Source organism: Panthera leo, chromosome B3 (genome assembly GCF_018350215.1).
Source record: "Panthera leo isolate Ple1 chromosome B3, P.leo_Ple1_pat1.1, whole genome shotgun sequence".
In the NCBI taxonomy this organism is placed as follows: Eukaryota; Metazoa; Chordata; class Mammalia; order Carnivora; family Felidae; genus Panthera; species Panthera leo.
Window position 1 is genome coordinate 120,988,216 of NC_056684.1, and position 141,934 is coordinate 121,130,149.

The following is a 141,934-nucleotide window of genomic DNA, read 5'->3' on the forward strand; positions in this document are numbered from 1 at the left end:
GGGTCTGGAATTCCATTGAGGTAAGGCAGGAAGCCACACCTGGTTTCAGGGTTTCACGTGGCCATGTGGGCTTCAAGGACCTGCTGCACAAGGGAGCTGGAGGAAAACGAAAGTACCAGCAGAGTGAGGCCCGGGAAGGAAACCTTTCCAGCAACAGATGGCCCACAGTCCAGCTCTGGTTCCACAGTGCAAAAGAGATGACCAGAAACAGACACTCAGCAAGTAGCAACTGCCACACACGTCATGCCTCACACAGCGGCCGTGGCTTTGACCAGGAAAATACTTCTCACCCCACGTTCGGCACAGACCCTCCTGAAATGCATGTGGACCAGGGGTATGGTAGTAGCAGATGGAATGGGAATGAAAGAAGCCGAAAGAGCTGTTCTCTAGCTTGGTGAGGAGGGAGAAGAGAGCTAGACCCCAACAAAAGGCAGGGCACGAGGTTTCTTCAAGCCCTGCTCGTCCCAGGCCTCAAAGCAGCGGGAATACGTGTCAGTTATCACAGGACGATTACACCTTTCTCCGGTTGAGATTCAGGACCTGAGAGCCCAGCCCAGGATGTCTCTTCCTCTTGGCCACCTCACTCTCCAGACCTTCTCCCCCATCCTCCCCTGCCCTGCAGGATCCTAACAAATGACCAACAGCAGGGGGGAAATGGTAAACCTTTATTTGGAAAAGAGAGCTTAAATGACCACTTAAAACCCCCACTTCAATTCCAAAACAGAAACAAATAAGAAAACAAGGAAAAGATAATCTAAAAACTCCTGCCCTCTGCCATCTTGAGCCGATTAAACCGCATTTCCTGGCAGAAGAGAACAGTGATAGGCCACAGTCCCGACAACCAATAGGGCACTGACTTAAGACCATCTCAGGAGGCACCTGGGGAGAGACAGAGTGAACGATGGGTGGGGTGTGGACAAGTGGGCCTGGGGCTCAGACAGGCACATGCCCAGTACCCAGGAAACAATGTTCAAAAATATACACGCACAGATAAATTCCCCACTACCTAGGCACAGAAAGCTTATAACCATGAACACAGCAGCAGAATTCAAGCTGGGTCTTTGGCTTTCAAAAAAAAAAAAAAAAGGGAGAGAACCTCTGGCTAACTGTCCCTAACTCTAGCCATCTAGCCGCTCAGGTACTCCCTTCAGTCCCATTCCGAAGGCCAAGCAGGGCAACAGCAAGGCCAGTCTGCAAGGACCAGCAGCTACTCTGGGAGGACCAGCTGGCCCGGTAACACCTAGGCTGTACCCCAGCTATGAAAGATTAAGGCATGCAGGTGACACAGGGGGGTCAGGGCAAGGCCATGAATGGGCCAGGGTAGCCCTGTGCTAGAGGGGCAACACTGGCAATGAGCAGCTGAGGTCTTGCCAGCAGGAACAAACCCTAAAACACTGCCACCTTGAGTTCTTGGACAGGCTTTGCCCAAGGCCACCTTCTGCAGAGAGGGTTTGGCCTGAGCTAAATACCTGGCTTTTCTAGAACAAAATGGAAAGGAATGGGGGAGGGAAGGAGGTAAAAAGAGGTGGGAGGAAAGGAACAGAAAACTGCTTCTGAGGTATGCAGAGGAAGAGAACAAGTCCCTGAGGTCTTGGGTCCCAGCTGAGGCAGCTGCATAGCCTGCCTGCTCTTTCCCCTACCAGGACTCCCACCCTTGCCCCAGTTCTGCAGGGGGCAGAGTCCAGCAAGACAAGAGTTTCTTGAAGGTTCTTTCTCATCCTTTTAAACCTCAAACTACTATTCCAGCCCACTGACTCCATACAGGGGTTCAAACTTTTGCCTTTCTCACAGCAGCCTGGGGAAAGGGACAAGCCCTAGAGAAAGCATGCCAGGCCTGTGGGAGCTCTGGGTTGGAGGCTCAGAGGCAGCTGGGGCAGGCAGCACATCCCTGAATCCGCTGCTCCAGGCTGTGTGGCCCATTCTTTCCCAGAGCCCAGATGATGAGGATGCCCTGGTTGGCATGATGAACGCCTAATGAGACATACAAGATAAAAGGGGAGAAGGGCCCATGCTCCTGCTGCTGCCTGGCAACACATAGCAGCCAGGTCATGCTCTCGACCTGCCCCTAGGCTGACAGCCCCCATGTGGAAAGTGGGCTGATCAGAGGCAGGCACGCCGTACAGAGCAGTCCCACCCCGAGAGGACACACATGCACACTACGCACATCTCACATGTTATACGGGCCTGGCAAGAGGGCTGGGCCCAGAGGTCAGGAAGGCAGGAAGAAGACTGGGTTCGAAGATACCATCAAGAAACGGCCTGAAAGCAAATAACCAATGAGATCAATAGCTCCCGCAACCCTGGTAATTAAAAATCAAGGGGGAGCACTGGATACATGGAAGGAAGGGGGATCTCCCCTTCGGCCTCTCCCAGGGCCACTGAGTATGCGGCACAGGATTAGGAAGAGGTTGGGGTGGGCAGGGACCACAGGCAGAGAACGTGGACAGGCCTGGAGAAAATCTAACCATAGGAAAAAGGTAACGGGGGGGGAAGGGAGGGGAGGGGACGGAAGTTTCTTGGATCTAAGTTTCCAAAAGCATGGGGTATTTCCACAGTCTCTGATCCAGTGAGCTCTTCCGGAAGAGAAGCTCTCTTCCCCTGGGAGCCCCGTCATGGGGCGATGACTTGCATCCCAAAGCTGGCCAGCAGGCAGAGGTGGTCTGAAGAGCAGAAGGGGTTGGGTAAGCCGTTGGCAGCCCAGAGAATCTCTTCAGAGAGGAGGGAGAGACGGCCCAGAAGTTTGAGAGTCCCATCTTGACACAGCCTGCGATCTGGGGCACAAAGCAGAAACCAGTGGAGAAAGCAGCCACAGGTCACTGCATGGGCATGGCTGGGGCCTGCGGGAGCTACACAGGGAGGCTGCATCCCCTTGATGCCCCACCCTCCCTCACTTCCCCTGCTGCCTGTGGCTGAGGCCTCACTCTCTCAGATACTCTGTGATACATCAATGAATGAAATAAGGTGGGTTCAGGGAAACTGCGGCAAATGGAGAACGTATGCCCAGGCTCAGCATTTACCAAATCTTCAGATTTTCCAAGAAAAGTTGGAAATCCAGATTTTCTACATAAAATCTGATTTTTCAACATAGGCAACCAATTCCAACATTTAAAAGACTTGCTTTAAATAAGATAGGCATGGGGTTGACAGACTGCTACACTGCTGGTTATCAGGGGAAGAAACAAGAAATAGGATCTCTAACTTAACCACGCCCCTCACTAAATGGCTGCCTTGTTCAAAATCCACTTACCTCCTGGTGCTCTATTTTTACCTCTTAAATAGAGGTGGGGCTGGTCTGCCCACCTCTCTCTAATGCTGCAAAAAGAAAAGGCAGGCAAATGGCCTAAGGGAATTATGATGAGGACGACCAGTGCCAGGTTAGGTATGAAATCTGCTACTTTGCGAGTCAGGTCCCAGTAGCCCAAGCCATGTGACCAAACGCCTGACCTACTATCAGCTGTTCCCAGGGACTTTTGAGGGTGGCTTCTATGAACCCAGGACCCACCAGGCTTACCAGTTCTGTTCCTATTCTCACAGGACTCAGCTGAGAAGAAGATGTAATCCACTGTTGTTCCAAGACCCAAGGGCATTGTGGTGACCTCTGGGCGGCCATGCTGGGGCAGGAAATGAGTATATACCGAGGTCAGGTGAAGACAGTGCTGGATGGTACCTACAGTCCTACAGGGATGAAGGAGAAGATGTCGGTCAACAAACATTGAACGTTTCTCAAAGTCACTTTCTCTGTGGGTTTTATAAAGTTTTTTAAGGGACGATCCCAAATAACTCCATCTCAGCAAATTACTTCCCATGCTAATAAGAGGCAGATGGTCTTAGCTAAAATTAGCCTAGAAACAGACACATTTATACTCAGTCCCCCTGACTTTCCTCACCCCACCCCCCAACTCTCCTCTTATTACCTGGTAAAGTATGTATACCTAATGTGCCCCTGTCCGGGGGGTGGGGGGGGGGGTGGCAGGGGGCGGGGGGAGAGCAGCAAATTTTTCTGTGAAGCCTTACTCCCTCAGGAAAAGTGCATGGGCTCTTTGTCTGCAAGAACTTAAGTGAGTCACCTCTGGCCTCTGCACACCAGCGCCTCCAAAGCTTAGCACATCTTAGGAAAAGAGAGAGCTCAGCAAAAAGTGTCCCCCTCAATCAGCCTCAGGAGAGCCAATGAGAATCTCATACACTCAGGGGCTAATAAGCAAGCTGAGGGGAATTGGAAGGAAGATCACCTGGGCAAGACAGGCTCAGGCTCCAATGTGTCTTCCTCAAGGACAGACTCAGCCCAGCCGGCAGGTCGCTCTGTAGAAGACCAGAGAAAAAAGGTTTTATTCTTCACATACAGTTAAGAAGGGCAGAACCTTGCACCCTGAAATCTTTCTCAGATCCTTCACCGGACTCCAAAAGGGAAAAGGAGAAATAGAAGGTGATGGGAGAAAGTAACAATGGACCAAAGTCAAGAACCCAGGAAGGCAGACAGAGTCCTTAAACACAGACATTTCTTCCTTGGCTGAGCCCCTCTTCAAATAATTTATTTAAAGTTATTCTTTAGAATAGGTAATAGAGTAACATGGTATAAAAATCAAAATGTAGAGAAAAATATCAGTGAAACTTTTCCCTCCCACTCTGGGACTCCTGCCAATTTCCCTCTCGAGAAGCAACCAATGTTACCAAATTCCTGGTATATTCCTTCAGAGATTTTCTATCACACACCATCTGTTATGTGTATATACACGTATGTGCTCATACATATATGTGCACATACCATATAACATGTATGTATAAACTCTTAAATACACATAAATATGTACATACACATAAAGAAAAAAGATACATATCCAACATCAGTTAAGAAAGAGGGGATAGGGGCGCCTGGGTGGCTTGGTCGGTTAAGTGTCCGACTTCGGCTCAGGTCATGATCTCACAGTCCGTGAGTTCGAGCCCCGTGTTGGGCTCTGTGCTGACAGCTCAGAGCCTGGAGCCTGTTTCAGATTCTGTGTCTCCCTCTCTCTCTGCTCCTCCCCTGTTCATGCTCTGTCTCTCTCTGTCTCAAAAATAAATAAACGTTAAAAAAAAAATTTAAAAGAAAGAGGGGATATTATTACAGAGCCTACTGACATTAATAGGTGTTATAGACTGAGTGTATCTCCCCAAAGTATGTTGCAGTCCTAATCCCCAATGAGATGGTATTTGGAGGTGGGCCTTTTGGAGGTAATTAGGTCATGAGGGTGGAGCCCTCATGCATGGAACTAATGCTCCTATAAAAGGAATCCCAGAGAGTTCCCTCACCTGCTTTCCACCATGTAAGGACACAAGAAGTCAGCACTCAGCAACCCAGAGGAGGGCCCTCACCAGAACTAGACCATGCTGGCACCCTGATCTTGTACTTCGAGTCTTCAGAATTGTGAGAAATAAATTTCTATTGTTTATAAACCATCCAGGCTGTGGCATTTTGTTATAATAGCCCAAACTGATTAAGACAACAGGATACAAGGATAAATAAAACTGAAAAACCCTTAGCTAGAATGACCAAGAAAAAAAAGACTCATTACTAAAACCAGGAATGAAAGAAGGGCCACCACTACCAATCTTATAGAAATCTTTAAATCATGAGAATACTGTAAACAACTGCTTATAACCAACAAATGAGAAAACTCAGATGAAATGGACAAATTTCTAAAAAGACACAAACTATGTAAACTGATTCAAGAAAAAATAGAAAATCTGAATAGCCTGTAAGGAAAGAAATTGAATTAGTAATTTTAAAACTACCCACAAAGAAAAGTCTAGGACTAGATGGCTTCGCTAATGAATTCTGCCAAACATTTAAAGTAATACATATCCTTCACAACACTTGCAAATAACAAGATGGGATACTTCCCAACTCATGCTATAAGGTGTTACTAAGTTAATCAAAATTAGACAAAGACATCACAAAGAAAACTACAGAATATCCCCTGTGAATGTACATGCAAAATTCCTCAATGACTGTGATACTGTGATTTATAAGAAATATTTACTCAGCCTCGTCCACAGTTCCTGGCTCATGGCTCCCCAAACCCTTAGAATATCCTGAGATGAGCGTGATAAAGGTGTCTTTTGTTATATTGTGAGGTGACTTTTGGGAAGCACTGGAAGATGGGAGCTGGTTACCAGAAAAACCAACCTGTTATTAGAGGGTTGGTACTCTCTGTCCCAATTCCCTGAACCTCTGGGAACTCTCTGTCCCAATTCCCTGAAGGGAGCGGGGCTGGAGCTTGAATCACCAATGGCCAATGATCTAATCAACCCTGCCTACGTAATAAAGTTTGTCAGAGAGCTTCCAGGCTGGTGAATACCGTGGAGATTTGGAGAGAATGGCATGCCTAGAGAGGGCATGGAAGCTTCCCAAATACCTTGCCCTATGCATCTCTTCATCTGGCTGGCTGTTCCTGACTTTTATCCTTTTATAATAAACCAGTAATCTAGTGAGTAAAATGTTTCTCTGAGTTCTGTGAGCCATTACAGCAAATTAATTAAATCCGAGGAAGGAGAGGGTCATGGAAACCTCTGATTTATAATAGTCAGTTGGTCAGCAAGTACAGGTAACATCCTGGACTTATGACTGGCATCTAAAGTCCATGGAGGGGGTTGTTGGAACCTACAGTTTGTCAGAAGCACAGGCTGGGCTTGTGACCGGTGTCTGAAGTTGGGGAAGGGGGCAGTCTTCCAGGACTGAACCTTTATTTAACCTGTGGAATCTGATGCTATCTCTGGGCAGATGGTGTCAGAATAGAATTGAATTGTTGGTGTGGGAGGGAAACCCCCATCTTCCCAACGTTGGAAATTAAGTTTCAGAGCACCAAAAGAACATTATATTAACAAACCAAATCCAGCAAAATATAAAAATGATTACATACTATGACCAGTTACAATTTATCTTAGGAATGTAAAGTTGGTTTAACATCTGAAAATCAATTAATGTAATACATCATATTAATAGAATACTGAAGGACAAAAACCACATGACCATCCGAGCACACACAGAAAAAAACATTTGGCAAAATTCAACACGCTTTATGAAAAAAAAAAAAAAAAAAAAAAAAACGGACACATTAAAAACTAGGCACAGAAGAGAACATCTCCAACTAGATAAAGGAAACCCACAAAAACTCCAGGGCTCACATCACACTTAATGGTGAAAGATTGAAAGCTCTACCTCTACGGTCAGGAACAGGACAAGGATGTCCACTTTAACCAATCAACATTAACGAGGCCTAGCCAGGGCAATCATGGGAAAGAAGAAATAAAAGGCATCCAGATTAAAATGGAAGCAGTAATGCTGTTTCTGTGTGCACGATGACTTAATCTTATATACAGGAAATATTCAGAAATCCACTAAAAAACTATTCGAATAAATGAGTTCTCAAGACTGCAACATACAAGCTCAATATACAAAAATTGCATTTCTATACATTAGCAGTAAAAATCCAAAAATGAAATGAAGAAAACGTTTCTATTTATTTACGATATCAAAATGAATATGATAGATAGTACTAAATTTCACAAAAGTGTTAAGACTTACACACCGGAAACTACAAAACATGGGAAGAAATGCTAAATAAATGGAAAGACATTCATATTCAGTGATCATCAGACATTATTTAAATGCCATACTTCCCAAACTAACCTATAGATTTGTAGAAATCTATCACAATCCCAGCTAGCTTCTGTGCAAAAATGGACATACCTACCCTAAAATTCATATAGAAATGAAAAGGACCCAGAATAGACAAAATAACCTGGAAGATGACAAAGTTACAGGACGTACACTTCCCTATTTCAAACTTATACAAAGCCAAAATCATCCAGACAGTGTGGTGCTGGCATAAGGATAGACATAGATGAATGGAATAGAATGGAGTGTCCAGACACCCATATGGCCATGTTTAATGAATTTTTCACAAGGGGAAGAAGAGTGGAAAATGACAGCTCACAGATATAGGGGTTCCTTTCACGAGTGATGAAAATGTTCTACAATTAGACTGTCATGATGGTCACACAATTCTGAATAAAGCCACTGAGTTATACACCTTAAATGGGTGGATTTTATGGTATATGAATTTCAATACAACAAAGCTGTAAAAAGGGTATTAAATAAATCTTACTCTAAGTTTATTTTTGAGAGAGTGCGTGCACGCACAAACAAGGGAGGGGCAGAGAGATAGGGAGAGAGAGAATCCCAAGCAGGCTGTGCACTGACAAACAGCGAGATCATGACCTGAGCTGAAATCAAGAGTCGGACACTTAACCAACTGAGCCACCCAGACACCCCTATTTTCTAATTCTGTTGGCTGGAATCTCTGAACACAGTTGAATAATGACAGTGACCATCCTTGTCTTACTCCTGACTGACACGGATGCTACTACAGTTGTCTTCTTTTAAGCAAGACGCTGATTTTTGGAGCTGAGCTAAATGCTGTGGTTTGGTTTTGGTATCGTTTTTAATTTTCAGGCCTGCAGTGGCTCCATTCCCTCCTCCTGCTCCTGACCTCTGCCGTGCAGCCTGCCGCCACACACTCCGACTGACCAAGATTTTTTTAATGGTGTAAGAGATTACAGGCATACCTCAAAGATATTATAGGCATACCTCAAAGATATGGCGGGTTCGGTTCCAGACCACCACAACAGAGTGCAAATAAAAGTTATGTTTATACTGTACTATATTTTAAATGTGCAACAGCATTATGTCTAAAAAAAACAATGTAGATACCTTAATTAAAAAATATTCTATTGCTAAAAACTGCTAACCATCACATGAGCTTTCAGCAAGTCATAATCTTCTTGCTGGTGGAGGGTCTTGCCTCAATGTCAATGGCTGATGACTGATCAGGGTGGTGGCTACAAACGATTTCTCTGTAGCATGCGATGCTGTTTGATAGACCTTGTTGCCACAGAACTTCTTTCAACACTGGAGTCAACACTCTCACACCCTCCTGCTGCTTTATCAACTAAGTTCAAGGAATATTCTAAATCTTGTGATGTCAACAGTCTTCACAGCATCTTCACCAGGAGTAGATTCCATCTCAAGAAACCACTTTCTTTGCTCATCCATAAGAAGCAACTCCTCATAAGTTAAAGTTTGATCATGAGATTGCAGCAATTCAGTCCTATCTTCAAGCTCCACTTCTTTTTTTAATTTTTCTTAATGTTTATTTACTTACTTTTGAGAGAGAGAGAGAGCAAGAGAGAGCAAGAGAGAGCACGAGCACAAGATGGGGAGGGACACAGAGAAAGGAGACAAAGAATCCAAAGCAGGCTCCACGCTCTGAGCTGTTAGCACAGAGCCCGATGCGGGGTTTGAACTCACAAACCGTGAGATCATGACCTGAGCTGAAGTCAAACACTTAACCGACTGAGCCACCCAGGCGCCCCTTCAGGGTCCACTTCTTTCTAATTCTAGTTTTCCTGCTGTTTCCACCCCATCTGTAGTGACTTCCTCCACTGAAGTCTCAAACCCCTCAAAGTCATCCCTGCGGGCTGGAATCAACTTCCAAGCTCTGTTAATTAATGTTAGTATTCTGACCTCTTCTAATGAATCACAAATGTTCTTAGAAAAGGAATCCTTTCTAAAAGGTTTCAGTTTACTTGGCCCAGATCCATCAGAGGAATCACTACCTATGGCAGCTACAGTTTTACAAAGTATATTTCTTCAATAATAAAACTTGAAAGCTGAAATCATTCCTTGATCTATAAGCTTCACAATGGATCCTGTGTTGGCAGGCACGAAAACAACATTAATCTTGCTGTGCAGTTCCATCAGAGTCTTGGGTGACCACGTGCATTGTCAGTGAGCAGTAATATTTTGGAAAGAATCATTTTTTCTGAGCAGTAGCTCTCAACAGTGGGCTTAAAATATTTAGTGTATCACATTGTAAACAGATGTGCTGTCATCCAGGCTTTGTTGTGCCACTTACAGAGCACAGGCAGAGTTGATTTAGCATAATTCTTAAGGGTTCTAGGATTTTTGGACTGGTAAATGAGCACTGGCTTTAACTTAAAGTCACCAGCTGTGTTAGCCCCTAACAAGGCAGTCAGTCTGTTCTTCGAAGCTTTGAAGCCAGGCAGTGATTTCTCCTCTCTAGCTATGAAAGTTCCAGATGGCATCTTCTTCCAATAGAAGGCTGTTTTGTCTACACTGAAAATCTGTTAAGTGTAGCCACCCTCATTAACTATCTTAGCTGGATCTTCTCGAGAACTACAGGCTTCATCTTGCACTTTCATGTGATGGAGACAGCTTCTTTCCTTAAACCTCAAGAACCAACCCCTGCTAGCTTCAAACTCTGCTTTTGTTATTTTCCTCACCACTCAACCTTCACAGAATTGGAGAAAGTTAGGGCCTTCCTCTGGACTAGGCTTTGGCTTAAGGAAATGTGGCCACGTTGATTTTCCTTACTCATAAGTTTAAGGCATGGCCACGTTGATTTTCTATCCAGACCATTAATACTTTTTTTCCATCCATATCAGTAGGAAGGCTGTTGTGCTTTCTTATCATTCACAGGTTCCCTGGAGTAGCACTTTTCATTTCCTTCAAGGACTTTTCCTTAGCATTCACAACTTGGCTAACTATTTGAGGCAAGATGCCTAGCTTTTGCCTGTCTCAGCTTTTAACATGCCTTCCTCACTAAGTTTAATCATTTCTAGCTTTTGATTTAGTAAGAGACATATGATTCTTCCTTTCACTTGAGCATTTAAAGGCCATTGTAGGGTTACTAATTGGCCTAACTTCACTATTGTTGTGTCTCAGGGAACAGGGAGGCCTAAGGAGAGGGAGAAGGACAGGGAAATGGCTGGTCGGTAGAGCAGTCAGAACACACAAAACATTTATCAATTAAGTTTGGCATCTTATATGGGAGTGGTTCTTGACCCTCCAAAACAACTCCAATAATAACATCAAAGATCATTGATCACAGATTACCGTAACAAATATAGTAATAATGAAAAAACTTGAAATATTGCAGAAACTATCAAAATGTGACACAGACACAAAGTGAGCAAATGGGTGTTGGAAAAATGGTGCTGACAGACTTGCTCATTGCAAGTTTGTCACAAACCTTCAAATTGTAAAAAGAACACAATGTCTGCAAAAGAGCAATAGTGAAGCTCTTTAAAGTGAAGCACAATAAAACAAAGTACGCCTGTATCTAGTTTTTCCTTAATTTTAGGGCGGGGGGGTGGTCTTTTAAAAAGAATCTAGAATAGGGGTGCCTGGGTGGCTCAGTCGGTTGAGTCCAACTTAGGCTCAGGTCATGACCTTGCAGTTCATGAGTTCGAGTCCCGTGTTGGGCTGCTGTCAGCACAGAGCCCACTTTAGATCCTTTGTCCCCCTCTCTCTCTGCCCCTCCCCTGCTCTCTCTCTCTCGAAAATAAACATAAAAAATATTTTAAAAATAATTAAAAAATAATCTAGAATAGATGTTGAATTTTAAGTCTCTTTGACATCTATAGGATGACACACATTTCATATGTTTTAATAGATTTCATATATATTAGTATGTTATATTAATAGATTTCTCAATATCAAATAATCTTTATATTTCTGATAAACTCCATCTGGTCACAGTATACTGCTCTTTCACTGTGCTGCTAGATTGTCTCGTGATCTATTTAAAATTTTTTGCATCAATTTTCATAAGTGGAGAATATTAGCGTCTATGGTTGTGTGTAATGGTCAGGTATCGGTGTCAAATACTTGTTGCATAAAAATAATTGGCCCCTTTCTTCCTCTGTGCACTGTAGTAATTTAAATAATAATGATTTTACAAATTCTTTAAAGATTTGATAATATTCTATCAATCTGAGCCTAGTGTTTTCATGGGACTGCATCTCTGAGAATTTTATGTATTTCTTCCCTATTTAGATTCTCTTTCTTCTCTGTAATCAGTTTTACTAAATTACATTTTCTCAAATTAATATATGCCCTGTAAGTTTTAATTTCTTTTGCACTTAGCTGGGCCAAGAACCCCCTTGTAATCCTATTAATTTTTCTGCATCTGGATACCTTCACTTGCTCCTTTCCCTGCCCTTTGAAAATAGGTTAGCTAATGGACTCACCTAACTGACAGCTGATTTCTGCCCAAACAACTCTAGATTTTATTCCACTATTTTTGTTACCTAAATTGCTCCCATTTATCTTCTGCTCTCTTTATTTGTTCTTTTTTCTCACTTCTTGAGTTGAATGTAATTTACATACTTTTTTCTTCTCTATTAATATAATTCTGTAATTCTAAATATTCTACAGAATTCTACAAACTTTCCATTGAACACTGTTTTAGCCATACTCCACCAATACGGCACTTTTGTTATTATTATTTTCTAGATATTCTGCAATTTTTCTTAAATTTCACCTTTGATTCAAAAGTTGCTTGAAAATTTCCAAATCTCCAGATGATAATGGTTTGTTTTTAATTTCTATTTTTATTGAATGTGTGATCAGAGAAAGGCTGTACAACTTCTACTGTTTGAGATTTACTGAGGTTTTTATGATGGTCTTTTTTTTTAAATGTTTATTCATTTTTGAAAGACAGAGAGACAGAGCATGAGTCAGGGAGGGGCAGAGAGAAGGGGAGACACAGAATCTAAAGCAGGGTCCAGGCTCTGAGCTGTCAGCACAGAGCCCAACATGGGGCTCGAACTCACGGGCCATGAGATCATGATCTGAGCCAAAGTTGGACGCTTAACTGACTGAGCCACCCAGGTGCCCCAATGGTGGTCTAATTCTTAAGAATTTTCCATGAATACTTAAAAAGATGTCTTTGCTCTACTTTCAATATTCAGAGTTTGATATGTACCAATCAGATTTACCATAATACGTATACTGAAGACTTCCATATTCTTAAAAATTTTTTTTTAATGTTTATTTTTGAAGGAGAGAGAGACAGAGCATGAGCAGGCAAGGTGCAGAGAGAGAGGGAAACACAGAATCTGAAGTGGGCTCCAGGCTCTGAGTTGTTAGCACAGAGCCTGATGCGGGGCTTGAACTCACGAGCCATGAGATCATGACCTGAGCCAAAGTCGGACACTTAACTGAGTCAGCCACCCAGGAGCCCCAAGACTTCCATATTCTTACCTTTTATCTAATTGTCCTGTTGTAGGCTGAGATTATTTAAAACCTTTTACCATTAGTTATTTTCTGACTATTGTTCCTTGTTAAAGTCTGCAGTTTCACTTTGTGATTGTTAATGTAATGTTATTCAGAGCATAAATATTTGTAACGCTAATATCTTCATTTTGAGTCACATCTTTTACCATTACAACATACCAGAAAAATCTCAGTGACCAGCAGGATACTAAAAATGGTTTCCCTCAACACCAGGCTCTGTCCATGCAGCACTGGGTACAAACAGCAGCGTTCTGGCAGTCACACAAGACTAGAGGCCTCTCCATGCCCCACCAGGCCATTTGACCACATGGGCCACAGCTGCCTCTACCTAAGCTGCAGTGGCTTCCTGACCCAGTCAGCAAAGTAGCAGCCAAACAAGTAAGTTCTTCTGCAAGTACTTGGGAAAAGGATAAATTGTGTCCAGGCATGTGGAGAAGCAAGTGAAGAAGCTGGATTCAGAACTTCCCTGGTTAGAAAACTGATCAGACAGCCTTTGGTCTGTGGCCATCTGGTCAGTTTGTAAATAGTGGTTACAAAAATAATCTGTTAGCAATTTTTTCCTATAATGCACTTTATTGGGTACATGCTTTGTTCTTATTTATAAAAAGACCTGAAGGTCGAGAGCTCAATGGAAATGGGCAAGTGCTCACAAGAAAAAAAAACACAGTAACCCCTTTTCAGTGTCTTTAAGGCCATACTGGAAAGAAGAAATCATTAATAACTGAAAATGTTTACAAGCAGAGGACTTGAACTTTAGATTCCCTCTTTATGAATTATTCCCCCAAAAAGGGAGTTGGGGAGAGTGAGAACCACATGTTTTTATTACACAACTTGGGCAATGTAGAATGCTCCAGGGCAATGCAACATCAGCCTACAGGAAGGTACCATAATTACCTAGCATTGCAGCTTCTTTTGCAACTCACGTGCTGCCCCTTGAAATCAGTGTCACAGTCAAGTCAGCAAGTTTTGATGTGCACTAGTGGGTTGCATGACTCTAGTATTAGACTAGAAATATTATTTGTTAGCACATCTAATACATCTTCTAAAAAAAAAGATCACATATTATCATCTCCTTATTGCACTTAAGTCTTTCTAGTCACGGTCTAAAAAAGGTGGTAGATTTTTAGATTTGGAGTCTTTAAAAGACATTCATCAGATAAACATTTTTCCAAAGAAGACATACAAATGGCCAACAAAAACATGAAGTAAAAAATACTTGCTTTAAGTATAGTATTATTTTGTTTTGTTTTACATTTTGTTTGTTTGTTTATTTATTGAAGTAATCTCTACACCTGATATGGGGCTCGAACTCACAGCTCCGAGATCAGGAGTCACATGCTCCATGAACTGAGCCAGGGGAGACCTGTTTCATTTTTATTTTTAACGCTTATTTATTTTTGAGAGAGAGACAGAGTATGAGTGGGGGAGGGAAGACGGAGAGGGAGACACAGAATCCGAAGCAGACTCCAGGCTCCGAGCTGTCAGCACACAACCTGATGCAGAGCTTGAACTCACGAACCGCAAGATCATGACCTGAGCCGAAGTCGGATGCTTAACCGACTGAGCCACACAGGACCCCCATTTTGTTTTTAATCTTCTACTCGTAACCTGAAATGTGGTATCCTACTACTGTTTAACTTTAGGTTTTTGTAATTCTAAAACACTGGCACGTGGCACGTGCTCGCTGCTTAATGCACGAGGGCCGTCAGTATTGTTTTCGCTAACGCTACAGTTAGAGAATTGATTTAGCTTTGCAATTAAAAAAAAAAAACTGAGCCACTGAAATGTTCATTACTCTGTGCAAAATGCCAATTCATATTAAATTCCTACAAGAAAAAAATAAATTCATTGCTTTATCACCAGTCGTTTATAGTTTTTCCAGTCATTGCTTGGTTGTCTTAGGTTATTGTAGCCGTTTGGTCAAGAAACGCTTTTGGTTGAGTATGAAATTCTTGAGCCACACCTTCTTTCCTTGAAGCCTTGTTCTCCTGTCTTCCAGAGTTGAATGATAATGTTAAGAAGTCTGAAGCCAACCTGGTTATTTTTACCTTTAAGAGTAGCCCAATCTTTTTGGTTCAATTGCCCAAAGGATTCTTTTATCTCTGGCTTCCAATAACTTCACAAGGATGTCTTATTGTTGATTCTCCTATTTCATTTTTTACTGAAAATTGGTACATCCTCTCAATTTGAAGATTCAAATCTTTTAATTTGGGGAAAATCTTCCTTGAATCATACCTTTATACATTTCTTGTATGCCATTATACAGACTTTCTTGTGAACTTCAATTATGTGTATGCTGAGAATTTCCTTATCCTTCACTACTGTCATTTCTCTCCAGTCTCTTTTATCTTTTTACTTCTTTTGATTTTGCTTTTTCTTTCATGGCCTCGGTCTCTTGTTTTCAGCAGTATCTCTTCCTATTCCTTCTTATGCTACACCAAATTTTGTCTTCATTTTATGTGATTTTTTAAAATTTTTTAATCTACTTCTTTCCTGAGTTCTGCAGCTTCTGTCTCATCTTCCGATGCCTTGCCATTTGCATGAACTTATTCTATCAAGGCAATTGTTTTTGTACTCTTATTTTATAAAGGCAATTGTTTCACTTTTTTATTCACGGGACAATGTTCATAATTTTTCACATGCTTCATGGCAACAATTTTTATCTCTGAGGTAAGCATTCTTTATCTGCCTTTTATTTTTCCAGTTCCTTCTGCTTTTCTTTCTTGCAGTATTCTAGCACAGATCTCATGCTGGCTCCTTTTAGGCAGCCCAGCTTTGAATTAGTCGAGGTTTTTCTATACCAGCTATCTGTATAGTTTCTCTAAGGGAAGAACTGTGTAGGCACTCCAAGGAAAAGGAATATTCCTGATGACACAGGGCCATATATGAATATATGAGTCCTTTTAATCTTGATTTCTCCCTCCAAAAGCGATATGCAGCTCTGTAAGTATCTCATCTCCCCCCTGCCACTCAAACTGCTTAATGCAAATAGGGCTTGATTCCTTGATCAGGCTTTTCTCCGGTGCCTCTTAAGACCAAAACGGGTTCAGAAAATCTCCTGTCACAACCTGTGCAACTTATTCTTGCTGATGAAACAAGGGATTTTAGTTTTGTGGCTTAAGGTACACTCCTCACCTTGGAGAAATACACTGTGCTGATTCCTTGTGAGATGCATACAGTCCCCAGATAAGTCCCTCCACACTCCCTCCAGCACCCCTGCACGATCTCCAGTGCTTTCTGCAGCTATTCCACCTGCGCTGTGATCCATGGTTTCAAATACCTTCAAAACTTCTTTCTCAACGATACAGGTTGTATTGCTTTGTTGTATTGCTTTTTTCCATTCTCCTTGTTGCTTTGGAATGGTTTCAGAGACGAGAAGAGGAGAATGTCAAGTATACTCTGCCATATTTGATCTGGAAGTTCTCAGTAGGAGTAACTTTTTATTACAAGCAGGACTACTGTCACCTTATGATTCTGAAAGCCCTGTCATGTGTACCTTCCCTCCTCTATGCCGAACACATGCTAGTTATTAGCAACTTAAGCCTAAAAAGGTTACATGGCTCATTTAAGGTCTCAAAGATGACTGGAACTCAGGTCTCTTGACTCTTGGCCTATGTTCTCACTGCACTGCACACCCATACGTGCATATGGCCAAAGAACTCCATGGACCTTCCTTCTAAGCATGTTTATCACCACAAGCTTACCTATAACAATTATACTTACAAAAAGACTAAGGAACCACATAACTGACAAATATCAGGGGTGAAGAGGAAAGAAGACCAAGAAAACAAGCTTAGTTCCTACATTACCTGGCTTAGTATCTGTCACTCCTTCAATAAGAACCAGTCCCACTGGTCGCTGACAGGCGACATCACAGAAACGGAATCTCAGCAGGAAGTCTCGGCTATACTGTAGTCTCTCTGTAAACCAGGAAAAGCCATACAGTGAGAGAAAGGAAGACAAGCCACATGCTGAAACCTCCTTAATACTGAGAAGCTTCCAGTGTAGGGACACAGGGGAAGCCTGGCTCTGAAGACAAGCTGAATCTCCAACAGATAGGATTTAAAGTTGTCCATTTCACTGGGAGATCATGAGGACAGTGAGAAAAACAAAGGAATTTGCTAACAGAATTGAAGGAATTAACATTTTCTCTTGTCACTGAAATACTAGCTTTCTTCCAAAATGGGCACAGAGGCACAGCCAATTAAGAATGGGGTCTATGGGGGTACCTGGATGGCTCAGTTGGTTAAGCCTCCGACTCTTGATCTCAGCTCAGGTCATGATCTCAGGGTTTGTGGGTTCGAGCCCTGTGTCGGGCTCTGCACTGACAGTGCAGAACCTGCTTGGGATTCTGTCTCTCCCTCTCTCTGCCCCTCCCCTGCTTGCTCTCTCTCGGTCTCTCTCAAAATAAATAAATTTTAAAAATGTGGTACATGCTCACCTGATCTCTTGGGGTGACAGAAAGTGATATACTGACAGCAATCAGTAATACCCAGGGAGCTGGGCCATAGTGGGGCTTGTAGCTTCCTCTGGTAAAGCTGATGGGAGAAGTCTTCCTGTCCAGATACCTATAAGGAAAGAGCAGGTGGGAATGAGGACACCAAGATGGAAAAAGAAAATAGCCCATGATTTGGGACATGCAGACAAACACACGCACACACACAATCACGCACTATATACATAATATAAGCAAAACATGTAAGTCTCTGGGTAAGGTTAAAAATAAGGAGCTAATGAAAACCTTATTTATTTATTTATTTATTTATTTAGAGAGCACGCCTGTGCGCAGGCAGGGGAGGGGCAGAGAAAGAGAGAGAGAGAGAGAGAGAGAGAGAGAGAGAGAGAGAATCCGAAGCAGGCTCTGTGCTACTGGCACAGAGCCCAGTGCGGGGCTTGATCCCACAAACTGTGAGATGATGACCTGAGCTGAAATCAAGAGTCGGATGCTTAACTGACTGAGTCACCCAGGTGCCCCGTTTTATTTATTTGTTTGTTTGTTTTGAGGGAGAGAGAGTAAAACCCTTTTTGTTTTTTTAACTAGAAACACTGAATTGTCCATGAGGCAGAAATAAGGGGTAAGAGAATGAGGTATGAGGGTGAAAGAGAATAGAACGTGTATGAACATATAGTCTCCTAAATTTCACCTCGGAAAAATCTACCTGAGTCTCCACGGAGAATATCAACTTTCAGGGGCTTTAATCTGCAGTGGGAAAAGGTTTATCCTGATCTTTGGATCTTCTGGATCAAGGTCTAGCATCTTAAGCCTATCATGAGGAAACCACAGGGTCAAACCAAATGGGAAATGCACCAAAGCACTTTACCGTATCTATGCCACCATCCTCGGTCAAAGCCAATGAGCAGCCTGGGAACGGACAGAACGCAGTAGGGAAACACATTCGGCAACATCAGTCATCTGCATATCTCCAACGTGTGTAGCAAAATTCCCTTTATTTCATTTGACAACAACAAATATTTGAATGCCAAATATGTGCAAGACACTAGCTAAGTGGGGAGGCAAGAGCAGTGATAGAAACAATCTCTCTGGCCTTGAAGGACATAAATTTTCAATATGCCACCTCAAGTAAAACAGAGCTGGAATCTAATGGCCACTTTCTAGCTGTGTGACTTTGGGCAAGTCAGTTAACTCCCTTGGGTTCAATATCCTCTACTATAAAATGGGATAGTAATACCACATACAATTAATGATCTTGATAATAATAACTGATTGTTAACTGCTTCCTTTGAAGCAGGAACTGGAAAATACTTTATTGTGCATTATTGTATTTGATCCATCAAACAACAACAAAAAACCCCTCTGAAGTAGCTCCCATTGTTTCCCTAGCATATGGATGAGGTGCATGGGGCTTAAGGAAGTTAAGTAACTTGCATAGGGTAGCAGAGCAGGGTCTGGAACTCAGGACTGTCTGGCTTCAAAACGAGTGCTCTTAATCACTATGCCTAATGGTGCCAGTCACATGGTAGGCACTTAAATTATTTTTCCCATTCTCTTGAGCTCCTTGACCATGGCAGCTTTCCAGCAGGATAAGGCCTTTCTCTGCATACATGAGAACCAGGATATTGCTAGCACTTGAGTAACCTCATTAAAATAAAAGTCCAAAGTGCTTAATAACAATTCAGCCATTTTTGTGCCCTGCCAAAAGTTAAAGCAAGAAGATGGACAGCAAGGACAAGACAGAGGATCAGGGAGATTAAGGGACATATAAAGAAATCAGTACAAGCTGAAGGTCTAGCAGCAAGGCTAAATACACATGATAAAACTGTAAGATATCTATGCTACCAACATTCAGCATTTAAAAGGAACGAGATAGATCCATATATACGTTGCTGCGTGAAAAAAACCAAACTACAAAACGAAACATAGAGTACACACATATACACGATAGGTCAAATATCAGCAGTTAGAAGCAATCACAGCATAGCACTGGTGGGGCAAGAGCTCTAGGGCTTGTAGATCCTGGTTACAGATCCTGGCTCCACCACTACCTACCTGCATAATCTAGAGCCAGCAACTGCCTAACTTCTCTACGCCTTAGTTTCCTCACTTAAAAAATGTTAAGCGATGACAGAAATTGTGAAAGTTGAGTGAGTTAATACATGTAAAGTGCTTAAAATAGCACCTGGAATCCAGTTAGTACCTAATAAGTGTAAATTATAATTACAATATCACAGGAACATAGATATCACCGTAAATATATACAGAACGTTCTGGAAGACAACCACCAAACTTCAAACAGTTACTACTTCACTCTAAGGGAAAAGGTAAGGAATGTATGTAATAAACGTGGGTTTGGTCTTATTTTATGTTTGAATTCTTGCAAGGATGTACTTGTGTATTACATCTAAACTACCAATCAATGATAAAAATTGAAAGGATTTCAAGACGCCAAAGGCACCCAGGAATTTCTAACTTCCAGGTTTCAGAACAAAAACTATTCAACAGAACAAGAAAAGGCAGGAGGGAGCCAGAACAGGTGTAACTGAGGTCCCTGCCACAGAAGCAGCACTAGCTGCCAACAGCTGAATCTCTCCCTTGGCCATATTCCCACCCCCGAAGTGGTTTCCCCCATTTCACCTTCCAGGCTGGCATCCCATGGTACTGGAGCTCCCCATCCCTGATGAAGTTGTAGAGAGGTGAATCAGGAACAGAATTCAGGTCACCACACAAGATGATGGGGCAATGGCTGCCATCTGACAACCTGGCCACTTTGTCCACTTCTGCCAAGAGAATGGCCATCTGGGCCAGCTTGACATCACCCCGGCGTGGGTTGTATAAGACATGGGTATTTGCCACACAGAGAGGGGCCACTGAGACTTGCCCCAGGCCTTCTGGGACTAGTGGCTGCAACAGCAACACTAAGCCCACGTTGTCCCGATTGAGGAGCTCCAAGCCAGGCCGAAAGTACTCCACAGGGCTGGCACAGAGCAGACGGAATCTCGTGGGCTTGTAGCAGACAGCACAGCCATCTGTCTTACATCCGGTCCTCCTCTTGTAGAAACAGGTAAAACCTGCAAGGAACACCCGGCCAAGGAGATGGGTCAGAGTCCTTGAAGCCTGAATCCCTCCAAGCAGTGGCAGTAGCCGAGGCGTGTATGCCTAAGGCACTGCTCCCGCTGCTCCATAAGGGGAGTTCCTGTCCTTGCCAACTCCTTGGTTCTGCAGAGGTTCCCTTACAGTGGTAAGCAGATGACTGAGTGGCTAAAGGGGAAGTAGGACAGAAGGGTATGAAGAGACAGAACTCGACAGGAAAAGCATGGATTCTAGAGTCAAACAAATTGGAGTCCTAGCTGCACAACCTACTAGCTTTGTAGCATGGTGACCTTGAGCAAGTCACACAAATTTACAGAACCTCAGTTTCCTCACTGTAAAACAGGGATAACAATACTCAACCTCACAGGGTTGGTTACTTCAAGGATTAAAGGCAATTCATGTCAATTAATTAATTCAAGGCAATTAATGCCAGAATTGCTTTAAAACTACAGAAGTCTTTCTTTCTCACCCATACAAAGGAGGAGCTAGTGCACGGGTGAGAATGAGGATTTACTGAAGCAAAAGAAAAAGATGGTGCCTTCAGGAGAGAACAGACAGGGCCATAGGAAGCAAGACTGGTGAACATGCCAGGGAACCACATTACCCATCATTCGCAGAGAAGGCTCCAGCTGCTCCCAGTAATGATCCTCCTGGACTTCCTGGAGACACAGGATCTGGAAAAGTGACAAGGAAACCAATCACTCCAGAGTACCAAGAGTGCTGGAGAGTGACTCCCACCCCAGGAGCAGGGACTGAGGGCAGGTGGAAAGCTGCTGCTGGTCTCAGGCAGGGTCACACTGAAGCTTCCCGCAGGGCCAACTCTTCCCATACAGCCACCCCCATCAAGGAAAAGCCTAGACTTAAGCTGAGTAGACCCAAAGCATGTGCTGGGTTTTCCTGTTCCCTGAATCCCTCAAGTCTCCCTCCCTGCATAAAGGTGTTGGAAAGTGTGTACCCACGGAGTCTTCTCAACACCTGCCAAAAACTCATTTATTCCAGGCAAGAAGGCTCCAGCCCTAGGCAGAACTCTGACCCTATACACATATAAACTGTAAACTCATTTTTTAAGAGCATTTGGGAAATAGCCCAGGTCCAGAGCAAATACAAGATGGCACCTTCCCCCCTTCGTCACTCACATCAGGGTCCCAGTGCTGGAATTCCTGCATGAGATTCGCAAAGCGATAGTTCCAATTGAGGATGTCTGGGTGGCAATGCAGGTAGAGCTCTGAGCTCTGCTGCATCAGGTCCTGGGCCAGGATGTTATAGGACATTAGAGTGAACTGGAACTGAGGGCCATCCCCCGCCTCCAGGCCCTGAGCATCTGGCTGAGTAGAGAAATCCTCCCATTCTCGCCACAAGATTTCTGCAAAGGGGTTGGGGAGAAGAAGTCCACAAGAAGTACATGTTATCCACAGGCCCCACCATCTCCACTCCTGACTCAGAGATACTGTGTCTGAAGTTCCTTTTTGTCATCTTTCCTGTCACCCATCCCTCTCTCTGGCTATTTGAGCAGTACTCTATGGACATTTCCAGACTAGACAGCAAGCTCCATAAAGCCAGAGACAATCTTGGCCTGTTCAGCGTGGATCCCCAGTACCTAGCATAGTACCTGGCACCTAGTACATGTTCAATAAATGAAGGCTGACAATTTCTCACTTTTGATAAATCCATGGGTCTCTGTGGAGGATCCCTCGGATCAATGTGTTTAATAGTCACCTGAGGTTAAAGACATTTCGAGAGTAATCTTAGCCTTGGGTGTTTTCTAACCTTTATACTTGAAAAAGCCTGTGGAGCTGTAAACCACATGTTCCCCATCTCCCCTAGAGCATGGAGATGCAAGTGGGCTCAACCCACTTGAGCCACAGAACTCATTCTTCAAATTTTAGTGGAAGCCAAATATGTAGGTAAAACTAGAAGATAAAATTCTGGTTGAGGCAGAGTACAGGCCCTGAGATCTCTCCACCACTACTCCTAGAAACAGCATCATGGAGAATCAGAACTAGATGCAGCATCATGGAGAATCAGAATCAGATGCAGTGCTTTCGCTTCTGCATCTAGCCATGTGACTTCAGGCATGTCCTGCTACCTGTCTGCATCATGGTTATTTCATCTGAAAGACCATGGGGCTGAATGAGACAATCTCTAAGGCCCCTCTAGATTTGACACTGTAAGATCAGAATGCAGAGACAGAGCTCCCCACCAGAGAGTCTTCTCTTTAGCAATGGCTCTGCCCAGAGTGGAGACAAGCTGCTACCCTGGCTCACTCAGCCAGTTATCAGACTCACCATGATATGGGATTTCCATCAGGGGAGGCTGCAACTGCCCCAGGCCCTCAAAAGGCCAGATGAGAGCCTCTTCCTGGGGCATAGGCTCAGGTGCTATGCTCCAGGCCACCACTGCAGGGTCCTCTTCCCACTGCTCTGCAGCCAGGGCACCCATTGGGAGGGCAGCACAGTCTGCATACTGGGGGCCGGTCTGCATGGGGACAGCCGTCCACACTGGGCCCTCGACCTCTGGCAGTGGCTCCTCTCCTAGCACCTCAGGGAAAGGCTCCTCCAGGTTCTCTGCTGCCCGTAGGTCACTCAGCTGCCTGCTGGACCACTTGTCCTCTGACACAGCATCCTGTTCTCCAGGATTATCCATCAGAAGCGCCAGGCTGCTCTGGGCTAGTCCCTTATCTACAAGGGGACCCTCACTCAAAGTTGAGAGCACCTGGCTCGACCCTTCTTCTCGCCACTGCTGTAGCAGGCCCTCACACTCCTCCTGGTCGGGCCCCCGAGGGGCCATGGCAAAGCTGCCCTCTACCTGGGTGGACGAGCTCTTCGCCAGGAGGGCATTTTTTCGACATGTGAAGAAAGCATCTAAGAAGGCAAAATACCATGTTATAAGATGACAACATCACCCAACCCATACTCTTCTCCCAACTAGAATGTAAGTCCCATACAAGCAAGAATCATATCCACCTTGCTCATAGTTGTACCACCACTGAGCCTGCCCATTTTAATACCTGGAACACCTCATCATTAGCATGAAGTGCTTACTACGTGCTGGGTGGTATTCTAAGTGCTTCATACATATTAACTAATGTATATGGTAGGGATCTAAAAGTATTCACTATATGAATGAAAGAACAGCTATCCCACATAATCTAGGACAAAGATGGTCACATGTAACCACATCCCTTTTATCTGGAGGTTAAGACTCCTATTAAACATCAGAACCAGAACTCTCTGGTTCTAAGGGCCATATTACATTGGAACCAGCACTTGACCCTGAATCAGAACGGTGGGTTACGACCTAGCAATGAAATTAACAAATCATGTGACCTTGGACAATGCCTCTGGTGAGATGAACTCATTCTTGCCTATAAAGTGGAGACAGGGGAAGTTTGAACTAGATAATCTCCAAGAGCCTTTCCAGTTTTATAAATCCTCTAACCTACAAAACAAATACATTCCAAAAGAAAAAGTCCTAAAGTAGACAAAAAGAGTGTCTCAAAATCTATACAATTTACTTCTTAGCAAAGGCCCTTGCTCTTTGTCTCAAAGCTATGTATTCTATTCATCAATCTTCACAAACTTCATTATCAGCTTTCCCATTCCATAACACACCAGAGGCTGTAAATCAGAAGACGCCAACAACTGACAGCAAGAGACAGCTGTCATCTCTCTGCTACGGCAGCCACAAATGACAGCCAACAGGCAAGAAAGCAGGTGGGAAAACTCTAAAATTAGAGCCCCCAAACTCCAAGCACAGTATTTTGGTGCGAGCAAACACCCACACTCACTAAATCACTTATTTACAACACAGGACAAGTGACATGCACGACACTCACCCTCAATCACCAGAGATTCATTTTATCAGCTCTATTTTTTAAAAGGCAAGAAAAACTTCAAAATGGTTCAAATGTTGAAAGACACTATCTTATTTATAGTCTATGTTGATTTATGGCTCTCTAAACCAGTGGTTTTCAACCAGAGGGTAATTTTGCCCTCAGGGGACATTTGATATTATCTGGAAACACAGTGGCTGTCACAACTGTGGGGATGCTACTGGCATCTAGAGGTCAGAGGAGAAGGATACTGCTGAAGATCCTAGAGTGCAAAGGACAGCCCAGGCCCAAATGTCCATAATGCTGAGATTGGGAAACCCTGTTTTAAATCCACTGGCTGTGTTGCTGGCTTTAACCTCAGGGATTTGCTAATCTCCTGCCCCTGGAAACATCCTCTGCATACCAGATGGAAGAGTTTCTCTTGTTTACAAGTGTGAAAGTACTCGTTTTCAAATTTAGCAGATTTTTGGTGGTGGTGGCGTGGCGGTGGCCGTTGGTTTTTCAACAGAATCGTTTGATAAGGGAGGGAGGGAGGAAGGGAATGGGAAGCATAGAAAGAAAACCTTCTGTAGGAACCAATACACAAAGTTGAAAGAAGTGGCACTACTTCTATGGGGGAGGGAGGGAGGGAGTGGCCCCTCCTGTGATCTCTCTAAACTCTGACTACTGGTCTATAAACCTGCGGACAAGTATATGTCACTAAGGCTGTCACGGGACATCGGAAGGGCTCCAGAAATGGCAGCAACATGGGTAAAGGAATCTGCTTTAATTCTCTGAAAACAATTACTTCCGCGGAGCTTCTCATTCCTCAGAAGTACGGACACACAAATATTGCTTAGTTGAGTGCCTACTATATTCTGGACAGTGTGCTAGCGCTAGAGCTACAGGGAGCAGGACAGACATGGCCCTGCCCTCCTGCGGCTTGCATTCTAGCGACAGACCCACAGAAATAAATACCTGAGTGGCTATTTTACATACACACGCTGCGTAAAGTTCCGGAAACGACAAACACAGAATGCAGCTGAACCGCGTATTTCTAAGAAAGTAGTTCTTGGTCTGTCCCGCCCTCTAAATTGCCGGAGAACATTCTGGGAGTTCTGCGGGATCTGTCACAGGGACTGACGGTCTCCTAAGAGCCTCGGGAATTTCAAAGACCAGGAACGGGAGCGCGGGCAGATCACGGAAAAGTGACGGAATAACTCTCTTCTCTCTGGCTCCACCGCACGGACTCTCTAAACCCAAACCCACGGGAGACCGCTTCAAAGCTGGGGGTTAAATGGTCTCCGGGTTGCGAGCACCGGGTTTTCAACCAGACACTGGGCGGGAGAGCGGAGAGGCGGCTGTGAAAGGTGAGTGTGGAGTAACCCAGGGGAAGGCAGGTGCGTGCGGGTCTTCGGCTCACACCCCCCGCCCCCAGGGAGTTCGGGCGTTCGCCTCGCCCCAACCCTCGCCGACCCCTCCCAGGGCCGTGCCTCGGCGGGCCCCTGCCCCTTCGCCGGCCTCTTCCCACGTTAACCGTGGCGCGACGCCACCAGGCCACAGGCGTGAGGGGGGCCGCCCGCGAGGCTTGTCGGCCAGGCCCGGGCCTCGTGGGGTCCAGGAGCGGCACCGGGGGCCGCCTCCCCACACCTCGACCGGGGGGAAAAGTGGTCGTGACGCCCGACGCGCCGCACGCCGGCCCCAGGCCCCGCGGGGCCCTGCCGACGTGGGCCCGGGCCTGGCGCCCGCCTGCCAGGACGCGGGGCCGGTACCTGAGAGGGCACGGAAGAGGCGCGCGGCCGGCAGCAGCAGGTAACACAGGCACGAAGCGATCATGGCCGGCCGCCGCGCTCGCGCTCGCGCCCGCGCCCGCCTCCCCTCCTCACGGCCGCCCGCCGGGTCTCTCTCAGCTCGGCCCCGCCCCCGGCCCCGCCCCCGGGGCGGCTCACGTGGTACCGCTGCGATTCAACAACAACTTTATTGGGAGCTCAGAGCCACGTGTGGGACCGCGAGGTCGGTGAGTCTGTTTCCGTGGCAACGGGCCCGGCCTGCCTCCCGGAAGCCATCCAGGAGCCCAGTTTGAAAATTAAGCACCTCATTGGAGGCTCCCATAGTATCCATTCTAAGGCAGTTTCACAGCTACTTTTGCCACGGAGCTAGGGGGCCCACCTCGGGTACACTATAACCTCTCTGCCCCTCAGTTTTCTCATCTGTAAAATGAAGGGCAGAATTTTCTCTAAGGCCTCACACAGCCCTGACTTCTATAATCTCTTCTCATCCCAGAAAAGAGAGCCAGTTCTTCCCCATTTGTTTACTTTTCCTGACTCTACTGTCTTACTCAGCTCAGATTCTAGGTCACAAATTAAGTCTACACCTTTGTCTCCTCTCCCATCCTATTCAAAATGGCCCTTTTTTTTTACCCAATCTGGGGGAAAAAAAGGGGAGGGGGTATCCCATTGGTAAAGGGTTCAAGGAAGGTGGGGAAAAAAGTTCCACAAGGCAGGGACCAAGTCTGGTTTGTTGGTTAGTTTTCACTGAGGTATATCTCTCTAGTGCCTCCAACGATGCCAGGCACATAGTAGGGACCAAATCTTTGTTGACCAAACAAAGCATATGTCACCTAATGAAGGCCAGGTCTTCCGTCCATTGTGCGCTTACCCAAAGACCTCTGAGTTTCTCTCCCCCATCCCTCACCCTCAGTCTGCCTCAGCCGCACTCTGAAGGAAGGACCGTGTAATACTCCCAAATTTGGTACCTAGTGTCTGAGCTGTGTGATTTCCGATTTGTGACTGGAGCCTCGGTTGCTCGGAGAAGCCCTCTGGAGAGTCACCAGATCCAGGACCAGCTGGATACATCATAACACTGAAAGGCTAAAAGAAGGAGGAGAGAGTCAGTCTGGCTTCAAGTAACAGCACTCACGCCTTTGCCTGAGAAGAAGCAGGAGCCCCAGGGGCCATCTGAAGGTTGAGAAGCCTCTTAAAAACTAGTGCACAAATATTAGCTCTATCTAAAGAGCCTCCAAAGCCAGGCCCACTCCTTTTATGTGGCTTAAATAAACCTTCCTTGTACCTTCCTTCTGTTTTGTCCCAGTGGTTACCGAGAAGTCCAAATTGTAAATCAGATCCCAAGTCAAGGTACTTACCTAGGGACTGTGTTTCATTTTGTGAAATGAGGGTTCCCTTATCCACTTGGAAATGTTTTAAAAGTACAAACTCCTAGGCCCTACTCCCAGGGTTCTGATTTAACAGGTCTGGAATGGGGCCATGGACACTGACCAGGTTATTCTGGCATACAGTTTGGGAACTTCTGCTAAAGGACCTAATCCTCAACTGTGCTGTTCAATGCATGTGTGAGCAAAATGTGTCAGGCCAGCTCATGCCATATTCTTTCAGAGGCTTTTCCCGAGGCCAAGTAAGCAAGACTGATCTCTTTTTGTTTCCTAATCCACTTTCAGCTATGTTGGAAAGGGTAGGGGGTTGCGAGCATCACATGTTTTGGAGTGAGGCCACCTGAGTTCAGACCATGGCTTTGCCAGTTCCTACCTGTGGAACCTCTCGGGTTACTGAACCTCTTGAAACCTCAGTTTCCTCGCTGTGCCCAACCCAGGGTAAGCTCTTAGTGTTTACCATTATATGCATGTTTTTAACGTAAGCGCAAACCAGCTCTGGCTACTGCTAATGTAGGGCCACCTTCTACAATCTCTGGCAGAAATAAGGGCCTTCCAAACTGTAATGTGGTACTACAATTTGCAGCTTCATCATGTCAGAAATATTCCAAGAAGAGAGATCGGATGAGTCCCTCGATTCATCCCAACTGTGATAACAGTGGAGGCAATGATAAACCACTGGGTGGTTTCAAGGATGCAGAACCTAACGAATAGGGCAAGTGGAAGGTTTTGCAATACTTTGAAGGATATAAAATGTTCTTTTACAGGGAAATTTTCTGTATGCAAGAAGCTTAAGTTCTTGCGGATTCAAATTTTACTTATGCCAGCAGGTATGTGTGGAAGTTCAAGATGGCTGCCCTTATTAATTTATTGGTCGAACGTGTACATTACACAGGCTGTCATGAAGCTTCCTTTCAGGATTGCAGAGGCTGCTGAGCAAGGCCTAGAGCAAAGGTGCCCAAGAGAAATATAATGTGAGCCGCATATGTAATTGGAAAATTTTAGTAGCCTCATATAAAAAGCACAACAAAACAAACAAAAAAACAACAAAAAAAAACGGTGAAATTAATTTTTAATAGTATGTTTTATTTAACCCCATTTATCCAAAAAATCAGCATTTCAACATCATCAATATTTTAAAATAAGGCAGCTTATGTTCTTTTTTTTTTCTTTTTTTGTACTAAGTCTTTGAAATCCAGTATATGTGATAGCACATCTCAGTTTAGATTAGCCACAATTCAAGTGCTCCGTGGCTACAAGGGGCTTGTAGATATCGTATTGAACCTGCGCAGGTCTGGAGGGCTCAACAGCCTTTCAGATGGGATACGCTGAAAAGAACTGCCTCCATTCAAATCTTATGATAACCTGACACCCGTACACTTCTCCTAACTTGGCTTCTGTTAGCCTAGTGTTTCCTCCTGGATCTTGGGATTTATGGCTAGATATTCCCAGAATGTGCCAGATTGGTCTGAATTGATACATTCACTCATTCACTCATTCACACATTCATGTATCCATTAGATGTTTATCAAGCACTCATCAGTGTTACCCCAGCCTCATCCTGTCTTTTCTTGACCTCCAGCACCCTTCTCCTCTTTCATTGCAGACTCTAGCCTTAGACTCCGTTTTTCCTACCTCAAATCCTCCTATGCCCAATGTGGATGAGCCATCCCAAGCCCTAGAAGCTCACTGTCACCACCTCCTCGGTGGCCTCATTCCCACTGTACATCAGATACCCTTGGAGTATCATTACGGGGTACTCCCCTGCCTCCGAAATCATAAATTCACACACCCACTCCGACAGATCACCTCATGGCCCACTTTTGCTTCTACTTCAGCAGTTCTCTAACTCCATCAAACCCTCGGGTTCTCTATTCTGTCCTCACACTTTCCCTCAATCACCATTTCTTTCTCTATCCAACATGGAATCCTCATGAGCCATCTTTTTTTTTTTTAATGTTTGTTTATTTTTGAGAGAGAGAGAGGCACGAGTGCGAACAGGGGAAGGGCAGAGAGAGAGAGAGAGAGAGGGAAACACAGAATCCGAAGCAAGCCCCAAGATCCAAGCTGTCAGCCCAGAGCCCAACACAGAGCTTGAACTCACAAACTGTGAGATCATGACCTGAGCCGAACTGCCACTTAACTGACTGAGCCACCCAGGTGCCCCCCCACACCATGAGCCATCTTTTAAATCACTGTCTTCCCAGTATCATCTCTCTTGCCCATTGTTCTTTGATTACTCCTAGGTCAAGTAAAACCATTCTCCTTCTTACATCTGGGCTGCTGAGCACTGGTGAATAAAATTACCAGCCCCTAGGACTGGAGCTCCTAGTGTGCTGGCCTCCAACCTCACTTCAGCCCTCAACCCTCCCCAGCAATCCTGTGCTCTTAACTAGGTTTCTCTCACTTTCCATCATGACCATTCTTCTCAAACTTGTCCTATGATGTCCCTTCTTGTTCTCTGGAGATCGTCTCCCTACCAACTTTAGAGAAAAACTAGAGCCACCAAGTGAAAACTCTCTACTGTTTGTTGCCACACCAACTCACTGACAGGCAACTCTAACTGCCTTCCTTCCCTCCCAACACGATGGCTGGCCATTCCATCTTTCATAGGATCCCCTCCTCCTGCTTCTTCAGAGATTATGCTCCTTCTGCTCACCACTCTCCTTTTTTTCCTGGACTCCTTCCCATCAGCATTTAACCATGCTTCGGATCTCCTATACAGAACTCTCCCCCAGCCCAAGTCCTCCTCCAGCCATCCCTCCATCTCCCCATGTCTCCTTCATAGCCAGGCTTCTTGAGTTGTCCACTCCTGATATCCATACTTCCTCATCTCTCATTCGTCTCATCTTCATCCCACTGCAGTGGGGCTTCTGTCCTCATCACTCCACTGAAACTCCCCACCAGATTTCCCAGTGCCTTCCTTGTGGCCACATTTAATGGGCACCCTCCAGGCTTTATTATTTCTTGAATGTTCTGTAATCTTGCCTAACTCCCCGCCTCTTATAAGATTCTCTCCTGTTGGTTTCTTTGACATTTTTGTTTTCCTTCTGACACTGTGGACATTTGTCCTAGTGTCTTTTATTTCTGTTCCCCTGAACACCCCCCTTTCAATGATGGTGTTCCCAGGATTTCATCCTTGGTCTCTTTCCTCTTCTTACTTTAAAATCCCTCCTTGAGAAACGTTCACCCTTCCAATGGCTTCAGATACCATTCACATACCAACAACTCACATATCTACATTTTTAATCCTTTCCCTGGGCCACAGACTCATAAATCCTTTTGCCTGTTGGCCTCTCCAATAGATGGCCCAGAGGCACCTTAGAGATTCAACACACCCAAAATTGCATTCAGCACCTTTCCCCAGCGTTCTCCAAAAATGACTGCCCCTCTGTCCCCTCAGCTCTTCTGTCCTCTTGGTTCTGAATGGCACAGTCATCTACCAAGTTACCCTGGCCTCAGGCTTTTTATTTTCCTTTTTACTCTCATATCCGAACTGTTCCGAGTCCGAGTGTTTTGGCCTTCTTTATATTTATTCAGTAAGTCCACTTCATCCCTGCAGCCACTTTTTTTTCTTTTTTTAAAAAAATTTTTTTTAATGTTTATTTATTTTTGAGACAGAGAGAGACAGAGCATGAATGGGGGAGGGTCAGAGAGAGAAGGAGACATGGAATCTGAAACAGGCTCCAGGCTCTGAGCTGTCAGCACAGAGCCCGACACGGGGCTCGAACTCACGGACCGTGAGATCATGACCTGAGCCAAAGTCGGACGCTTAACCAACTGAGCCACCCAGGTGCCCCTTTTTTTTCTTTTTAAGAGGGGGAGAGAGTGAGCATGAGTGGGGTGGGGGCAGAGAGAGAGGGAGAGAACGAGAATCCCAAGCAGGCTCCACCGTGTCAGCACAGAGCCCAACGCGGGGCTCGATCTCACGAACCTTGAGATCATGACCTGAGCTGAAATCAAGAGTCAGACGCTTAACCAACTGAGCCACCCAGGTGCCCCCTGCAGCCACTTCTACCTGGCTTTGATCCTCCTCTTTTTCCCAGTCTGCTTTCCACGCTGCAGCCAGAGCAATATTTCTACTCTGGGAATCATGTCAGGTCACACTGATGCTTAAAACCTCTCTGTAAACCCCACTGTCCTCAAATGCAGGCCAAACTCCTTAGCACAGCACCAAAGGCTCTCTGTTATTGGCCTCTGCTCACCTCCTATCTCTTCTGTCTGCTTTTCCCTTCCATCACCACTCCCCTCAATGAGGATCCCAACCCAGCTTCACTAAACCACCTGTGGTGGCCTCAGCATGCTGCAGGGACTTTGTATATGCTTTCTTCCCAGCCTCAAATACTCCTCCTCCCCTGGGTCTGCCCCTGCCCCTGCCTTCATCTGCCTAATGGACCTTCAAGTTTCAGCCTAGACATTTCTTCCTCAAGGAAGCTCTCCCAAATCTCCAACACCACCCCCACACAAACGTACCACTGCCCCCAGGCTGGACCAGCAGCCTCCTCCTCTTTGCTTTTCTCTCATCCTTGCTTATTCTGGACCCAACACGGTCACTATCTTTTTACTCATCAGTGCCCCTCATGAGGTTCACCACTCTGTTCCCCTCGCCTAGCCCAGCACTAGGGCATTCAACACACCGAATGAATGAAGAGCTTCAGTTTCATAAGGAAACCAAGCATAATAAAATCCACACTTGCAAAAGTAGACACATAATGGGGCAGTTCTTGCTTTATCATTCTGCAAGTGCCTTTCTTTCAAAGACCCCCTCATATTTGCCATTTTTTTTCTTTTTATTTATTTTTAATATGAAATGTATTGTCAAATTGGTTTCCATACAACACTCTGTGCTCATCCCAATAGGTGCCCTCCTTCATGCCCATCACCCACTTTCCCCTCCCTTCCACCCCCCCATCAACCCTCAGTTTATTCTCAGTTTTTAAGAGTCTCTTATGGGTTGCCTCCCTCCCTCCCTCTCTTTTTTTTTCCCCTTTCCCTCCCCCATGGTCTTCTGTTAAGTTTCTCAGGATCCACATAAGAGTAAAAACATATGGTATCTTTCTTTCTCTGTATAACTTATTTCACTTAGCATAACACTCTCCAGTTCCATCCATGTTGCTACAAAAGGCCATATTTCATTCTTTCTCATTGCCAAGTAGTATTCCATTGTGTATATAAACCACAACTTCTTTATCCATTCATCAGTTGATGGACATTTAGGCTCTTTCCATAATTTGGCTATTGTTGAAAGTGCTGCTATAAACATTGGGGTACAAGTGCCCCTATGTATCAGCACTCCTGTATCCCTTGGGTAAATTCCTAGCAGTGCTGTTGCTGGGTCATAGGGTAGATCTATTTTTAATTTTTTAAGGAACCTCCACACTGTTTTCCAGAGTGGCTGCACCAGTTTGCATTCCCACCAGCAGTGCAAGAGGAAAAGACCCCCTCATATTTGAAATCTCACTTGATTTACAACTATCATTGTTTTGAAAAGCCCTTGCATAAAATGGGATCGTATTACATCTAATAATAATGGCATCTGTTTCTTTCTTTGGTTTTGCTTCCTAATTTTTAAAATATGTTTGTTTATTTATTTTGAGGGGCAAAGAGAGGAGGGGGGAGAGAGAGAGAGAGAGAGAGAGAGAGAAAGAAAGAATCCTAAGCAGGCTCCATGCTGTCAGCACAGAGCCCACCGTGGGGCTCGATCCCATGAACCGTGAGATCATGACCCGAGCCAAAACCAAGAGTCAGTTGCCCAACTGACTGAGCTACCCAGGTGGCCATGTGCTTCCTCATCTTGCCTTCTAACATGGTTTCTGCCAACTTTCTTGGATTCTTTTCCCTCCATTCTTTCCTTGGAGAGCTGGAACCTTCATTATCTTATGATTTTATGCTAGTGGCTATCAAATACAATGGCAAACTTTTCCTTAAAGGACCAGACAGGAAATATTTTTGGCTTTGCAGGCCATGGGTCTCTGTAGCAACTGCTTGACTTTGCCATGTGACTGCATGAAGGCAGCAACAGGTATACCTAAATGAGTGATAGTGACTGTATTTTTAGAAAACTTTATTTACAAAACAAGCAGTGGTCCAGAGTTGGTCCTCTATATATACTCTACTATAGTTTGACAATTCTTGAAATATATCACCTGCACCCAGACCCTTCTAAACCATGAACAGCAGCTGTCCTGAAAGGAGAACAACCTTGCCATGTTAAATTAACAGCAAGGGGGTCAGTGCAGAGAGGCAGCATGGGCTTTGCAGCCAGACTTCATCTATATCCCAGTTCTGCCACTTTTTAGCTGTGTGATCGTGGGCTACTTACTTAGCCTCTCTGTGCTCAGTTTCCTCCTCTGTAAAATGGTAATAAAAAATAGTATCTCAGGGTATCTGGGTGGCCCAGTTGGTTGAGCATCTGATTCCTGATTTTGGCTCAGGTCTGAGCCATGGGGTCAAGCCCCGCATCAGGCTCTGTGCCAAGCCTTGGGGTTCTCTCTCTCCCTCTCTCTCTGCCCCTCCCCCCTCAAAATAAATAAATAAAAGTTTAAAAAATAGTATCTCATATGCCCCTCTCCCACTGGCACTCTGCCTCTCTTTCTCTCTCTCTCTCAAAAAATAACATTAAAAAAATTTTAAACATAGTATCTCATAATAGCATAATAATAGACAATTTAAATGTAAACTCTACAGAACAGTGTGGTCACTTACAAGTGCCATATAAATGATAGCTTATAGGATAGTAAAGGGTCCCTCTGCCGTGTTCCCCACTAGTGGAAGTGTTGTAGCAATAAAATTGGCTATAAAGGAAGAAATTTTCATTCTCTTAGTAACTGGCCATACCTCACCCAGGGTGACATTCTCTTTGACTCATTCCAAGTCAAAATCACAGCTCCCCTCCTCCCCAGGGACTCTCTTTTGTCCCTGCTCTGTGGATTAACTATAGAGTTAGTTTACCTGCCGCCCCCTAAATGCCTTACGCCTACCTCCGAGCGCCTCAGGGGCTCATCTCACAAATTAGTAGTTTAAAAGTACAACATTTTGATTAGATGGAATGTAACATGCTGGTTATACAGTCTGAAATGCTAGCCCCACAAATAACACCAAAGGATACATATAGTCAACAGACTTTTGACGGTGGTAGAAAGGCAATTAAATGGAGAAATGGTGATGGTTATACAGCATTGTTAATGTGCTTAATGCCACTGAATTGTGTCCTTTAAAAGGGTTAAAACGATACATTTTATGTTACCATAAATTTTAGTGGATCCCAGACCTAAATGTAAACACTAAAACTGTAAAGCTTCTATGATGCAACACAGGAGGAAATCTACACGAACTTGGGGTGGGCAGAAAGTTTAGCTATGACCCCAAAAACATGATCCATAAAAGAAAAAAAAATTGATAATTTTGATAAATTTTGAAAATGTTTTGATTATGGATTCTGAAAAATTATCAAAATTATTTGACTTTATCAAAATTGAAGTGTGTTCTCTGTGAAAGACACTGTTAAGGATAAGAAGCGAAACCACATTTCTGACAAAGGACTTCAGAATATATCAAGGACTCTCAAAACTCCATCGGAAAATAAACCACCCAACTTAAAATGGGCAAAACATCTGAACAAACGATAAAGAAGATATATGAATGGCGAAAAAACCCAAAAACATAATCAAGTGTTAGCGAGAATGTCGAGCAACTGATCCTACCATATCTTCCTACTGAGAATTCAAATCGGTACACCCCCTTTGGACTTCGGGTAACAACATGGTGGTTTCAAGGTTAAACATACACCTGCTATATACACGTGACAATGCCACTCCTGGGTATTTAATACTCAAGAGGAATGAAATCTTACGTTCACACAAAAACCTGTATGTGATGGTTTATAGCTGCTTTGTTCATAATCACCAAGAAAGGGAAAAAATGAAGAGCTAGCAGGTGAATGGATAAGTGTGGGACATCCTACAGTGGAATATTACTCCGCAATAAAAAGGAACAACAAGCTACAGCTTCATGCAACAATAAGGATAAATCTTAAATGAAAGAAGCCACCCCCAAAACTACACATTGTATGATTTCATTTATATGACTCCGGAAAAGGTAAAACCATAATGTTGGAAACGGAACAATGATTGCTGGGGGTTAGGTTGGGGGAAGGGCTTAATCATAAAGGGGCAGCATGAGGGAAAGTTGGGGGTGATGGAAGTGTTTTGAGTGGAAGCATGGTAGTAAACACATGATTCTCTGCATTTGTTGAAACCTACAGAACCGTGCTGCACGAAGTGGATGTTGCTGTATGTAAATCAAGTAAAATCAACCAAGATAAGCGGGGAAAGACGAAACGCAGGCTGTGACAAGTGCACCTATGTTACAAATACATCAAATAACCACAACGAAGGGGCTAGGAAGAAAGAGTAGACCTAGATAATTCGGGGGGCAGGGCAAGTGTCTTAACTGGATACATAAGGATGAACACACACTCACAAAAAACAAAAACCCCTACACAATAAATACTGTATTCTAGTTGGTAAATTTGTTTCCCCTGTTATGGTTTACCAATCCTGAAACTATTTTGTATGTATACTAGAGATGAGCAAATAAGTACATATATATGGTAGAAAACGAGAGCCGGGTTTCTTGACGAGAAAGAAGTGACAAATACGCACTGGGGAAAGACATGAATGTCTCCTGTGGTGCTGCCTTACAAGCAGAGGTATTGGTGTATCCGTGGCTTTTGTTTCACATACGTATAGATAGATGGGTATAGAAATAAATACAGATGTGTGTTATACGCAGGTCAGTACCCATACATACATGCTAGCACCCATTTCCTCACTCTACCCACTGAAAATGACGAGAAGCAGTAAGAACTTAACGGTGATGAGCATGCCAGCACCCACATCTAGGTTTTCACTCTCCTGGGAAAAGTGCTTGATGCCTGTGATATGAGCAAACAAATAAAAATGAAAGGCGGAGAGCATGTGAAAAGGGCACCGGGGCCAGCCTGAATGAGCTCTCATAGCCAAAGTTGGAATGTGAACAGCAAAATAATGATAGCATTGTACTGTAACCCGAATAATAAAATAAGCATCCATGATCCCTATTAATATAAACAACCAAATAAATAAATGAGGGAAAGGGACCACTCTTTCTTACAAAGTTCCAATTAACAAAGGTAGAAGGATGGCAGGAACAGAAAATCACCCTTAGAACACGACAATAGTACTTGTTGAGGCAAGATCTCAATAAAATCCATGGGTGCTGGGGTGCCCGGGTGGCTCAGTTGGTTAAGCATCCAACTCTTGATTTCAGCTCGGGTCATGATCTCACAGTTTCATGGGATGGGAGCCCCATGTCAGGCTCCACACTGTCTGCATGGAGCCTGCTTGGGATTCTCTCCCTCCTCTCTCTCTCTCTCTCTCTTTCTCTCTCTCTCTCTGCCCCTCCCCACCTCAAAATAAATAAGTAAACATTTTTTAAAATGTTTAAATTTTTTTTTAATTTTATGATATTAAAATTATTGAACAAAAATTTTAAGCAGAAATAAGATATTTGCATAAAATATCTTCTCCAAAATATGTATTAATTACAAAGGGGAAAAGAACTTTACAGTAGATAAACCCAGCAGATACCACCCTGACCAAGAGATCGATGTGATACATATTGATATCATGTGTCCCTGATACACACTGAGAAGGGCACATCAACTTTGGCACCCTTCCCAGTAATCGTGAGAAAACATCAGACAAGCGCAAATTGAGGGACATTACACAAAATATCTGACCAGTACTTTCTATAAGGGGTCAAGGTCATGAGAGACAAAGACTAAAGAAATGTCATATTTTGGGAGAGACGTGATAACACAGTGTGGGATCCTGGAACAAAGAATGGACATTAGTGAAAAAACCGATAAAATATAAAAATGGTCTGTAATGTAGTCAATAGCATTGTAGCACTGTTAATTCCTCAGTTTTGGTAATGTTTCTGTGCAAGATGTTAACACAAGGGAAAGCTGGATGAAGAGTATACGGGAACTCTACTATTTTTGTAACTCTGCTATAATCCAAAATATTTCAAAATTAGAACTTGAATTAAAACAGGATATAATAATAATAAACTTTCAAAATAACACATGAAAAGAAGTTGAAGGTATTACATTTCATGATTTCTAAAAAGATACAAAATTTTTAAATTGTGGTTCCTGAACATTTTTATTTCTCCAGAATGAACTCTTCCCCAAATAAGTAAATAATTGCTGCCCATCATTATAAAGAGAAGCCCTGATTAAATCATGCTCCTGTTCAAAAATCTTCAGTGGCTTTCTATTGACTTTTCACTGCATTTGAATCTATTTATGAAATAGCTCGTGTTCCTTTTGCTCCTCTTTTTCCCATTACTCTTTGCACCCTATACTCCTCCAAACCCACCTTGGGCTCTGTTTCCTTCCTTTATTCTGCCTTCCTAGAAATGCCTTTTGCCAGGACTCTACTTGTGCAGAGCCCACAAATGCTCCGCAGCATGAAGAAACCTCACTTTCCCTTGAACTCCCAGCAAATCTCCCTCATGATCCTTATCAATTTCCAGTACTGCCTGGTGCCTCTGGCTGGTGGCTAGAGTGCTTTCCCCCAAATTTTCTAATTTGCCCTTGGGGCCTGAGACCACATGGTGCTGTTTAGGCAGAGTACCTAGAGTTTAGACCAGGATCTACATACTCTCCAGTCCCCATTTTTCTCCTTTAAGGACATTTTCTATCCTCTTTGCCAGCATGGCGTAGACCAGATGCCCAAAGAGTCTCCAGGACTCATGCTTACCAAATCATCGTGGGAGTTGACCAGTCCCCCTGGTCTATTTGGTGTTTCTTTCAAGGAACTACATGAGATGGGACCCCTAGACTGGTGTGGCCATGCTGATTTGGGGTGACTCCAATTCTTTATGTGAACAGGAGCTCTGCCAAAAATATTTGCCCACAACCCTCATACCCTAGGAGTAGCTGTGTCAATTTCTATCTTGTATCATACATGCCTTGAAGGGTCCAAGCCATAATCATGTCTGCATTCCCTCCCCACAGTGGTGCCTAGCATAGTGCCTTTTACATAATAGATGCTCTATAAATATTTTTCAGAACAAATGCCTGAAGGAATGAGTAACGTGTCAGATGCACATGTTTCTTTTGGTCCAAGCCTCTAACTATGTTCTCCCTACACAAATTCCCAGATGTTCCTCATTCTTCTGAGTGGCAAAGAGGGATTTCCGTGTCCCCAAGCCCTCCAGTCACTGACCTGACCGTTGATGTGCTGGAAGCTTATCAAGAAGGAACAAACACGCCTCCAGATTCTCTTGATAGTAAACTGCAAGTGAACTTCAACTCCAAGACATGTGAAAACAGCCAAGCGCGGGAATGATGGTTGAGTGGTTTCAAGTTAGGCAGCCCAGTAGTTTGGATTGAACAGTACTTCGGCTGCAACAAATTGTAGTGATAGAGCATATGTTTGTCGTGCTTTGCTTTTGATCTTCTGCTCCAACGTTGAGGATACTCTCCCAAGGGGGAAAGAAAAAAGGAATGAGAACAGGGTACAAGAAAACTGACTTCACCCATCACTGAAATATTTCGTACCTGAAGCACAACCACCTTGAGAGAAGAACATGGTGGTGCGTCTTCACAGTCACCTGACTAAGGGGCTTGGGTTTGCTCCCGACTCAGAGGGAAACACCACCACCAAGAGGCCCCCCCACAACACCTGCCCACTCACAGCCGAGCCCGGGCTCGGCCCCAGTGGACATATGAGGAAAGAGGACTGCCAGAGCCACCAAGAGGGCGGGAGGCTGGCTGTTGCCAGGTCCACCCGTGTGGATCACAATGGCTGCATGAGGTCATGGAATGTTGAAGAGGTGACATTAAAGTGGCTCTTAAGTCACAAAGTCGCAGGAGGGTGGGCATCCTTTTGACAGGGCTCCCGGGAATAGAGCCATACCACTCTCCCTGATGATCTCAGCAAGTAGCTGCTTCTCCCAGACAGAGTTGGGGTCAAATCCACGCATGTCCTCTTCCCACCAAAGCCCACTCTCTCCAGGCTTGCTGGGGAGGAAGAATAACTACAGCCCCCCTGGGATTTGTCTGTGTGAGGGCAGGGTGCACGAAGTTTGAGGCAGAAGTGAATGGACGGGTGTGCTTCTTAGGGAAGCGGCAGAAAGGTGACAAGAAGTGGACAGTGGCCCCCGAGAGGGCCCTGGCGCCATGGACAATGATGAACCTCTTGAGCCTGAGACAAAAGGTGAACAGGCATCCCATCTCTCACCACTCAGGCCCTTCTGGGCTGTCTCTATAACACCCAGTGATCACAGGGACCCTGAAGCCCCCTTCCCTCCTCACCCGGGATCCTCTAGAATTGGGATGATGTGTTACGTCAACTTGGCCTCAGGGCCTCCCAAACAGGGAATGAGACAGTTGGAGGCAATGCTATGCTGGAATTGGCTCGTACTAGCTCTGGCCAACTTTAATTTCCGCTTTGTGAGCTGTCTGATGTCATGTTGGTAGTTTGAAATCAGCCATACTGGGAATATTGACCCCACCTGAATTGGCTAACTTTACAAATCAAGGATTTTTTTTTTTTTTTTCCCAGAGAGCCCGTTGAACACATAATAGCATTCTACTGGTTGGATGGAATTCTAAAATTGTGTGTCTAATGAGATTATTGAGACTCAGAAAGTCATAACTTTTTGATGGCTGCATTTGATGGCTAAGCTGCTGTATATCTTCTAACTGCTGGGCCACTATTACTTCCACCCCTTATCACACAGACCTTGTCTTACAGTCTCGGAAATAATTCCTGGAGCTTGGTGTACGGAGAAGGACTAAGAAAACATCTGCATGAACTTATTAGGAAGCCCACCATCTGAGAACTTGGGTGGTTAAAGCTGGGGACCCCTGCCACAAATGCTCAGTCCACCCAAAGAGTAGATTGGCTACGTTTTGATGGGTTACCTGCTGGTACAGCATGGCTCCCCCAAACACTGCATCCTGTGGATGTGGGAGGAGTAGCTCTAGACTCCTATGTGTGGCTTTCAGGAACTCATCCTAGTCCCAGATCAGTGGTCCAGCAGCAGAAAACTCAGGTCCAGCAAAGTATCGGGACTGCTATAAGGGAAGCTTAGGACATGTGTATTTAATCATAGCAACTAGTTTCAACCCCAGCAAGATTTTGCAAGCTCTTCCTCCTTTTTTGTTTTAATGTTTATTTATTTTTGAGAGAGAGTGCAAGCAAGGGAGGGGCAGAGAGAGGGCAACAGAGGATCCCAAACAGGCTCTGCGCTGACAGTAGTGAACCAGATGCGGGACTCAAACTCATGAACCGTGAGATTATGACTTGAGCCAAAGTCAGACGCTTAACCGACTGAGCCACCCAGGCACCTCCCCTCCCCCCCCCCCCCCCAGCTCTTCCTTCTTCATGATCCTAAAATAAATGTTGGATTGGAAGGAAGAGAAGCTAGGTCAAATTCTTAGGGATCAAGTTATCCTTCTTTCTCCTTGGGACTGCTTGTGTTCCCTTGCATTTTACGGATGTCCCAAGTCACCCGCTCTGCCCTGCCCCTCGCCTTCTGCAACATCGTTTGTGCCTGCCAATGAGGCAGCCTAGGCATCGGCACACACCCTCTCCCTGAAAGAGTAAAGCAGACCCTGAACCCCACCCAAGCCGACAAGAAGGAAAATAGTGGCAAAGAGCCAATCTCTGACACGAGCCCAAAGCAGGGAATGAGCAGGGAGTCTGCAGAGGACATGAGAGGGTGTTTAGCACAAGACTCTACAGACGATCAGGCAGTGGCCCTGTGTCCGAGAGGGAGGGCTTGTAGAATGGAGTCCCTGACGGGACTGAATGCACACTGCAGGTCCTTGGCTGGTGGGGGGAGGTCCTCCAGGACCTAGCTGGCAAAGGAAGGGGGTGGGGGTGGGAGGAGAAGCCACAGGTAGACTTCACCTGAGAGGCCCTCAGGTTTCATTTCCAGAATCAAGGAGATGAGTTGTTCTTCTAGATGAACCTGAAACCGAGCCGGCAGCACAGAACAGTGACGAGACCTTCTACTGTGAGGCTGAGGCCTCTGTGGCTGGAGAAAAAGAGAAGCCAGGCGGGGAGAGCTCAGAAACAGACCTGGAGATCGAAGGTGACCGTGGGCGCTTAGTGGACAGGGTGGGGGTGCGCCTCCTTCCTCAGAAGCTGGAGACCTCAGCTGTCCCGGGTCGGCCGTGGTTCTGCCCAGTGGGCCACCCCACAGAAGGAACATGGCAGCAACCTCTGGGGCAGTCTTATGCCATGTCCTCTTCGAGGCTGGCCTGGTGGCAGCAGCTGCCCCGTGCTCATGGCCTACCTGCTGAGCAGAGTGGTCGCATCAGCTTGTTGAAAGTGGAACCAGTACTTACACAGGGATTTCCGGTTTTCTAAAAGTTTCCACGTGTGGCATCTTATGTCCTCTTTGCAATAATCCCAGGAGGTTGTCATCATTACCCTCCTTTTAAAGAGGAGGAGACTAAGGCTTAAGGAGATTGTATGAGTTGCCCAAGGCCACAGAGAGCTGCCAATGTTTGCTGATCCCCTGTTCACGCTGCTCTGCTGATCTGCCTTCGTGCTCGGTGTTGTGGGGGCCGCTGGACCATCTGTGGCCCCTCTTGCAACCCGGTGACTTTTTACTCACATTAGAGTTCTTGGTTCCCCTACTTGAGAGTTTGCTCTGGGCGAAGCCAAGTGTGCCCTGTGGGGGTGGGGAGGAAGAGGGCCGGCTGAGCTGCAGCAAAGACTGTGTTATTGCAAACAATGCCTCCACCCTCTTCGCCCTCTCCATTTCCCCAGGGAGGGAAGTGCCAAGAACACCTGTGAAGCAAGATGAGCACATGGCTCGCCCCACCTGAAAGGCCAGCCCGGAACTTCCAGGCTGAGGCTAGCCCATTGCCTTCGTCTCCTGTGTTCTGGCGGCTGGGTCAGTCCGTTCATATACCTCCCTCCAGTGGCCAGCGTACAACTTCCCCTCCCCATATGCCTCCTCCCTGCCCCCGCCCTCATCTCGTTGCTTTTTCTGACTTCTTTTCCACGTCCAGGCTGCCGCTAATGTGCTGATGTTGGTTTCAACCCGGACCTTTACCTGGTTGGGGGGGTGGCAGATAGAAACTGGATGTTTTGTCCCAGACTCCTGCTTCTGTCGCGTCTTCCCTCCACCCCCCCCCCAGCTCCCCACAAGAGATAACACGGTTGCCAGCTGCCTCTAAAATATAACCATAGCGACTACAGCTAGAAAGGGTCAGCAGAGTGAAACAGAGCAGAATTAGTGTCGAGGACAAAGGTGGGGGTTACCTACCGCCTGCCTTGGCAAAGAAGAATCTCTACCGGCAGCTAGGCTGTGCTGGGGCAGAAACTCAGGGCCCAGCTGCTCCAGCAGCTGGTGCCCCCTGGTGCTGAGGAGCTGGGAATGGGGCCGGAGGGCTTCTCTGAGCTGGCCTGAGACGTGAGCCCCCGGTGGAACAGCAAGCTGGCAGTGAGGCTACAGAAGAGGGAGAGAAGGCAGAAGTTGGGCACCTGCCACGTGCAGTTTTGCTTATGCGACAGCAGTCCTCACTTAGAGGCGATTTTGCACCCCAGGTGACATTTGGCAACCCCGGGGGGGTGGGGGGAGGGGATGCTACTGGCATCTCACTGGCAGAGGCCAGGAATCCTGCTAAATATCCTTCACCACTCAAGACAGCGCCTTGCAACAGAGAATGACCCAACTCAAAATGTCAGCAGCGCCGAGCTTGAGAGAGCCTACCCTACAACCATCCCAAAGAGAAGGCCAGTTAGAAGCTGTGCCTGCAGAGTGAGCCTCCTCGTAAAGTTGTCTGTTCACCAACAAAGCTCACGTTGTCTGCCTCGTAAAATGTCCGAGGTGGGTTGGCTAAAGGCCCTGGCATCCAAAGGGATCACAGATGCACGCTTAGACCCCAGCTAGCCATGGGAGGCCCAGCTGTTGAAGGGACCCACTTAATGAGGACACAGCTGTGAGGGCATATGGAATCCAGGGAGGCCCATTGACCACGAGCCAGACCCATCTAAAGTCCAAGGAACAAAGGCCCCAAGAGCTTGGAACGGAGAGATAAAGTCCCCAATTCTGGTAGCTGGTGTTAGCACTGATGAGCTGTGTGTGATTTGCGGCTAGATTTGTCATTGGTAAAGTAGACACAATAGTCCTTTTTGTCAGGAAAAATGACATACAAGTCTTTGAAAGAGGAGTATCAATTCAAATACAACTTTGTTTCCACGTGATTTGGGGAGGTCTTTCCATCTTGCAGTGATTTGCCACCTTGAGAAGCCCACTCAGTCCCACTTGGGGTTTTGAAAGTTGGAATCTCTAAATCTTTAGTAAAGCTTTATTCGTGGCTCTCAGTTCAATAGTGGTAGTGAAACTGAAACAAATAGGGTTCCTTCAGCCGTCACAAATCAGCTTTTGGTTTGGCCTTTCAGAGCCATCCCAAGGTGGACAAGAGAGCTGGCCTTTATGCATCCTTGATAATCAGTCCTGGATGTGGGCAACACAGGAAGGTGTGGGCATGCTGCTCCCTCTCCTGGGAAGGCTTGGGGCCTAAAACTTGGGGCCTTATCTCTTACTCAGAGGGAGATTTGGGGCTTTCTGGAGTTTGGGTCTCCCTCTCCCGCCTCTGGCCATCTTCCGATTAGAGCTGCCCTCCACCACACACACCCACAGGGACATCCTCAGGCAGAGGGGACACCGGGCAGAAGCACACTCGGCCCAGGGTTAGAGGAGAAATGAGGCAAAGGTGGAAGAAAAACCCCACTTCCTCCATTTTTTTGTATAGATACGGAGAAACTTTTCACCACCGGACAAAGGGAGCTGTACCTGGAGGCCTGCAAACTGGTGGGTGTAGTGCCCGTCTCCTACTTTATCCGGAACATGGAGGAGTCCTACATGAACCTCAACCACCATGGGCTGGGACCCAGTGGTACCAAGGCTATTGCCATAGCCCTGGTGGTGAGCATGCTAATGGGGGCCCTTGATGATGGGTAGAGGTGGGGGTTGACAGAGTAGTGGGCTCAAGACTCAGAGAGACCCCCCATGGGATCCTAAATTGCAAGCTTTATGCCCGCCCTGCCCTAGGCTCTGTTTGACTGCCAGTCGATTTACGTAATAGGCATGGATGCCCCACTGGCTCCTGGGAAGGGGGCTGCTAGGGACCTTGGCTTTGGAAGTCTATGCTCTTTCTGATTCAGGAAGCAAAGGCAGCAGCCACAGGTAAGTGGCTCGGCTTGTCACTAATGCTGGTGCATAATACAAAATGCCAGCCTGGATCTCAATTCCAAAGCTCACCTTTGCTATAAAGGTGTTCACTACTGAGCTGTTCTATTCAAAGTTTGCCTTTTGCAATGTTGCAATTCTTTTTTTTTTTTTTTTAAATAGTGCAGCCACTTTCTTTTTTTGTTTGTTTAATGTTTATTTATTTTTGAGACAGAGAGAGACAGAGCATGAACAGGGGAGGGTCAGAGAGAGAGGGAGACACAGAATCGGAAGCAGGCTCCAGGCTCTGAGCTGTCAGCACAGAGCCCGACGTGGGGCTCGAACTCACGGACCGTGAGATCATGACCTGAGCCGAAGTCGGACGCCTAACCAACTGAGCCACCCAGGCGCCCCATTTTGCAATGTTGCAATTCTTAAAAGATCACACTGTAGAATAACTCATGTTTTCCCATAGGAATAATGTCCTCTCTCTCTCTCTCTCTCTCTTTTTCTCTCTCTCTCTCTCTCTCAGCCTGGCATGAGCAACCAAGGACTTGACCTTGAATTCATCATAGCCTTATATAATTATAATTGCTTGTATACAAACCAGCTTCCATCCCAGAAAAACAGATCATGTAACAACTGTATGTCAGCACAACACTGCCTGTTCATTTAGGACGGTAAAGAGAAAGTTTGATTTAAAAAAAAAAGCATTCATTTTGGGAAATATCATAGCATTTGCATTTGGCACATGCCCATTAAGAGGCCACGTGAAATGTGAGATTGTGCTGCTTTCTGGAGGAGGGAGGAAAGAAGGGAAGAGCACAGAAAGAACAAAGGCATCTTGAAATTTATTGAGTGTTGAAAGACTGATTAATGAGGTGTTAGGAATGCACCATTACGGCATGAGTTTCACGAAAAAACCGGATCATGCAATTCTCTCGGGACTTGGGCTGCTTGTCTCTTAGTAACAACAGTTTCTGTTTGGGGGGAGTTTCTTTTTCCCTGATTCTCTGTGTCACTAATTTGACAATTAATCACTGTGACATGCTGGGGGATTGAACTGTTATTTATCTTTTTGTACTGTTTAACTTTGCACATGTTGTGTTTCCCTGGCTCGGCTTAAAAGCACGCTGATGGTAGTGCTCATATCTCATGCTTCCCGTCCATCTCTCACCTGCCTGCCTCGACGCCCTCGTGCTTGGCGGGGTGCAGGGACGTCCTCTGCTCATCCTTGTTTCTCCAGAAACTGGCACAAAGAGTAACCAGCGGCCACTGGCCTGTGTGACGTGAGTGTGGGCAGGCCTGGTGCGGGCTCTGCCCACTGCCCCACACACTGTGCTGGTCCCCAGGGTGACTATGCAGCTGGTCGTCCAGCCCCCGATGCTGGGCACTGACTGACACCTGGCCCCCTGAGCCTTGACCCTTGCCTCTGCACACAATGTAATTTTGCCCACCTCGGAGAGCTGAGGCCAGAAGGCACTTGGTGAAGGCCCTGGGTGGACTGTTAGGCACTGCGTTATCTGAGCCGTCACATTTGCCCTTTGCGGGGGTGGCTAGGACTCCTTCCCGGTGGCTGCCTCTCCCGCCGCTTGGTGCACTTTGAGAATACCCAAATCCAAAGATGTGTCTATTCTTCATACCTTTCTGCACCGGAACTGAGGTGGGGAAGGGAAGAATAACAGTCCTGACTAGAGCTGACCCCGGGCCCTCGTGCTGCACGTCGCTTCCTCTCACCTTGCTGCATGTGGGAGTGCTGACTAGCTTGGATGTGGATACTTAAGACTGAAATCCAGGTCCTTCCGAACAGCCTTGGGACAACGTCCTGACTGAAAGAAAGTACCAGATAAGCCAGAGCCTAAACTAGAAGAAAGACCTGTGAAAGAAACAGGCACAGTAAATGCCTTATGTTTAAATAATTTATTAAAGGCATCAACTTCTCCTTAATGTCAGAGTAGGTCACAGCTTCTCTCCTCCCTGAGAAAGAGCTACAGTCTGTTTAGCTCATCCCTGTGCCCCACACTTTTTGGGGATTTCATTGTTTTTTTTACTTAAAAAAATTTTTTTTAATCTTTATTATCTTTGAGAGAGAGACAGAGTACGAGCGGGGGAGGGGCAGAGAGAGAGGGAGACACAGAATCTGAAGCAGGCTCCAGGCTCCACACTGTCAGCCCAGAGCCCGATGTGGGGCTCAAACTCACGAACCCTGAGATCATGACCTGAGCCGAAGTTGGAGGCTTGACTAACTGACTGAGCCACCCGGGGCGCCCCAGGATTTCATCGTTTTAATGTCCCCTTTCGAAATTCCCCTGCAGAGCCCCCTTTGGTGGAGGTGCCCAGAATAAGCATATCGTGCTAGCAAAACTCAGCGGGATGGATCATCCCTGTGCTTTCTCCAGAATTGCTAGCCTGGCTCTCCGTACCCTCTGAAAAGGCTGGGACGGTCAAGAGAGAGGACGGGATCTGGGAAAGGGCAGGGAACTGACTAGGTCGCCGACTACCTCTGTCTTTCTCCCCCTCCTCTTGTGGCGGCTGAAGTCCAACACGAGTGTTGTCACCCTGGAGCTGGCAGACAACTGTATCATGGAGGAGGGCACCTTGAGCCTGGTGCAGATGCTGCAAGAGAACTACTACCTGCAAGACTTGGTACCGTGCTCTGCTCTGCCGATCCCTACCACCTGGGCTCTCGGAACACACCCGACACGGGCCAGGGGCCCCTGCCCAAGCCCTGGCCAGCCTCCGGCTTTCTGCAGCCTGGAGGCCCTCTCCTCCAGATGTGACTCCTCAGAGGAGGGCCACACATCCGAGGCTGGCCGCGGGGAGGGTTGCGAGGGGAGCTGTGTTCCCTGTGGTCCCAGGAACCCTAAGAAACCAATTCTGTCTGCACCTTATAAGCCCTTATTTCTGCAGAGTCACTCTAAAGTGAACTTAAAATAAAGACACGAAATACTCTCATCAAACACAATGTGCCTGGAGATAGATGATGGTGATAGTTGCACAGCCAGGTGAATACACTTGAGACCACGGAGCTATACCCTTAAAAACAGCTAAGATGGTAAATGTTGTGTTATGTCTATTTTTACCACACACACACACACACACAAAAAAAAGGGGGGGGGGAAAGAGAGGGGAGAAACAATTAAGATAATAATGTCTGGTTTATATGAACGTCCCTCCCACTCGCCTGAAAGGAATGTGTCCATTTGTATCCCTGGGTGTCCCCAGCAGATTCATTCATGCTTCACCAATCAATGAATGGAATTTATAACGATGAATTACTCGAAGCTAATTTTTCAATTGCTTTACGCCGAACTGTCTAAACAAAGCTCTCTTGGATTTCAAAAAATAAATGTACAGTGTGCTTATCTAAAGTGCTAGAGCTAAACTGGAGAGGTGGGGAGTCACCAAAGCCAACTTCAGAAAAACTGAGACCAGTGGGAGGGGCCCCCCAGCCAGGCATTAGGAGGGCTGAGTTCCCATGGTCCTCTGCTCCTTTGCTCTTCCCAATCCATCCTGCCCCTCCTCTTCTGCCCCTCTCCCCACCCAGCCCTACTCCCTGGTGCAGGCCTCAAGTAAGGCTCACGCTGGCACCATTCGTTAGTAAGGGCCCTTGGGTGGGATTTTTACACACATGAATGTGTTCTTGCCCTTTAGAATATTTCCAACAATGATCTTGGCTTGAAGGGGGCCAGCACCATCTCAGAATTTCTTCAGAGAAATACCTCTTCGCTCTTGAACCTCCAGCTTTCAGGTGAGCCCACGGAAGAGGTGGGAGAGGACAAAGGGATGAAAAGAAGAGAAGGGGAAGGGCAGGGAGAATCCAGGGTCTAAGTGAGCCAGACCAGGCACCTCCGAGTTCTGAGATCAGAAAACTGTGTCCACACCCGCTAAACCCTCCCAGTCATCCTTTCCCCCTCCCCATGGCCACACTGGCTTGCTGGCTTTCCCAAACAAGAAACTTCTGATTCACTCAGCAGCACACCTGCTTCTGCTTGAAAGTCTCTACCCCAGATAACTGCATGGCTCACTCTGTTGCTTTATCCGTGCTCCTGATCAAATGTCATCTCCTGAGGGGGCTTCCCTCCCCTCCCCTCCATCACCATCACTATCCTGTTTCCATTACTTGTTTTTTTCTTAACAGCATTTATTGCCCCCTGGCCCCTTATTGTACACTCACTTTTTATTTTATTTTTTTTATTTTTTTATTTTTTTTTTTTTAATTTTATTTTTGGGACAGAGAGAGACAGAGCATGAACGGGGGAGGGGCAGAGAGAGAGGGAGACACAGAATCGGAAACAGGCTCCAGGCTCCGAGCCATCAGCCCAGAGCCTGACGCGGGGCTCGAACTCGCGGACCACGAGATCGTGACCTGGCTGAAGTCGGACGCTCGACCGACTGCGCCACCCAGGCGCCCCTGTACACTCACTTTTTAATTAGTCTGTTATCTGTCTCTCTCACAGAAAAAAAAAAATTCACTTGAGAACCCAGGTTTGTGGTTTGAGTTTATACTGTCTTCAGGGTCCTGGAACCCCTAAGACATTAACCTAAGTCGTCCTATACTGGTAATACCCTGGGGCATGCAACAGACACAAACAGAAAACTTCATTGGAGGAATGACCCTTGACCCAGGCTGCAGGCTGCTTGGGATTCCCACAGATAAAGCTCCAATGAAGATGGGCTCAGAGTCTAAAATTGCAAAACAAGGAAACAAAACACCATGAGAGCAGTCAGATTCTAACAAGCGGCAGCATCAGACCGTCAAGGACTACAGAAAATAGAATTATCAGAAATAAACTGTACATTTGGTGACCATATAATTTATCTTCCAACTGCATAAAAGCACTATTAATTAACTAAAACTGCAAGCAAACAGATATCTTGACCCCAACGATAAACTATGTTTAATATGATTAAGAACATAAAAATAAAAACACACAAGAACAAAACACTATTTTTTAAAAGACCTCCCCAAAATAGAATTTCTGGAAATGGAAAGTATATAATCATTCAAACTAGAGACTCAATGGATACATTTAACAGCAAATTAGAATCAGGTGAATAAAATTAATGACCTTGAAAATCCTTTGCAGTACAGAAAGATAAAGATAGGGGGTGCCTGGGTGGCTCAGTCGGTTAAGTGACTTCGGCTCAGGTCATGATCTCTCAGCTCGTGAGTTCAAGCCCCGTGTCGGGCTCTGCGCTGACAGCTCAGAGCCTGGAGCCTGCTTCGGATTCTGTGTCTCCCTCTCTCTCTGCCCCTAACCCACTCGCATTCTGTCTCTTGTCTCTCTCAAAAATAAATAAACGTTAAAAAAAATTTTTTTTAAGATACAGAGGACATAAAAGATAAAAAAATATATAAAAGGATGAGGGACTCCTGGCTGGCTCAGAGGGTGGACGATGTGACTCTTGATCTTGGGGTGGTGACTTTGAGCCCCACATTGGATGCAGAGATTACTTAAAAATAAAATCTTTTAAAAATTAAAAGATTTTATTTTTAAGTAATCTGTGCATCTATCTGTATCTATATATAGATATATATAGATCTCTCTCTCTCTCTCTCTCTCTATATATATATATATATAGAGAGAGAGAGAGAGAGACCCAACAGAGCTCATTGGAGTTCCAGAAGAAGAGAATGGATGAGCAGTGATATCTAAGCAAACAATAGCTGACATGTCCTGAATTGCTGAATTCTCAGATGCAGGAATCCTAGTGAGTCCTTCATAAGGTAAATAAAAAGAAATCCACCCCTGAATATATCATAGAAAAAACATCTAAAATAAAAAGATCTTAAAAGTATCCAGAGAGAAAATGCAAAAATAGAGTTTGTGTAATTTTTAATATAAATGTTATGACACATCAGGTTCTCTTCTCCAATTTCCTCTTTTTCACTCTAAATATATCTTCTATTTCTATGACATAGAAAATAGATTTATCTCATTCTCTGGAACAGCTGGATAGTATTCCATGGGATGGATATAGCATAGTTTATCTAACCTCTCTCCATTTGTGTGTGTATGGAAGGGGCACATTTCCAGTTTTTCAATCTTTCAAATACTTTTTAAAGAACTTTCTTGTACATGCAACTTTTGGACATATGTTCTAGTATTTCTAGATAGACACCCAAGAGCAAAATTATGGAATATAAAAAGATACACCTATTTTTCTGAAGTTGAGAAAGAATTTCCAAATCTCCCCTCAAGAAGACCGTGCCAGGGGCACCTAGCTGCCTCAGTCAGGAGAGTGTGTGACTCTTGATCTCAGGGTTGTGAGTTTGAGCCCCACGTTGGGTGTAGAGATAACTTTTAAAAACGGCCTAGGGGCGCCTGGGTGGCTCAGTCAGTTACACATCTGACTCTTGATTTCGGCTCAGGTCATGATCTCGTGTTTCGTGGGATGGAGCCCTGCATGAGGCTCTGTGCTGATAGCAAGGAGCCTGCTTGGGAGACTCTCTCCCTTTCTCTATCTCTCCCTGCCCCTCCCCCGCTCAACCTTTTTCTCAAAATAAATAAACATTTGAAAAAAAAAAAAAAAAAAGAAGATGGTACCAGGTTACAGTTCTACAATGAACTGTTTTCTGTTTCCCTGTACTACGTCCATATTGGCTATCAGCAAGTTATCTGTGAATCAGAATGATTAAATGTGTGGATGTTGAGGTCAGCGCTTGGGTCCAAATTTCAAGCACTGGGTTTACCTCTGTTTCTTCAAGTCTTTTTTTATCTTCCTCAATAAAGTCCTATGCTTTTATTCCATTAGAAATCCTGCACATTTCATATCAGGTCCAGGTGTTTTATCATTTTATTCCTGTGTGAACAGAATGTTTTTTCTATCATATATTCTAAGTGGTTATTACTGATATGTCTGGCAGCTGTTAATTTCTGTACATTGATCCTATGTCCAGTGACTTTATTGAATTATCTTATTAGTTCTAACATTCTGTCAGTTAATTTTTTTGGATTATTTAGGCAGGTGATCATGTCTGTAAATTATGGGAGTTTTGTCTCTTCTTTCCAATATCTGCAGCTCCTAATGATTTTTCTAGTCGCATTGGCTAACACCTCTAATATAACATTAAATAATACAGAAAGCTCTGTAAAAATACAAATTACCCAGCCCTATCCCAGACTGCTGAATCAGAATCTTGAAAGGGAGGGGTTTGGGAATCTGTATTTTATCAGACTTCCCAAATGACTCTGTTACTGCCAGCTCTGTACTATTTGTAACCACTGATGTAAACACAACAATTTGAATAGCTAATAACCTAATTTTACACATTGACTAGCTTATTGTCTCGTTTTATTACACTGGTACAAATGCAACCAAGAAGCATTTGTGTCTAGGTGGACTCATTCATTCATTCAGGAAACATTTACTGAGCACCTATCATGTGCCAGGCACTATTTAGGTGCTAGAGATACAAAGATTATTAAGGGTTTAAAGAAGAAATTTGGGGATAAGTCTCTATATCACTTATTTCCCAGAAATCGCATATATTTTCCAGAAATCTTATATATATATATTTTTAACGTTTGTTTATTTTTGCGACAGAGAGAGACAGAGCATGAATGGGGAAGGGGCAGAGAGAGAGGGAGACACAGAATCTGAAACAGGCTCCAGGCTCTGAGCTGTCAGCACAGAGCCCAACGTGGGGCTCGAACTCACGTACTGCGAGATCATGACCTGAGCCAAAGTCGGCCACTTAACCGACTGAGCCACCCAGGCGCCCCTCCAGAAATCTTTTAAACTATTCAGCAGGGCTGGGGTGAGAGTAAGATGAGGAAGGCACGCACCTCGATCACAGAACTCAAGGGGCTCAAAAAAGTCAGTAACTAAGTAAATAATATCCTGTTGCAATATTTGTCAAAGTCAAAAATAACGCGAAAAATGCCTGTGGTGAACAAAATATCCACACTTTAAATATAAAATAGGATCCAACAGGGACAGGTTATTGGTGAGGTGAGTGAGGCCTAACCATTCAAGTACAGGGTCAGATCCTGCCTTTATGTAAAATTTAAAAATTTTGAGGGGCGCCTGGGTGGCTCAGTCAGTTACGCATCTGACTCTTGATTTCACCTCAGGTCATGATCTCACGGTTAGTGGCTTTGAGCCCCCACGTTGGCGGGCTCTGTGCTGGTAGCTCAGAGCCTGCATGGGATTCTTCCTCTAAGAAGAATTTTAAAAAATTACAATTTTTAAAAATTAAAAAAATACAATTTTGTTCATCATAGATGTCTTGCATTAGTTTTGACTTTTACAAATATTAAGACGTTACTCCCTGTGATTACGGAGCTTAGATTTTGCACACAGAGGGAGTGCCTCACTTGTGCCTCTCTGGTCATGGCCCTACCGCTGGATTCGTATTTTTAATAATGTTACAGAATTTAGGCGCTAAGCTAGGGGTCGATGCTGCCAGTGGGGGCACAAGGCATGCTGTACTGACTTCTGGAACTCCCCGAGCTATCATGGCAGAGAAAGGAAGGAATGTTAAAGGGGATGGCAAATAGTTGCCCTCTTTTCTCTTGTTTTCTTCTGTGTCCATATATTTGCTTTAAGCACTTGCCACCTTTCCTGTGGCTGATGGTTGCAAAGGGGAGAGACTGGCAGGGCTAGAATGCAGGAGGGTGAGGGAGCCCTAGTCTGGACAGCATTGCAAACACCCACCTTCACTACAGGAAATAACTTCAAGGACGAAGCCGCAGAGCTGTTCTGCCAAGCCTTCTCGGTAAGTAACAAGGGGGCAGGGGCAACCCAGCCCTGTGGGGGATGGCCCTGGGAGATGTGGGGGATCTGGAGGGTGGCTCTTGGTATAGAGAAGTGAGGTCACTTGAATGTTTAGGGAGCTGGTGAGTGGCTGAACTCTGCCGATCCTGACCAAAGCGCAGCAGAGGGAGGGCTGTTTGGATGGGACTAGACCCTCCTAGCAGTCACCGATGGTTTAACAAAAAAATGCACAAGAAGTCATCTTCAGTCTAAAATCTCTAGTCCACCCGATTTTTGGTGTGTGGGAGCCCTCCATCACAATGCCCTGAGATAAGAGAGGTATTTGCGGTCACATAAAACAAAAATCACCTCTCTCTGCACCGTTTCTCTCTCCAGGCCAATTACCGAATTAAGACACTGGATCTCAGCCACAATGAATTCTCTGATAAGGGAGGAGAACACCTGGGGCAGATGCTGGGTGAGTCACCCACAGGGGCAAGGGGCCAGCCTAGGAGAGGGCACTCGGCAGACAGTCACCTGTCAGAGCTGCATCTCCTGGTTTTTATTGTTATTGAACGTTCTGCTTATAAAAAGTGATGTAAACCACACCCCAAATACATTTAAAGTGGAGCGAGCACCTAGATGCGGGAAGTAAAACTTTAAAATGATTAGAAAAACAGGGGTGCCTGGGTGGCTCAGTTGTGGCTCAGGTTATGATCTCACAGTTGATGAGTTTGAGCCCCGCGTCAGGCTCACTGCTGTCGGCATGTCAGTGCAGAGCTCACATCAGATCCTCTGTCCCCCTCTCGTTCTGCCCCTTTGCCACTCATGCTCTCTCTCAAAACAAATAACTAACTAAACAAATAAAACATTTTTTAAAAACTATAAAATGACTAGAAAAACATAACTTGCTGACCTCAAGGAAGCAAAGGATTATTAAATATGCACAGTGGGCATAAACCATAACAAAAATGATTCATTTACTTGACAACAATAAGTTTAAAACTTATTTATGATAAAAGATTGGGCCATGTTAAAAGATAAGCGACAGAAAATAGATACTTGCAGTATTTGTAGAATATAAAAAAATTTGTCTTCAGAATATTGATAAAAGATCCTACGGATCCATGACAATGATAAATACTCCCAATAAAACAGTGGTCAAGGCCTATGGACAGTGAAAACAGAAAGCCAAATTCCTAAGCTCTTTAGTAATTAGAGGAATGCAAAACAAACAAAAAGATTCCCCTTGTAATCCACCGAAGCTGCAGAAATTTCAAGTGAGAGAACATCCAGTGAAGTAAACACAAGGGAGAAATAAGAACTCTCTGAAGCTGCTAGGTAAAGGCACTTCGAAGATTAGTTTGACAGTATTTAGTGAAATTAAAAATGTATTCTTTGATATAGCAATTCACCTGTGCATGTCTCGGAGAAGGTCTCACACGTACGCAGAGAGAGATGTCCGAGGAGGTTCACTGCAGATTTGTTATAAAATTTTTAAAAAGAAAGAAAGAAAGAAAAGAAAGAACCTAAGTGTTCATTCCTGGGGAAATTAGTAAGGGGGGGCGGGTCATTATGAGCAAAGGAGATGCTACTTTAGGTGGAGGAGTGAGAAAAAGCCCTACAGGGAAGGTGGCTTTTTGCTGAAACCTGAATATCAAAGAAGAGTCAGCCATGCTAAGTTCCAGAAGCACAGCATTCCAGGCCGAAAGAACAGACTGGGGGGGGGGGGGGGGGGGGGGGGGGGAGGGGGGTGGAACCCTGTGGCTGCAGCAGAGCAGGGGAAGGGAATGGAAGGAGGAGGTCACCAAGGTGGCCTGCAGCCGCTAAGGTCGGGCTTTGTGGGCCATGAGGTGCATGAAATCTGGATTTTATTCTCCATGTGCTGAGAAGCCATTGAAGGACGTTAATGCAGGGGAGTGACATGGCTTGATTTGCAGTTCCTCTAAGGAATTGTTTTGTGAAGTTTTACGCAGTTTTATGAAGAACACAACTGATGACAACCAGACTCTTAAATACAGAGAACAAAGTGGTGGCTGCCAGGAGCAGCAGGGGGGCGGGGGGGGGGGGCGAGGAAGGGGGGGCATGGGTGAAATAGGCAAAGCAGATTAAGAGGTACACACTTCCAGCTCATGGAGATGAAAAGTGTAACATAGAGAATATTGTCAACAGTACTGTAATAGCATTGTTTGGCGACAGATGGTGATACACTTACCATGGTAAATGCTAAGTAATGTATAGAATTGTTGAATCAATACATTGTACACCTGAAACTAACATAACATTGTATGTTAATGACACTTAAAAAAAAATGGAAGGGAGGCCAGTTAGGAGGCTAATGCCATAGTCCAGGCAAGACAGGACAATAGCTGGAGCTGAGGGAGGAGGTAGTGATAGAGAGGAGTGAATGGATCCAGACGTACTTTGGAAGTAAAGCCAAACCCACTTGCTGATGTGCAGAACAAAGGAAAGGGAGAAAGATAGATGCCCGGTTATTTTGTTTCAGGAAGTGGTTGGAGGGAAAACTCAGGGAGTAACAGGTATGGAGGGACATGAGTCAGGAGCCAAAATTCCCATTTTGGCCATGTGATGTTTGTGTTGCCTGTTGACATCTACATGGAGACACCTGATTTGTTATATGGGTTTAGAGCTTGGTGAGCAGAGCAGGACTGGAGATACGCATCTGGGAGTTATAGACATTCCAATGCATTTAAAACCACAGGGCGAGATGAGATCCTGGCAAGGAGTGTGGATAGAGTTGAGAAGGCAGCTGTCCCATCGCTGCCTGGGTCACTCTGACACTTTTAGGTGTACCAGAGGCAGGGAGGAGGAACCTGAGCAGGAGTGGTCAGTCAAGGAGGGGGAAGGTGAAGTATCCAGGAGCCAAGTAAGGGATTCTTTCAAGAAGGGGGAAATCTTCGGTGGGGTCAAGTGTTGCTTAGTGGTTAAATAAGATGAGGTCAGAAAAGTGACCACAGGACTCGTCAACACGGAGATAATTGGTGACCTTGACAAGTGCCATGAGTGTGGAGACCCGCCCCCAGGGGGTGGAGTTGAAAATGGGACGCAAAAAAGTGAAAGGCAACGTGGGCACCTGCAGAAGCCCCACTGAGAGAGGCTGCGCCAGAAAGATGGGTGGTTTGAGGGAGGAAGGTTCCCAAGGATGGAAGATGCTGATAGGAAGGAAGGAAGATACGCGTCTGGGGAAGGAAGAGGAGATGGTGGCAGGAGCAGAATCCTTGAAAAGGCTGGCGGCCACGGAGACTGGAACCGACAGGCAGGGTGCAGCGCTAATAGAGCGAGGAGAAGGAGCGAGCATGTGGGGGCGGGGAGTCTGTCCTGTCGGGAGGGGGGAGCTCTCCCATCTCTCTGCTGCTGCTCCCTCAGGGATGTGTGAACAGCACCTTCCTGGAGAGAGGGTTCAGGCCGGCAGGTCTGAGGGAAGGAGCAAGTCTGCAAGCATTATGGGGCAATTTGAGTCCATCTGAAAACTGATTTTTAAATATTCTAAAACTAAATTTTAGGGGTGCCCGGCTGGCTCAGTTGGAACCTGCGGTTCTTGATCTCGGGGTTGTAAATTCAATCCCCATGTTGTGTCTAGAGATTACTTAAAAATAAAATCTTAAAAAAAAAAATCTAAATTTTAAAACAACTTTTTTTCTAATGTTTATTTGTTTTGAAAGAGAGAGAGAGAGCGCGCGCGCGCATGTTTGAGCATGCCCCGGGCAAGCTGGGGAGGAGCAGAGAGGGTCTGAAGCAGGCTCCCCGCTGGCAGCACAGAGCCTGATGGGCTCCAGTTCACAAACGGCAAGATCATGACCTGAGCTGAAGTCGGTTCCTGAGTTCAAGCCCCACATTGGGCTCTGTGCTGACAGTCCAGAGCCTGGAGCTTGCTTCGGATTCTGTGTCTCCCTCTCTCTCTTCCCCTCCCCAGTTTGCACACACACACTCTCTCTCTCTCAAAAACAAAAAAACATTAAGAAGGGAGAGAGAGAATGAGGGAGAGGATGAAGGCAGGAGAAAGTTTGTTCTCAAAATAAGATATGGTGTTCACTTTATGCAAAGTAGCTCCTGGTTGTTGACACAAGAGACCCACAACCAGCACACAGGGCACTGACCATGGAGAAGAAAATAGAGTAAGACATCGTCCTGGGCCTGAGGGTTGAAGGCCATGCCTCCCACCCAGTAAAACGTCAGGAGTGCTTCAGCGTCCTTCCAACAGTGTCCTCAGCATATCCGCCCTCCCCAATAAAAATAAGGATGATGATGTGTTTCCACATGATGTTTTCCCCAACCCGACGCAGCACATAAGGAAAAATATTTTTAAGTTAAAAAGTTCTATGCAAGTTAAAACGTCTGTGCAAGTCAGCTTCTAGACAAGCCTGATGCTGCAGCACTTACAAGTGATAGTGTCCTGAAAGCTTTCTGGAGCCACCTCTGCTCCTGAAGTTCTCCAGGAAAAACACATCACGTGGGGTCATATGCCCTGCCCACCACAGCCTCCCTCCCTAAATGCAACCCCTGTTCTCCATGCTCTCTCTTCCTAGTGTAATGGTTGCACAACATTCTACCAAATGGATGTTTATTCTGTACTTTACCCTTCCCCTGTGAGTCATGAATGTTACTTTTATAAGTGATGCCATGATAAACACCTGATAAATCACTCTTCTTATATCCTGCACTGTCTCCTTAGGAAGAGCCTCAGGGTGATATTGCTGTGTGAGGGGGTACACACAGTCTGATGGCAAAATATCTGTGACCACCTCACATTTGCCAAATTGTGGCAATTTGCTTGCCACCTGCGATACAGGAGTATGATTATGTTACTACATTACTGCCAACACTGGGAATCATCTTACAATTTTGGGTTTAAATGAGTAATGGAAAAATTATTGTCCCAGAGTTTTACTTTGAGTGAGTATTGAATAGTCCTTATTCCCCAATGTCATGGCTATCTGTCAACTCTGAGAGTGGGTTCTCTGGGATTTGGGGCATGCTGGGATGATTCCCTCCCTCCTCTAGCCCTCAATATAGGACTCCAGTCACTGGATCTGAGCTGGAATCACTTCCACACACGGGGAGCTGTGGCCTTGTGCAATGGTCTCCGGGTAAGTCTCTCTCTGGCAGTGGTGTGTTGAAACCAGTGAGGGTGGTCAGGGTTTCGCATCCCACCATCTTGAACCTCTTCCTCGTGACCCCCCCTGATGAGTACACACTGAGCTCTCATCAAGTGCTTTCACGTTGTTAGCATCCCTCCCCAATTCCTGGATGTGCCTTCTTCTTTAGGATAAATCCTACTTCAGCTGGTTCACCTTGCTGGGGTCTTGGTGTCATCTTTGGGGATACTTCAAGAGGGCAGTTTAATTAAGGGGTAAAGAATGACCAGACTCTGACTTCCCCCGCTGGGAGGGATCTGACTGAGCTCTCCCTCCTGGGGGCCACTGAGCACCCAGTCTGGATGGCAGCAGGGGAGAGAAACCAGGGCCTCTTGGCTGGGTGAGTCACATGCAACCTTGAGGCTGGTGCTGTTCTTTTTCCTCCCCGGAGGCTAATGTAACCCTGCAGAAACTGGATCTCTCTATGAACGGCTTTGGGAACGAGGGGGCTACGGCCCTGGGAGAGGTCCTCAGGCTCAACAACTCCCTGGTCTACATAGACATCAGCAGCAATGACATCAGCAACGAAGGAGTCATCAAAATCAGCAAAGGACTGGAGTTCAATGAGAGCCTCAAAGTTCTGAAGGTAAAGTCTTTACTTAAGCTGGGGATGGGCCACTTTGTGTGTGTGTCCTTGTGCATGTGTGCATGCCCATGCTTCTCTGTGCGTCCATGTTTCCATGGCACCCACGTGTCCACGCTTGTGTGCCTGCATCCGTGTATATATCTGTGCGTGCACACCCATGCATCTGTGTGTATACATCCACATGCTTATGTGTGTTCATCTGTGTGTGTGCATCCATGTGTGTGTCTATGCATCCTTGTGCCCGTGTGTGTGTATCAGTGCGTGTCCCTGTGTCCTTGTGCGTCCACGCATCCGTGTGTGTGTATGTGTGTATCTGTGGGGGGAGGGTGGGGAGAGCAGGGTGATGGAGTTGCATATTGCTGGAGAGAATCATTGGGAAAATTCACCTTATGTTTCACATGTGCGTAGGTTCTTGACTGTCTCTCTCCTGTAAACCTAATGTCACCCTCTGCTGTCACCAGGTGCATGATGTCAACTCCTAACCAGTCTTCCTTCCTCCCATCTGGGTCTCCTCCAGACTCTGCTTCACCCTGAAGCCAGAGTGTGTGTTTTGAGCAGAAGTCTGACTTCCACCCCACCCCCCATCTAGTCCCCTCCAGTTTAGACTCCCCACCCCGTGGCCTCCTGTGGTGCAAGTCCAGTTCTCTCACCCCGGTGTGCTTCTCCAGCCTCAGTTTACCCCATGCTCTCCCTTGTTGTCCAGCCACGGCCTCGGGGGTTTCTTTCAAGATTCTTCCTTATACTCTCATTTCAGTGACTAGTTGACTGGTCACCTCCACCGGTGTGAGAGCTTCCTGAGAGCGAACACTGTGTTTGGTCCTGCCCATTACTATTCCCCCCGGGGCCTAGCTTAGTGCTGGGCATATAGGAGATGCCTGATGAATGTCAGCTAAGTGAATGAGTGGATCCATCTTTCATTTTAAGTTGATTGGCTTATAGACGCTAATGTATAACATGGCAGCTCCTGGGTCGTTGGAAAACAGAAGAAAGATGAGGACTTCCACTACCGGCTCCCCTTTCTGGGGCTCCTGCCGTGAGCCAGGGGCAGACAGGTGGTTTGCTGCTGGCTCACAGCCCGACCCTCCGACGTGCGCTCCACTAGCTCCCCTGTCAGATGAGAAAGCTGAGGCTCTGTGACTCGCTCGGGTGATGTAGCTCGAGAGGCAAGGAAGTCAGCCTTGCCAGGCTTCCCCGCTGCAGTTCAAATTCCTCAAGATGTGGGGGCGATTCAGGAGGACCACAGGTGTGGGGGTGCTGGTGGAGAAGGACGGGAGTTAGAAATCAGCGATAGGGCGCCTGGGTAGCTCAGTCGGTTAAGCATCTGACTTCGGCTCATGGTGGTTTACAAGTTTGAGCCCCGCGTCAGGCTCTGTGCTGACAGCTCGGAGCCTGGAGCCTGCTTCAGATTCTCTCTCTCTCTCTCTCTCTCTCTCTCTGCCTTTCCCCCACTTATGCTCGCTCACTCTCTCTCTCTCAAAAATAAATAAAAACATTTAAAAATTAAAAAAAAAAAAGAAATCAGCAACAATGAGCTGCCATCCGAGAGGACAAGCACCTTAGAGCTGCGAAGAGGAAGTCAGATTGCCAGCACTGGAGGGAGCATGGTGACTGTCTAGTGACAGTGAGAGCTGGGAACGAGGCCTGACCAGAGCGGGAGGAGGAGTAACTCAGAGAAGAGAGACTGATGCAGCCTGCCAGTGGCTCAGCCTCCGTGGAACCGTGAAGCCAAGGAAAGTGCAGAGAACCTGCATCTTCCAAGATTGAAAGGTTGCCTCCACAAAATGGCAATAGGGATTTTCTGTAATTGGTGGCGGTACTGGTGATTTTAACATTTTTTTCTACCTCTTTTTGGATTTTTTCTATAATGACCATGCATCATTGTTTAAATGTTTAAACACGTTGTCCCGTGTTTAAATATACTTAAAATTTGTAAATGTTTTAAAATGAAAGAAAAAAAATTTATTGATTTATTTTTATTTTTTAAATAGGCTCCATGCCCAATGTGGGGCTCGAACTCATAACCCCAAGATCAAGAGTCACACGCTCTACTGACTGAGCCAGGCTCGCACCCCAAGAAAAAGTTTTAAACACATCAAGTGCCACCCTCCTTTCCCTACTCTTGGAAAAATAATGATGTTCCCAGGGAAGGGAGTCAAGCAAAGGATTCTAGAAGCTAAGCCCTACGAAGTCTGTGTTTTCGCTCTGGAGTCCATCAGAGCCCGGGAGACACCTGACACATAGTAGATACTCAAAGTTTTGGCTGCCTCATCAAGAAGCCACCCGGTGGAAAGCCTTCAACAGTATTAACTAACATTCGTTTGCTGCTTACTATGTACCAAGCACTCTCTTGAATACTTTGCTTGAATTGATTTATTGGATCCTCAGAGTAGCCCTAAGTGATAGGTGCCCAGTGGCCAGGGAAATAACCCAAGGCCAGAAAGCTAGTAAGCAGAGCCACTGGGATCTATGTTCCTTGCTGTGAAGCACCACACCAAGCTTCATTGGCTCCCAGCCCCATTGGAATAATGCCCTGAGTGCTTAGCTAAGTCCACGTGGTCCCCGTGATCTGGCCCAGCCCTGTTCTGTGGCCTCGTTCTTTCTGCTCCTGCTCATGAAATGTTTGCTATTGTCCAAACACCTCTGCACCTTTGCACTTGCCTCCCCTTTGCCTTCTTTGGTGCATCTCATTCCCTCCTCTGGTCCTAGCCCTGCTTCTTCAGACCAGAATAATCCCTATTAGTCCCGCAAGGCTTAGTTCCAGTGTCCCCTCCACTGTACCAGATGCCCCTTTCCTTGCTCCTGCAGTACCAGTGTGTACCTCTCTGTCACTGCCCTCCCCACACGTCTGATGCTATGTGCTTGTTTGCCTGTGTCCCCCTCTAGAGTGTAAGCTACGTGAGGGCAGAGACCTTGTCACATCTGCCTGTGCATCCCTTAGCACTCAACCCAGCGACCGGCACACGGCAGGCCTCCAATAAATGTTTGCTGGATGGATGGATGGATGGATGGATGGATGGATGGATGGATAGATGGATGGATGAGCAGTGAGATGGGTAGATGGATGGATGACTGGACAAACAGACAGGGAGACAGATGCCTACAGAGGAGTCTGGGTGGAAGATAGAGATTACGATTTGATGGGAAGAAATGGAAGCCACACTCTGAGCCAGGCTCTCCTATAGCCAGCTTGTCCTCCTTCTGTCTCGCCCCTCCTCCCACAGCTTTTCCTGAACCCTGTGAGTATGGATGGGGCTACGTTACTTATCCTGTCCATCAAGAGGAACCCCAAATCCAAGATGGAGGAGATTGACATTTCTGTAAGTGATTAGATCGTGGTTGCTTGCACCAGGGAGCATGCCAGGTACCACGGCCACGCTATGTTGGCAGGTGCCAACAGCTCTGTCCTCTCATGGGCCCTCACACAAATACTCCATGAAAAGGTCACTCCTTCTAGAGTACGACTTGGCCTTCTCTTGGGGTCCTTTTAATAGGAGTAGCCATTCGGTCGATAACATTGTGGTGTGAAATCATTTACCAGATCCTGATGGGTCTAAGAGCAGAAACACCAGAATCAAAGGTGAGAGACCCCCAGAACAGAATTTGTTCACTGCCACCTTTGCTGATGGACAGCCCTGGGCCCCAGAATGGTTCCAGAATCATAGAACTTTTAACTTTTTTGGTATTGATTGATTGATTGATTTAGAGAGCATGCATGAGCACGTGCAAGTGGGGGAGGGGCAGAGAGGGAGAGAGAGAGAATGCCAAGCAGGCTTTGCACTGACAGCACAGAGCCCAATGCGGGACTCAAACTCATGAACCGTAAGATCATGACTTGAGCCGAAGATGGATGCTTAACTGACTGAGCCACCTAGGCGCTCCCAGAATCACAGAACTTTTAGAATCTGAGTCCTAAAACATGTAATAACTTGTATTCTTATTTCGTGACTTGGCTGACTGAGTAGAATTTGAAGGTAAGGCCCCCTGGTGGAGGAGGAAGGCCTGAGGAGGTGACTTCACTGGACCAGGTATTCTTGCCTGAATCCTCAGAGAGGTGATAGCTGGTAAAAACAATATCCTAGACCCGCCCGCCACTTTATACGGTTTCCCCCCCAAAGGGATTTTATAGGCTTCGGCTCATTTGATCCTTCTCTGGGAGGCAGGTAGAGTGCACCCATGTCCTAGAGCTGTTCAAACCACACAAATGTATTGTCTCAGTGTCCTGTAAACCAAAGCCCAAGATCAAGGTTGTGGTAGAACTGGTTCCTTCAGAGGACCACGAGGAAGAATGCGTGCTGTGCTCCTGCCAGTTCCTGGTGGTTTGGTGGCAATCTGTGGTGTTCCTCGGCTTGGTGGGAGCATCGTCTTGATTTCTGTCTTTAGCTTCAAATGGCGCTCTCCCTGTGTGCACGTCTGTCTCTGTATTCAAATGCCCCTTTTTACATTTTTTTTTTTAACGTTTATTTATTTTTGAGACAGAGACAGAGCATGAACAGGGGAGGGGCAGAGAGAGAGGGAGACACAGAATCTGAAACGGGCTCCAGGCTCTGAGCTGTCAGCACAGAGCCCGACGCGGGGCTCGAACCCACGGACCGTGAGATGATGACCTGAGCCGAAGTCGGATGCTTAACCGACTGAGCCACCCAGGTGCCCCTCAAATGCCCCTTCTTATAAGGACACAGTCATATTGGATTAGGGCCCACCTTAATGACCTCATCTTAACTTGATCATCTGAAAAAGACCCTATTTCCTAATAAGGTCACATTCACAGGTTCCCAAGGGTTAGGACTTCAACATCTTTTTTTTTTTTTAATCTTTATTTATTTTTGAGAGAGAGAGAGACAGAGCATGAGCAAGGGAGGGACAGAGAGAGAGGGAGACCCAGAATCCGAAGCAGGCTCGCTCCAGGCTCTGAGCTGTCAGCACAGAGCCCGATGCGGGGCTCAAACTCACAGACCACAAGATCATGACCTGAGCTGAAGTCGGATGCTTAACCGACTGAGCCACCCAGGCGCCCCAGGACTTCAACATCTTTTTGATGGGAACACAATTCAACCCATAATGAGAATTTTCCCTCATTTTCCCATTTTACATACAGGGAAACTGAAACAGAGAGGTTGGATCACTTGCCCAGGAATACACAGCAAGTGAAAAGCACAACAAAGAGTAAAGCCGAGGCTTCTGCCTCCCACTCTAGTGCAGTGTTAAAGTCTTGTTGTGTTATTTTAAAGCCACACAAATATGACGTTTTGCCAAGATTTTAATGCCTTACAATTATATCAGTGATGATATTTTGAATATTTAAACCCAAACACCTTGGAACTTAAATAATAAGTAAAATTTGGACTTAGGTTTGCCACAGATTATAAAACATTAGAAAAACATACCTGCTTTTCTTTTCAGTCTGTCCCCTGGTTCAGTCTGTTTCTCCTTAGGGGGCTTCTCTCTGCGCTCATCCTACAGCTCTGACCTTGTACCCCTGAGGCTGCCTTAGCTCCCACCCCACCCTGCCTCTGGGTCTCAGTTATGTGTCCAGATTTTGTTGGCATTTGCTCTCCCTCCTTCCCCCCGCCCCCAGGGCAGGTTGGAAGGCGTGGAGTCAGTCACTGTCTTGGTGTCTGAGGGAACGTTAGAAATGGTGCTGTTTAGGCCCCAGATGGCACAGAAACCCACAAGCTGGGATCACACTGGCATTTTACAAGCCTGCCAGGACAGACAGGTCTGAATTACACTTTTCCTTCTCTTTTATCATCTCTCCTGATGTAACTCTAAACAGTGTTGGAATTCCTTCACTGCTTCTAGAACTTTCTCTAGAATATCTACAAATCAGGATGAGGGAAGCCGTCAGCCCTTTAGCATGAGTTTCATTATTTGAAGTGGCAGAAGTGGTCAGAACCACATCTGAGGAGTGAAGCAGGCTGACTGAACCAGTGAAGGCCCAGTTTGGTCAAACACTGCTTCACAGACCATGTCTTCTCCTGTGGCCTACAACCCAGCTCTGAGGGCACTTCCAAAAGGGGAGTTCCCAATGGGTTTTGAGCCAGGACAGGGTGGTTGGAATGAGGGATCCTCGTCCGGGGCACCTGCTCCCAAGACCAACACTGGTGTAGAAATGGACATTTTAGGACATTTGCCTCAGGACCAGTCTCCTAACCCCATAGCTGTGTCTCATCTGTCCCATGCAGACACCGATGCTCGCCATCTAAGAGCAGAGCCGAGCTGACCGTGTGTGACACAGGCTGCTGGCACTCGACTAGGACATCTGATCACACTCATGTGCAAACTTTACAAGTCAAATCACAAGCCCTAGGAAAGATGAACTCTCCCAGTCTAGAAGCAGCACTGCAGAACAAGCTGGAAAAGACCAAACAAAAACAAACAAAAAACAAAAAACGAAAAAAAAAACCTCTCTGCCTTTGGCTTGGATGGGGCGGCTGGTCTGCAGGGGGGTGGGGGATGGGCGTGGGGGTGGAGATGTTACAACAGCGGGCGATGCCTTCCTCACGATGGGTCCCCTCTCTCCCCTCCTCAGAATGTGCTGGTGTCTGAGCAGTTCGTAAAAATATTGGATGGGGTGTGTGCCATCCACCCCCAGCTGGACGTGACGTACAAGGCAGTGCAAGGCTTCTCTGCCAAGAAAGAGCTGCTCTTGTGGACAAACCCCATGAAACTGATCCAGGTGAGCCCTTGCTTTCCTCTCAGAGACCCCAAGGACCAGCGTCTCCCCTCCCCCGAAGTGTCTGCACAGTCCTCTCTGACAAGGAATGTCTCAGACATGGAATATTCCCTGTGGATGTTGGGTCCCCTCAGCAGGAAGAGGGGATCTGGGATCTGGGTGAAGAGGGAGGGGCTTGGAACAGGATGGTTTCCACCAGCCAGGCTCCTCCACCTGTTAATGTGTGGCTGAAGGCAAGTCGCTGTGCTCTCTGTGCCCCAGTCTCTTTACCTGGAAAATGGGTATAACGATAGGACTCACCTCGGGAGGGCTGCTGTGAAGATTGAATTCTACAACACACAAGAAGTGCTTAGAGCAATGCCTGGCCGATAATAAGCGCCCAACAAATGCCAGCTCTTTCCAATAGCCAGTAAGGATGCCAAGACACCCCTGTGGTGAAGACAGCTGTTTGGTGGCTCCAGCTAAAGTGGGACCCTCAGATCCTTTATATCCAGTGGTGACCTGCCCCTGGCTCTAGTCTTAGATCACAGGAGGCAGATAAAACCATGGAAATGAAAACCCAGACAATTTTAGAGCTGCCAGGGAGCTCCTCTGGTCTGACCACCTCACAGAGTAGCGCCCAGCCCAGGCTGGTGTTCCCATGCCTGGCTCTCACTGGAGGCAGAGTTGACGGGGAAGCTGGATACAGACCGCTTGCTACCTGGGGTGATACCCGTGCAGATGTAGATTCTAGAGGACGTGTGCCGCTGGGGCTACCTCCTGCCCCTTGGTTGGTCTGCTCTGTGCCTCAGTTTCCAGGACTAAACAGAAGAGCTCTGCATGGCAATTATTGTTGTGTGGAAAGTTCTAGAAGGCAAGGGGGGTATTGAGTACCTTCACAAGTCAGACGACATCAGATGGAACCGAGGGGACACCTGTTTTGCAAGGGATGGAGGATGATGCAGGGAATAGGAATGGAGATCTCGGATGGAAAGCGGGGGCCCCACCCCTGCTTAAAACAGCATAGAAATCTCTAGGGATCTCATAGGAATCTCAGATTAGAAACCGAGCCAGATATGCGATGTAAAACACAGTCCTTCCCCTCTGGGGAGAGGGGACAGGCAACAATCTGGTTGCAAAGATGGGACAGAAGCAGTAACTTCTCATAGAAAGCATCATACGATAAATAATAAATGAGTGACCAAGGCAGCAAATACCATCTGAATCCAGATTAGAGGCCACTGTGGGATTAGGCAAACAGAAAGGGACATGTCCTGGGGAAGGGTCTTGAAGAGCAAGAAAGAATTCAGGTCAGTGACAGTGACAGGGAGGGAGTTCTGGGGAGAGGGTTCCCACTAGCAGAGGAGCAGAGCAGGGTGCACACAGTGTGCTTGGGAGATGGGAACAGAACCATGTGGCTCCAGCAGGAGAACCGTGTGGTTCCAGGCTCCTGCAAAGCCTGGAAGCCAAGGCTACCCAGGAAGGCTGGGGCTAGATGTGGCGGTCCTCAGATTCTAGGCTCAGGGCTGGGGTTGGATTCCACAGGGAGCGGGAGCCAGCTACAGTTGCGGAGCAGTGGGTAAGGTGAATCCGGTAGGACCAAAGAGTAACCTTTCAGGCAATGGGGAGGGAAATACACTGAAGGGGGTAAATATGAGAGTAGGAATGCTAATGAAGGCACTATGGTAGTATTCTCCGTGTGCTAACTAGTATTCTAGAATGGTGCCTTGCCTGAGGATAGCAGTGGAAGTGGAGGGACAGATGTAGGAGATCCCCTAATGGGAAGCTCCAGGATTTGGTAAATGGCTGGGCACATGGTGCATGTGGGCAAGTATGTGCGTGTGTGTGTGTGTGTGTGTGTGTGTGTGTGTGTGTGCTGGGAGAAGGGAGGCCTGTGATGATCGGAGCGAGCCAATGATAACTCCAAAACGTCAAGCCCAAGGGACTAAAATAAAGGTGGTGACGCTGCCACCACAGGGAGGTCTTCTGTAGCCCCACCCTCTCCACCTACCCATCCCCCCTGGTTCCCGGAAATCCAGCCCCACAAGATTTCCCCCTGTTTCTCTGCACTAGCTCTCACTCAGCTCCAGGCCTGTGCACGTGCAGGTTCCTCTGCCTGGAACACCCTTCTTCCTGTCCTCAGTGTCGTACTCATTCCTACTCTTTCTCTAGGTCTCTATTCAAGTTCACCTCCTTGGGCCTGCCAGGTCTGGGAGCCTGGGCCACCTTTTGGCGGAAGGTGGCAGTGGAGGGTGGGGATGGGGTGGGGTGTTGTTAATAGATGTTACAAAGTCAAGTATTTGCTTCTGGTGTCTCCGGTTTCTCTCAGAGCTATGCAGACCAGCACCAAATCACGGTCATAGACTTCTTCAAGAGCTTGAACCCTAATGGAAGAATGATGATGTCTGTGGGTGACTTCCGGAAAGCTATGATACAGGTGTGCTGAACCCTAGTGGCAACAGCCAGTGTGGGGTGTGTGTGTGTGTGTGTGTGTGTGTGTGTGTGTGTTTAGGCCTGGGAAGGGGTAGGCAGAGAGCTCCATTGACTTTGCATGTTCCATCCACTTCTTCAGCAGGACAAGGTCCCTATGAACCCGTACCAAGTCAGGGAGCTGATAAAGAAGCTGGCTGAGAAGACAGGCATGGTGAACTTCAGGTCAGTCTAGGCCCAGCGCCCATCTTATCCTGCTTCTGCCCCAGGCAGGCCCCCAGTTCTCTATAAGGCGTCCCAGTGGTGTCTACATTTGATCAGGTACAGCCTCCCCTGAAGCAGCTGGCCGCGCCCTCCCTGGCTTCCGAGGCTGGCCCCACTGTCTGCCCTCCTCCTCAACTTCCAATTTACCCTCCCAGCAGAGCTGCAGCCTCAACCGTGTGCTGTTGGCTGTGGGACCAGATTCTGGGGACACAGTGTCAAAGCCAAGTAGGAGGGGACGTAACAGAGCACGTGGGTAGGCCCTGGCGTGGTGAGAGGTCTGTGGCAGGTGCCTGGGTAGCTCAAAGAGGAGGATTACTCGGGCAAGAAACAAGGGTGGAAGCGTGAGCCTCACGTGGCTGGGAAACTGCAGCCACTCAGCTCTGCTGTGGCCTAGGGGATGATGCCGTTGTGACTTGGGCTCAATTCCTTAAGGAGACAGGAAAGGGCCTGTGTAACAGTAAGAACTGTAAGAACACCTGTGAGCCCCTACCTCCTCGGGCCAAGTACTCTGTGGGGCCCCAAACCTGCCCAGGTGCCTGACGCTGTGGTCGCCCATATGTGGCCCAGGTGCCTGGCACTGTCATGACCCATATGTGACCCAGGTGCCCGGTTCTGTCATCACCCGTACGCAGTGAAGGATGAAGGCTCCCAACGGACCCAGCAACCTCTTGTCTTAGACACCAGTCCTTAGGGAGCTCTATCAGAGGGACCCCCCTCTGGTCCTGCCCCTCGAGCCTCCCCACCCTGGACCTCTGTTCTGTGCCCTCTTCAATACTTGTCATGGGGAGAAGCCAGGGCAAAGATAGGAAAGGCAGCCGGACCCATCTGCACACCTTGCTTCTAGGGAAGGGGCAGCTCTTCACAGGGCTCTTAGTCTCCAAGTGTTTAGAATGGGGTGTAACCACAGCACCCAAGCAGCTTTGTAAGGATAGAGTAGGGACAATGTGCCTAAGAGGCTGGCACATGTCACCCAGCAAGGGGGCTCGTTCTGAAGATGTCTCAGGCTTGCACGTCCCCCACACCGCATCTCTGTCCTGAAACTCCCCACCTGCCCCCACTAAAGTGGTGCTTGTTGTCTTTGGGAAGCTGGTGGGAAGTGCCCAGGCAGAGGCCAAGAGACCAGGTTCCAGGTCCAGCAAACCCTTCAGCTTTGCAGATGAGGTCAAGTGGCCATCAAGAGGCAATACTGGGGTCTGGGTCCCCGTGTCTTGGGAACTGAGGGGGCGGTCTCTCGTGGGCACCTCAAATTGTCCCTCAGCTCTATTCTCATTGAAGAGCAGAGTGGTCATTTTTATTGTTGCGTGAATTTTTTATTTTCATTTTTGTTACAAATAATATCTACTTGTAAAAATTCTAAATCCACAGAAGTATAGCAAGAAGAAAGTGAAGGTTCTTTTTTTATCTCTTCTCCACGGTACATGCTGCCTCCCATGAACAGTCCCAGCGCACATTTCCGTGCCTTTCCCATACTTGCCATCGAGTGTGCACGTGTGCGTGCACACGTGAGTGTGTGTGGTGTAGTGGTTTAAAACGTGGGCTCTGAGGCCAGACTGCCTGAGTCCCAAGCCCAGCTCCACTCCTGTGCACGTTACCCAATCTCCGTAAGCTTCAATTTCCCCATCTGTACCGTGGAGCTTATAATAGTACCCATGACATTGGAGCTTTTGAGGAGTAAATGGATTAATGCCTGTAAAGCATTTAGAACATTACCTGGCATGTGCTAGGCTCCGAGTACACATATGTTTTATTATACATTATTGTACCCTCACACTGACAAACACACGGTTTCTTGTTTATCCTAAATAGAATCATGCTATCACGTTCCTCTGAATTTGCTCTGCCTTCCAGTATGCCTTGGCAATCTTTCCGTGTTTGTGCATTTAGATCCATCTCAGTCTTTTTTAACTGCCGCGTGCTATTTCATAGCACAGAAGTCTCCTTATTTATCTCATTGTTAGGGACATTTAAATTATTTCCATTGTTTTGCTACTACAAATAATACTATAACCAGCATCCTTTTGTAGATGGTGTTTGCCCACACATGCTTCTCTAACAAGGTGGAGCGGATCCAGGGCAATCGCTGGGCCAAAGGGTGTGCACATTCTAAATTTCAGTCGACTGCTAAACCCTTCCTTGCCAATGGCAAAAACCGATTCTTCTGCCCCCTCCCCGGGCTGACACCAAAACTTACCCATGTTCAACCCTCCTGCTGCGATGGGTTTACAAATGATCCTGCTTGGATTTGAGTCTGCCTAAACACTCCCTTCAATCAGGCGGCATTGGCACTCAGCATTATCCCCTTACCTTTCAAACCAGTTTCCTAAAAACAGAGAAGCGGTAGCAACAAGTCTGGTCTGAAAAGAAGTCGCCGCGACGGAGAGGTCCTGGCAAGTCGATTGGTGGCATTCAGGAGGCGAAGATCTGTTCTGAAACCTCCGTAGACAAACACCAAGGCCAGACTGCGAGCGAGCCAATAAAGTCTGCCTGGGTCCCCACGTCTCTGGGCTGCAGGTGGCGTGCCCCCGCCCCGGCACCCCCCCCCCCCCCCCCCCCCCCCCCGCCCCGCAACTGGAGCAGCGCCCTTTGGTTTTGGCGACCAGCAGGGGGCGCATCCTTGGTGGCCTTAGTAGGAGCCGGAAAACAAATTGGGAATGCAATGGCGTTGCTAGGCAGCAGGAAAAGAGCAGGGCGGGGGGGGGGGGGGGGGGGGGGGGGGGGGGCTTGGAGATCAGTGCACAAAGGCAGTCATCCTAGTAAATGTAAACTGTATCCAGGAGAGAGATTTCGGAGACGCCGGAGGCAGTGGAGAGGGAGCAGATGCTCAGGAACAAGGACGGGGTTGAGGTGGAGGGGGCGGGGGGGTGCTGCTTTAGAAGCAAATGCTGAGGGGTCATGTGGAGAGAGCCCAGGATGGGAGAAAGAGAGACCTGGCATGTAGTCATAGCCCAGCGCCACCTCGCCACCTGAGCGTGGAGCCTTACGCTTCCATCGGAAAAAAGTAGGACAGCCGAAATTAAGGCTTCCCAATCTGTTCTGGGAATCTACTGTTCTACATTTCTTTTTAAAATTCCTTGGAAGCTAAGGAGACACGAATTGCTGAGCACAAGAGCAGGGATAGTCAAGAACAGCATGCGCTGAGCAGGTGCGGGGATGGGTAACTGGCCGGTTCTGATTAGCCCCGCCAGTCGTCTCTGTGGATGCACAAGGGCAGGGACTGAATCACACATCTCTGTACCACCGCACAGTGACTGACACATAGGAGATGCTCAATAAAGACCTATGGGGTGAACAAACACATTCACCTGGCAATTTTGGGGGGCAAGTGGTGGAAAAGTGGGAAAGTTTGGGGGTGACCAGGAACCGACCCTTTAGAGCCCTGATGTGTGATGCATGCTGAAACGGCATCTCAGAATCCAGTCACTGCCTTTGGCTTTCCCTTTGCTTCACCAGGGCTGGAGTGGAGGCTGAGGCCTCTCTGCCCATGTGGCAGAATCATTATTTGAAATAATTTATACCCCCTCCCCGCAGTGCATTTTCCCCTTTCCCTTCCTTATTCAAGGTCTTAGCCTGAAGTTGAATTTCCATTAATTGGGTGACAGAGGGGCTCAGAGTCAAAATTAGGATAATAAAAGAAAATAAAGAAATGCACTAAGGGGTTCGTGGGCTGAAACTCACATCTCTCATACTTGTCAGGGTATGTAGATGTCTTTGACTCCACAAATAAATCGAATCCCCTTAAAATCAGGAGCCGTGTCATTTAGGTTTATTATAATCTATAAATTTCCCCCACCAAGTCTCTTGTCCAGCAGCTGCTGGTGTCTGGGTGGAGCCCTGAGGATTATGAAGCCAGGGGGTATCAAAAATTGTGGACTATGTTATGGATCAATAAAAACAGCAAAGTTTTCTCCAGATGATTTTAATGTATCTCTTGCATAAAAATGAAAGGCAGCAATTTTCTGATCAAATGTTATGTTTTGTTTGGGTAGCTTTGGGGAAATTATGGAGATATAGGGAAGCTAAAAATCCACCCCCTCGCCCGCAATCCTCCAGGCCAACCCTCAACATTACCAATCCCAAGAAAGTGAAGGACGACAGAGTCAAAACCTGCCTGCAACAGTCTGGGAACCTTCCCAAAGTTGGAGTAATTCCGACTAGTGGCCACTAGGTGTCAGGTCAGCTTCAAATTCCTGGTGAACACACTGCTTCCAGATCCTTACAGAACGCTTTGCAGCCTTTGTACTTTCTGTGATCTCCCAAACTTCTGCCCACCACCCCCCAAAAGCCCGACACACGAAATCTGAGCCCTGGAGTGTCCAGCAGCCTGACACTTGGGCAAACCTCTCCAACGCTCAATGTCCTCGTTGTGAATTGCGGTTTCTAACAGCGAACTTCGCACCGGTGCTGTGAGGCAGAAAATCAGGGGTGGGCGGGTAAAAACTCCGTAAATATTCAGTCCCCTCCCCCAGTCAGCCCACCCTGGAGCCGGGCAAGACCACAAGAGGAGACAGTGTTTCATTTGGGTAGGAGTGCACGAGGAACTCATCCTCTGACCATCAGCTTGCCCAGTCTGGAGGCTGTTGGGCGGGAGCTGCAAACCCAAGGTGGAGGTAGAGGAATCTTGCAAAGTAGGAGAGGCCAGCAGGTCAAAATGACCCAGAGGCATTGGACTACACGCCCAGCACTGAAGGAGGTCCGGCTGCAAGCGAGGGAATCAGCACCTGGCTGTGCCCCTCCTAACCTGCCCTAACTCGGTGAGCGTCATGTGGTAGCTTTTTGTTCCTCACAGAAACCCGGTGCAGGAAGAGTTTATTATCCTATTTTACAGTTGGGGAAACGGATGCATGGAGAAGTTAGGCATCTCACTCAAGCTTTCTTGCCAGTAAGTGGGGAGGCGGAGATGCAGGCCCTAACAATATAGCTCTGGCTCCCTGGGGTCTTAACCACTGTGCTTCCCTGCCCCCTGCGGCTTCTGTGCAGCAGCTCCACATCCAGACCTCGGAGTTTAAATGCACTTACTCTGTCTACACTGTGTCTACAACAGAGTGAGGAACAACTAGATTGATAAGCAAGCACGAGCTGCAGGCCAGGAGGGAGGCAAAGGCGGAAGATACTGTTCTAGTGTGGCTGATTGCTGAAGTTCAGGTTGACAGGCCGTCCCTGCTCCCAGTATTGATCAGAAATTGTGCCAGGGGAGGTAGGACGGGAGGACAGAAGGAAGCACATGGAAAGCACTGTGCACCCGCGTCTTAAAGCAGTTAAGCATACGGGGTTCTGGCACCGGACATTTTGAGGTTTGAATTGCGCCTGGCTTTCCCACTTAGCTCTGTGACTTTGAGCCAGTCACTCAACCTTTCTGAATCTCAGTTTCCTCACCCGTCAGTAGAAATGATAATGGTCTCCCCTCCCCCACAATTTAATGAGATTGTGCCGGTGAAACCCAAGGCCTAGCATACAATAAGTGCTTCCTATAAGGATGACCTCATCACAGTGGCTTTCCTTTCCGAGAGGTGGGGGGAGGGGAGGCCTAGGTCCTGCAGGGCACAAGAGGGGCCACACCAAGCAGCCATCTTTGAAATATCTACGTACTGGGCCTTTATTTTTTTATTTTTATTTTTTTTTGGATTTGGGTTCTGTTTTATTTTGATTTTTGTTTTTGTTTGGTTTTGTTATTTATTTAAATCAATTGAATTTTGGGAAATATCTGCTTAATGATAATGACATTAGCTTTACAATCCTTTGCATCAACAGCGCTGACAATGGTTAATTACTCAGAGCCAATTACTGAGGCCCCTCTAAGACCAGGACATTAAAACCGTATCATCAGCACCCAGCACACTAACCCCCTGTTCTGGAAGGCTAGGCATCCATTTTTGTCTTCAGTTTCAGATCATCAGGATATAGGACAATTTCTAACAATCCTGTATTCTTGAGGGCTATTAAAATGCAGATCTTGTAGAATTATCAATAACGCTGTGTCTATATTGAGCTTGTGATATGGAAGACCAATGGAAGGTCAATAAAAGCTACAATTATATTATTCTTGCCAGATTTCTGCACAAGATAATTCTTTTTTTTTAAGTTTGTGTGTGTGTGTGTGTGTGTGAGAGAGAGAGAGAGAGAGAGAGAGGGCTTGAGCAGGGGAAAGCAGAGAGAGAAGGAGAGAGAATCCCAAGCAGGCTCCACACTGAAGCATGGAGTACAATGCAGGTCTCAATCCGACAAACCTGAGATCATGACCCGAGCCAAAATCAAAAGTCAGATACTCAACCAACTGAGACACCCAGGCACCCCTACACAAGATAATTCTACACCAAAATCAATGTTACCACTCCTGGGATTTCCTTTCCCCTTCTTAGCTGTGGCCTCTCTGGGTCCCCCAGATAATTAAAGAAACCAAAGGCAGATTGGCTTACAGACACAGTTTGGCTCACTGATAATGTAACCCATCTCTAAATTTAAGATGCATGCATGCACGTGCACACATATACACACATGCACATGTCCCCACACACACTGAACCATCTACAAATTTGAAAAAAATATGGAACGCTTCACGAATTTGCGTGTCATCCTTGCGCAGGGGCCATGCTAATCTTCTCTGTATCGTTCCAATTTTAGTATATGTGCTGCCGAAGCGAGCACTAAGTACTGGGCCTTTGAAACGTCATGGGAAGCATTCTCATCTCAGGGTTGGGTTTAAGGCTTGCATCAGATCAAAAGAATTCGTCCAGAATCTTAGGAATTAGAGGGAGGAGGGCGGACCAGGGACTAGCAGCGCCATGTGGACAACGCAGGGGACACGGTAAAGAGCTGGCATTTTTCTTGGCTGCTGAGGTCCAAACCCCTCTCCCTGGGCTGGGAATGCCTCACCTCGGGGGAGGGGTGGCAGTGACTTGCAGCCGGGACCTAGGATCACACCTCCACCAGAGGCTCAGAACGAGAATCCAGAGCTAGCATCCCCCAAAACCAAAGGCCACAGTGAATTCTCTCCAACAGCTGCAACACAGCAGCTGGATGCGTGGCCTCAGAGCGGTGGCGAGACTGATGCGGGAAACACAGGCAAATGAAAACTTAAATTCCCTTACGGCCTACAGCCCATCAACAAGTCCTTGACACAGGCAGAGTGACATTTGCCAGGAACTCTGCTGCCTCAATGCGATACTTTGCTAAAGGCAAAAGGCAATCTTAGCCTACCGCCCAGAATCCTCTAAGTCTGCTTTAACATATAAAAATTCCTTTAGAAACTTCCTTTATCTCTACCCGCCCCCCAAATATATGTTAACCATCATCCTCCAAGCATATGGCCCACTGACAGACATCTGAAGGGCCTCATGACTGTTTACTAAACAGTAATAACTGACCTTTTCCTAACAGCAGCTAGCCCCCCTCAAAGTCCTGGAAACCTTGCTTCCCAAATACCGTGGAGAATTACTCTATCCCTAACCCCCTCCCAACCTGAAGGAATATATTCAGTCACCCGTCACAACCCCAGCACAGTTGTTTCTGCCCACGGGTCCTGTCCCCGTGCTTTAATAAAACCACCTTTTCGCACCAAAGACGTCTCAAGAATTATTTCCTGGCCGTCAGCTCCAAACCCCGACATTTCCACATCAGTATTGGTGGGATGGGCCAGGATACAGAACCCGCGGCTCGGCGGGGTGAGCTGCAGGGTTGCTGTGTGGCCACAGTGGCAGCTGCAGCGTCCTCGAGGGACCAGGCTGCTTTGCCAAGCGGGGGCTCTGGATTGGTTTTGTTTTGATTTGTTTTGTTTTAAGCAAAAGAAAACAATGATTGGCAAGGCAAGCCTGCGACCTAAATCCTGGCTGCAGACCAGTGGCCTTGAACTACAGGAAGGGAACAGTTCTCCTTCAGGAAGCAGACATCCTGGAGGGGGAGGGGGACCAGGAGGCTGGGAGGCCCACCTTGAGGCCCAGTGGTGCCTTTAAGGAGGGTCCATGGTGTGACCCTGGGAAGACTGCTTTTGCTGTCTGGCCACCACCTTAGGGAGTCTGTGGATCAGCTGGAGGAGGGCTGACCAGCTGGCTGCCATGGTGGCCAGGATGAGTAAGACAAAACTCCTGTGTGTGTGTGTGTGTGTGTGTGTGTGTGTGTGTGTACACGCGTTGTGGTATAAATCAACATACTGGGTTTTTCTCCCAGACTGCTACCAAGCCTTAAAAACCCTTGGGGGCCACCTGCATGGCTCAGTCCGTTAAGCGTCTGGCTCTTTTTTTTTTTTTTTTTGTAATGTTTGTTTATTTTTGAGAGAGAGAGAGAGACAGAACGCGAGCAGAGGAGGGGCAGAAAGAGAGGGAGACACAGAATCCGAAGCAGGCTCCAGGCTCTGAGCTGTCAGCACAGAGCTTGACATGGGGCTCGAACTCACAAATTGCAAAATCATGACCTGGGTCGAAGTTGGACACTTAACTGACTGAGCCAACCAGGCGCCAAGCATCAGGCTCTTGATTTCAGCTCAGGTCATGATCTCAGGATTGTGGATAGAGCCCTCATGGGGCTGAGTGCTGATAGCGTGGAGTCTGCTTGGGATGATCTCTCTCTCTCTCTCAAAATAAATAAACATTTATCAAAAAGAAAAGAGTCTCATTTTAAAAAGTAACTAAAAAAATAATAAAAACCCTTGGAACTTCCTGAGTGGCCAGACTGTCTTTGTTATGCTAATGAGGGCTGAGTGGGCCCTTAGATCCCTTAGGGATGCTGGTAGCTGGGAAAGACCAACCTGGGAGTAGAGGTGGTTAGAGATTGAGTTCAAGCGCGCAGCCAGTGTGCAATCCTGCCTCCCTAGAGTTAACTCCAGTGGAAAGTCTGGACAGCGCCGCTCAGGGGAGCTTCCCGGGAGGTGAACACCTGGATGTCCTGGGGTGGGAGGGCATGGAAGCTCTCTGCACCCTCTTTCAGGGCTTGCCCTGCACACACCTCCATTTGCCTGACCCTGAGCCAGATCCTTTCTAATAAAACTGTAATCATGAGTATAGCACTTTCTGCGAGTTCTGTGGATTGTTCCAGTGAGTTATCAAACCCGAGGGGGTCCTGGGAACCCCCCTCACCCCGTTGTAGCTGGCAGATCAGAAGTGCAGATATCCCAGGGGACCTCATTGAAGCTAGCATCTGAAGTAGTCTGTAGGGGACTGAGCCCTTCACCTGTGGACTCCAAAGCTCACTCTAGAGATGCTGCCCAAGGTATGATGGAAAAGGAGCATGTGTATACAAATGTATGCTCACATTTGAATTATGGAGACATGGTGTGTGTACCCAAATACGTCCAGGAACGGGGGGCGTCGGGTGGCTCAGTCGGTTAAGCATCTGACTTCAGCTCAGGTCATGATTTCACAGGTCATGATCTTGCGGTTTGTGAGTTCGAGCCCCTTGTCCGGCTCTGTGCTGACAGCTCAGAGCTTGGAGCCTGCTTTGGATTCTGTGTCTCTCACGCTCTCTGCCCCTCCCCTGCTCATGCTCGCTCTCTCTCTCTCTCAAAAAAACCATTTAAAAAATGTTTTAAATATGTCCATGACCAACAAGAGGGGGTCGATGCCCAACAAGAGGAGCTTACCTGTGTACTAATCCCCAGAAAGGATGAAAGCAAGAAAGGATCCTTTCTCTCAGGCATCCTAAAGGCCAAACCGGGTCACTCTCGGCTTGTACCTCTCCTGGCTGAACCTCCGATTTCCCAGCAGAGGGCGCTCCAACCTCACAAATCCTCCACCTCCGAAAGCTTCCGCTCTCTAAGGTGGGGTCGGGTGGGGGGTCTGGGGAGAGTAGAGAAAAAGAAAGCAGGACCCCAAACTGGCTCCAGGAAATCAAATTCAGACGAAAAGGGCAGCGGTGCAACCGGCTTCGGCGATACTGGTCATACCGGAGGAGCGTGGGCCGGAACTCTCCACCTGCCTGGAGATCAAGTTTCTCCACCCAGGGGTAGTCCAGGTTCTGTGGGGGCTGAGCTCTGCAATCTGGGGGACCTCTTTAAGAAATAAAAAATTACAAATACAATATGAGGTATAGTAAGTGGATGTTTATTTAGAATGGGGGAGAAATCCACACATTTTCTAAAAGCTGACAGTGGCCTGAACATCAGCCCAGGCCTTGGTAGAGGGTCTCACTGAGTGAGGGTCTCCTCAGCTCCAGACTTTTCAGCTTCTTTAGGGGTGGAGGTGATTCCGCCTCTGCCTGCATCACCGCCAGCAGCGGCCAGACGCTTGGGAATGGGGAGTCCAGCTTGCCTCCTGAGCCCATCCTGCCACGAAAACAGGCTAGAAAGACTCAGCTCCAACCCCTCTCTCCCCACCACAGTCCTTGGAGCAGCCAGTTGAAGCCGCACCATGACCAGGTACGTGTGCAGGACGCTGTCCCTTCCTCTCTGCCACACCCTGGAGCCTGTCCCCTCTGCCTTTTGAGGAACCAGGGAGATCTCTCTTCTTCCTTGAGTCCTGGCTTCACAGTGGTTTCTCAATCCACTTGCCATTATTTCAAGACTGTAAAACTCACAGCCCCTAAAATGCCTTTCCTAAGGGCCCTGTGAGGCAGGAAATAACCTTTTCTTAAAAATTAGTGGGGAATGCAAGTCTGGGGGATGGGGTGGGGGAAATTATGTACATTTATTTATACTAAAGTGTAAACGACTTCAAGTAAATTCAACAAACATTTATTAGGGGCTTAACTGGTGTCCACGGCTGCTGTGGGTATGTTGGGATACATCAGTTAGTAAAAACAAAAGCCATCCCTTACATGGAGTTGATGACATTCCAGCAAGAAGAGACTGACCACAAACAATAAATACAATCAATAAGTGAGTCATACAGTAAGTTAGAAGATAATAAGAGCTATGAGGGTGGGGGATGAGCCAGGGAAGGAGGTTCAGGAGGTGCATTGTTGGGGGTGTAAAAAGAGGTATTTGAACAGCGACTTGAAGGACGTCTGGAGGAAGAGCTTTCCGGGGAGAGCAAAGGCGCCAAGACAGGAGCAGCCGTGCAGGACCAGTGAGCGAGCCTGTGCAGCTGGAGCTGAGTGAGGGGAGGAGACTGCTCCGTGTGGGGGGTGAGGTGAGAGGGGAGGGCCAGCCCAGGTGGGGCCCTGAAGGCCAGGATAGAACACGGGGTCTGGGTGAAGGGCGCCCTTGCAGGGTTCGGGCAGCAGAGGGCATACTCAGACATCCTTTGGAAGGGTGTTTGGGCCGCTGCTGCGTGAAGACAGACTTTAGGGAGGCGCCTGGAGAGTGTCCAACTTCAGCTCAGGTCATGATCTTGCAATTTTGTGGGTTCTAGCCCTGCGTCTGGCTCTGAGCTGTCAGCACAGCAGGGAGCCTGCTTCAGATTCTGTCTCCCTCTGTCTCTGTCCCTCCCCGGCTTGTGCTCAGTCTCTCTCTCTCTCTCTCTCTCTCTCCCTCGCTCGCTCAAAAATAAATAAACATCGGGGCGCCTGGGTGGCGCAGTCGGTTAAGCGTCCGACTTCAGCCAGGTCACGATCTCGCGGTCCGTGAGTTCGAGCCCCGCGTCGGGCTCTGGGCTGATGGCTCGGAGCCTGGAGCCTGTTTCCGATTCTGTGTCTCCCTCTCTCTCTGCCCCTCCCCCGTTCATGCTCTGTCTCTCTCTGTCCCAAAAATAAATAAAAAAACGTTGAAAAAAAAATTAAAAAAATAAACATCAAAAAAAAAAAGACTGACTTTAGAGACTCAAGGGCAGAATCAGGAGAGTCACTTGCGAGGCTATTACAATAACCCAGAGGTGAAGGGGGACCTGTGGAGGCGATGGGGGTGGCAGAACCTTGGGTATATTTAAAGGTGGTGCCAACAAGATTCCCCCAGCAGATAAGATGTGGACTGTGCAGAAAGAGAGCAGACAAAGGTGACCCAAGGTTTGGGGCCCCGAGCACCTGGAAGAATGAAGTCTTCATCGCTGAAACAGAAAAGTCTCTGAAGGAGCAGATTCGGGTGTTGGAGGTGGGGAGAAGGAAAATCAATTAATTCAGGGGGTTATTAGATGGTACAGGGAGGAGTCACACAGGTCCAAGAATGGGCTCTGGGGGAAGCATCGGGACTGGGGTGTATGCTTGGGGGAACTGGGTGTGGTAGAGATGACATTTAGTGCCAGGAGACCAGCGGAGGCCCTGAGGGGCTGAGCAAGGGGAGGGGGGGGGACCCCAGGGTGCAGGGAAAGCGGCCAAGCCACAAAGACTCACTCCAAAACCTCTCCTAGGAACAGTGTCGGTGGGTGGGCAGGACAGGGAGAGCTCGGACAGGCTGAGGGCAAAAGCGACAGGAGAAGAAAGGGACAGGAGGGGGCCCTAAATATCAAATCTCCCATCGGGGCCCCGCAGGAGTCCTTAGCTCGGTGCGGTCACACCAGCAGCCAAAGACTCTTGGGCTGGGAGGGGATCAGAGGCGGTAAACCTCACGGTCTCCACGGCTGGGGTTGCTGCCCGCTCCCCCTCCCCCACCCGCCTCCCGAGGAACAAGTAAGAGGAAATAAACGAGAGCACATTATGAACTGCAGAGCTGTATACAAATGTGAGGGTTTATCAATATGCATTTGCCGGAATGTGAGGAGGAGGAGAGGCGGGGAGAGGAGGAGGGAGGGGGGAGGAGGGGACCCTTCACTCAGCTACAGAAGCCCTCCTCTTCAGAGCTCAGTTCAGTCAGGGCCAACCTTCCCTAGCTTGTCAACATGGCTTAAGAAAGACTAGATCCATGGCTCTCGACCGGGGGTGATCCCGCCCCCTCCCCCGAAAGAACATTTGGCAACGTCTGGAGACGTTTTTTGGCTGTCATAGCTTGGGGAAGGGTGCATCGAGGAGGTAGAGGCCAAGGGTGCTGCCGAATCTGTGATGCACACAGGAACCCTGCTGTAGACGGAGTGTTTGTGCTCCCCCAAATCCGTGCGTTTAAATCCTAAACCCCAAGGTGGCAGCATTAGGAGATGAGCCTCTGGGGTGTGATTAGATCACGACGGTAGAGCCCTCATGAATGGGAATAATGCCTTTATAAGAGAAACTCCCAGAGCGTTCCCTTGCCCCTCCACCATGTGAAGACACAGAGATGGCCATCTGTAAACCAGGGACCAGCTCCTCAGACCGCAAACGTGGCACCTCATTATTCCAGCCTGCAGAACTGTGGAGAGAGAAATTTCTGTTGCTTATACGCCACCCAGTCCACACTGTTCCTTTGTAGCAGTCTCAACAAACTGACACTAAATGGAGCTGGGGGCAGGTGCCCCTCCCTGTCTTCTAGTGAGAACTGACAATGCCTGGCCCTCGCTTTCCCAGCCTCCCTTGCAACGAGCTGTGCCCATGTGACCCAATGGGGTTCTGAGATGCGAAAGGCAGGCCACTAGGGGCTTCTGGGAAAATCTTTCCTCTTTGATAAGACGAACAGGCACCGAGAGAGCCTGCCTTCCACTCTGCTCCTGGGCATGGCTGTGTGAGGACGTGATGCTTCACGTTGTGGCATCCGTCGTGTGAACTGGAGGGGGCATCACCAAAAAGGCTGAGGGCAGCAGGGCAGAAAGATGGGACTCGCCCGACTTCAATGACATCACTAAGTTGCTAGGCAACCCTGCCTCACACTCGCCTGTGAAATGAACCAATAAGTGTCTTTCTGTCTTAGGCTTCTTTGAGTTGAGTCCTGTTACTTGTACAAAAAGCATCCTAGGAGACACAGATCACCCTCCCCGTGCTTCCTGTGCACAGCGTCACTGTGCGACCACTGTCTGGTGACACACGGCCCTCTCCTGCTGGACTGCGAGCCCCTGGAAGCCGGGGCTGTGTTCCCATCTGCGATCTCCACGCGTAGTTAGCAACATGCCTGGCACAGAGTAGGGGCTCAGCGATATCTGATGAATACATTGGAAGAATGGAAGACGGAGTGAAGGGATCCCTGCTCTCAGCCCAGCTGTTGGGTTTCCTGTGAGCCGCTCTGGGGGACACACCATCCCAGCCGCCTGGCAGTGCCCGTGTGTAAACACGTCTGGGGTGAACGCCCACAGATGCCTGAGATGACAGAAGTATTGGCCCAGAGGTTGTGGCTCCAGCACAACTCCGAAAGCAGAAATTCCAAGTGCATGGGGAAAGCCGAGGACTGAATCGTTCCATGGGGCCAGATTGGAAACATGCTGTAAACGCAGATGTTTCTTCTAGAACAGGCCTCCTTGCGGACACCCACCCTGCTACCCAACCCCCACAGAGATAGACTCTTCCACCTGCCAAGACCCCAGCCTCCCAGGGCTAGGGAGGCAAGAAGTCAGCCAGGAACCAGCTGGCCCAGTGGGGTCTCCCACGAAGAAGGGGTCTTCCCAAGAGCTCAGTGGTAGGGACCCTGACCGGGGGTGGCGAGGGTGACAAAGCCTCATTCCTCCTCACCCCAAGCTCCTTCCATGATGCCAAGGTCAGTCCTGCCCCCTTTCCAGCCTCGACTGGGTGCAGAGCCCCGTTTGGGTTTGCTACAAGGAGCCACGTCAGCTTGGCAGGGAGCCCTCAGTGAGAGCGAGGTAGTGTCGTCCGATGGTTAGGGGCGCACGCTTTGTGTCAGGCTGGCCTATGCCGCAGTCCTCACTCAGCCGCCCCCTTCCTCCCTCCTTCCCACCCTCTCTTCCTTCCTCCCCTTACCATCTATGAGGTCCTGCTACGTGCTGGGTGCTGCGTGTGGCAGGAGGGTGACAGCCTTAAGCATCACAGTCGGCCAGATGTGAATTCACACAGCAGCTCCACTGGGCTGAAACCACAATCAGGGAGGCGCACAGAAACAAACAGCCACCCGAACGTCGCCATGGTAGGAGTGCTCCGGGACAGCATGGCAGCCGTGGGGACTGGCACCAGTCATTCAGTTAATCAGACTCTCGTTACTGGGACAATAGGACCCACCTCCCGTGGCTTCTCTGAGAATAAATGAGACACCACCCACGGGCCACTAAGCCCGTCACCAGGCCCTAAGTGCCTCCTGATGGGAGGAATGGTGGCCACAATCAGCCTCCACTTCAGGAGGCTGATTGCAGGCCTGGAAACCTGGGGACGAGGCTGCAGAAAGGAGGGTCTTGCAGAGGCTTGTGCCCACAGGGCCTGCCAGGGCGGAGCAGCGCTCGTTTCTGTTCCCTTCAGGCCCACCTTCCCTCTGGTCGGGCATTGTCACGCAGCCAATGGGTGGGTTCCAGTCCCCGGGCAGGGCCTGCCTGCTTTCCCTGACCTTGGCCGAGCTTCAGCTCCTGGAGTCAAAACAGTATTCCTGAGTCAGTACACTCCTGGACCCAGGTCCCACCGCTCCCCTGGCTCGGGACGCCACGGCCCCAAGGGCAGTCACCCTGCCAGCTGGTAGCTGAGCCGGCTACTGTGCAGAGGTGACAAAGAGTGAAGCAACTTGGCCACGTGGAGGCCTGGTTTGGAGCTGGCAAGCAGCCCTGCAGGCCTCTGCTCCCTCCCCTCGGGAAGGACGGCTGACTGACGGGGACCTGACCTCCCACCCAGAGCTCTGGGGCTGGCGCACATGGGCAGCTAAGGGGAGCCCCTGAGCCCCGCTATCACTGCCGGCCCTCCCTCGTCGTCTCAGGTGGGTGGGACTGCGTGGGATCCTGAGGCTCCAGTCTCCTTGCTGCCTCAGTTTTCCCAGGAGGAAGGTCAGCGTGGGAACAGCCAACCCACCATCCTCTCTGCAACAACACAGTAAAGATCCAGAAACTAGAGAGGGCCTCCTCTCTTGGCCAGATGGAGTATGTGTTTTCAGAAGAGTGGAGAGATCGAGAACAGCTCTGACTTCAACAGGTTGCCCATAAGTCCGAGAAGAAAGAAGGGCAGGGGCCAGGAGAGGACAAGCCCCTCCTCCTTAGGCCCTGGTTGCCTCTTGCACAAATGAGGTAGTGGGGAGCACTGGTGACCCCCCTCAGCTGGAGCTCGCCATTGCAGGAGGCTTCAGTTCTGAGGCGGGCAGGCGGAGGGAAGTGGGGCAAAGAGGCGGGAGGTGGTGAGGCCTCAGAACCAGGAGAAAGTCTCCTCTAGGTCCTTAGCCAGCAGGACCAGCCCAGGCCTGCTCTGGCCTCTGGTCTCCAGCCAGGAAGTAATTCAGAAATTCCTCCAGAATGCTGCCAGGGCCTGCTCGCCTTGCCCCCGCCACCCCCGCCCCCCCCCCCAACCCCCCGCCCGAGCCTGCCTGCTTGGACCAGGCAGACTGCTAGTTTCCATCCCCCAGAAGCCTGCCAGGGACTCCTGCGGCCTCCCCGCCTCACTCACAGCTGGTCTGGGGTCAGACGGTGCCGGGAAAGAGCTGGCCGGAGGGGAGTGGCCCTGCATCCTGGGCCAGGGCTGGGGAGAATCCAAGCTCCCCAGAAGAGGGTGGAGAGGGGGCCCAACCCTGTGTGTGTTGTGCAGGGGAAAGAGGGAGGCTCAGCCTCCAGGATCTGCCAGGGGCCCAGCCTGGAGCCTGGCCTGGCTGTCAGAAGCTGGGCCCAGTGCCGTCTGCCCTCCCTGGCAGGCACTGGCCAAGTTAGGTGGGAGCCAGGAGCCTGGGCAGGGCCTGCCTCAACATCCCCACCTTCTGTCCCTGAGGCCACCGAGACTCCCTCCTTGGCATCTCCCGGGATCCCAGGCGGCTAATCCCCGCCCACGAAGATGTCCCAGGAGGCCTGGAGAGGGCGGGCCTCACATCAGGTTTTTGTCCTTCACACTTGTAGGAAGTTCAGGCTTGGCCAACCTGGAGTAAAACCCCAGGGAAAGGGCAAGGGAGGGATTCGGTGTAATCGGCGGTGAAGATTTGCTTTTGTCAGGGGGCAAGAACTTAGGCAGAAGGGTAGATGAACTTAATCTGTTCAAACTTGGGTCCCGGCCGGGCTTCCCAGTGGCAGGCCCGGTTCTCAAGGCTCACAACCACCTCCTGCCCCCTTCCTTCTCCCGGCTCAGGCTGGCACTGTGGCTCCCGGGCTGCTTCCCTCCCATTTTTGCAGATAGGGAAGCAGAAGCACTGAAATGCCGGGTGACATCAGCAGCTCGTGGTAGGACAGAGTGAGGCCTCTGCTGCCAGCTTCCTGGAGGCCCTCCCTGGACAGCTCAGCAATGGCCCAAAGCCGAGCGGAGCTCTGGACTCAGATCTCAGCTTTGCCGCTCGCTGGCCTCGGGAGCTCAGGCCAAACACTTGACCCCCAGCTGCAGCTGGCTTCCCTGTAAGCGGGAGCGCACGGCCCCTTCCTGGGGTCACTGTGAACACAACCTCAATAAGGCTCATGAGGGGCCTGGTGCCAGGCCTGGCTGCAAGGGAAGCCCTTGGTCAACTGATACCAGCCCTTTCCATGGTGGTAACTCTGCCCCCGACCCAAGCTGCGTCCCCCACATTGCATAGTGTCAATTCCAGGCCTGGTTTTCAGACCCAGGGTGTTATCAAACTAGAAGGGGATCTGGACATGTCCTTGCAAGAGCTTCCCAGGCCCAGCTGCAGCTCTGGTCACCAACACAGTGAGTTGTATTTCCGTCCCTTGCCTTGCCTCAGTAGTGAGGCCAGCTGCCACGGATGCCGATCAAATGTCAACTGTCTCTGGAGGCCCGGTACGAGCTCCTTCCATTGTTGAAAGAATGCTAAGCACCTTGATTCGTGTCCTGATCTCTCAAATCTGCAAGAGCTGCGGGACACAAATCTTTACTCCTCACCTCCTTTAATAAAAGGAGGGCGCCTCTGGACAGACCTCCACGTCCTCAGGGCTTTTGAGGGTCTGAAAACAAAGCACGGTCCTCTGCTCACCCCAGACGACAACTCTGCCAGCTGTTCTTGCCTGACCAGAAGATCCTTGGCCTTCTACGGCCCCGGCCTGGTCCTCTGACCTCCACCACCTCCACCCACCTGCTTAGAAACCTCAACTAGCTCCCTGACTCAGTTTCCCCTAAGCTGATCTTCCCCCTAAACGTGCACATCTCCTGATTTGGCCTCTGCTCCTGCCTGAGGCCTGATCCCTGGTCCCAGACCTCCAGCCATGAGCTCTGCACATCAGACGCTGCCCCCCCCTGCACACACACACACACACACACACACACACACATGCTGACCACTCCCACCTCTCACCAGATCTTCCTGACCTTCACCCCTAGTCACTAATCCAGGACCCAAGGCCTCTGCAAAGTGCCCCCTAATCCTTATCAGGAACTTCTGGAAAATTCAGGGCATCTTGAGTGCATTCACAGACCAGGCCAATTCATCACCAGGTGGCACCTGGGGGTTAACTGTGTGGTGTGGGCACTGGTGACACTTGCCCCATCCCTATTTCTTTTCTTTTTTTTTTTTAACGTTTATTTATTTTTGGGACAGAGAGAGACAGAGCATGAACAGGGGAGGGTCAGAGAGAGGGAGACACAGAATCCGAAACAGGCTCCAGGCTCCGAACTGTCAGCACAGAGCCCGACGCGGGGCTCGAACTCACGGACCGCGAGATCGTGACCCGAGCCAAAGTCGGCCGCCCAACCGACTGAGCCACCCAGGCGCCCCATCCCCATCCCTATTCTTAAGGACACTGCCCTACCTGGAGTTACAATCATGCTCCTGTCCATGTACCCAATTCCAGGGAGAGAATGTCTCTGTTCTTGCCGTGTCTCACTCTGGAAAAGCCCCCAAAGCCGGGCTGCTTGCACTCCCACTGACACAAACCATTTTTAATAAGAATTCTTCCCGCTGTAATTTTCCACATTCCCTTCCATTTCCGCCTCTAGTTTCTACATGGCTCAAGTGTGACAGGAATCCTCGTATTACCCCTACCCCCGGATGCCTCTAGGTCCTAGCACTTGGGACATGACCCTCTCCCTGGAGATGAATCATAACTCACAGACCCCTCCACTGCCCTGCAAACAGATTTCTAGAAGGCCTTCCTGCACAGACAGGTCTTCAGTGGAAGCTGGGACCCTGCTACATACCCGTCAGCTCAGCCTGGCTCCAAGCCTGTGCCCTCTCCTCACCAAACTCCGCCACCTGCCCGAGACTCACTCCTCTCCGTCCGTGCCCCCCCTACAAGAGATCCTGTCCTTGATCCTTCCGCATCTGAGACATTTCATAATCGTCCCCTGTCTCAACACAACCCGTGCGGAAGCCCACCTGACAGATCCCACTTTACCCTCCTCTGGCCATGTTTTTGTCTCTCCCACGTCTTGTTTCCTGGATAGCATCCCTTCCGGCGCAGGGTGAAAAGCGAGCGCAGAGCACTGGATGTAAGGCTGGCAGACCTCTCTTTCTTTCCACGAATTCAATGGGAGGCCCTGCCGAGGGGCGTCTTTCGTGTCCATCCATTCCCCACACCTTCCCGTCTCGGGGGAAAACGCTGCTGCCGCCAAGCCCACGCGTGGTATGTTTACTCCCCAAGATGACGGACGTAAAGGTATTTCGGAAAGGAAAAGTACTGCTCTCTTCTTAACCATGGTAATGGCATTTCCCTGTCGCCCCTGACCAGAAACGACCCAGTGAATGTCATGATTACACATGTCCTGTGCAAAACTCCATGGTGAGTGGCACCTCAAGAAACACAGAGATGTCCAAGATAAAGTCCCTGTTGGGGGCGCCTGGGTGGCTCAGCCCGTTAAGCATCTGACTTCGGCTCAGGTCTCGATCTCACGGTTCATGAGTTCAAGCCTCACGTCGGGCTCTACACTGACGGCGAGGAGCCTTCTTTGGATCCTCTGTCCCCCTCTCTCTCTGTTCCTCCCTGGCTCGCTCTCTCTCTCATAACATAAGTAAACAAACAAATAAATAAAAATAAACATTAAAAGAAAAAAGTCCCCATCCTTAAAGTGTCTCTTAGTATGTTCTAGGACACAGACTCTTACGAAAACTACGAAGTGGCCACGGAAAAATGCAGCCTCCCTCAATGTTGCAATTTCGGGGGCTCTGCTGACCCTCTGTAGACCATCCTTGGACCTCCCACGGGTACATGCCCACAGGATTAGGAATCCATCCTCCGGGCAGCTTACAATCATCCATGGAAGAACACCAGATGGGAATTTCGAAGGAATGTGGGCATGAGGCCAGCCCTGTGAGAAGCAGAGCACTGTGGGGTGGTAGTGGAGGACGGCACGACTGTCCATGGACAGGACTAGGAAGAGCCGGAACGGGCTGGCCGAGCTGGACTCAGCACTGGGGCGGGGAGGCCACAGTTTGAATGCAGTGCTGCTGAGCATTTGGGGTCCACCCTGAGCTGAGAGGAAAGCAGGAGATAACAGGCCCAGAAGACTCTGCAGGGCTAGAGAATTCCAGGTTGTAGCTGCAAAAAAAGACATCTCTGGGGGCACCTGGGTGGCTCAGTCAGTTAAGTTTCTGACTCTTGATTTCGGCTCAGGTCATGATCTCACGGTCCGGTCCGTGATTTAGAGCCCCGAGGCAGGCTCCGTGTTAACAGCATGAAGCCCTGCTTGGGATTCTCTCTCTCCCTCCTTGCCCCCTCTCTCTGCCCCTGCCCCCTCTTAAAAAAAAAAAAAAAAAAAAAAAAAAAAAGAAAATCTCTATCTAGATGTCCTAGTGGAGAAGCTTGGAAAGCTTATTAGAGTGCAACTAGCTTTCTCCCAAGTTCTCAAACTTCAGTGTGCATCAGAATCAGAGGGGCAGGAAGCCTATGAAAAGTGGAGGAATAAGCCCTTCCCCTTCGGTCCGAGGGCCCGGAGGTCTGCATTTTACAGCACCCAAGTGGTGCAGCTAATCCACAGACCAACCGTATTCCCTTGGAGAGGGCGGAAAAGCTCCCACATCCACAAGGATTCATCTGTCACGGCTCTCTTTCCCTCCGGGTGCAAATCAGCAAGCCCAACATGGCCCACACATGATTTGCCACCCCTTCCCATGGGAAAGCCCCTTGCTTCCTGGCCCGTGGGACTTGGGGCTTTGATGAAAAAGTGGGGGCAGGACCACCTGGCTGGCCCTGCTCTCGGGGACTGGGGGCGCTAGGAGTGACATTGCCACCAGTGCCCCAGGATGGCCAGCTCAGCAGGGTGGGGGGAGGGGCTGCCTCCTCCCCTCCAACCCCTTCCCTTCCAGCTGCCACACACCAGCCCTTCCCCTCTGGTCTTACCCTCACCTCAGCCTGCGCTTTGGGAGCACACAGTCTGTGTCCTCACTGGGGCCTCTGGAGCTGGGACCGGCAGGGCTGAGCCTAGGACGGGGATTGGAGGAGCAGGGGGGTGACAATGAGGAAGGGGAGCTGCTCAGAGCGAAGCGGCCCTGCCTGGCTGTGCCTGGGGAAGCCCGCCAGGCAGACAGAGGATCTGAGGCCCATGCTGCTGTGAACTGCGCAGGGTGGAAGGGGGAAGGGTCACAGAAAGGGGCTCAGACACCGCCAGACCAGGGATCACCTCGATTTAAAGCCTGAAGACATGGAAGGCAGCAGGTCCTGTCACTTTTGGAGATGAGGCTTGGTGGCAAGGAAACTGGGGATTTGCCACTCTCCCTCGCCGCCCCCCCGCCACCCTCCCTCCTCCCCCTCTACACGCCCTCCCCAGACACTTGCTTGGGAGAGAGAGGGAAGAATCACAGGGTTCTATCAAAGCCTTTAGAACTCATCTGGTCCAGTGCCTTCGTTTTACAGGTAAAGAAATTGAGGCCCAGAGAGGAGAAAGACTGTGTGTCCAAGGTCACACGGCTTACTGGAGACAGAGCTTGAACCCAGAACCCCTAACTTCCCTCAAAATGGCCTTTCCTCAACCCTGAGACAATAGGTCCCACGAGGGGGGATATTCAAATATTTTAATGACCCCAGCAGCACAGCCTCAGCACTCAGAATGGGCACTGTCCTTGGCAGTGGGTCAGGGTCCTGGAGGCCCCAGAGATGTCCCTGTAGTTGTGGGATCTGGGAGATGTCCCAGAGTTCCCAGGGAGAGTGACTGGGACAGTGGTGGGGGGTTTGGCGGGGAGGCTTGGGCAGCTATGTACCAACTGGAATGTAAGTATTTCAGTCTCAGCAATGCTGTACCCATTAAATGCCAGCCAGGGAGCCAAGGGTAAGAGAACCCCTCTCCCCCTTTAGAACAGGTCTCTTGGGAGGGGACTTCCTTCCCTCAGTGAACTGAGCCCCTGGCTTGCCAGGAACAATCGGTACCCCATTTGCATGGGGTGGGGGAGGGAATGAGAGAAAATCAAATGACGGGGACCAAACTTTAGCTTCTGGACACCTGGCCCAGGTCACCCAACAATGGACGATGCAAACCCCAGTTTTCTTTTCCCTGTGGCCAGCAGCTTTGTGTGCTAAACCTGGAAACGGCTGATAAAGTAGGTGTTTTCAGCTCTTGGCAGCCGCAACATCGCCATTTGGCTGCTGAGGGGGTACGGAGCGAGACCGTTGAGGGCTCCTCTGCGTCCTCGGCACCACAGGGTACCCAGAGCCTGGGGTGACCCAGCTCAGCGTCGGGAGCCCCTTCAAACTCTGTGATTCAGCAGGGTACAGACACCTCGGGAGGGGTGAGTCTACAGTCCTACAGAAAATGAGGGCACAGACGGAGTGGACAGAGAACTCTCACCCCTAGAGAGCGAGCTGAGGGAAGAGGAAGGGCACAGGCTTTGGCATCAGACCAACAGCGCGTAAATCCTGACTCAGCCCCTCGCTGGTTCCTGCGAACTTGACTCATTGAGTTGTCTGTAATGGGAGCAATCATACTGACCTCACAGGTCACGGTGAGGAGAAAACGCTGTGCATAGTCCTCAAGTGACATGGTGGGTTCACACATGGCATTTGTCAGTCGTGCTTCATGACTTTTATATTCTACGCAACATCCGTCGTTTGTACGTATGGAGCTGACGTGGAGTCTAACAAGGTTCTTTTTTTTTTTAATTTTTTTTTAATGTTTTTATTTAGTTTTTAGACAGAGACAGAGCATGAGCAGGGGAGGGGCAGAGAGAGAGGGAGACACAGAATCCAAAGCAGGCTCCAGGCTCTGAGCCGTCAGCACAGAGCCCGACGCGTGGCTCAAACTCACAAACAGAGAGATCGTGACCTGAGCCAAAGTCGGACGCTTAACCGACTGAGCCACCCAGGCGCCCCGTGAGGTGCGTGTTATTGAGGGATATATTACTGCAGCTCCCCCACGGACTTGTCACTCTCTCCTTCCCCGGTGACCAGAAAGGATCCCCTGCACCTTGCAGAAAAGAATCACAGAAGACATCTTAGCTTCTCACCTTGTAAGAAGATCCCTTTGCTTTCGTAGCAACATGGGGACACCAGGGGGGTTGTCCCCCTGCTCTTTATCCAAACATAAGTGGGGCCTCCAGCGTCTGCCCTGCTGAGGGTTCAGTGCAGCCAGGAAGAGGTGAGAAGGGCCAGGCATAGCGCCCAGATGTTCGTTGTATCGTTGTCTTACTGCCCACACCCAACCCAGATGTTCATTGTCTCACTGCAGCTGCTTTCTTTCCCTCTGACCTGAAGACCTTCTCTCTCCGGTGGGGGGGGGGGGGGGGGGGTTGCTGGGAAAAGGGCAAAGGAAGGGGTCTTGCCTGATCACATCCCCCAATCATTTTATTTTTAACCTTTTAAAAAATGCATAAGCCCCAAGTTTATCCATCATCTTGCAGCTGGCTGGCTGAGGAGTGTCCTGGGGTAAAATCACCCTAAAGCTGGCGCTTGCCTGGCACCTTATAGCGCCACGAGAGGGCTGAGTGTAAAACCTCCTGTGGAAGCCAGGCAGAGAGGTCGGTACCCGCCAGTGTCCCCTGAGCCCAGAGTCAAAGTGTGCACTGCGGCGGGGTTGCTGGGGGCTGCCCGCTTCCTCTCCCAAGGAGATGGAGAAGGTGGCCATCACTCTCAGCTCTGCCCCTGCTCAGCTTTCTGTAGCCTGCGCTGGCCCAGCTCCTTTCAGACCAACACCTAGATCCCACTCTGGGTTCTTCTTCCTCCCCACTCATTGGAGGCCTGCACACCCTGGTGCAGAATGGGGGCTCAGCGTCAGACAAACTTGGCCTTACCTGCCTCTCCCAGCCACCACCTGTGTGACCTCGGCAGGTTGCTTAAAAGTTGAGCCACAGTTTGCTTGTCTGTAAAATGGAAGCAGCACTCACCCTTCCAGGGTTGTGAGACAGACAAGATAGTGCACATAAGGTGTTGAGCCCAGTGCCTGGCTCAGAGTCAGACAAGGGTAGTTATTTTTATTCTTATTATCATTGCCCCATCACGGCAGGAAAACAGGTTAATAAGCTACCCCCTAACAGAGTCATTAAAGGAGGCCTGCTGGGCAGCTGTCCAGATACTAAACCAGGAGGAGGCTCACATTCTGGGCGCTAAAACATCACGGGTCCTAACAAGACTGAGCAGGCTGCCTTCTCCAAGCACCTCTCCAGGAAGGAGAGACGTCAGGAGACCACAGGACCCACGGGGACAAGCTGCCTAGGGCCAGGGAGAGACTTTCACCAAGGAATATGCTCCATCCCGAGCCACCTTCCAAAGAGGATAGTCTGGTCACCGGCAGGGCATTCACTGAGGAAGAGGGGTCGACAACCTGGGGGCAGGACCAAAGCGCCAAGGAGAGTCCAGGAGAAACTGAAGCCTCTGCCAGCCTCCTTCTCCTACCCCTGCGCCCCAGGCGGGACTCAGCCTCTCCTCCGAACAAATGTTGAACAAGTACTTAAATAACACAATGTGTAGGCATCCTGAAGAATGAACATGCCAGGACACCACTCGTCCCAGCTTGGCCTGCCTGATTCTCCAGGGGCTTCTCCCAGCAGGAGCATCAGACACCAGGATGTGGGCGAAGCCCGGAAGGGGCGGGGGCGTGGGGGCGGTTGGGAAGGAGCGCTCTCAAAGCCCCACTCTTTGGCCATCTTCGAAGCTTTCGCCACCTCGCTCGCTGAGGCTCTCTCTCTCTGGAGCAGGGCTGCTCGAAGCGTGGTCTGGCACGGCGTGCACGCTGCTTGCTCAGATCCAGGATGAGAGAAGTCCGAGAACTGTCCCCAAGCATTTAGATATTTTAGAAAAGCAATTCGACAGAACGGTTTTATGTCAGTTGAATCTAATAAAAAAAATTGGGGGGGGGGGGGAGGGCGCCTGCTGGCTCAGTCGGTAGAGCATGTGACTCTCACTCTCAGGGTTGTGAGTTCAAGCCCCACGTTGGGCATGGAGCCTACTTCAAAAAAAATTGGCTTGTATTTTATGTCCCTTGTTCATTTCATTTTCTTCCAGCAATTCTTTTGTGTTATGTTTTACAAAAGAAACGGCTCGTCATTGATTACACATTAGGAAAACAATTGGCCCGTGACCACAGAAAGTTGGAGAAGCTCTGCTCCAGATGTTTTTTCCTTCTTCGTCTTAGAAACCCTCACGTCAACGCAGTATGTTAAAATGTGCCACTTAGGGAGCGGGTGCCCAAATGGGGCAAAACGCCCCAGTCCCAGGACCCAGCAACATACCTGACCCCGGTCACCTCCCCTCCCCACCTTATCTGCCCAGCTCAGAATTTCCCCCCGGCCAAGCGCTCCCTGGGGTCCGTTCACAGCCCTCTGTCCTCCCCTGGAGCCCACAGGACTTGCTGTCTCCACCGCTCATTTGGCGATTTCGCTAATTAAAAAAAGTTTTTGAGTACAAAGCTTTATGCTATGGAATGAAACATGGGCCCCCTCCAGCTGGCCTCCGTGTGTTGCCTCTTGTGGCTACTTTTCAGCCTCTGTTGCCCACGCATGGCTGCCTGTGTGTGGAATCTTGCACTCCCAGCTCCCGGGCTCCAGGGGTGCCAAGCCTACCTCCCACCCTTAGCCCTTGGCCTTGCTGGGCACCTGGCGCTGCAGGAGGCAGGTGCACAGATATATGGATAGACTCACAGGGGAACTGCCGGGAGGGCTGGCCACGTGGGGAAAGGGAGGAGCCGAGAAACTCCTTTCTCTTTCTTCCGTGTTTATTTGCAAGCACCAGGGCATTTTCCTTTTTGCTTTGAAGCATGCTGATTTTTTTTTTTTTTTAAGTTATACATGCAGAGGGTAAAAAATTCAAAACCTGTGGAGAGGAGACAATAGAAAGGTTATGGGCAGCCCGCCAGCCCCAGGACCCCATTCCAGAGACCACCGCTCGCACCCCGCCTTTTCCAGGGTGTCCCGTGCATCTGCGGGCACTTTAGTGTAGACCTACCGCGTTGTTTTCGCGCCCATGAGAAGGCACCGCACAGCCCTCCTGCACTTAACAATTGGCCCATGACCACAGAGAGCTGGAGAAGCTCTGCCCCAGATGTTTTTCCATCTCGGTCTTAGAAACCCTCACGTCAGCTTAGCACGTTAAAATGTGCCACTTAGGGAGTTGTTCTGTTTTAACAACAGATCCTGCAGCCAGCTACCCATTCTGGTGTGCTTTCCTCAGTCTTTTCTCACAGACCTAGAGCTAGAAGGTTCCTCAGAAGGCTGCTCTTCCAGGGATGCCCACGTGGGGCCTCGGGAGCAGAGCAGATGTGTTGGAGTCACCTGACCCAGGTCTGGGCCCGCACCCCTGACCAGGGGTGAGTGGAGGGTACTTGGGAATCGGGGTGTCTTTAAGACTTCTCAGCCTGGGAATTTCGGGGGAACCTCATGCCCTCACGCCAGATTTAGGACTGGCAGATTGCCTACAAGTGAGGAAAGCGAGGCTCAGAGAAGGCAAAGGACTGCCCAGGTTATACAAGAAGTTGGTGGCAGGGAGACTCCCAGCCTGGGGTGTTGTATTCGCCCCTGCGTCAGCCCTGAGGGGGTGAGCCCTAGGTGAGTTCCCAAGGACTGCCTATCCCATGACTGCAAACCGTGTGGCTCAAGACAACAGGAATTTATTCTTTCGCAGCTCAAGAAGCCAAAAGTCCAAAACCAAGATGCTGGCAGGGCCATACTCCTTCTGAAGGCCCCAGGAGGGCATCTTTCCTTGCCTCTTCCAGCTTCTGGTGGTTCCTAGCATTCCTTGCCTTGTAGGCACATCGCTCCAATCTCCACCTTTGCTGTCACATGGTTCTTTCCTGTGTGTCTCTGTGTGTCTTCCCTTCGTATAAGGACACTCACCATTGGATTTAGGGCCCATCCCAAATCTGGGACAGATTATACCTTATATAAATTATACCTTAACTTAAAACATCTACAAAGACCCTATTTCATATACTGGGGTTCCAGGTGGACAAGAATGTGATGGGGACATGATTCAGTCCACTACAAAGCCTTCTTTTGTAAGCAGTTCCTTGGGCAAACTAGAGGCCTGTTTTGAGCTCCCAACTCAGCCTCAGGCTTCTGGCAGCCTAAATCTTGGGTGCCAGTAGGCCCAGAGAGGCACCTTCAGGGGCCGGGAGCTGTGCACCCAAGTTGCTGGGCATAGTGACCCAGATCCCTGTGCCAGGCTGGCCCCCCCACCCCCAAGCACTGTGGGTGTGAGATGCTCACAGTTGACCCCTTCTTCTGAGAATTGCCCCCGGCCTACTGGAGCTGCACAGCCTGAAATGCTGGTTGTTTCCTGACTGAGGCAATGACTGACCAATACTGGGACACAAAAGGCCAGTCTCCTTGCCTCACGATGTGACCGATTTCGTGGCGCTGCTCCTACTCCAGAGCTCCCCAAAAAAACAGCTGATGCCATACCTCAGCCGAACACACCAAGATGCCAAGATCTTCCCTGCCCCCTCCTGCTCCCCTCACTCCCCTGGCAGTCACCTGAGAGCCCTCCCTCAAAAACTCACGTGTGCAAGAATCCCCACCTCACTGCTTCTAGGCCACCTGACCTAACCTGACAGTGGGGCAATGAGGCTGTGTGCGACCGGGAGGGGAACAGAGAGGGTGGCTCTCCTTCCAGAGTCAGCAAGCCACGCAGCCTTCCTCACCCAGCTCTCCCTCTACATTCACCAGGTAGGCACACCCTGGGTACCAGGCGCCAACCGGGAAGAGAGGGTTGAATGGGCACAGCAGAGGAAGAAGGGGTAAAATAAATGGGTTTCACCATGGAGCTTGTCATAAGGAAGTCAGATGCACAGACATGCGCTGACTTGAGAGCAATTACGGGATAGTGCGTGAGCATGCCCAAACCAACCAGTATCTCTTGGTTATCTCAGGGACAAGTCACAAAGGGTTTCTGAGCAGGAATCCATTGCTACGTACCCTCGCCACCCTCCCCCTTTGGCTTTATGTTGTTAGTTCAAATCCCAGGAGGTGAAGGATCAGTGGTGCCAAGGGTCGGTAGGGCTCACGATCGACCAGCACCCAAGCTACTCTTGTTAGTTAATTTGTTGGGACGCTAGTTAGTTAGCTGGTTAGTTGGAGAAAGAGGGAAATGTGGGTCAGTCCAGGCAGAGAGAACAACATGGACAGGGGCCCAAAGACACGTGCATGGCCCTGTTAGGGCAGTGCCACGAGTTCCGCGTGAGGGAGCGTGAGAAGTGTCGCTGGAACAAAGCCCTGGAGTGAGGCCGAGAGACCAGGTGGGATAGAGGGGGCCTTGAGTGCAAAGCAAAGGAGTTAGGATTCCTCCTTGAGAGTTGTGAGTAGGCACGGGCAGGATTTTAGAAGGAAAACTACTTGATCGTGGGCTAAGCGGGTGCAGGGGATTAAGAAGTACAGGACAGCACAGCACAGGGAATATAGTCAATAATATTGTCAGATACTTTTTGTGATGAGCATTTTGTAATGTACATGTGTTGCATCACTACACATTGTACACCTGAAACTAACTTAATATCATATGTCACCTCCTCACCTATACTTCAGGTTGAAAAAATGTTAAGTACTTGTTCAGATTTTCATTTTAGATAGATTACTTTGGCCGTGGTTTGGAGGGTAATTCCATTGTTAGAAATAAGTCCGTAAGTCCAGCCTATACTCAAGGGGAGAGGAGTCAGCCTCCGCCTTTCGGAAGGAAGAGTGTCAAAGATTCGTGGACGTGTTTTGAAGAGACCATAGGACGTGTTTAGGAGACTATAGGAGTACTCCAGGAGAGAGATGTCACGGCCTGAGCCAAGGCAGGGGCAGTGGAAACAGGGAGGAGAAGTGTCTTGAGAGTTATTCTTATGGGATGGCTCACAGTTGCAGGGAACTGTGATGCGTCAGGAGCCAGTTGGCAGGAGCCACCTCGGCCACAGGACCCTTCACATGCAGAGGTGGCCTGAACTGCCTCCACCTGCAAAAAGGAAGAGGCTGGCAGGCAACCAGCGGTCTCTGGGAGTGTTTGAACGTAGTAGACCTCTGTAGCAGCTCGGGGAATGGAACCAGCACTAACCAGGCTGAAAGCTTCCCAGAGCCCAGCCATAGAACTTTTTGGACTTATCCCTCCAGAGAACAGTTAGGGTGAGAGCCCTGCCCCTCACAAAACACGGAAGCCAGGGGTGGACAATGATGACAGCAGAGCAACACGTGCTAAGTCAGGGTGTCAAAGTCTATAGCTTCACCAACCTGAATGTGACAAGCACTCCTGGGGTCACTCACTCATTCAATAAACGTTGGCATCGGCCCTCGCAACAGTGACACTGGAACAGTCACAACGAACAATGCTTTCAAGGTGCTGAGGAAAACACTGTGTCCAGCCCACAATTCTATATCCAGCCCAACTGCTATCAGTCAGTGGGAGGTGAGAACACAAAGGTTTCAGACATGCAAGGCGTCAAAATATTTACTTCTGGGGCACCTGGGTGGCTCAGTCGGTTGGGCGGCCGACTTCGGCTCAGGTCATGATCTCACAGTTCGTGGGTTCAAGCCCCGCGTCGGGCTCTGTGCTGACAGCTTAGAGCCTGGAGCCTGTTTCAGATTCTGTGTCTCCCTCTCTCTGACCCTCCCCTGTTCATGCTCTATCTCTCCCTGTCTCAAAAATAAATAAAACGTTTTAAAAAAAAAAAAAAAAAAAAAACAACAAAATATTTACTTCTAAGGCACACTTTTTCAGGAAGAAAGGAAGGATTTGTGCCACCAAAAAGAGAAAGGAATAAAGGATCCCCAGGATGATGGAGGGAAGGAGCATTCTAGGATGATGGCAGAGTTAGCTAATTCAACTTGAAGCAGGACAGGGCTCCCAGAGAGAGGAAAAAAAAACCAAACCCAAACAGCTAACCACGCAGACAAAAAAGAAAGAAAGAGGCAAATCTAGTAACTCCAAGTTGCATAAGAGAGGAAATATAATCATGGTGCACTACAGGGCTCAGCTGTGAACTAGTTTTACACGCACATAATAATGTAAACACTAAATAGTGGTTTCAGCAAAAATGTCAGAGAACAGGTGCGTTAGGCTGAGGAGTAGGGTGTGTGGTTAGAGACCTAAATCCTAAGATTCCACTATAGAAAGTCAAGTGATAATATCTAAAATATTATAAATATCTAAATATATAAAAATATCTAATACATGTTAAATGTTATATATATTATATATAACATCTTTAGGGGAGCCTAGGTAGCTCAGTCTGTTGAACATCTGACTCTTGGTTTTGGCTCAGGTCATGATCTCACAATCATGAAATAGAGCTCCACATCGGGCTCTGCACTGCTTAGGATTCTCTCTCTCTCTCCCTCTCTCTTTCTCTCTTTCTCTCTCTCTCTCTACCCCTCTTCCCCACTCACACTCTCTATCTCTAAAATAAAGTATAAAAAAAGACATCAAAAAATAAATAAAATAAAAAATATATAGTACATTTAGAAATCTGGAGGTACATAGCATAACAAATTACAGAAAAAGTGAAATGTAGGGGCACCTGGCTGGCTCAGGCAGCAGAATGTGCAACTCTTGATCTTGGAGTTTTGAGTTCAAATCCCACACTGGGCATAAAAATTACTGAAAAAAATTTTTTTAAGTTAAAAAAATAAAAATTAAAAAATAATAATAAAGATAGTTGCCTCTGGAGGTTTCATTATAAGTCCCCTAGTGTATTTGATTTTTAAAAACCTACTACTCTGATTAAAGCAATAAAAATACATACATACATACATACATACATACCAGAATGGCCTGCTGATGAGGGAGTCAAGGCAGCACCTCTTTCCTTTTCCGTGAAGGGGCTGGAGAGGCGGTGGTCTCCAGAACCCCAAGAGTGAGGTTTAAGTGGGCAGCAGGGTTAGAAGTCTTCTTGGCAGAGTCACATCAAATCCACGTGTCGAAAAGCCTAGCGACTTCATTTGGGGAAGTTCTACCAGTGCCTTGCAATGGCAGGTGGAGAACTAAAGGCAGAAAAAGCCGGTAGAAGTTCCTGCAAACAGCATCCAGGTCCCAGCTGAGCTGGATATTGAAGTCATAAACTTTTACCTGGTGAGCCAGGCTGCGTTTATGCTTCCTAATGAGTCTTTAACTGGTCCTCCTTTTCTCCCTTAGAGAAAGACTTGGACAGTTTTGACCACGTGCATGGACACCACGGTCAGGGACTAGCCTTCAGCCAGACTGTGAAAGGGGGCTGCATGCCTACACTAGAGAGATATCTGTTGCTTTACCCTGACCAGCACGGATGGACCTTCTTCCGGGTGGGATCCCATCCTTCCCTCCCTTCAGTGGAGGTAGGGCAGACATCTCACCAGACTCCGTCGAGGAGCACATGACTCTGACATAATCAATGGCAGCACTGTGTGTCCTTGACTTCCATGATTGGCCAAGAGAGGGCATGTGACCTCGCTGAGCCAACGACAGCCCTCGTCAGCATTGTTGCTGAATGATTGGAGAAAAAAGACTGTTTCACTGCTGGGGTTGCTGTGACGTAAGTGTGACATTGCCACCTGGCCACTGCCAGCGGAGAAACTGCCTGAGAACGAAGCCCACTCAGGGAAAAGCGGCACTGAGAGAGGAAAGGAAAAAAGTTCCTGATGACAGCATCTGGGCACCCCGATCCAGGCATGTCTGAAAACCACAACCCCTAAGACTTTTTAATTGGGTCAATAATCCTTTGGGGGACTTTATGCCACTTGTAACTGCGGAGATTTTGAGTGCTAGACCCCCTGGGAGATAACACGACAGAAGAGGGAGACCCCCAAGGGAAAATACAAAATCAGAATAACCAGGTTATCTAAGCCAGCCACGATCCCTCAACCACTGTGATTCTCCCTCCAGGGCTACCCCTGTACCGGGAATTGTTTTATCAGGGGAGGCTATTCCCTTACATGTGCATATATACAATCCTGCAGACTCAGTATTAGGAGGGTCATGTGTTGACAGACCCTGTCACATGCTCAGATATGTAGACGTCAGCGATTTGCCTGTTATCTGATCCAAACATTGTTTCCGCATCTGGCCCCACTTAGGGTCATCCAGTTTCTGCTCAGACTCTCCCCTGGGTGCGGACTGCCCCTGACTCACTGTCAACTTTTCCATTGAGCCAAGAACCAAGAGCAGAGCTGGAAGGTTCTTCCTCCATCTGCCCGAGCCAGTTTCTGTTTCCCTAAACCTTCTGCAGTCACTAGCAACAGAGGAAAAGTCCAAGCCCACTTCCAAAGACAGTCCTTCAGGTGTTCAAGGAGAGCTGGCATCTCCCTTTTTACTAGTAGGGATTGAGTTCAGCTGCACGGAAACAGAAACCAGACTAAGGCGGCTTAACCAAATGCAGAGGGAGAGAGCTCTTTGCATTACAGTAGGGCTGGGTGGGTGGCCCAGAGCTGGGGCGACAGCTCCATGACCACCTCAGTGTCCCCATTCCTTTCTACCTATCTGCTCCACTGTCCATAATAGGTAACTTTTATCCTTGGGGTTGCCTCATGGTTGCAACGTGCCTCCTGCACCTCCAGACTCCAGTCTACCCCCCAAGCAGGAAGAAAAAGAAAAGCAACGAGGAAACAAAACCTTCCCAGAAAGACCCAGCAGACTTCTGTTCGTGTCCCACAGGCCAGAATTGTGTCACATGGGCTCCACAAGTTGCACCGGAGCAGAGGACGTCTTCTGTTTATTTGCTTCCATCTGGACATCGCTGCCTCAAATAAAAATAAAATGATGCCAAGCGCTATTGGTAAAGAAAAAAGGGAGAATGGTCACAGGGCAGGCAACCAGCAGTTGCTTCAAAAGCTTTCTCTAGACCAAATTCTTGTATGGAGAGGCCCGGGTCTCGACTTGGGAGGGGCCGTCAGACAGGCCCCCAACTCCAAGTCCAGCCCCACTACTTCCTTAGTGGGGTCACTTTAGGAGATGTTTTTAAGCTCTTTGAGCTCCTCTTTGCTCATTTGTTTAAAGAGGATAAGTGTGCTTTTCTCAAGGGTTTCTGGAGTGATTAAAGCACCTCCATGCAAAGTACCTTAACATTTAGACACTCACCAAATGTTAATTACTCTCTTACTTCCTGTGATTGCTCATCACATGACATGTTTCTAGTCCTTTCCCCCTGAACACGCTTCTAAGATCTGCTCTAATGTCTCTTTTAATGTTTTCAGTTTTTAAAGTAATCTCTACACCCAACATGGCCCTCGAACTTATGACCTAGAGATTAAGAGTCTCACGCTCTACCGACTGAGCCAACCAGCTGCTCCCCCTACCCCGAAGCTACCTTTTATTTTTTATTTCTTAAATGTTTATTTATTTTTGAGAGAGAGAGACAGAGACAGAGACAGAGTGTGAGTAGGGGAAGGGCAGAAAAAGAGGGAGATACAGAATCTGAAACAGGCTCCAGGCTGTCAACAGAGAACCTGACTCAGGGCTTGAACTCAACGAACCGCGAGATCATGACCTGAACCAAAGTCAGATGCTTAACTGACTGAGCCACCCAGGTAACTGGGGCTACCTTTTAAAAGAGACATCAGATAAATAAACATTAAAAAAAATTTTTTTTAAAAGAAGGGGGCGCCTGGGTGGCTTAGTCGGTTGAGCATCCAACTTTGGCTCAGGTCATGATCTCACAGTCTGTGAGTTCGAGCCCTGCCTCGGGCTCTGTGCTGACAGCTCAGAGCCTGGAGCCTGCTTCAGATTCTGTGTCTCTCTCTCTCTCTGCTCCTCCCCTGTCTCACTGTCTCTCTCTCTCTCTGTCAAAAATAAATAAGCATTAAAAAAAAATTTTAAAGAGACATTAGAGGGGCACGTGGCTAGTTCAGTAGGTAGAGCATGAGACTCTTGATCTCCAGGTCATGAGTTCAAGCCCTACATTGGGTGTAGAGGTTACTTAAAAAAAATAAGATAAATAGGGGCGCCTGGCTGGCTCAGTTGGGAGAGCTTGCAATTCTTAATCTTGGGGTTGTGAGTTTGAGCCCTACCATGGGTGTAAGAGATTACTTACAAATAATCTTTTTTAAAAAACAAATAATAAGGTAAATAAATTGTAGCCCCAGGATGGAACACAAAGTCCATTGTGTCTTGCTCTGGGCACCGTACTTCTCGTACCGCCTAGCCAACAGCCACTACTGTGGCAGGCATGGGGAGCTCGGCACTCACTTCTTCCCTTGGGCTCTTGGACCATCAAGAAGAAACCAGAAGGAGCTAAGCACGGACCTGCCTACAAGGTTGGCTTTACTAACACAGAGCTGGCGGGGCCTCCAACTCCCCGCCCCCTGAAATCTTGACCCTGCACAACCCTAATGGACTCTCCAATCACAGCTGGAGAACCTGGAATGCTGGGAGCAGGCACCCACCCCAGGAGTGTCACAATCTCCAATCAGATTGGTGCCTCTGCCTCCAGCAGGGAGGAGAAAGGTGGTGAAGGAGGCTGTGGTAGGCTGAATGGTGCCCCCACCAACACTCCCAAGATGTCTGCATCCTAATTCTCAGAACCTGGGAATGTTCCCTTCCACAGCAAAAGGCATTCTGCTGGTGAGATTAAGAGTCTTGAGATGAGAAATCCTGAATGATCCAGGTGGGCCCCATAATTGCAAGGGTCCTTATAAGAGGGAGACAGGAAGGTCAAAAGCAGGATGGAGGTGGGATCATGGAGGCAGAAGCAAGAGTCATATGCTTTGAAGTTGGAAGGGGACCATGAGACAAGGAACGCAGGCGGCCTCTAGAAGCTGGAAAGGCAAGGAAACTCCCCGAGCCAAATGGATTCTCCCCCTTGATTTGAACTTCGTAAGACTCATTTTGGACTTCTGGCCTCCAAACCGTAAGAAAATAAGTTTGTGTTGTGTTAAGCCACTAAGCTGGGGGTAATTTGTGACAGCAGCAAGAGGACCCTCATCCAGGGGCTGAAAAGGGAGGGGACTGTGGGGAAAGGAGAAAACATCCTTCCAAGGATGTTGTTTTGAAGTCACCCAGTCACCCAGGCCTCCTGGGGCTTTCGACAAGCTCAGGCGTGTCCTTCTTCACTCCATCCTTCAAGGCTCAGCTCAAACATTGCTCTTCCTGAGCTAATCTGACTTGGCAGAGTTAGCTATCTCTTTGTCCTGGCACGCACAGGGCACTCTGTCTATACCACTATTGTCGACATCCCAACTCGGTATTGTCGTTCTTGGTCTGTGCGTCTGTCTGACTCCCTCGGCAGAGGGGGAGCTCCTTGGGAATTGCAGCTACGGCCATTTCTCCTACGAGCGTGTTAGATTGAACAGAACGAGGCCAGGCCCTCCCCATCCCCGACACGCACTACTGGGTATCTCTGCTTTCATTTCAACCCGGCCCAGACCCCAAACAGGAGCTCTCCCCGCATCTCTGACAAGCTGCTTTTCAGTATCCTGCCTTGGCCATTGATGTGTATGTCACCATGGATATCTAGTATATTATTTGCACACCCACAATCAAAGTCCTTCCCCAGAGATCAGGGATCAAGACCACGAGTTTCCAGCCCAAGCTGGTTGCTTCTGAGTGGAGGACACATAGATTCAGCTACTGTTGTTTTTATTGGATCTTCTCTACCCCAAGTTCTGTACTTCCAGAAAGCAGGGCTGTGCATGGGGAGAGAGGAGCAGGAAGCAGAAGGTAGAGAGGGGAGGAAGGACTCTCCGTGTCCCCCACAATGCCCTGTCTCTGGGTTGAGTGCATCCCTGAAGCCCAGTGGCAGGCCTGCCCTGGAATTCTTGAGATACCTTTTGGGTCTTTCCAATAGATTTCCTGTTTAGCTTAGCCCAGCCAGAGTTCATTTCCATTCCTTGCAACCAAAGTCCTAAAAAATCTGGAATTACAAGCCTGAGCCAAGAACAGAGTGTTGGCACGTTATACATATGGTACGTTCCCAAACCAAATACGGTAAAATGTCACTTACCCAGAGGTCACAAGTGTGACCCTCTTGCCTATGCAGGACACTGTGGAAAACCCAAAAGAAAGAAAGAGGGCCCATTGTTCTCTGCCTGGCTGCAAGATGAGGGCCAGGAGGAGCCAAGTTGTAGAGCAGAGTGAAACACGGGGGATGGCCATGGATTGGAACATTGGGGAGCAGAAGCCAAAGAGAAGCGAGCCAAGGTCCAACCAGGTGGGAGGAAGCCAACCTTCCAGAGAGAGAAAGCCAGGTCTGTTCTGTGTGTTACGGATCCCCCTTTCGAAGGCCCAGGACCCCTGTCCCTGGCACCTCCCTGCCTTTGCTAGAGCCACTGAGTCCTATGTTCAGTTCCAAAGGCCCAGTCCAGCCCAAGTCAGGTTCACAAAGTTCATGCACTTGACTCATGAGAAGTCCATGGGGTTGAATACCACACCTCTTTATTCTCATTTCAGAACCGGTCCTAGCAAGCTTGGTTAACCAGTTCCCCAACCCACAGTGGACTAAAAATCCCACAGTAGAAATGGGGGGAGATGCTGGCAGAGGAAGCACAATGATCCGACTGGAACTGATAAGCTACAGCGGAGTGTCTCCACCTTAGCACTAATGATGTTCAGGGCCAGTTATTTCTTTGTCACCGGAAGCTGTCCTGTGCAGTGCAGGACATTGCCGGCATCCCTCCACCCACTAGAGGCCAGAAGGACCCCCTCCATCTGTGCCAACCAAAAAAGGTCTCTGACATTGCCACATGTCTCTCTCAGAGATGAGGCCACCCAGGTGGAAGACCACAGTAGTACAGGAGAGAGAGAAACAGGTAAAATATTCACATGAACTGAAAAAGTGCAACAGCTGAGGCCAGTGAGTCAAGGGGCAGAGACCAAGAACTGTCTGTGACCCTTTAGGGTGCATTGTTTGTTTGTTTAAGTTTATTTATTTATTTTGAGCAAGAGAGAATCCCAAGCAGGCTCTGCACTGTCAGTGTGGAGCCCAAGGTGGGGCTCAAACTCATGAACCTGAGATTAGGACCTGAGCGGAAATCAAGAGTCAAGAGTTGGTCGCTGAACCAACTGAGCCACCCAGGCGCCCCAAGGGTGCGGAGTTCATGGAGGTGAGAGGTTACCCCGGCCACAGCGAGCCACTGGCCCAGATCTTCCCTGTCAGAAACTCCCCCAAGAAGCGGCAGAGTGGTGCTGCCCAACCCGTTTAAGAAGGTCTTGTCTCAGGAAAAAGTGGGGGTGGCTGTGCCCCCAGTGGGGGACAGCGCTTCCCCGGGGAAGGTGGAACACAAGGAATTTTTTTTACCTCCCTAAGTATTGGTTGCCTTAAACTCCATTGTAAAAGTTTCTACACTGATTCCCTCTTCTACACTGAAACCCCCAAGGTTTGGGGCTTGTTGGGGGGATGAAGTTTCCCACCTTTTCTGATGAGATCCTCTCAACACTTCCAGGATCGTCTGCAATCCCGTTTCCTCCTTGAGGTCAACTTGCCTCCCTGCCCAGGGCCTCTCTCTCACACCCCTTCCTCACCTCTCCCAGCGCTTTGACCTCCTGTGCTTACTTTCCATGTGGGTGGAGAGGAGGTAAGGACCTCTTACCCCAGTCAGAGCACCGTACGTGGTCAGACAAACGGGGCGCCACGGTGGCCGTGCCGTCTCATTTCTTGTTTGCAGCGCATGCGTCTTCTAAGTACTGCAGTCTGGCATCTGGGGTCTCAAGTCCTATTCTTCCCACTTTTACCTCTGAACATCATGACCAAGCCCAAGCTAAGTTACATAAACTGCTGTCTGGCACCTGCATTGGGTGGTTGTGTGTGTGTGCACATGGGTGTGAGAATATGGGAGGGATGTGAAGAAGTGTGTGTGTGTGTGTGTGTGTGTGTGTGTGTTTGTGCACGCGTGCACATGCGTGCACAGGGCCTGTGCCTAAGTTTTCTATTTGGGGTTATTTAGGGCCTGCATTCTGGTTGTTGGAAGCAAATATCTCTGCTGAGAGGCTGTTTTTGTAGTCAGGGGTGTGGGCCTGGGCATTTCCTTTTGCAGTAGAAATGGGCACTGTGATTAGTCATACCAGTGGCTAGGTCCTGGGGACGCCTGGCTGTGGAGAAACGTGGCCCCCCAAGCTGGTTCAAGGCAGGACCGGTCAGACCTCCACACAGGGTTACAATGGCCTGGGGCAGGTGTGTGAGGTTCCTGGACCATGGCTGCTGTCCAAGAGTGTCACATCTCTGGACATCAAGGTGGGAGCACACAGCCTGGCAGGTGCCCAGGGACCTGAGCAGACCTGCCCCTCACCTTGGAAGAGGTGGGTAGTGAGTCATTCTTGCTAGCCCAGGAAATTTACATCATGGGAATTTCCAAAGGCTCTGCCCTAAGAGATCTGCTTGGAAATCCAGACTCAGCCATGGAAGATGTTGGCCTGGTTGGTAGTCCAATCCCCACTGGGTGCTAATTTCCAGTCCAGCGTCCATGATGAGCTCGTTCCTTCAGCCAAGCACAGGCAGACGGTCTCCTCCCCTGAGAATGATAGTCAAGAGAAGGCCATCTTTCACGGTGGCCAAGGCACACATGGAGATCCTAAACAAGCAGAAGAAACCGCAGCAGAGAAAGGGATGAAGATTTCACATCGAGGAAGCACTCCTGGGGACGCGTCCCAGGCACTGTGCCAAGCACTTCATCACACAACAACTTGGGGGTCTTCAAAGCAACGCCCAAGGGCACTGGGGCGTTTGACGACTCAGTGGACGTGCGAGCAAACCGGGGCTCAGCAAAAGGAGATGACTTTCCTGATATCACACAGATACTAAGTGGCAGAGCCAGGATTCAAACAAGGTCAAAAACGAAGTACAAAATGTCCAGCAACCAATAAACTAGTTAAATAAATAATGGTTTATTTATAGAATACTGGGCCCTCATTGACATTTCTTGGTAGTAGAATACTTCATGACCTGGAAAGATGTTCACGATATATAGTTGGGTGGGGTAAAAAAACCAGGTTACAAAATAGCATGTGTTAAAAAATAAAATACAATGCAGAAGCATGATTTCCAAGAAAAAATTAAAATATTAGCAAGGGCTTTCTTCGGATAACAGGAGTAGGTGTGATTTCTGTTCTGTGACTTTGTCCATTTTTTCTTATAACGATCACTTTGTAATAAGGACAAATCTGATGGAAAGAGCCCAGGCTGCGGGGGAGGGGGGGCGGGGAGGGGAGGAAGGGGCTCTAGTCAAGACCAGAACTGAGCTGTTGAATCCCTAGGCTGAGCCTGCCAGAGGGTGTGGTGGGAAGCAACACCCTTCCTTGGAAAACATCAGACTTTCTCTAGATCAGGCAACTGGCAGGCGAGGCTGGGTGCCTGCCCCAACTGTGAGTATCCCAGCTCTGAGCTCTACCCTTCTGGGCCCATACTGGCAGTGCTGGGGGCTCCAGGCAGCTGGGCACTGGCGAGGGTGGGAGAGGGCAGAGTTGGACTGGATCTATCCTGGATGTGGGTACAAGGGTGGGGAGAGCTGGTAAAAATTGCTTAAATGTGTGCATTTATGCCAAGCTTTCAGTTGGTGGGCGTGCCCTCACTCAAAAATAGCAGAAGTAGGGGGGCCTGCGTGGCTCAGTCAGTTAATCGTCCGACTCTTGATTTCGGCTCAGGTCATGATCTCACAGTTTGTGAGTTCAAGCCCTGCATCAGGCTCTGTCTGCACTCACAGTGCAGAGCCTGCTTGGGATTCTCTCTCTCTCTCTCTCTCTCTCTCCTTCTGTGTCCTCCCCCCCCCCCCCCCCCACTAATGCTCTCTCTCTCTCTCTCTCTCTCAAGATAAATAAACTTAAAAAAATTTTTAAATAGCAAGAGAGGCACTATGATTCAGTTATCTAGAACTGTGTCTCTCAGCCCCCACGAGCCCCAACAATGCTCCTTTTAAAAGTTATTTTAGGGGTGCCTGGGTGGCTCAGTCGGTTAAGCGTCCGACTTCAGCTCGGGTCGTGATCTCGCGGTTCGTGAGTTCGAGCCCCGCGTCGGGCTCTGTGCTGACAGCTCAGAGCCTGGAGCCCATTTCAGATTCTGTGTCTCCCTCTCTGCCCCTCCCCTGTTCATGCTCTGTCTCTCTGTCTCAAAAATAAATAAACGTTAAAAAAAAAATTTTTAAAAAAAGTTATTTTAAAATATTGTGTAATAATTTAAAAATCTGAAAGTCAACTTGTTAGCCAACCTATAGACATAATATTTTTTAATCAATCTAACACCTGAACTGTATTATAAAGAAAAAACATAGTTTTTAATAGGGGCACCTGAGTGGCTCAGTTGGTTAAGCGTCTGACTCTTGGTCATGGCTCAGGTCATGATCTCATGGTTTGTGGGTTCGAGCCCCATGTCGGGCCCTGTGCTAGCAACGTGGAACCTGCTTGGGATTCTGTCTTTCCCTGTTTCTGCCTCTCCGCCGTGCCCCATCTCTCTCAAAATAAATACATAAACTTAAAAAATAGTTTATAAGAAAGCAACACATATTTCCATATGCCAATTCTCAGGCATGACTATAGGAGAAGACCTCTCCCCACCAAAGGCACACACAAATTTCCAAAACTTTCCCAAAGGGAGATTCAATCCTAACGACCACTGATTAGAATAATAATTGCTGACATACAGTGAGTGTTTTCTCTGAGTGAAGCACATTTCTAAATTCTGTGCGTGTGTGTGTGTGTGTGTGTGTGTGGTGTGGGTGTGGGTGCGGGTGTATAAAGCCATCTAAAGATATCTTCATAACACTATGAGGTGGGTACTATTATTAGCCCTATTTTATACAGATGAGAAACAGAGGCCCAGAGAGGTTGAGTTAGTTGCCCAGGATTACACAGCCAGTGAACAGGGGAGCTGGGAGTTAAACCAGCACACATTGGCTTTGCTTGGGGTGGAGGCTCAGCCTGAGGAGACAGGAGCAAAGCTGGGTAGCACTGCCCCAGACACTCCAACATGCAGGGCTTTTCAACCTCAGCACGATTCCTGTAACGGGCTGGATAATTCTTTGTTGTGGGGGGCTGTCCTGTGCCGTGTAAGAGGGTCAGCGTCCCTGGCTTCTATCCATTAGATGTCAATAGCAGCCCCCTGACGGGGTGACAACCAAAACATCTCCCCACCTTGTCAAATGTCCCCTGGGGGGCAAAATTGAAGTTGAGGGCCACTAGCCTACAGAAGACACAACCCAAGCCAGGTCGAGAGCTATGGGGTAGAACTTCGTGGGCTAGAGAAAAGCGGGCCAGTGTTCTGTGGGGAGGGGTGTAGATGACGTGACAGCAGCAGGCAGGGGGTCACACGGAGGACATGTGCAAGCGGTTTGGGGTGGCCATGTGACCATGAATAAAGAGAGAGCTTTGATCATGTGGCCAGAAGGAGGAAGAAGCTGCCTTCCTTCCTGGTTCCTGCCCCCCCCCCCCCCGTTCCACACACACACACACACACACACACACACACACACACACTGGACTTCACGTCCTGCCCTGGGTGAGGACCTCTCTTAAGATGACAGCTGAAAATATTTCTGCTTGACGGTCCCATGTTGACCAGAATTCACCAGGCTTTCCCAAGGTGCCTCCATCCCCTAGGTTAGCCTGACTTTTAGACCCTCAGATGACTCACCCCCACACACTGAGACCCACCTCTCTGTTTTGTACTCTCCCCACATTCCTAGCCAGCCTCCCAGGCCCACCTTCTCGTGTCCTGATGCCCAGTGACCGTCTCCTTGGGGTGGGGGCTCCTGCCTTATAACCCTGAGAAGGCTGAAGAGTCGGGGACACAAAGGCCTTGGGCTGATGGATAAGGAGCTAAGGAGCCTCCCACTATACTGTCCTCATCCCCTGGCTCTCCTCTAAGTCTCTGGAAGAAGAGGGGATTCTCAGACAACCCTTTTGGCCACTGCACTTGGCTCTTGACTAGAATAATTAGAGATGGAACCAGGAACGATGTCATGCCTCTGCAGAACACAGGATGACTTTGAGCAAGGCATTTGCCTTGGCCTCAGCTCTCTCCTTTGTCAAGTGAGCCAGGGTGGACTTGAGAAGTTTAACACTCCTGCACTGACATTCTGATTTGAAGAGGAAAGCCCCCTGGGCAGGTCCCTCTGAGAAGAGCAGCTGTGGCTTTGCATACTCAACACATTTCCCCGCCCCCTTCCTCCAGGTGGTGCTGATGCAGCTGTCAATCACGGTGCCCTCCCCCACCTTCCAGGGATGTAAGGGCCAGAGAGTATCCCAAGCCACCAAGTCAGAGGACCCTATGTGGATGGGTTCATTAATGGACATGCTCCCAAGCAAGTCAGTTAAGAGTCCTTCCTGGGATATGAAAGACAGGAAAGATGTTTCTAGAGACCTATTAGGTTGGAAAAATGTGAATCTAAGGTTATTGGCTGTCACATTCCTGACACAGGAAGAAAGCCCCTCTGCAGAATAAATCCAGTACACAGAATGAGACAAAGCTGAGAGCCAAGAGAGAGATAAGTCCCTGATGACACTGTTTGAACCCCTGGATCGAACTGTGCCTGAAGGCTGGATGCCCAAATGTGTTAATAATTTCCCTTTTTCCTAGTTTGGTTTGGAATGCTGTAACTTACAACTGAAGTAGTCTTAACTGATACAACGCTTCAGTGGTAGGGCTGTGAGGGGAGGTACTGAGCACATGGAGGGGTAGAATCTACTAGCTTATACCTCCAGCCTAGGGCATACCCCATACCCCCGACATATCTCTCCTGCCACCTTCTTTGACAGTCTCTTAGCTTCAGCCTCGGAGGAGAGCTCTCCTAACCTAATCCATGGCCAACACCACCATGCACATTTTTCAAGCTCAAATTTGACCTCTGACCGCAGCCTTGAAAAAGAACGTCCTTGGCCCAGGATATAGCACCCCAGGCAATAGGCAAGTGGAATCTATAATATACAGCCTACAGCAAGGTTGGAGGGATGGGGAGCAGGGGTTCTCCGGGGTGTGGCACACATCAGCAGGGGTTCTACATTCATACTCAACCCCATCGTAGGGGTCTGCATCCCCTGGCACTGAATTACAGGAGCCTGGGGCTTAGAACAGCCTGCCAGCCCAGGGTGATGCCTGGCAGGTTGGAATTAAGCTTTCTACTGCCTCAACCTGCTGACCGGGGAAACCAGCTCCAACCACGGGGTCCGCGTGACACTGGGTGGTATTCCTGCAGCATCTGGGTTCCTGACGGTGCGGATCCTGCTTGGGATTCTCTCCCCCTCTCTCTCCCTCTGCCCCTCCCTCACCCGCCAAATAAATGAATAAACTTTCAAAAACATTTTAAAAGCACCTTTAAAAAAAAGAAAAAATGAATAAATAAAAGGAAACTGAATTCCAGCCCCAAAGTCCAAAGCTGTAGCTGTCAACACTGAGAAACCGGGAAAAGAGATCGGGAAAATACTGTGCACCATCACCCGCGAGAATCTGCAGGAAGGAAGCCGTGGCCTTTCAGCTCAGCATCTAGATGCCTGGCAACGCCGTGCTCTGGAGCGGACCTGGGTCCCCCGCTTCGCACAGTCCACAGGAAGCGACCTGTCACTGCGTGCCCTCCAAGCCTGTTTTCCACTCAGTTGGGTGACCTTGCCTGAGTCACATCATGAAAAGTGAGAAGTGGGTGACAATGCTGCTCAGAACCCTTCCTGGTCATCGTCCGGTTCTAAAAACACAGAGGCTCGGGGGCCCCCCATGTGGGTGGTGCCATCAGGGGAATTGTGCAGAACCGGTTCACCTAGCGTGTCCCCGTCGGCGTGTTGTAAGCCCGGGTCAGGGCCTGGCAAGGATTCTGACTCAGCCCTGAGGAGAGCAGCAGAATCTGCTTTGCACCTCCAAATGTCCCCAGGCACTGGAGCTGAGGACCCATCCTGGGCCCAGTCCCTCCTAGCCCGTTCTCATCCAACCAAACCCCACCCAACCCTAGTGACCAAGCACCATGGTTTCACCATTTGGCCAGACCCCCAAAAGTCCTTGTGTGATGGGGCATTGAATCCTGCCAAGGCTCATCTCCTGGGGTCCAGTGGTCCCCAGCGCCCCAGACTTTGGGCTGGGGGTGGTAATGGGGGTTAGCCCCCTGGGGCATTGGCCTAGGACAACAGCCTAGCAGCTTGGTCCCCTCACATGCCCAGTGCGATGCTGGAACCAGGGGTTTGGCCTGCAAGGGGGGCTCTGGCATCTTCTTGTGACCACATCCAAGGCCCACCAGGTGTCGCTGTGTAGCCAGCAGGCTGCAGGCTGAGGCTTTTTCTCCAGCACCGAACCTGGTGGACTGGGGAGCCAAGGCAGGAGGCCTGTCCCCCTAGCAGTGGCTCTGTCCCCCTAGCCTCAGGGCCAGCAGAAGCACCCCTGGAAGGCATGTGTCCTGGTCTACAAGCCTGGGGACAGAAAGGTCTCCACCCATGGCCTGAAATGAGGTGAGGATGAGAAAAAAGAAAAATTCTTGACCTATCTGCTGAGTCTTGCTTTCTCATCCCAGCATGCCACAGGGTGGGCCCCGAGGCCCCCTCCACCCTTACCATGCTCCTCTGCGGGAGCTCAGCTCAGCTTCCTGGGGCCCTGCCTCAGGCTACACCCTCCCACCACCCAGCCCCATCCACAGAAGGGGTCAGTGAGCTGTGCAAACCCACCATGCCCCGTGACCGAGGAGGTATCTCATCAGCTCCAGCCCCGGCCCCTCCCTCATCAACAAAGTTGGTTCAAGGTCAGGCAGGACTAGGAGGTTCAGACTGGTCATTTCCAGCCTAACCTGAGCCCAGAAGGCATGTCACCCGGAAACCAGCAGGTACTGAACACTGGCTTCCTTCCCATCCTTGTCAGGCCCAGGGAGGGAACTCACCTGTTCTAGCCCTAAACCCTGCAGCTCCATGCACAGCAGACCCCGGACGTGGCTGTGGAGAGACTTTCCTCAGTCCCGCCCCACCTGAGGACAGTTGAGGGCTCACCCTGCAGCTCCCCAGAGGTCCAGCGCGGGTCCTGGCACTCCTGGTGTGCAGCTGGGCCTCAGGGGAAGGACAGTCCAAATGAAGTGGTGCTGGGAGCCCAGTCCCTCCAGCTCCAAGTCCTTCTCTCTCCAGCAGCTGCTCAGATGCCTGCATCTGGCTTCTCCCCGGAGAGGAAAATCAAAAGGGGTGAAGGGGCCGAGAAGAGGCAGTAGTTCAGGGAGAACCTGCAAAGCTCCACGTAGAAGATGGAAAAGGAGAGTCAGGCACAGACAGAGACACAAGAGAAGCAGGGGTGCGGGCATACCGATTCCCAGGATCAGCAGTTGTGGGTGGGACCGCTGAGCGAGGAGCAGGCTTAGACAGGAGCTTGTGGGTTTGGTCTGGGCGGCCGCTACCCACGGTACCACAGGGATGGGGGGGTGCACCTCACCCCCTAAGTCCCGTTAGTATAAGTCATCCAGTGTCTTTGCTTTACTCGTCAATGCACGTGTACAAACTGATCACCTGCTAGAAGCGTCTCTGCACTGGGCAATATAGGGGAGACACCAGAAAACACCCTGTTCCCATGGGCGTTAATTACAGTCCAGGCCAAAGGCAAGGATACAAGACTTATGAACAAGAACACACTTGCACGTGCATCCCACACAACAATGGCTGTGAAAGCCCGCTGATAACTGCACAAATGTGTGAGAACCCCAACTGTTAAATGTTTGCTCATAGCTGCCCCTGATCATTCCTACCGTGAAAAATGCAACATGCCAGACTCCCGGCAGCCCTGCTCAATTTCCATAGAGCGTCTACGACGTTGTTCAAGATTTTGCACTTGTGTGTGTATGCTGTGTGTATGATGTGTGTACATATGTATGTGTGCATGTGTGACCAGGTAGCACCTGTGACTTTGTGCTTACAAGCCCTGGAAGAAAGAAATTTCTAAGAACGGTGTCAGAGAAGCAGAGGAATGGGGAGGTTTCATAAGCCCCTTTCTCCCTGTACAGAGGGGGAGAAGAAAAGGTCCAAGGGGTCGAATGTGATGCCTTGGGTCACTCAGAAGTGAACAAGTTAATAAAACTGGCCATGAGGCTTGTCTTGAATGACACGTGAGCTCACCAGAGGGCAGAGGCGGACCAGTGTTGGAACAGGAATATCAGAACACTTGTCTCTGCTGACTGTGGCAATAGTGGGGAAGGTGGTGACAGCTGATGTCACTCACCGAGGCCAACCCGGAGCGTGATAATCAGTGGAGACAATGGAGGAAAGTGGTTAAGGGCTGGGCTCTGGAGACAAATTTCTATGGCTGGAATCCTGACCCCATGACTTCCCAGATGCTTCTTAACATCGCTGCACCTCGGTTTCCCCATCTGGAAAATAGGGACAGTGACACTGCCTCCCTCATGGGGCTGTTGTGAAGGTAGATGGATGGATAAATGCAACACACTTGGAAAGGTGCTTCGCGTGGAGGAAAAGCTGAATCGAGGTGCATCACGATGACCATTCTCCACTTGCGTGCTGGCCAGCAGGATTACAGCAAGCCCACTTCTGCTCAGAAACAGCGCTGGAACCCAGAGTTCACCACCCTGTGCTTCCTTTTTTCACTGATGTACCTTATAGTTCCCCAACCTGACTGGCAGGCAACTCACGCAGAAGCTCTAACCACCTCCTGGTGAAAACAAGGACAGCAGGCAGGCTGTTGGTGACGCTTTGTCCTGTGGCTGGAGCTGGGGGGCATGGGTGGAGCGGAGGGGCTGGCCAGCAGACTGCTGTGGCCCAAGTAGGGAGGCTGGCGTCCTCAGAACACGATGCTGCACATTCTCTGCCTTGGGGTTGTTGAGTTTTGCTGAACTTTTGTGGCAGTATACAAAATGGGCATTCTAGAGAGTTCCTGCGGTCAGAGCTTACATTAGGCTGTTGACATCCACACAAAGAGTTGTCTCTTTGTGCAGCTCGTTTTTATTTTTGTCATTTGCTCTAGTCTCCTAATTTCCGCCCCCGCCCCACATCCTTGCGTGTCTAAACCAGCAGGAACCATGGAGCCGGCCTTGTCTTCATTTTAGGACTGAGGGCCCTCAGCACAGATGGATATTTTTCTTGTAGCTGGTGTGAGCCTTGCCGAGCCCGCTGAAGCCAGGCTGGCCACAGCGTATCCCTTGAGGCCAGGTACCGGGCCTTCCTTAGCAACCGCCACTGGAACACAGCAGAGAGTGCTCATGGGACCAGCCCCTGGGGTGGGTGCATTTAAAGCAGCCACACTTGAGCCTGAGCCCGGCGGAGCTGGCGAGAGGAGTATGGGCTCCGCGCTGGCATGGGGCCATCTGCCCCTCTGCCTCTTCAAGAACCCGTGACAAACAACCTCGCCGGGTGCCCAAGCTCTTGCCAAGCCCCGTCGCAGTAAAACCCGGGCAGACTCAGCAAGGAGTCCGATTTCAGCCCAGCGGGTGGGGAAACCAAGGCAGCAAGAGCCCAGTGTGTCCAAGGTCACACATGGTGCTGGCATCTAGAGGCCAGGCCTCCAGGGCTGCATGCTGAGCACCGAGCAGTCAGGCCCACCCCAGCCAAGACTCTGGACCTGGGACACAGGGGGAGCTGACATTTCCTGAATCACATCAGCACAGAGCCCAGAGAAAGGCCCAGCACTTTGCATCCATGAGTCCTCACGGCAGCCCCCTCTCGCCAGGGGAACGGAGGCCTCCACGGAGGCACTGAGGCTCCCTAGAAGCCCCCTAGGGGTGTCACGTCCAGGCCAGGAATCCAGCTCTAGAGGACTCCAGCTTCCAGCTGAGTGCCTGGATCACCAGACATCAAAAACCTGGCAGGCCCAGGGAGAAGGCAAGATTAGATCATTACAGCAGAATGAAGGAAACCGAGAAACCGAGGGAGGGGAGGAGGGACAGAGGCCAAGAATGTTTCAAGGCAACCTGAAAGTTCCTTCAGATTAAAGCAGGCCCAGACACTGGCAGCTTCCCACTGCCTGAGTTACTCAGCCTTTGGAGACCAGGAGCGTCTCCGCCCCTCTTCGGGGTCAGTGCTGGTCCACACACGTGTGCATGCACTAGAACCTGAGGGTCATGAGGGCGACGGGAGCTGTGAGCATGTGTCGGTGTCCCACGCGATGCGCGCATTTGGACACGCAAACATGCGTGTGCAGGTATCCAGGCTAGGCGTGCGGGCCCACAGGAGTATACGTATGTGTTTGTGTGCAGTCTACAAACATGTTTTCACCAAGCTCAAGGAGAAGCAATCAGTCATCTCCCAGGAATCTTAGCAACAGCCATCCCCAGGAAAGGCTTCTGCCAGCTGGGGCAGTCATGAGTCAGCAGAGGCTGCCGTGGGAGGAGGAGAGCTCTCGTCCCTGAGCCGGCCGCTCCCTCTCCCGGCCTGGCCGCCTCGCCTGGGTCACTGCTTTGGCACTGATGTCCGAGAACACATTCCTGGAACTGGCCAGCATAGGCGGCTAAAGGGTTTTTCCCTCCTCCTCCCTCTCCCCGTCCTGTCCCTCCCCACACCCGCCCTTTTTTTTTTTTTTTTTCCTTCTTGCTGCAAAACCAAAACACCGCATTCACGAGTTCAGGAGCTACAGCCAAATGGCAGGAGCTGGCAGTGGAGGGGATGGGACAGGGGGGCTGCCTAGGCCTGAGCGGGTCAAGGTATAGGACATGTTCTGCCCGGTGGCAGAGAGGGCCCCGCTGGGGACTGCTGAGCTCTGCTTAATTCCTATGGGACAGAAGTGTCATTGCCTGGGGCCTCAGAGTTCAAGGTGGTGGCTCCCAGAGAAATGGACGGCGTCTTGCCTTTGCCCTGATAGCAGAGCCTGAGGTCGCCAACACAGAGAAGCAGGGCAGGGACATGAGCAGAGGAACAGAGAGGCACGATTATTAATCCTGGATCTATTACCTGAGTGCTCATTTTATCTTCACAGCACCCCTCAGGGTGATAGAATTATCTCCTTTTACAGATGGAGAGATGGAGGTGTAGACAGGTAAAGGGATCTGGCCCAAGGTCACACAGCTATTAGCAATGGAGCTAGATGGAATTAAACCAGGTTAGAGCTGCCTCGGGGACTTTGACCGCTAGACCACACAGCTTTTCTTCCCGAGCTGCACCTATAAGGTGTGTGCCAGGATCACTGCACCTAGAAAAATTACATACAACAAAGACCAAAAGGGCCAGTGCTGTCCCCTCTCCCTCTCCTCTCCTGCAAGCAAACAGATCTGGGTGAAGTGCAATCTGCCATTTCAGCAGCAGCAGAGTCAGGGGCAGTAACAGCCTGGCCCAGCCTGAATCCCTGGCCTCTTTACTGGAGGCAGGAAATGAATAAAAGCTAAATGAGTTTGAAAATGCCAGGAGGCAGTGTTTATCCCCTTCCCCCTCCCCCTCCCCCTGGCAAGGACCGTGTATAGTTACAGTTTAATCTTGGAAATGCCAGACAGCTGTTCCCCGTTGCTAAGAGACTGGCCCACATTATGCAGATGTCAGGGACCTCAAATGTCTGCCGGAAATTACAGATCATGTTGGAGGAGCAGAGGGGCCTTCTCTCGGCTGGGGAAGCGCAGCGGGAGACCTGGGGGGGGGATGGCAGAAATAAGGGGCCCACCCCTTCCCGGGTCCCCCCTCCTTGGCTCTGGATCCTTCACTGTGCTTGCTCTGCCGCCCCGGCTCCCTCCTTCCCGGAGCTCCCACCCCACATCCGGGCCTTCTTCCTTTGACGCCGGTGCCGAAGCCCAGCTCCACCCTCCCGCTCTGGTTTTCCTTCTGGGGCATCTTTCTTCCGTCCAGCATCCCTCTGTCTGTCTTACAATCTTTTCTGCCTCTGGGATGCAACTGAGATGGCTGGGCCTGAGCTGGGAGGGGCCAGCCCCACCCCAGGAGGATGGGATCCCACTCCAGGAGCACCCCCACCCCACCCCCTCCAGTCACCTGAGGCTGAAAATGGAAACACACATGCATACACACGCCCTCCCCAATAGCCCTCCCACTGCTGCCAATGACCTAGCGAGGGCCACTATGAGGCTGCTGCATCCCTGGCCTCAGGGGAAGGTGACCGCCATGGGTAGGGGGGCAGGAGAGGAGGAAGGGAAGCCCTTTTCCAAACCCACAGTCTAACACGCGAACCCTGATTGAAGTTGACAGGGGAATCCACCGGAGCCGGGAGACCCCGGGGCAGGCAAGAAACAGGCACAGCCCCTCACTGAGGCTGGCCAGTGTGAAGAGGCTGCCAGGTGGTGCCAAGGGAACAACAGCACCCACACCACCTTCAGGATGAGCCCTGGGTATTGCGGGGGGGATGAGGCCGGGGGTGGGTGGGTGTTGAGGTCTGGGTACAGGGTGGGCACAGAGTGCCTACTACTTTCCTGACAACCCACAGGGTACCTTGGGACCAGAAACTTTATGTCACTGCCCACGCATCCAGATGGTATCCACTGTCCCTGCTGCCAACAAGGTGTGACCTTAGCTTTCTCCAGCCACATAAAATAATGCCAGGTGAACTTTAGTGCCATGGAAGGTGGCTGTGAAGATAAGAATAGGGTGTGTGTGTGTGTGTGTGTGTGTGTGGTGTGTGTTCACCCATATATAAAAGCACTTAAAAAATTTTTTTTAATGTTTATTTATTTTTGAGAGAGAGAGAGACAGAGCATGAGTGGCAGGAGGGCAGAGAGAGAGGGAGACACAGAATCCAAAGCAGGCTCCAGGCTCCGAGCTGGCAGCACAGAGCCTGACGCGGGGCTTGAACTCCCGAACCATGAGATCATGACCTGAGCCGAAGTCAGACGCTTAACCAACTGAGCCACCCAGGCGACCCTGAAAACACTTTAGAAAGAGGTTCACAGGAGCCCCCATGAAAGCAAGGACTTCTGAGCACCCACCTGACCTTCCCTGGAGATGCCCGTGAGCCTGGTGAGAGGGGAACACTGTTTACACAGCTCTCTTTCCAGATACCCAGGTCTTCCTCCCTGCAAATGGACATTACCCGCAAGGAACGCGTCGCTGGCTCTGTGTCCTGGCTCCTCTGGTCAGATTCTCATCTGGCACATTCTTACAGCAACAGTGATGCCAGATGGGGAAACTGAGGCACAGGCTTCTGACACCTGCCCAAACCATCACAGATAATAGCTTCTCTGTGGGCCCCCAGAGCTACCAATGCCATCCCCTGCAGCCCCAGCAGAACCATGACCTCTGTCCCCAGAAGTTAGATGCCAGGCATGTGAGCTGGGCCTCCTTAGCTCTCATGCCCCTCCTGGAAAATGGAAACAATAGTAGTACAGACCTCTCGGGGTTGCTGTGAGGATTGAGTGGGATAAAGTATAACCTGCTTAGTTGCTGCTAAGCTCTCGATACATTTTCATTCTTTTATGAAGGTGGAGCCATTCCTGTGCCTGGCCTCCTTAGAAAGGTGCCAGGCTTCAGCAGTGAAAGGAGGGGAATTTCCTTGGGCAACATGCACACCTGCTCCCACCCTACCCCATCCTCCCAGCACAGCAGCTGGTTTCCACCTCTTTGGAAGGTTCCAGAAAGGTTGCCCAGGACAATCTGTCTGGGAGAACTCTAAGGGCGGGCATCAGCCGCCAAGACCGGGGAGGTGGGGGCTTCATGGGGCCTCAGAGAAGATGCTGCAACAGAGAAGGGGTGGGCGGTGGAGGACGTGCCCCCTTCCCCATGGAAACTGCTGAGCCAGGAAGGATTTGGCGGGCAGGAGCCTCGGAGACTGAGTCATGGCTGGCTCCCAGTTCATTCAGCCACTGCGGCCCTCTGAGGCCTTCACTTGGCGGGAGGGAGGACGGCAGCTGCTCAGTTCGGCTCAGTCTTTGTTCCTCTTTCTCTCTCCCTCAGCCTCTCCCCTCCTTTCATTTCCTCTCCCCTGCTCCTCTCCCTCATTCACTTTCTTGGCCTCCTCCTTTCTCTCATTCTCCCACCAACCTCAGTTCCCTCCCCCTTTCATCCTGCCCTTGAAGTGTATTTCTTGCTTTCTCATCCTTTCTTCTCCCTCAGAGCTCAGAATCACATTTGGCAGTCTCCCCTCCCACCTCCCTCCCCTCCCCGGTGTCCTTCCCTCCCCCCTCCATTCCCTGGCTCCTGTCTCTCTTTCTTCCTCCCCTTCTCTACCTCCCCCCACTTCTCTGTCTCCTCTTCACCTGAAGGAGACACTTCAAGTCCCCAGACTGACAAAGCCAGGTCAAGGTCATCTATCAAGCCCTCACCAGCCCCGGTCTGGGACACTGGAGTCCAGAGACCAAGGTCAGAGCTGAGCAGAAAATCAGAATGAGTTGGGGAGAATTTGTTTTGGAGTCCAGACAACCCCTACCAGTACTGGAGCTGGCTCCCTACCTGGAAATTCCTATGCCAGGCCACCTGCTTCCAGCCCCTCATGGCTGTGGCTAGCTCCCAGGGTAGCAGGGGACCATCTGAGTCCTGACCCTCCTAGGTTCTGCTTACCTCCTTACTCTCTGCCCTGGTGTAGGGAGGCCAGGCGAGAAAGGCAAGAAAGAAATCAGAAGCAATAATAAACTGCTTTCAATCAGAAGGAAAGCGGCTGGGGGAGGATTGTACCATGTATGAGGTGCACGTTGTGGTAAGAAACAAAGAACAAGGCACCAGACAGGGTGAACTTGAATCGTGACCCTGCTTCTTATTAGCCAATGACCTTCAGCAAGACACTCACTGCACCTCAGAGTCCACCTCTGGAGAATGGGGGTAATAAAAGAGCACTTCCCTGCAAGGGTTGTTGAGAGAATGGAGTGAAAAAGTGCATAGGAAGTGCCTGGCAGGGTGGCTGCTCCCCAGCCCTAGTTCCTCCCTCTTTAGAGAAAGGAAGGCTTCCTGGAGGGTATGGAGCTTGTTCTGGGTGTTGAGGGATAGATAATGATAGCAATAATATTTCTGTTTTTGTTGATACCGGGCACGAAGCCCTTTGAATGTATTGTCTCTTTCAACCCCCCAGCAACCCTATGGGGCAGTTAGTTATTTTCTTATCCCTGTTTCATGGAAGAAGCCGTTGAGGCTCAGCAAGGCTAGGCAATTTGCCCAAGTCACACAGCGAAGTGGAGAAGCAAAATTCGTATCTCCTCTGCTATCAGTTGGTGTGTGTGTGGGGGCGGGGTGGGGGGTGAACAGCAAGAATGACAGCAGACAAGACCATGCACAGTGCCTAGGTCAGGCAAGGGCAGGGGGACAGCAAGGGTCTGGCTGTGGCTACGGGAAATTCTAATTGAGCCCGATGCACACCCACCTCTCAAACCCCAGGTCAGACTTGGAGCTTTCCTGTTTCCTATGTCAGCCTGCCTTGAATGCTTGGCTGTTGAGGCTTGGTGGGGAGAAGAGAGATGGGGTCCAGGTTCCCCTCTCTGGAGCACCATGTCCCTGAGGCACCCCCCCCTCCTTCCCAAACACACCCTATATTCCAGATAATCCCTGCGGTAACGTCCCGACCCCCGTATGGCAAAAATGATCTCTCTTGGTTTTTCACCCCCTCTGTTGTATAACAGGGATAATCGCTCCTTCTCTGGGGAATCAGGACACGGCCTGTAGGGCTACTGCCGGAGATCACGCATAGGCGTGGGGCTAGAGGGCACTATGGCAATGATGGGAGGCAGGTCTCTTGCAGGCAAGAAGGGCAGTGAGGCCTGTGAAACAGATGGTTTCTCGAGGGAAGAGGTGAACTAGGGGGACATTAGCCAAACAGGTGTAGTTGCCCCACCTAGGTATCCCAGCCCCCACCCTTCCCCCAGCCATCTCGGATTTCACCCGGCACCGCTTTCGACTAGAACTCCGAAGTTTCCATGGCAACTCACCCACGTGGTCTCTGCCTTAGAGGCTCAAGTGGGGAGCGGTGAAGGGCAGCTGACAGGAGGCATGAGGCGCTCCTAGAAGGTGAGGGCAGAGTCCCACCCTCCTGCCATCCACTCTGCCCTCCAGGCCCCTAGCCGAGGCCTCATAAAGCTCCCAAGGAAAGAGGAGGTAGAGCCCCGGGACAAAAAGGCAGCAAGGTCACTTCCCTACAATACGTGCTTGGCCATGAGCCCTAGGGCAGCATCCTGTCCTGCCTCTGGACTCTTCAAGGAGAAGGGAGGGAGAGCCTTAGCAAGAACATGCCCTTGGTTGTATCTCATCTTCCCTTCCTTTGAAACGGGGTTGCCATTCCATTCCGGAGCCAGGGCCTGAATTCTGGCCTGGCCGCTGGTTGAATTCTTGACCCGCGTTAACTTGGGAGAGGGGCTCGGCCTCTCCGAGACTGCGTCCTCTTTACAGTGAGGACGGACACATCCGTATCTTGGTTTAGCCAGAGGGGAGCAAATCAGGTCACGTTTGGGAAAATGCTTTGTGAGAGAAAAAAACATAAAAGAGTTAAAGAGGGAGATGCTTCTGGTGAAATGAGAGGGTATTCAGAGCCCCCCTTTCGCCCCCCCATCTGGCCAGGGGCCCAGGGATACTGCACGGAGCCCTCGTATTTATTAAAACCCTGAGCTGTTAAGCCCTCACCTTCCTGTGCTGTGTCTTGATTGATCTCCCCGGAGCCCAGCCCCAACCACGAGCATCTCCTTCTGGCCAAATAGCTCATCTAGAACCAAGTGCCCTGCGAACATGACTTGTGGTCCCACCTCCAAGGCGCTGATGTCAGGTGGCGGGGCTTTCCCTGGAGGAGACAGAAGACGGCAGAGCTTTCTCTGGGCGGTTCCCATTCTTTCCTCCCCTCTCCCGTCTTTACCCTGGGAAGCTCCCTCGGGGTCTCTGGCTGGCAATTTCTCTCCAGCCCTGCTGACTGGGGCTCGTCTGAGCTTGGTCCCCTGAGGCACAGCCAAAACCCTGTGAAGCCAAGCTTAGCAGAGGGGTGGGGCACAGGGAGGGGAAGAAAGAGGCCGAGGAGGCCTGCAGCACACACAGCTTGAGCTAAAGGGGCTTGCACCTGGCCCTCGCCTCTCTCTTCCTTCCCAGTCTCCAGGCACTGGCTGGTGAAGAACCCACAGGCTTGGCTCAGCCACCCCAGAGAAAAGGCGTGTCCCTCCCCTTCTCCCAAGAGCCCCCGGGGTCCCTGAGCTGCTTCCTCCTGCCCTGGGACCTTGAGTGAGCTGCCCACCTCCCTCCCAAAGCCTCCCTCCCTCATCCATCAAGTGGGGTGATTCTGGAAGCCCCCTTGGCTCTAAAACACTGACTCGGCAATTCTCTGCAGCAGGCAGAAGCGCCTGGCCATGTAGCCTCCTCCCCCACAGCCCAGCCCCCTCCTTCCCTTTGTCACTTCACTCGGCAGTGCCCCCAATCCCAGAGAGGGTGGCTTTCATTATTTTTTCTTTATTTTTATCAAAGGGTATTTTTTGTCAAAAATTGTGTCTCCCCTGAGACAGCACAGCCTTTGAGCAGGCTCTCCTTGTTTCCATGGCAACAGCAGCTGGCTCACATGTGTGGTTGCTGTGGAAACCGGGCTGGTTCTCCTCCCCTCCCTCCCATCCTCTCTCACTTTCCCTTCCTTTCTCATCACCTCACTACCCCCCCCTTCTCCTTCACACCGCTTGCCATGCAAGAAAGGGCAACGAGTGGCCCCAGCACGGTGGGAGCAGACTGGGTCCCGGCCCCCCACCGCCCCGCGAGGTAGTAGCCATGTGGCTGACCTCTGGGACTGGCCAGGGGGCACATCTGCAGGGGCCCTTCCTTCATACACTGAACGCTGAGATGCGGCTTTTCCGGGACAGGGCGTGGGGCTCAGGCAGACATCAGCACTCTAGACAAGGACCCAAAGGAATCCTGCCTCTGGCAAGAATGGGGGCTGTCTTCTGGCCTGGTCAGCACAAAGCCCACCCCAGACATGGGTCCAGCACCTTCCCTTTGCGTGTGAGGGCTGTTTCTGCCACAGCGAATATATGCAAAAGAAAAGTAAGGATTCTTGGGCAGGAGATCAATGGCCAGAGATGGAGACAGAGGGGAGAGGAGCATACGGAGAGTTAGATCTTGTTTGTCAGTAGTCGTTCCAAAGATTAGGTATCATTTTTCCCATGGACATGTAAGCATGAGCCAGGGTGAGCCCTCGCCTCCCCATCTTCTGTCTGTCCCTCGAACGGAGGGATGATGGGAACATTAGCATGACCCCTGAGGCCCCTGCACGCCCACAATCCAAGTCGCTCGGATGTCCGGATTTCTGAGGTGCCTGGGCCCGACACCCACCCCCTGTGTGTTGGCTGTAGGTAGGAGGAAGGAAACAGAGACGTGTGCCCTTGGGAGCCCTGCCTGTCTTGTCACTGATGAATCTTCAGTGTCTGAGGAGAGAGAGAAAAAATAGTACACACCAAAATGTTCGTGGTGATGGTTTTTAGGTGCTGATTCTTATTATAGACTTTTGCTTCTTTTCTTCAGCAAACATGTATTAAATGTATAAAAAGAATAAACAACAGGTGTATTGGTTTGATCTGAGAGGATAAAGGGAAGGGGATTTGAAAGAGGTCAGACTGTGGAACGAACCACAGGCAACTGTCCCCTAAAAGCCAGAGCAGGCTATCTGCTCTGTCTCTCGTGTCACATGCTGGGCCCAGAGGGGCGAGGCTGACTCTCAACTTGGCATGAGAAAGGCACCGGGGATCTTAAGTCAGAGCAGGACAGAAAGGCTGTCAGGCCAGGTAAGGGCAGGTGCGAGTGAGACTCTTGTCATCCGCGTATACTGAGGTGACAGTGATGTCAGGAGGCCAGTCCCGGAGGCAGTGGGTGCTGGCATCCCGTGGCCCACTCCCACCTTGTCTCTCAGGCCTCCGACTAGAAATCTGGCTCAGTCATGCCGGGGAACTGTGAGAGCCGCAGACGCTGATTTGCCCCAAGGGGCAAGTTTCAGCTCCCTGTCTCCCGAGGGACGGGTGGGCAGAAGGCATTCTCAAGGTCAAAGAAAACGTCATGCAGATCCTTGTCCTCAGCCAAGGGCACACTTCCCTGTTTCCTTCCCCCCACCTACATCCAACACACAGGGGGCGGACACCCAGGCACCTGGGCAATCCGCAAATCTGAGCGTCTCGGATTGTGGTGGTGCAGGGGCCTGAAGGGTCATGCTAACGTTCCCACCGTCCCTCCGTTTGAGGGACAGACAGAGGACTGAGCGGCGAGGGCACGCCCTGGCTCATCCCCAGCCAGCTAATCCTGCCAGCTGTAAAGGCAGAAAGAGGGCAGAAGGAGAACAAAGAGAGGCCGAGGAGGAAGGGAAGGGAGGAGAAAGCGGGAGCCCGCTCTCCGCCTGGCCACAGCCACCACCCACACGGCCTTGCCTTCCTCCTCCGTGCCCCTCTGTGAACACACAGGGAAGCACTGGAGGTCAAAGAGGAGGGGGAGGCCAAAGCTGGGGAGGTGGGCATGAAGTGGGGGAGGGACAGGAGGCGGGTGACGGGGTGATGCAGTCAGTGCCTGGTAATAACAAGAAAGCCGAAGACTTAGTTGCATTTTTGAGGCCACGAGACCTTCGCAGAAAGAAAAGCACCACATCACAAGGTTCTGATTTGCCCAACACTACCCAGTCTGGGCCAGAGCACTGAAGCGGTGCTGTCTTTCTGCTGCCTCCACACCAAAGCAAAGCAAGGGCGCCTCCAGGGTGCTGACCCTGGTGGAGGAGATCCAGGGGTCAGGAAGCGTGGCCACGAGAACTGGGTTGCATGCACTGTAAAGCCTCAGAGGAATCATCTCTACAACACCCCCGAGGAGAGCTTCCTCCACTCTCTGCTTGAATGCCTCCCATGACAGGGATCTCATCCCCTTACAGATATCTCATCTCCCCAATCCTGGGTTTCAATTCCCTCTTGCTAATATTTGTGCTACCCTTTCCCTTAAAAAAAAAAAATGTGTTTCCCATTCCATCATCTTTATAGAGAAGATCAGTGACAAATAACATCTGGGTATATCTGTCATCCACGAATGCTAAATTAGCCCTCACCCCATGGGTGATTCTAAAAAGCTGATTCTAAAGAACTCCCTATTTTCCCTCCCCCCATCATCACTTTCCAAAAAAAGTGTTTTGCCGGTGGCCCTTTCTGCAAGCCCGAGCCCCAGGTGGGGTGCAGCGGGCTGAGTTCTGTTCTTGCCGTCGCTGTGGCGCCTTTATTCTTGCCCTTGGTTCTGTGCCCTTCCTCCAGCTTTGAATGTGTCCTTCTCCGTCTGAGCTCATCTGCCGGCTCTGCCGAGATGCACTTCATCTCGTGGGCTCCTCCCCTTCTCCTTCTCATCAAGACCTTTCATGATTACACAGAGAATTTCGTCTTCGAGGGCGTCCCAAACCAGCTCGACATTCTTTTCAGGCTCCTCAATAGGATTGCACCTGCCTTGTTCCTCCGGGTTTTAAAGGTTCTCCTGACCCCGAGTTAGATACACCACCCACTTCCTCTCCAAGCCTCTGTTTCTTTGAAGTGGGGAGAGCGTATTAGTATCCTAAGGCTGCCGTAACAAATCACCACAAGCTGGGGGGCCTAACACATCAGACGTTTCTTCTCTCACCGTTCTGGAGGTGAGACGTCCAAAATCAAGGTGTCAGCAGGGCCATGCTCCTCCCGAAGGCTCGAGGGGAGAATCCTTCCCTGTCCCCTTCCGGCTTCTGATGTTTGCCCGCATGGCTTCTGATGTTTGCCCGCATCCGTGGCCCCTCCTTGGTGTGTAGACCAATTACTCTAATTTCTGCCTTCACAGGCACATGGTTTCCCCCCTGCTTGCCTCTCTGCGCCTGTGTCCATATTTCCGTCTTCTTATAAGGATATTGTCTTTGGACTTAGGGCCCACCCTGCTCCAGTATGACCTCATCTTAACTTGATTACATTCTCGAAGACCCTATTTCCAAATAAGGTCACATTCACAGGTTCCTGGTGCATATGAATTTGGGGAGGATGCCATCCCTCCCACTATACTCCCTCACCCTCTCCTTTATTTCCCGCTCCCACCCCCAAGAAGCTTTCCTGGCTCAGTCAGTGAGCCAGACTCTTCACCAGTGACGTCCTGCCAGTCTGTCACATCTTCATCATCTGGACAGCTACAGCCTTTCCGTACTGCTCAGCCTTGGGCCAGACGGAGCGCGGCTTCCCAGCACGGATATGGGAGCTTGAGAATGTCACTTCACCCCCTCTGGGCCCCAGTTGCCTGGTCTGCAAAGTGGGGATAATAGTATACAGGCTAAAGAGGATTGTGGTGGTGATTGAGCGAGTTACTCTTTGTAAAGAGAGAGGCGTGCAGGGCACACACGCGGCCACAGAAGCATGAGGTGGCGTTTTTAGACTTCATCCTTTCTTTTAAGCAAAGACTGCTAGAACGGCTTCCTAACCAGCTGCTCTCTGGCTCAGCCTCCAGCACCTAGTCTGTCCTCAAAACACAGATCTTACCCTGTCACCTAAACGCGCCCCACTACCCTCAAGTTAAGGTACAAAAACTCTCAGCAGAGAACACAGGACCTGTAGCAAGGCTGCTCTTACCTACCAGCGCGCGCGCACACACACACACACACACACACCCCTCGCTCAAGCCACGCTGTGACCTGACTGCAGCTCTCCGGAATCAGTAGCCTCTCTCCTGCCTCCGGGCCCTTCCATGACGGCTCCCCTCCCTGATGTCTGCTGCTTCTCCCTCGAGATGGAGTCAGCTCTGTCCACCACGTCCAGAATGCTGACTCCCGCCCCCACCACCTTCTAGCCCTGGTCAAGGTTCTGTCTTCAGGAGCCCTGCCCTGTCTCTGCCCCATCTCTTGAGCTTCTCGGGGACCAGGACTGTGTCCTTTCTCTGCTTCTCCAGAACAGTCCCTGCAGCGCACAGATGAAACATGTGGGAATAAGTGATACCGTATTTCCAGACCCCGCCAAGGAGACTCCTCTGATCTGCATTCCTCTATTTTCCATTTGACTTAACACCCGCTTGTCTTTATCGGGTCCCTGGGACCTCCATCCCCTGCCAGCCCCAGAGCTGCCTCCTCTCTGACTTCCAGCTGTCCTGCAGCCTTACCTGGCATTCTGGGCTTCTTTGAACAGCCTCCCTTGTCCCCCAGTCTCAGCTGAACTTGTTTCCTTTCTTCCCCTGCTTGGGCCGCACAGGGCTGTCCTCTCCCTGGACTGCTATTTGCTCCTGTAATTGGATTATCTGCGTGCACGTGCTGCTTGGGGACATGTTTACGGGAAACTGTTCCGTGGCACAGCGGTGCCGTGGAGTTGGGTGCAGCTGAAGAGGACCCGGGAGCCCCTGGGGGAGCTGGGAGGCAACAGAGAGCCTAAATGGGGGCAGGCTTGCGCTCAACCCCCACCACCGCAGGGCAACACCCCAGGGCCCCCCCTCGGTGCTTGCCAGGGCACTCAAGCCCCTTGGGGCTTTTTACTGGCAGAGAAAAAAATAGAAGCCTTTCTCCTGGGGTGTTGCCCGTGGGAAAGACATCTCAGGGCTGCTCCAGGGCCTGTCTGCAGGCAGAGAGAAGAAAGGCCTAGAGTGCCCTGGGCTTCAGAGGCCAGAGGAACAAGGGCGACGGAGGGTCCCCTCCTGGCAGGGACGCTGCACTGGGTAACAGAACTACCCAGAGCCCCAGGCCCTGGCTGGGAGGACCGTCCTCATGGGCAGGGGAGGAAGGAGCAGGCCTGCCTGTACTCACAGAGCCCAGCAGCAAGGCGCAACCCCAATCTCTTGACCTATTTTCCAGTTGCCAGAGGGCCAAGAGTCTCAAACTAGGGTCTTCCCTCCATCCCCCAACTCCAAAGCCTCGGGGCTTCTCTTCTGGGTAAACGGCACCCCCGGCCACCCGGCACCCAGTTTTCCAAGTCAGAAGGCAGGCGGTCTCCTTTGATGCCTCTCTTCCCCACTGCCACTGAGCTGGTCACGGAGTGGTGGGTGTGGCCTAGGGACCTCGTCTCCTATCATCAGCTGCAGCTTAGGCCCTCTGCCACACCAGCCTCTGCACGGGACTGCTCTGACAGTCCCTTCGCTCGCTCGTGCCGTCCCTCTTTCCAAATCATAGAGCAACCACCAAGTCTGGAGACAGAAGTGAGTACAGACTGGCTACGTGGCTTGTGGCTCTCACATAACTATCCACGACACAATAATATTACCCGCGTTTCCAGATTCTCTGGCCGACTCTGCAGTCTCCACCTACTAGCCTGAGTAAATGTGCTCACTCAAATTTGATTTTGTCTCTATCCCGTAAAAGTCGTCCATAGATAACCATGGGAGTTGGGGGAAAAAATGTCCAGAGGGGCGCCTGGGTGGCTTAGGTGCCTAGTTGAGCATGTGGCTCTGGATTTCCGCTCAGGTCATGATCTCACGGTTCGTGAGATCGAGCTCCGCACGGGGCTGCACACTGACAACGCAGAGCCTGCTTGGGGTTCTCTCTCCTTGCCCCTCTTCCCCTCTCTCTCTTTCAAAATAAAAAAATAAACATTTTTTTTTTTTTTAAGTCCAGAGGTATAGCTTTGAGGCACCCTGGGCAAGACGGCTGTGCGTCTAAGGAGGTGGGTACCTTTCTACCTACACTTACTGTACATCTCTTCTGATGGGACTTCCTCTCTTCTTTTTTGACTCTTAAGAACACCCCTCCTTAAGAATTCCCCAAATTCCCAAGCTGCTGAAAGTGTGTCCCCCTCTCCCAATAGGCCATCTCTGGAAGCTCCCTCAGTTTCCCTGAGAAAGTTCAGTCCCAAGCCTTCCTTCCACACTGCTCGCCAGCGCCCGCTCCTCTGGGAGGTAGTGACCACTTGCTGCGGCCCTAACCAACTGGAAGGCTGGCCTGGGGCATCTCCCAGCACTTGGCCTGGTCCACGAGCCCAGGGTAACTGTGGATGCCATGGGGAGGCCCATGATAGGACCTGGGCCCAACGGAGGGCAGAAAGTCCCTCAGTCTGGAACCCCAAGGGCAGCCCCAGCCCAGCCTTCCCGCCCCAGCCCCTCCCTTCGCGCCCCAGCCCCAGCCTCCCCTCCATTTTGTATTCCAGGCCCATTCACTGCTTTAATGAAACTAACCATTTTCTAGCTGCCCTGTGCTCCTTCCTGCATTATTCATGGGCCTCACTCTTTGCTACCGACAGGCATAGGCTGATCTCATGCTCCATTCAGAGAGTGAAAAAGTAAAGGCCCTGGTGAAATTGTGCCCCTCCCTGCCCCTCCCACTCTTCCTATTCTCCTCTGCCCTCTTCTTAAGCCAAGAAGGTCAAGAAGAGGGTCGTGATGGCCACGTATGCCTCTCAGGGTCACTGGGATCCTTCAGTCATTTGCTTCTCATCATGAGATGCTGCCGGCTTCATGGGCCTGGCTCTGGACAGGCGTCCCGGACACCTGAGACATGACCTTGGGGAAGCCCTTTTCTACAGAGTGGCCTCAATTTCTCCCAATGTGCTCACAGCTCTCACGTCTGTCTTTCAAGTGAAGCAAGTGCCCTGGGACCACTGCACCTAAGAAGACCACAAGAACGTGTCTTCTTGGTCATTGTCCAGCCCCCAGGGCCTTGTTCTCTTCCACTCCCCCCACCTCCAGGGCTGGTCGCAGGGCAGGGCTGTGTTCCACACTGCCTGGTTCTCTTGTCCAGTCTTCCCTGTGCCCTCCCCAGGCCCAGTCCAGCCGCCCAGCCCAGCTAAACACCGGGGGCACCAGGCGGGTGGGGCAGGTCCTCCTCCCGGAGCAAGGAGACAGGAGTGGTACCACCTGCCTCTGAGGCTCCCCAGCTGCCCGCCCCCCTGGACCCTCACAGCCTCCCCGGAGGACAAACAGATAAAGAAACAGGCTCAGGGTGACTGGGCAGCTCAGTCAGTTAAGCATCCGACTCTTGAACTCCTCTCAGGTCATGATCTCACGGTTCATGAGTTCGAGGCCCACCTCGGACTCCAAGCTGACAGTGAGGAGCCTGCTTGGGATTCTCTCTCCCTCTCTCTGCCCCTTCCCCACTTGCATGCACACTCTCTCTCACTCTCTCTCAAAATAAATAAACTTAAAAAAATTAAAGTGAAGAAAGAAAGAAAGAAAGAAAGAAAGAAAGAAAGAAAGAAAGCAAGCGGCTCAGAGCAGTTCATGTGAACCAAAGTCACACAGCCAGCAAGGAGCAGGGCCCAGGTTCTCTGGCTCGAAAGCACGGGTTTGAGGCAACTCCGAGCAAGGGGCGGGGGGAGTCTCTTTGCAAGCATGCTCGCTGGCACCCCCCCCCCCCCCATTTCCTCCTTTGCCACTTTTCCGAGGGCTGGTTCAGGAGGGCCTGGGCACACCACGCCCAGCTGGCTGGGGATGCGCAGACGGGCCTGCCCCAGAAGGACCCAACTGCTAATCAGAAGCACTGGTATCCAGGAGACCAGCCTCCCTGGCTTCAGATAAGCAAAAACAGCTGGGAGCTGCCGAGGCTGGGAAGCTGTCAGTGGGGAGGGAGTCGGGGAGCCAGCCAGCCAGTAGGCTGTTATTTTGAGCCTCTTATTCTCACCTTCCCAGACTTCAGCTTGAGCTAGGGCCTTTCCCCCAAGCTTGTCCTGGCCACTGCCTCTGGGGAAGGGCCTCCTGGGGCCTCTGCCGAGCCCTGAGTCCAGCACGATTTGGGGGAACCCCATCTCTGTGAGTAAGGAAAGGAAGCTGGTCACAGGCTGCCGAGGTGCGGGGGCTCTGGGGTCATTTAACAAACAGAAGTAGCAGAGGTCTACCTTTTGAGACCTGCAGGCCCACGTGGGGCCAACTGTGAGGACAGGGCCAGCGGACAACCCCCCCCCCCCCCCACCCCGTGACGGCAATAGTAATCGGCCACGGGGAGTGGTCCTGCGGGTGATGTGAGGTCATGGACTGTCAGGCCAGCTGGGTCTGGAGCGGTCCCAGCTCTGCCCATTAGAAGCTTAGCTATGCCTCTCTGAGCCTCAGTTTCCTCATCTGTGAAATAGTGATGGTGATGCCTACCCCGTAGACTGGGAGGTGGGATATTATCGAGAGAAGGCACGTGAAATGACTGGCAGGGCGTCCAGCTCAGTTGGTGCTGGTATGGCTCTCTTCCCTTCCTCCTGTTTGGGCCTGCCCCTGCCCAGCCTGGACGTCTCTCCCACGCAGATCTGTACTCTCCCGGGCTATTTCTGTCTCTGGTTCTAAAGGTCAGCGTCTTTCCCGGGATATGGCAGCTGCTGTCTCTTCCCCACCTCTAAGTGGCATTAGTCCCATGCCTGGGAGGAGATGGGGGTGGCCTCAGGTGACGGTGACGGGCTCCCTGCTCCCTCGCCTTCACCCAGGACTGTTCTGGGCAGGCCCACCCCCACGTTGGCACGTGGTTTTCCAAGGCTGCCACTAGGCCCAGAGCATGGACAGTTACTGACTGACTCACTGACAGCAGCCGGTGGCCAGAATGCTCTCACGGCTCCTTAGCACTGGGGCTGCTACGAGCTCACTGCTGACCCCCTAGGCCTCTCTCGCAGAGTTCTGGCTCCAAGCCCTCCCAGGCCCTCCAAAGGGGCTGACAGGCTTTTCCTATAGGAAAAGGAGGGAGGGATAAAGCCTTCCTACAGAAGGCTCAAAGGAAAGGACCAGAAGAGGTAGCTCACCCACCCCGGTAGGAAATCATCATGGTAACTTCAGGATTGTACTCTCCTCCGCTCTTCACTCCTCCCTGCCTGCAGCTGCTTCTGCCCCCCTCTCCTCTGCTAACCCGTCCTTCTGGGGTCTGTGGTTGGGGCCCAGCAGGAAGAGTATACTCTAGAAGCCCCCACCCTCAGGCAGCCAGGAGGCTGGCCTTGCACCAAAAGTGTCCCTCGTCCCCAGCGCTGGTGGGGGACCAGACCAGCACCCTGTGTTTCAGGGAGGAGGGAGAGGAATTGGTGAGTGACACATCCCTGTAACCAGAGCTTCAGGGGCACCTGGCAGGCTCAGCCAGAAGACCATCTGCCTATTGATCTCAGGATTGGGAGTTCAAGCCCCACGTTAGGTGTAGAGAGTACTAACAAACTTTAAAAATGCAAAAACACTAATTCAAAGGGATACACGAACCTGTATATTTATTAAAAGAAAAAAAGAGCTTCAGCAGACAGTGACAAGGGTGGGGAGCTGTGGGGAGGGGCGTGGCTTTCTCCAGTGGCTGCTCAAAAGATTCTAAGACACTCATGGCCCATCAGCAGCCCACAAGCACCCCTAGAGGATGTGACTGACCCGTCCTGTCCTCACAGCCCTGGCTCATGGTTACCCAGTGTCAGTAGATTCACCGTTTCATTAGTCCTAACAACAGTTCCCTCCTAGGGAACATGCTGCTCCTGTACATTTTCAGGTAGAAGTTCCTCCAAGGCACCCACAGTGTGTCCTGACCCAGGGGCAGGGGTCTGAGGGCCAACCCTTCCTGCCCACCCCACCCGGGGGGGTGACCTGTCCAGAGGGCCCAGGACAGGGAGAGGACGGAGCTGCCCATGGCCTGGGCTGGGGGTCTGACAAGCGCGGTGAGGTCTTAGCAGAGGCGGTGGAGAGGGAGGAGGGCTAACTTGGTGGCCCCAAACCTAGGACAGGCTGAAAGGAGGAAAAGGCAGCCTGGACCTGGGGGTGGGGGTGGGGGTGGGGGGGAAGGAGCAGCTCCCACTGCTCCCCAGGCGCAGCCGAGGCCAATTTCTACTCTTTCTGGCACCCCTAATCTCCTCCCCTCACCCACCCACTCCGGCTGCAGAGCCTCCTGGAGAGGAGCAGGGACATAAAAGCAAGATAAACAGCACTGAAGGGGGCTCCGGCAGAGCATTCCAGAGCTAAAAATAACAGGGTCAGCTGGCTAGAGGAGCTAGCAGCCCCCAGCCCGCCCCCCAACCCTCCTCCACCCCTCCCCCTCCCCCTCCCCCACCCAGCCGGGTGGCCCCCAGCTCTCAGCCCAGCCCCCAATCTGGAATGCTAATCTGCTCTCTCCATACCCTTGGTCCCCTTCCCAGACCCTGTCCCCAGGTGTGGTACCACAGCTCTGGACATGGAGAGCCCACCCCAGCCAGCCACGCTCCATGGCAGCCACGGGGGAGCTCAGGAGCTGACCCTCCCTCCTGCCTTCTCTATTGTTATTTTGGACTGAATACAAGTTTGCAGCCCTATCAGCAAAGGCAGGGCTCCTTCAGACTGCAAGGATCTTGCTCTCCTTACAAGCACACCTCTCCCCACCTTGGTGAGCAGTGCTACTCCTATAGATGATAAGGGAGGGGAGAACATGGAGGAAAAAGAAAATTCCAGAGAAAACCCACCGTCAAGCACTACTAAGTGCCAGGACGGGGCTAGACTTGTCCTGTCCCCATTCTCACAGAGAGCAGGGATTATCATATCCCCAATTTCCTGATAGGTAACAAAGAACCAGTCATCAGAAGTAGAGCAGAGATAGTGATGGTGGCCCGTGGCCTGGGGCTGCCTCCCCCGGGGCGGTCCTTTCTCTCCAGAGCTGCAGACCCGTCAACTCTCTCCCCTCCCGAAACTCAGGGGGACCCACTGCAGTAGCAAAACAGTCCTGCCTGAAGGGTTAGCTCACTCCCCGCCCACAGGGGGGACCAGGCAGTGGGGCTGCCTTCCCCCGGGGACTTCAGGGTAGTCCTCTCCCTCCACCCGCTTGCTGCTCTTCTGGGGGGCACCCCCGGGAACAGGAGCAGGGCCGGGAGCTGGGGTTGCCCAGATGGCTTGGTCAAGGACAACCTCTTCCTCACCCGACGGCGCTCTTAGGGTCTCCCGGTAGAAGTCTAGCTGGTAAGTGGAGGAGTTTGAGGGGACCACGCCAGGCTCCAGAGGATTCCCTTTCCTGAAAAGCCGGGACACCTCAGGCAGGCCTGCACAGCATCAGCCTGGCCCCACGGCCCCACCCATGCTGGGGTTTGCCCTCCTGCCGGCCATGGGCGGGGAGGAAACAGAGAGGTTCAGCCTGAGCAAACAGAGCAGGCTTAGCGGTGACTGAGTTGCTGCCTTTAGCGGGCCAGCAGAGGGTTTTTTTTTGTTTTTGTTTTTTTGGCAGGTCCTGGGAGGCAGTGGCTGATCTCCTGAGATGCAGGGATGCTAGAGGAAAGAGGTGTTCACAACTGTAAGGATTCAGTCTCCTTGGAGACTGGCTCCCCGGTTGGGGAAGCCCCAGTATCCTGCCAGCCTTGAATACATCTAGTGATGAGAGGCTCATCCCTGTGAGAAAGCTCTGATTGTTAGCAAGCTCTTCCTCGTCGTATTGAGCTAGAATCACCATCCCTAGGCTTATCATCTGCCCTTCAAGTTACTCCCTTTCCGCAGGAAGGCCTTGCAAAAATAGAGTGCTGTGTCTAGATGATTGGGTCCAGGCATGCTCTCAAGTGCTAGAATTGGGGGGAACAGCCACAGGAAGAATTAGACGACCCTAAACCACACCACACTGTTTGATAACAATACTCCCCAAGCTCTGCTGTCGCGACACGGTGTCTCAAAGACACGAGCCCGGTGCCATTCACACAGGGGCTCTTTATTTAATCAGCAGCAGCAAAACCTCCTCCTGCCCAGCCCGTTTGGACTCTGGAGGAAAGGTTCTCATGTGTCCAGTAAACACAAGGTCTTTCTGTGATGGCAGCTGGGCATTGCAATGTTCACCAGGTTTCTTGGATTGCTCAGACCAGAGACCTGGGCGTCGGGAGACTCGTCCCATTCCCTACCCTCAGCCCTTCATGAACAATCCTCTCAGCCCAACCCCAGCCAGGTCTCATTTCTACCCACTTTTCTCCATCCTTATGGCCACCACCCTTCTTTGGAGAATGGGGCTTTCCACCCCACCCCCAATGCCTTCTCCACCTAGAAACCAGAGCACAGGTCACGTCCTGTCATTCACATGTGTAAACCTACCAGCCGTTGTCAGTGCACTTCAAATAACCAGATTGGTCACCACGGGCCATACGGCCCTCCGACACCAGGTTCTGCAACACCTCCTTGACCACTGGCCTCCCAGAAGCATGTCAAACTTTTTCCTGCCTTGGGGCCTTTGCATTGCTGGTCCCTCCCCCGGCAACAACATTCCATTAGCTCTTCACATGCCTGGCTCTTTCTCAACCTTCAGGGCTCAGCTAGAGTGTCATCTTCTCAGAAAGACTTCCCCTGACTGCCCTATCTAAATCAGATTCCCTTTTTCCCCCTCTGCTATAAGCCTTTTTCCATTCCATCTACAACGTTTAACAATGTATTTACTCTTTCACTCTTTCATTTATACGATTGTCTGTCTACCACACTAACATGTAAGCTCCATGAGAATATGGACCCTGTGGGTCTGGCTCACTGCCCCACCTGCTGTGTCCCACACTGGTCCTGGCACCTGTAGGCACACAGAGAGTATTTGTTGAGTAATAAATAACACTGTTGCCCTTGTCCAGTCTCCAGGGGTATTTGGAATCCAGCTCTCCTTGGAAACAGCAAGATGGACAAGAAAACCACTCAATGGCCTCCTGAACCCCATCAGAGGGGGAATGCATAAGAAAAACTGGCAGGGATCACCTAGGTGGCTCAGTCGGTTGAGCGTCACGATCAGGTCATGATCCCAAGATTGTCCCCCTCACCCCCCGTCGGGCTCCTCTCTGAGAGTGGAACCTGCTTGAGATTCTCTCTCTCTCTCCGTCTCTGTTCCTCCCCAGCTTATGCGTGCACACTCTCTTTCTCAAAATTAAAAGTTAAAAAAAGAAAGAAATACTTGCCTGTTTTCATGGTTTATCTGTTCATTCATCCACTTATTAACTCTTTTAGCAAACTCTGAGTGCTTCCTGACAGCCAGAAACTGCTCTAGAAACAGAAACCTCAGTGAGCTATACCAAAGTCCCTTCTTCAAGGACCTTACGCTCCCACAACCAACATTAGATTTATTTTTTTTAAGTTTATTTATTTATTTTGAGAGAGACAGAGACAGCATGAGCGGGGAGAACCAGACAGAGACTGAGAGAAAGAGAGAAAGAGAGAGAGAGAGAGAGAGAGAATCCCAAGCAGGCTCCACACTGTCAGCACAGAGCCCTACACAGGGCTCAAACTCACGAAACTGAGAGTCAGACGCTTAACCAACTGAGCCACCCAGGCACCCCTTGACATTTGATTACAAACAAGTAAACAGAACAATGACAGGTAAGGGTTCGGCAGAGCCTAAAACTGGGTGTTGGGAAGAGAGCATGAGTTAGCTGGTCTGTTAGAGAAGAGGTCCGTGGACTGAGCACGGGGCAGACCTGGATACGCATGAGCTCCCTTGGTGCCAGCCCGGTTATCCCCAAGTATTAAGACGTCCTGAGTAGGCAGGCAAGAGCAGGTGGAAGGGATCAGATAAAGCGTGCCCTTGGCCAGCTAGTTCCCCTTAAAAGTGACAGGTAGCTGTGTCCCTGTGAAGCTCCGGGTCTACTGAGCCTTCAGAAGCGCCCGCAGCCTCAGCCTCAAGGCACCTGCGCATAAAGGAGAGCAGCAGACTCCTGCCCAGAGCGTGAGGGCGACACTGCTGGGCCCTCTGCTAAATATCCACCCACTGGGTCTGCTTACTTAAAGCCAGAAGGTGCCTGCAAACCAACCATCTTCACAGGTAGATGTGTTTTAGGGCTCAGGAAACAGGGCTCCACCCTGTATTTAAACTCTTAAATACAGAGAATAAACTGAGGGTTGATGGGGGAGGCAGGGGGAGAGGGGAAAATGGCTGATGGGCATCGAGGAGGGCTCTTGTTGGGATGAGTCCTGGGTGTTGCATGTAAGCGATGAATCACGAACCCCAAAACCAAGAGCACTCTGTATACACCGTATGTTAGCCAAGTTGGCAATAAATTATATAGAAAAGAAACTTAAAGGTTTCACAGCAAAAACAAAAACAAACAAAAAAGCAACAACAAAAACCTCTGCCGTGAGTAAACCCGAATAGAACTGGCTTGTCTGGTGGCTCCGTTGGTAGAGCGCACACCTCTTGATCTCGGGGTCGTGAGTTCGAGCCCCACACGGGGGGTAGAGCTTATTAAAAAAAAATAATCAGTAATAAATGAAAACAAATAGAACTGCAATGAACCTGTGATACCTGATTTGGATGCTAAGGTGACCAAAAATAACAAAAGCAATCACACACACTTAGGTGACAAAGTTCCACAAGAGGTGTGCTCTCACCCGTACAGCTTTGTCTTTGCTCGGGCTTCCTGGGGTGGTGTGCATCCGGAGGCCTGGTGCGCACTTTGGGTCGAGTGCATCTCTCTCTTATTGGTTGCACACACTTTTTTATCTCTCCCTCTTTCACTTATTCATTCACCAAACTTGGGCATCCCCACCATGATCCAAGTCCTTGGTAGGCTCTACGGTGGGGAGCAGATAGACTGCGATGGTACAAGACAGCCCCCATCTCAGACAGTTCATGTCCCTGTCTCCTGCCTTGGGGAGCGCGGCCCCACCTACCTGCTGCCCCGGGAGATAGATGTTCTAGATGCTTCCACGTCATCGGCTTTCTCACACCCAAGCACCAGATGTAGTCACTTCCACCTTTAAGTAACTCTGATCTCCTCCCTACCTCCTGCTGGTGCCCTAGGTCAGGCCTTTGTCTTTCTCCTGGATTGCTGCAACACCTCCCCCCCAGCCTCTGGGTCTTACCACCTCATGTACCCTCCAGAGGCCCTCTATGGGCACAGCCATGTTTAACAAACACATCTGGTCCAGCCTTTTCCCACCAAAGGCCCACAGGCTGCGGAGAGTCTGTCTCATCCCCGTGTCCAGCTGTATGGCCCTGTGACACCTGTATGGCCCCTCCCTCCACACTGGACTGGATGAGTCATGTGCTCCCAGAGGTTCTGGTGGCACCTCCCAGGACCCTGTCTCCCCTATATAGTGCTGCACAGATCCTCTAGCACTACCGGTGACACGCCGGGCCAAGGCGACCCGTCAGATTTTTCCTCCTCACCGAGCTGGGTAACCATGTGGTGGCAGACGAGGCCCCGCAGAAGGAGCCAGCCAGCGCCCAGCGCAGGCAGCAGCTGGTGTCACCATGGAAACCGCGCACAGCGCCGCACGGGGCCGGCCTTTTCACTCTGCCTTTTTGGCAAGGCTTCCTCAGCCACCCTGAAACCCATTCATCGGGGTGAGCCAGGGCCTTGCCCCTGCCCCCCACCGCCCTTGGTCCTCTTTGGCCAGCTCTTCCTCCCCCAGCTCTTCCTCCCCTCTTCCTCCCAGCTCCCTTTCCCAGCCACCCTCCCCTCTGCAGCCTTTGCCAAAGCGCTGGGAGGGGAAAGCTGGGCCAAGGAAGGACTCAGATTTTCAATTCTAAGCAGATTTCCCCTCCACAGGCAGCGAGCCCTTTCATGCATTTTTTCCCCTATTATCATAAACGCAGGAACTTGCATCAGGGTGAATGAGCAGAAACTCCTGTCTTTGTCAGAGCCTTGGCAGAACGCCAGGCATAGAATGACCTAAAACATTCAGAATTAAATGGAGCTGGAGAGGGGGTGGAGATCCCTTGTCTTGTCGTGAGAAATGGAATGGTGGGGGTGGGGGGTGGCCCTTGTCTCCGATTATAATAGTGCTCGCCATGTGCCCAGACACCGTGCTAAGCAAGCCCTTTGCACAGATTCTTGTTTAACCCTCACAAAATTCCTATGCCCTATTTATACCCCCCTTTGTACAGATGATGAAACAGAATCAGGAATGTCAAGGAACAGGCCCGAGGTCACACAGCAAATGAGTGAAGGGGTGGGATTTGAACCCTTCAGACTCTGGAGCCTAAACCACAACTTCAAGGTCACCTTCCTTCGGCCGGTTCACAGACAGCTCCGCAATCAGTTCCCATCCCCATCCCCATCCCAGACCCTCCAGACCTTCCTCCTACCCCATCCCTCCCCTCACTCTGCAGCTCCTTCCTTCCCATTTGTCAGTGTGATTTTGCAAATCAGACTGATTTAACTACTTCCTGCCCCAAAATTACATCTGGAGAGGACACCCCCAGGCAGAGGGAAGAGAGGCTCTTCAAGATCCAACCGGGGCGTGTTTGCACCTCCTGGAGGGTAGAGACCTTGCCCTCTGTAACCCTTCATGTCACATGTTTGTCTCTGGCATACAAACTCTGACACAGAACAAGTGCTCAGTAAATGTCTAGCGCGTGCTGTGCTGAATGTTCCATGTCCCCCACTCCAGGTTCACAGTCCACCCTCTGCTACCCTTTCTGTGCCCTGGAGCCTGACCTCTACAGGACGTTGTCACGGAGCTCTTTTGCTGTCTGGCTTCTGGATGGATTCAGCCAATGGGAAGCTGCAGCAGGAGGTAAGACGCAGGAGACGGACATGGGGGTCTTTATCCCCCACTCACTTGGAACCATGGGTTGGCCTTGGCTCCCCCTTTCACCAAAGGCCACGGCTCCTGTCCTGTCATCCTATCCTACAGCTCAGCTGGGCCATGCTCCCTCAGGCCCAGCCCCTACCCTGCTGTTAGCCCAGGGAGGCCTCGCCATCTCTTATTAATTCTCCTTACCATGTCTACAACTTAGAAGTGATGCTCTCAAGCCACTTGCCTGGATCGGCCTGGTCCCTTCCAGGACACAGACAAATGCAGGCCCCTGCTACCTGCCGCGCCCTCTTGTAGGCAACAAGATACACAAAACCCCGGGCCTCGTGGAGTTCACACGGAAGACAACAGCCAGCAGACAAACAGAACAGATCCTAGGTCAGGAAGTGGCGAGTGTCGTGAATGGGGCAGCACACAGATGAAAGAGTGAGTGAACGTCATCACTTAGGTGTCACCACTAGACTTTAGAAATGGTCTGGTCTAGGGGCGCCTGGGTGGCTCAGTCGGTTGAGCGTCCGACTTCGGCTCAGGTCATGATCTCATAGCCCACGTCAGGCTCTGTGCCGACACTTCAGAGCCTGGAGCCTGCTTCAGATTCTGTGTCTCCCTCTCTCTCTGCCCCTTCCCCGCTCATGCTCTGTCTCTCTCTGTCTCTCAAAACTGAATAAACATTAACAAAAATTTTATAAAAAAAAAAAAAAGAAATGGTCTGGTCTAAGCCCCCTACTCGACAAATGAAGGAAAGGAGGCCCAGAGAGGGATGCTCAAGGTCTCACGGTGGTGAATTATTGGTAAAAGTTGGGTGGATTCCAGCTGTCCTTGACTCTTCCATAGCCATGGCCAGACGGGTCTAGCTCAGCCCATGGAAGTGGTAACAGGTGGATGCGAAGGCCTTTCAAGTTCCTTCTGGTTCTTTCCTTTCTTTAAGGACAGTCTTCCAGAAGCAACAGCGGGAGCAGCAGTGGGTTTGCTGGAAGGCTGAGGCAGCAGGGCAGAAAAGAAGGTGTCACCTGGCAGGAACAATGGGAATGTCTCTGTTCCCCCTCGGGGGCACCTCGATGCCTCCCTGCGCAGAGGGACTGTGGGCCCTGGAGCCCCCAGGATGCAGGGGTGGACAGGCCTGTGGAGCAGGGTACTAGGGCTGCAGCATGGGGGGACCTGGCGGAGGGCTTGTGCTGTGTTTGGGAGGGTATT

At 49.9% G+C, this 141,934-nt stretch overlaps 2 protein-coding genes and 2 non-coding genes across 12 annotated transcripts; 2 read left to right on the forward strand and 2 right to left on the reverse strand.

The window, feature by feature from the left end:
* Positions 1-650: 650 nt before the first annotated feature.
* ANGEL1 (angel homolog 1) lies at positions 651-39,022 on the reverse strand. Of its 4 annotated transcripts, XM_042943873.1 has the most exons (11): positions 38,941-39,022; positions 27,254-27,368; positions 22,973-23,548; positions 21,824-22,050; positions 21,292-21,361; positions 20,232-20,665; positions 17,580-17,706; positions 16,948-17,058; positions 4,230-4,299; positions 3,512-3,675; positions 651-2,771 (listed from the first exon to the last, which is right to left on the reverse strand). In XM_042943873.1, the coding sequence occupies exons 2-11, from the start codon at positions 27,354-27,356 to the stop codon at positions 2,611-2,613; spliced, it is 2,043 nt and encodes a 680-aa protein (XP_042799807.1). In that variant the 5' UTR covers positions 27,357-27,368; positions 38,941-39,022; the 3' UTR covers positions 651-2,610. The 4 variants fall into 4 exon arrangements, with proteins under 4 accessions (XP_042799807.1, XP_042799808.1, XP_042799810.1 ...); XM_042943874.1 differs by lacking the exons at positions 27,254-27,368; positions 38,941-39,022 and adding an exon at positions 26,271-26,376; XM_042943876.1 differs by lacking the exons at positions 27,254-27,368; positions 38,941-39,022 and adding an exon at positions 25,498-25,712.
* Positions 39,023-39,546: 524 nt separating this feature from the next.
* On the forward strand, positions 39,547-72,911 carry LRRC74A (leucine rich repeat containing 74A). 6 transcript variants are annotated; one of them, XM_042943883.1, is made up of 14 exons: positions 39,547-39,933; positions 41,690-41,818; positions 44,496-44,668; positions 47,450-47,557; positions 48,566-48,662; positions 53,587-53,636; positions 54,011-54,092; positions 58,637-58,722; positions 59,162-59,356; positions 62,578-62,673; positions 65,886-66,032; positions 68,338-68,445; positions 68,581-68,663; positions 72,512-72,911. In XM_042943883.1, exons 1-14 carry the CDS (start codon positions 39,897-39,899, stop codon positions 72,636-72,638), a joined length of 1,518 nt encoding a protein of 505 aa, XP_042799817.1. In that variant the 5' UTR covers positions 39,547-39,896; the 3' UTR covers positions 72,639-72,911. The 6 variants fall into 6 exon arrangements, with proteins under 6 accessions (XP_042799817.1, XP_042799811.1, XP_042799813.1 ...); XM_042943877.1 differs by lacking the exon at positions 72,512-72,911 and adding an exon at positions 71,019-71,197; XM_042943879.1 differs by lacking the exon at positions 72,512-72,911 and adding an exon at positions 71,019-71,197 and having other exon boundaries at positions 68,584-68,663.
* Positions 72,912-75,237: 2,326 nt separating this feature from the next.
* Positions 75,238-75,344, reverse strand: LOC122223261. Its single transcript, XR_006204147.1, has one exon. It is a non-coding gene; the product is annotated as a U6 spliceosomal RNA (small nuclear RNA).
* Positions 75,345-93,669: 18,325 nt separating this feature from the next.
* TRNAE-CUC lies at positions 93,670-93,743 on the forward strand. Its single transcript has one exon. It is a non-coding gene; the product is annotated as a tRNA-Glu (tRNA).
* Positions 93,744-141,934: the final 48,191 nt, after the last annotated feature.

Coding starts and splice junctions, on each gene's coding strand:
- LRRC74A (XM_042943883.1), top strand. CDS start 39,897: ATGGACAATGATGAACCTCTTGAGCCTGAGACAAAAG. Junction 44,669..47,449: donor CTATTGCCATAGCCCTGGTG/GTGAGCATGCTA, acceptor TGGCGGCTGAAG/TCCAACACGAGTGTTGTCAC. Junction 62,674..65,885: donor TGGAGGAGATTGACATTTCT/GTAAGTGATTAG, acceptor TCCCCTCCTCAG/AATGTGCTGGTGTCTGAGCA.
- ANGEL1 (XM_042943873.1), bottom strand. CDS start 27,356: ATGATGTATCCAGCTGGTCCTGGATCTGGTGACTCTCCAGAGGGCTTC. Junction 22,051..22,972: donor GATGGAAATCCCATATCATG/GTGAGTCTGATA, acceptor ACCCCTTTGCAG/AAATCTTGTGGCGAGAATGG. Junction 2,772..3,511: donor TGAGAATAGGAACAGAACTG/GTAAGCCTGGTG, acceptor TTTGTGCCCCAG/ATCGCAGGCTGTGTCAAGAT.